This window comes from Abrus precatorius, unplaced genomic scaffold (genome assembly GCF_003935025.1).
Source record: "Abrus precatorius isolate BTA unplaced genomic scaffold, Abrus_2018 Scaffold2, whole genome shotgun sequence".
Classification (NCBI taxonomy): Eukaryota; Viridiplantae; Streptophyta; class Magnoliopsida; order Fabales; family Fabaceae; genus Abrus; species Abrus precatorius.
This window is the reverse complement of record NW_020874362.1, coordinates 17,978,244-18,122,422: the sequence shown is the minus strand read 5'-3', so window position 1 is coordinate 18,122,422 and position 144,179 is coordinate 17,978,244. Positions and strand designations below refer to the sequence as shown.

Below are 144,179 nucleotides of genomic sequence, written 5' to 3'. Positions count from 1 at the left end.
CAAACCTTAGTTAAATTGGAATATGTTATAATTTGGATAAACTTAAATGTGACATTAATGTTCACATTAATGGTTCATTAGCGAGGGTAAATACAATTAAATAAAAAGGCAAGACTTTAATACACAATTAAAGTTGTCTCACGGTAATTTAAAATAAATAAGTAATTCTATTTATAAAAATAATTACCTTAAATTATATAAATAGTTTTTCTATTTTAATTTCTTCTACCTAGAGTGTTGTTTCCTCTATTGATGTTATTGTGGCTTCCAAATAGGGATGGAACAGGTCAGGCCACCTAACAGGGGCCTGTGGTCTGGCCTGGTTTAGGCCTGGTCTGACCTGACCTTTTTAATAAATAAACCAGGTTCAGGCCTTTTTTAAGGCATGTTTAAGTAAACAAGTCAGGCCTAAGCTGTTTATAAAACCTGTTAAGCCTAACAGTCTGGCCTGTATAAATATATATATATATATATATATATATATATAATTTAAAATAGAGCTATCAAAATATATTTAAATAATAAATTTATTTAATAATATATTTTTATATTCTTAATTCTGTTATTATTAAATTAATATATTATGTTATAATTTTATTTATTTATAATTATAATAAATAGAAATTATATTATATTAAAAATTAAAAATATTTATACATGATTACACATTTTAAATAATAAATTTATTTAATAATAAATTATTATATTTAAACAATTTAAAAAATAGTTAAGTCTTTAACAGGAATAAGACGTAATAAAAACTAAACGAAATAAAATTTAAAAATAAAATAATAAAATTATATTAATATATTTTTTTATACTCTTAATTTTATTATTATTAATTTAATTATTTAATTATTATATTAATATATTATGTTATAATTTTTTTTATTTATAATAAATAAAGATGGCTTAAATCTGAATTATATTTTATTTGAAAGTAAAAATTTATTAAAAAAATGATAACAAAATAAATTATATAATAATATATATTTTTATAACTTGCACATGTTTTAATTAAATTATTAGTCAATTTATCAATTTATATGTAATTTATAAGTATGTGTTTTAATTTATTGTATCAGTAATATTTTCTATATTACATTAATATTATAGTGTAGTTAATTTTACATTTATTTGTTAATTTAAAATAAAAAATTAATGAGACAAATAAAATTAAATATTTTGTAATTATTTTTTAATTTAATAGTTATTATTGTTTTCATTTTATATATATATAATACATTAAGTTTAAATTTTTATATTAAATTTTATCACATATTTTTAATTAAGATAAAAATTTAGAAATATAAGTTATTTTAATTTAAATATAAATTTTAATAATTCTTTCTATGTTCATATGTTATTTTTCTGCATCTATGAATTTTATAATATAAGTATTTATCATCTACAATTTTTATAATGACGATATTTATTTATTTTTTAAAATATAATAATTTTTTTAGTTGATTCAATAAATTTTATAAGTGTTACTTTTTGTAATTATTTTTTTAATTTAATAGTTATTATTATTGTCATTATATATATATATATATATATATATATATATATATATATATTGCAGTAAGTTTAAATTTATTATTTTTTAAAACATATAATTTTCTTTTAATTGATTCAACAAACTGTGTGAATGTTATTTTATTTTTTTTTATCAATTTTATGTATTTACTATAACTTTATTTGTTGAATATAAGATGTCTTTAAATACACAAAATATGTTTCTAAAATAAAACTAAAATATTTACTATTTATATAATTTTAAAAAATAAATAAAAAAATATAAATATAAATTTTATTAATATAAAATATTTATAATTAATACTTAAATAATATTTTAAAAATTATTTATAAAATTATATAAATATTATTATAATTATTTAATAATTATTAAGAACATAGATAGAAATTAGAAAAATGTATAAACTAATTTAATAATAAAATATTTATATTTTTATTAATATTAATTTTTTTTAACATACATTTTTAACAAGTTTCAGGTCAGTCCAGACCACTTAAACAGGTCAGATCAGGCCTAAAATAAAGCCTTTAACAGGTAACAGGTCAGGTTTAAGCTTAATAATTATGTTACAGGCCAGGCCTGTTTAGAGTAAAGCCTGACCTGTTTCTATTCCTACAAGTTCCAAACTAGTTTTGATTTTTCTATTGTGGTCTTTGTTGAATATTTTTTATTTTCTTTAGGAGAGTCTTTTCTCACATGGAAAGGGAGAGAAAGAAAGTAAAACTCCTCTTATTTAGAAGTTTAATATTGAAAAAAAATGATAAAGAGTTTAAATATATAAATAATATTATTATATTTTTTATTTATATATTTTTATTTTTACAAAAAATAAAAAATAAATATTTTTTCTTTAAAAGTTAATAGTTTTAAAATTAATATTTTTATTTTTTTTATAAATTTTTAAAAAAAATTTGACTTGCAAAACTAATATTTCAAAAAATTAGAATATTAATCATGAAAGAGTAGTGAAAGAAAAAAAATAAAGAAAACTTCCGTATTGACATAACTCAAAACATTAGCATTGAAAGGGGTTTAGAAAACCTCTAAATCTTTACTCTCCTAATTAAGTAACTATAAAAAAAAAAGTTAACTCTCCTCTCCTGTTAAACACAAATCACAAACATAGTTTTAGAATTTTCGAATCGTATAAGTAAATCCTTGATGCTTTGGGGTGTACGATCTTCCTTTTTGAGGTTCCTTCTTAAAGCTGAGTATTGGACCATGGTTCTTGGACTAGGCGATTCTTTCAATGATCCTACATTTGTTCACCAAAGTCAGGAAGTCGCGGATTCTCTGATGTCCTTTCCTATAGCCTTTTTAATCTCTGCTTGCAGCCCGTTTCAAAGTTTAAGCACTTTGATTCTTCACTACTGGCCATGTGGTGTGGCCACGTGGTGTGGAAGGTAATGGAGAGCCAATTCCTTAAATCCAGCTACGTTCCCACCAGTTAACATGCCTCCCTATTTCAGCTCCAAAAACTCCATCTTCTTTTTGTTCCCCACGTTAGCTGGAAGTGCTTGCTTAAGAATGCTCCTTTGAACATTTCCTATGTGATTTCTCTGCCTTTGTTCTCAAACCTCAACATAAGCTACCTTTTGAGCCTTATTGCACAACAATTGTGATGGGTTTCTTCTTACGAACTAATCTAGCCCTTGATGCTTGTTTTCCTCCCAAGCGTTGTCGTGACGATCGAGTATGTTTGCCAGTCTGTGGAGAGCAACAACCATTGCTTGATCATTGCTCCTAGCCATGGATTATCTTGATATTCCATCAGCGACTTTCAATTTTGCTCATCAGTCCTATATAAACACACAATTTCACAAAGATCACACAACAAACACATAACACATGAGGAAATCAGTCCTATTTGCCAAATTCGTTTTCTAATCTAGCCTAAGAGTGTGCTCCAGGACAAATTGCTCTCATACCACCTAAAAATGTAGCAGTGAAGCTGTGGTCTTGCACGTCTTAACCACTACATCGAGTTTAGTGTCCTACTTGATGAAGTAATGAATGTTCACAATTATTGCACGTCTTGGTACCAACATGCAGTTTTCCTTGTTATTCAATTGATTCTGAAATTAGTCTAGGAAATAATTAGTATTAAACTATTAAGTACACGTGCAGCAGAATCTGTCAAGGTTCCTCCCTGCATCATGATATTACAGCAACCACCTAGTAGTCTTCCATCCTCTGAATCCCTTTCATTCTTAAGTCCACTAAACGAATATCATGCCATTTAACTTTATGTATAGATTCCCAAAACTCCTACCTACCCAATCTTCTTCTTATCTAGTTTTAATATGAACATGGCACAGATTAAAACCGTACAGATATAGGTATTTTAAAGGGAGGGCATATTTTCTAAATAGCCTCTTATACAATATTATGCACGTTCAAAATTACTCTCTCTCTTATTATCGGTTCTATCTATTAGTTTTGCATAGGCAGGCTACGAGTGTCATTCTTTTTTTAACACTTGTGGAATCATAGCGCAGTATGCAATATTTGAATTTGGGTACTAACATGTAACCCAATTTTGCAAAGTTTTAGAACTTGTTGTCACCAGAACTTGTTGTCACCTGTTTCTACTGCAATTTATGCAGGACTGGACCTTTCTTTGTTCAGAGTAAAGCCGTACCCATTCACGGTTTTTATCACCACATAGCATGAATTATAGATGAGTGACTCTGTATTCCAATCTCACGATAATTAATCTCATTGCAGCAAAATCATGATCATGCGACACACGTGTGGTCATTTCCCCCTCCCACTGTGATACAAAATCAGAACCTCTTCTTATTAAAAATATTTCCTTTAACTAACTGCTGCCCATACGAACTACTGAGCAAAACTGCCACTGGGCTTAAATTCCCACGACAAAAAATCAGTATAGTTTTATGCTTCCAGCAGGAAACAATTCGGCGAAAATCTATTCCTTCTAATAGAATACAGCAACTGATTTTAGCTTCAGATCTCATGCATGGAGAAGGTAGAGGTGGCATTAAATACTTCAGTTACACCTGTCCATCCCCCACTCACCAAATTGCATGAAATAGATGCAGGTGGCTTCGTCCTTACACTGCATGTGTAATGGCTTAGAATCCCTAAATTTACGGAATATAGTGGCTGGTTTCACGTGCCCTTGTGTGTATAAAATGAGAGAATAAGTTATCTAATTGCTTCACATATTCTCCTCACACTAAATGCGGAGTCCTCACTTTTCTTTCACCATTGATACCTCCCCTTGCCTCCATTTTGTCGGCAGCTGCACCCTGTCTCAAGAATAGTTCAGAAAAATAAAAGAAAAGTCACCAAAAGATGCCCAGCCTTTATGAACCGAAACTTCCAAAATTCCTTGTAATAATCGCTAACCAGCTCTGCATAAAGGAGAGCCAAAATCTTCGCAGAGGATCGTCCATTGCAGCTAAGCCACTGCACAACCAACGTCAACACCCAGCTCAATCCTTCTACCAAATAATAATATGAAATAGATGAAATGAATGTATGCTGACCACTACCTCTGCACGTTATGGATGATAAAGTCTGAAAAGAAATTAAGCATGAAATTTTCTGTGCATTAGAAACACTAAGTCCAGTATCGGTTACCGTGAATGAATTGATTTTTGCCTTTGCGAATTAGATAAATTAGTTTTGATACATCTGTGAAACTCGAAACATATATGTGGTGCGTGTGTACTGTCACCCCTTCTGTTGGAAACAATTACCATGTTAATTATACCAATACACGTGCATGTAAAATATGTGCAAATGTGTAACCCAGCTCTGCACGTGAAGGGATCTCGGAACAAAATTAGTATAATTACTACTTGCTAATTCTGTCTCTGCATCAAGTCAATTTTAAAACCAGTATAGATATAAGAATATATAAAAATGCTTTAACTTGTCGAATACTGATGTAAATATATATGAGTTGCAGAGGTTACTAAAATCTCTATGTGAAATAAATATTGATTTAATGACTGAAGTGACTAAGTACTGAATTTAGGTGCGATTATATATTAATCTCAGTTCTGCATCAAGAAAATACTATGGAAAGGTATAGCAAGTGCATTGAACGAGTACTAGAGACCGATCATCTGATACTAACTGGGAAATAATCTTGAGCATAAGAATGAACGTGTTTGGGGTAAGGAAAATTTTTTTAAGTTAAAAATCATGTTAAAGGAAGTTAAATTTTGACAAAATGTTGAAAATTTGGAAGGAGCCTAAAAATAGGTCTAAACTCGAGAAGTATTGAAAAGTTATTCAAGACCTTTTTGTTTCATATCAAAAGGACACATTTCTAGTTATTTTAGAGGTTTTTGTCACCTCGTTGATTTTTCTCTAAAACTGTTTAAAAATAGGATTGATAATAAAATATTCTAAGACTACAAAACTGATGGCCTTTTCGAGGAGTTTTGTTGAAGTTTCCAAGTCCATGATACCAAAAACTGCTCAAAAAACAGGAAGTGGTCAGAAAATATTTTAAGTCCACAAAACTGATGGCCTTTTCGAGGAGTTTTGAGGAGTTTCCAAGTCATTGACACTCAAAATTGCTTGAAAAACAGGAAGTGGTCAGAAAATATTCTAAGTCTGCCAGTCTAGTTGAGCTTTAGAGTCCCTCTAGAATTGCTCGAAAAATAGAAATGAGTAAAGAAAATATTTTAAGTCCACAAAACCAAAACAAGCTCTCAAAACTCCAGAATTGCTCGAAAAGAGAAGTCAAAAAGAAACTATTCTAAGGCCATAACACTAAATGATCCTCTTAGATTTCTCCCAGAAATACTCGAAAGATAGAAAAACAAAAGTTTTGATAGGTCAAGTCATTACAAAATCCAAAAGCGGTTACCAGCAGTTATCAACATTCACCGCTATGCAAAGGAGATCGTGGGCGATAGCGGTTACGAAAGAAGCCCCAATCAACAACACGATCACAAGCAATCGTAGATAATGGGAATCAACAGTTGAAGGTAGTTACCAAGAAGTGCCCGCAAAAGGAGGAGAAGGGTGGTGGTCTTCCTGTCTATAAATACTCTAAAGCGCCATTCTACAAGGGACGACTTTTTGCACCCTGACATCGCACCTAAAACTTCTACACGCTGAAACCTTGCACCGCGCCAGACACCAGCTACAAGGAGACTCACATTGACTACTGTTTGCTGTTGTGAGGAGTCGTACGTTTACATTCACGCACCTTTACATTTTTGCACATTTACCTTTCTGCATTTTAATTCCAGCTTGTTGTTTATTTCGTTTCTGCGATTTGTTTCCTATTTCGTACTTTTCTGTAAAGAACCTCTACGTTGTGATTCCGTTTTATGCATTTCATATTCACGTTTCTGCTAAATTATTTAGTTCCTATTTAGCATATTTCTGTAAAAACATCTGCTTCTGATTAAATTCTGTCTCACTATTAGTCGCTATTTCCGTTTAATCCTCTACTTTATAACGTCAATCCTACTGTTACGTTAACAACACACTTAAAAGAACCCAAAGAGGACCTATTCCAGTCCCCAAATTGCTCTTGGATTATTTGTTTACAAATTATCATTTTTCACCGTAAACAGAATGTTTGGGACTGGGATATGATATGTACCGATGATTGAATGAAGCTACTATTAAGGACATGTAATTGCTATTTAGAATAGATGACTTATTCAATCAGTCGTAAGGAGCCCGATATTTCCAGGAGCGACTTCTGTTCGGGTCACTATCAGTCTAGGTTCAAGTAGAGTGATGTGCAAAAGTTGACCTTCCGAAATGTGTAATGTTATTTCGAGTTCATAGTGGTGTCATATGATCAGACCAACGCCCAGTGTTTCGTGGACCTTATGGATGAGGTGTCCAAGCCCTTTTGGCTACATGCTTGGTGATGTTTATAGATGACGATATAGTGTACCCTTTTGATTTGGCGATGAGCGAGATTTTTGGAGTGGGGTTTTAGAAACCTGGAGACAGGAAGGATTCCGTGTTAGTTTAGCAAATGCAAATTTTGACCCGAGGGATATATATATATATATAACGGATATATGAAGTGTCCAGCAAAGCTATCTTGGCTTTTTACTTCTACATTATGAGTCTAATATAGGTATAATATTGGATAACACCAACTTTTTCCTTTACCTACCACCAACCCAAATCTGAGTGTGTGTGCAGTGGATGTACATTGAATTTATCTCAATATATTGGATGTATTTGGAACATAAATATGTTTTACTCTTGTATAAGATAGAAATTGAGTTTAATATGTGTGTATGTAGACTGTGTGAGTGTTTGTTTATTTCTGCATGAAATAAAAGTAAAGGACTTGATGAAAGTATGTAAAATATGTGTGTTTATCAGTGTTTCTTTCTATATAAAATGAATGATAAAATTCGGTGTGGAAATATGGTACAAATATACTGAACTAGTAACTTTATAAAGTGAAACTTAAATCATAGTGACATATAGAATTAGATGTTATAGAATGTTTGCCTGCATAACACCCTTAGTTGTGAAACAATATAAAACTGAGGGTAAAGAAAAGTTACTAAATAAATTTCACCTCCTTATTTCGTGTAAATTATGAACTGGTGGAGAATGCTGAAATGTTAGCTAAATGACGGGAAGAGTAACAGAGGCCAAGGTTAAGAAGTACCTAATTGATAGTTCCAGCTTTTCTAGATATACAAAATAACATGTAATTAAATGCCTAGTATGAGGTGTTTAGTACATAACATAATACTGTAAGGAAAGAAAGATGCTGAATTACTTGTCTTTAATTCCTGGATATAATACATTGTTGTACATGTGGTTCATGAGTTATAGATAAGACAACCCATAAGTGTAACTAACAAACCATAACCAAAGATGATGTATTTACTAATTTTTTAGTGAAAAATATGATAACTAATGTGTAATAAATAAACAAAATACACACCAAATATTTAGTACAAGTATAAACCTGAGACAACAGTATTACAATTAAGAAAAATAAAACAAATAAAGGAGAGACTTAAAGCCATTAATAGGAATAATTTGGTATTAGGTTAGTGAATAACAAGAAGTGGGAAAAATTGACTATATAAAGAGAATTCTAATAAGAACTTATGATAAGGTCATGATAAATCCACATTTTACTACATTTTAAGCATAGTTTTGTTAATAAATAAGTGGTAAAGTACTCAATAAACTTGAAAATACCATAAAAATTGTGTTAATATTCTTAATTGTGTAGTTAGTTTGAAATTTTAGATTTTATTCTAATTTTGGAGAAAATTGGCTTAAAAAGAATTAATTTTTGTGCAGAAGCTTGAGCTGAGACTATGAAGTTGATATTCAAGTGAAGAAAGTTGATGAATTGGGCTTAAAAAAATCAAGAATCAAGTGTTTTGTATGAGGCGTAGCCACTTTGGGTGCATAGAGTTAACATTTTAAAGAAGAAAATTTATGAAAATCAAGTGCGTAGCAACTCCAAGTGTTGAAAGTTAACACTCCAGCAACATAATTCATAAAGGGCTTGTGCGTTAACACTCTGACTGCTGAGAGTGATAACGCCTCTAATTTGCCCAAGAACCATGCGCGTTAACACTCTCGCCACTAAGAGTAGCCACGGGCTGTCAGGCTAGTGATTTATTATTGAGTAATCTATAATATTTTATACTTGTTCAATGTTAATTGAAGGATTATTTTGTATTGGAATAGATTTAGATGGAGTTTGAAAAAAAAAAAAAAGTGAACAGTACCGTATGAACAGTAAAACCGCCTATGAACAGTGCAAAATAGCGTGTGAATAGTAAAAATCGCGTATGTACAGTGACCGCTGACATCATCCTGATGTCAAGTACGCGTACAGTACGTGTGCATAGTATTTCTGACGTGAATAGTGTCCTGAACAGTGTTTCCGGCGTGAACAGTAAGGCGGTGAACAATAATTTCTGTCAGTAAACAGTAAATTTCAAAAAATTTCTATAAAAAGGGGCTTCACACGAAATTTTCATTTCTTTACTCATATTTAAGGTTCTCAAAGGTTCTAAGGCCATATACTGCCATTTTCTTCCATAATAAACCCTCCTAAACTTAGATTTCTCGCCAGATCTGAGATTCTACATCTATTCTGAAGGATTTGAAGTAAGTTTCTTTAAGTTTGAAGCTAGATTTACCGTTCATTTCTCTTCTTCTCTTTCTCATAGAAGTTCATGGTGTTCTTAGGAGAAACTCCGTTCTAAAGCCAAATCTTTGGTGAATCTTGTTATAAAACAAGTAATATTTGGTAAATCTACTGTGAATCATCGTTCTGAGGTAAAGGGAGCTTACTTTAACCTATGAACTACGTTTTGAACGGTTTAATATGCTATTTCAAGATGTTTTGATATGATTTTGTTAGATCTATTGAATAAAAGCTATTTTCTAAGATGTAACTGCTGTTATATGACTTAAAATGCTGAGATTTTGGCTGATCTATTATAAACTTGCCTTAGTTGAGCTATTAAAATAATTTTGGCAGTGTACATCATACTGAGATATATATTTTGCATCATTATAGAGCTGAGTTACATGTTTAGGTGGGTAGACGTGTAACGGTAAGTTCATGCTAAGCTCTTGTGCTGTGCTGTCTAGATCCAGATACCGGAATGGGTCGCTCCCAGACCGGCTCGGTTTCTTCTGGATTACTTAGGCTGTGAAACCAGTTAGAAACCGTTTTTATGCTGTGCATTAGATAGGCTGGTAATGCATGGGGCTGTTGTTGTGAGTAATATTTTGCTATATATATATGATTTTAGTTTATTTTTGTAAGATCACCCTTACATTTCTTTCTATGTCGTTGTGTGCGTGTATACTGTGATGATCGTACGGTGGTATGTGAGCAGATGTAGCAAGTGTTGCATCTACTTCACAGGCTCAAGGGCCAGTGAAGAAATGTTAGAAGCTGGAGTTGAATAATCTTGCATTAAAGTCCTTTTTCTTTATATTTTGAAACCTCATGTAGAAGGAGTTACGTAGTATAATTTTTGGTATTTTGAATATTATAAACTAAATGTAATATTATGTTGTTCTGTTGGATATTTGTTGTAAGAAAATTTATTTTATTTTGAATGAGAAGTGAATTTTATACTTATATTCTCTATTATTTACCTATTTTAAATAAGTATGTGGTGTAGAAATAATGTTCTCGGTTCCTTATAAAAGGGGTCGTGACATTTTAGTGGTATCAGAGCATGGTCTAGGTAAACCTACGGGGTGTAAGAAACTTTGTATATGATAACTTGGGTGAGTTATAGGCGAGTTGTACTATGTAAATAAGAGGCTGTTAAGCTAAGTTATAAATGATTGCTGAGATAAGTGTGTTTGCTATGCTGTGTGAAATGCTGATATGATGTTATGCTCGGTGCTAAATTTATTAAATTGTTATGATATACTAAATATGAATATATTACTGTAAGCTGAATTTGTGAATATAGTTATGTGGTGGTATTGCTGAATGTGTTAAACATTAGTAGTTTAAGCTAGTCTATATATTAGGATGGCTAGACCGAGAAGATCTGCTGCAAACCCTCCTCCTCTAGTTGACGTGAACAAAATGGCTCACGCCATGGAGGCTATGGCAAGTACTTCTCTCTGTGTTGTTTGATTTTGGAGCCACGCATTATTTTATTGTGGATATTTGTGAGAGAAACTTAAGGTTATCAGTGAGCGATCTAGGATGTGAATTGGTAGTATCGACACCTACTTTAAGTTCGATTAAGACTTCGACGATTTGTGTTAGGTGCCCCATAGTAATTGAGGGACGAAAGTACAAGGTAAATCTTATTTGTATCCCGATGTCAGGGTTAGATGTAATCCTGGGTATGGATTGACTAACTGCCAATTGTGTGCTAATTGATTGTGGCCGGAGGTGTTTAATCTTTCCTGAGCAGCAAGGCTGTGTGGAATTGATTTCTACTCACCAAGTAGAAACATCCTTAGGTGAAGGAGTATCTTGTTTTGTTTTGTTGGGAGTTATGAATGCAAAAGTGGAGCAAAGCCTTCAGTCAATACCAGTAGTACGGGAATTCCCTCAGATTTTCCCAGAGGATATTCCTGGAATACCTTCACGTATAGAGGTAGAGTTTGCTATAGATTTGATTCCTAGAGCTGAGCCAGTGACACGGGCAGCTGCGCGTTAACAGTCTAGCTACTGAAAGTGAACACGCCCAAGCCAAAAGTTTTGAAAACACATGTGCGTGGACACTCTGGTCATTGAAAGTGTCCATGCAAAATAAAAGAATTTTGAAAATCACTTTTAAAGTGTCAACTTTGGACGATTTGAATTCCTATCTCAGCCATAGAAGCTTCTAGAAGACTTTTCATATTATAATTCTCAGAGATTAAATTGAAGAAGTGAAAAAGGCAGAAAAAAGAATATAAATTGAAGTTAAGAGTTTAGGTTAAGGGACTTTTGTTCATTTTTGTTAATTTTCACTTTATAACTGTTTTAACTTTCAAGGGAAGTCAGAGAGAGGGATTGGGAGCGACTTTCAAGCTTCATTGCTAGAGGAATCAGGATGAAGATTAGGTCTTAGAAGATGTTCTTCTGCTTCTTATCTTCTTCTTCTCTTACTTCCCCTTCTTCCATTGTAATGTTGTTCTAAACCTTTTTGGTTAGGGATCTATGGATCCAGATTTGATATTGTGATGTAATTTTGGATTTGGATCTTGAGATGTTAATTGAATTGAGTATATGATTATGTTCTTAATGCAGTTGTGAATTAATCTTTCATTTAATTAAACTTAGAGGAATCTTTATCAATGAAAATTGAGTTTATTTCTCAGATTTGAATCATATGCCTAAGTTATTCAGATCTTAAGAATAAGTATCATGATCTAGTAATCCTATAATTTTCAGAACTTAATGCAGTATTTGATTAAATTTCACCTAAGAAATTAGGGAGGTTTAATTAAGTATTAGGATCAATGAAGCAAGAAATTGTGCTTTGGTTAAAGAAGTAAAATTGATTATTAATTAATTAAAATTCTCAAGAGTCCAGAACATGATTATATTGCAATTGAAAATCTGGTGAAGTGATTCTTAACTATTTTCTACATAGCATTTTCAATCTAAAATTTGTATTCTGTTTTACAGCATTTTATTACCTTTTATTGTTCTGATCTCTCATCTTTTTACATGTTACAAATCTTCCAAATGAATTGTGTGGCTCAACTAATTGTCAAATTGTGAAGTGGTAATTGAAAATAAGATCCTTGTCAACGATACTTGGGACTCATATTGATTTTCAAAATTTTATTACTCGCTACAACTACCTAGTACACTTGCTAGTTAGTAGTTATCCAATTTCGTAACAAGTTTTTGGCGCTGTTGTCGAAGATCTTTATTTTTCAATATTATTAGTAGCAAGGAGACAAGTAGATTGAGTTGTTTGTTTTCTGTTTCTTTTTTTAAATTTCTATTTTTATCAATTGAATTTTGTATTGCATTTTCTGCTAGTTTTTCTGTATACCTTTGTTGTCTAGTTTTTTATAAATTTTGTATCATTGCATTTTGTGTAGTTACATGTTTAGATATTAGTAGGATATTCTGCTAGTAATTTTTCTATACTATATTGTTTTGTATTTTGATCATTTTTCAAGTGTTCATGCTGTGTTTAGTTTTCCTTTTGTTATATGCGTGAGAAAAATAAAAACAAGACTGCTCTTGTGTTTGATCCAAACATAGATAGAACATTAAGAAGGCTGAGAAACAAATTAAGAGTAGGAAATTCAGCAAGCAAAGAATAAGAATTGGAATATACTCCATATACTCCTAAATTGAAAAAACTTCAAATTCCTTCTTCTACAGCACCAATACCACAAGAGAAGATAATGGCTAAACAGAACATGTTGAGAACTTTAGGAGATTATGTAGTACCTAACATACAGGGACACAACTCCTCTATAGTCAGACCTACTATACAAGTCAACCATTTTGAAATAAAACTAGCTTTACTTCATTTAGTTCAGCAAGATCAATTTTTTGGTTCAATTTCAGATGATCCTAACTTACATATCTCTAACTTTTTACAGCTTTGTAACACAATAAGGATGAATGGAGTCAACAAGGATGCAATTAGATTGAGACTAATTCCATTTTCCTTAAGAGATAAAGCAAAGTGTTGGCTGTAATTCAACTACAAGGAAGGATAACCACTTAGGCAGACTTTGTCAATAAATTCTTTACCAAGTATTTTCCACTATCTAAAGTTGGCAAATTAAGAGGAGAGATTACATCATTTGTGCAGCAAGAAGGGGAATCTCTATATGAGGCTTGGAAAAGATATAAAGAGCTATTGAAGAAGTGTCCACACCATTGCATATCGGAACAGATGCAGCTGGAAACTTTCTATGATGGAATGAGTCCAGCCACTAGAACTATGATTGATGCAGCTTCAGGAGGATCATTGAATACTAAATCATTAGAGGAAGCTCAGCGGATTATAGAAATGATGGCTTCATCTATGCGTCAAAATTCTAATTCAAGACACTCTATAAGGAGTGGAGGATATGAAGCTAAAATTCTTGAGACTTTTTTTGCGTAAAACTAGTTGCAAAATCAAGTGTTCTCAGAGCAAATTGTTGCACTAACTCAACAAATAAACAATTTACAGGATGCACCAATTCAGAACATACAACTTAGTTGTGATTTTTGTGGAGGAAATCATGCTAATTAATTATATAGAAAATTTTCAAAGACAACAACCTTTATTCCTACCTGATTTTCAGTATTCTAATAGCATAAACCAACAATATTATAATTGGAGTTCTCAAAATTCTGCTGCAAAGAATTCTAACTCAACTTTACCTTTTGCTAGTGCAAGTCCAACAACACAACAATCCTATTTTCAAGGGAACCTTACCACTCAACCTCAAAGGAATAAAAAAATTCTCAAAGCCTATGATTGAAAGGTTGAGTGAAATGGAAGAAACCATGCTGCAACTTATGAAAGTGACCCAAACAAGCTTCAAGAATCAAGAGTCTTCCATGAAAAAGCTTGAAACTCAAATTGGACAACTTGCTGAGCAATTATCCAGCAGAGAAGAAGGGAGATTTTTTAGCAATACAGTTGTTAATCCAAAAGAGCAATGTCAAGTTGTAATGACTAGGAGTGGGGCTGTTGTGGGAGTCCCAAATCTACCGAAAAGAGAGGAAGTAATTCTGCTGCAAAGGAGAAGTTGAAATCTGACTTGCATGAAGGAAAATTTACTTTGCTGAAAAGAGAAAATTCAGAAAAAGAAAGTTTTCCAAGGGCTGTGAGAAAGGCAAAGAGGCAAATACTTGAGGAAGCAAATCAGCCTATTGATGAGGAGAAATACAATAGACTGTCATATCCTCAAAGAATGTCAAATCCGAAACAAGAAAAGCAGTTTGAGAGGTTTCTAGATGTCTTCAAGAAATTTCAAATAAATATTTCTTTTGCTGAAGTACTTGAGCAAATGCCTTCCTATGCTAAATTCATGAAGGAGCTGTTATCTAAGAAGAGAAAGCTTGAGAATGATAAAACAGTCCCTTTGACTGAAGAATGTAGTGCTATTTTGCAAAGGAAGCTCCCTAAAATATTAAAGGATCTAGGTTCTTTTAGCATTCCATGTTCCATTAGAAATTGTACCGTGGAGAAAGCTCTATGTGATCTTGGGACTAACATTTACCTCATGCCTCTTGCTATCATGAAGAAACTTGGAATAGAAGAAGTCAAACCCACTAGCATAACTCTACAACTTGCGAACAAATCTTACACATATCCTCATGGTATTGTAGAGGATTTATTAGTTAAAATTGACAAATATTTTTGCTGCAGATTTTGTGATCTTAGATATGGAAGTGGATGTCAATATTCCTTTAATTTTGGGCAGACTATTCTTAGCTACCGGGAGAGCTTTAATTGATGTTCAAAAGGGAGAGCTTATGTTGAGAGTGCAGGATTAGAATGTTATTTTCAATGTATTTGAGGCACTCAAACATCCTAATAATGATATTACTTGCATGAGGGTTGATATTCTAGACTCTATTACTTTCTCTCATTTTATTGATAATGATGATGAGATTTCATTGTTAAGGGAAACAATAGTTGTAGGGAATCATTTTGCTGCTGTAAAAAAAGAAGAACACTTGAGAGAATATGTGCAGCAACTGGACACCTTGCCAATTGTTCCTTTTTTGGAAAATCCAGTAAGGGAAGAACTGAGAAATGAAATAAAGGAAGAGAAGACTAAGAAACTGGAGTTGAAACAATTGCCTTCTCACTTGAGATACTCTTTCTTAGACCAAGAACATGAAAATTCAGTGATTATTAGCAATGATCTCAAGGGAGAAGAAGAAGAGAACTTGTTGAGAATATTAAGATCTCACAAATCAGCAATTGGTTGGCATATTTCAGATTTAAAGAAGATCAATCCAGCTTTTTGCAAGCATAGAATTCAGTTTGAAGAGAACTACAAACCAATAGTACAGCCACAAAGAAGATTAAATCTAGCCATGAAAGAAGTAGTGAGAAAAGAAGTAATGAAACTGCTAGATGCACAGATTGTTTACCTAATTTCAAACCCCTAAGAAAGGAGGGATAACTATTGTGCCTAATGAAAAGAATGAATGAATTCCTACTAAAACTGTCACGGACTGGTGCATGTGTATTGATTATAAAAAAATTAAATGATGTAACTAGAAAGAATCACTTTCCATGTGTGCTGATCAAATGTTGGAAAGGTTAGTTAGACATGCATTTTGTTGTTTTCTTGATGGATATTCTGGTTACAATCAAATAGCGATGGACCCTATGGATCAACAGAAGACTGCATTTACATGTCTATTTAGAGTTTTTGCATATAGAAGAATGCCATTTGGATTGTGCAACTCTCCTGCTACCTTTCAAATGTGTATGTTGTCCATTTTTTCTGATTTAGTAGAGAAAATTATTGAAGTGTTTATGGATGATTTTTCTGTTTTTGGTAATTCTTTTGATGATTATTTAGCTAATTTGTCCATTATTTTGCAGAGATGTCAAGATACTAACCTTGTTTTGAATTAGAAAAAGTGTCATTCATGGTCCAAGAGGGAATTTTCCTTGGTCATAGAATTTCAGAAAAAGGAATAGAGGTGGATCAAGAAAAAATAGAAGTTATTAGTAAACTGCCTCCACCAATTAATGTTAAGGGAGTTAGGAGTTTCTTAGGTCAGACAGGCTTTTCTAGGAGATTTATCAAAGATTTTTCAAAAGTAGCAAAACCTCTTAGTAATTTACTTGTTAAAGATGCTGACTTTGTATTTGATGATTCTTGTTTGCATGCATTTTCTGTTTTGAAAGAGAAACTTATCTCTGCACCTATTCTTGCAAAACCTGATTGAAATTTACCTTTTGAATTAACGTGTGATGCAAGTGATAGTGCAGTAGGTGTTGTTCTAGGACAGAAAAAGGATAGAAATTGCATGTCATTTATTATTCCAGCAAAGTATTAAATTCTGCACAAGTAAATTATACAACTACTGAAAAGGCTTGCCATTGTGTTTGCTTTTGATAAATTTAGATCACATTTGATGAGATCAAAAGTCATAGTCTATAGTGACCATTCTGCACTTTAATATTTGTTGTCCAAACAGAATGCCTGTAACACCTTTAATTTAATTTTAATTAAATAATAATTTCACAAATCAGATAATCAAATTTTCATAAAAGATTTCGAAATAAGTGAAGAGTTACAAATTAATATCAAATAACTGCTACATGACTAGTTCAATTACAACAAATTTCAAAATAAAATCTAAGTCCTATAGCAGTTCATCCGTCCCTTCACTGAGTCCGGTACTGATCGTCTTGATTACCTGAAAAATGAATGTAAGGGTGAGTATTCTACACTACCCAAAAATACACAATCAACTTAGAGTCTCACCTCCAGAACATTTCTAATACATTAAACAAACACAATCACGAACAGCATTATCACACCTATAAGTACAATACATAAACCCATGCATATGCACGCCAACCACACTCACTGTGGCACTGTGATCACAGATTTACACTATGAATGGTCGCTGGTTACCCCTGCCTCATGGATACCACGTGGGCGGTCACGAGTCGCTCAGCAAGGATAATGGTCAAAGGTCTAGTCAGGAAGATAGTGTGTGGCCTGTGGTGCACCCGTTTCACAGTTGGTGTCACCACCACTCCCTCTTCCCCAAGGTATTTTTATCGTTCTCATCTCTCACATCCCCAGTGTATCGTTGAACCATTCACGGCACATTACAACGATACTACACGCCTCATTCACATACATTTCATTCACGCATGCAGTAATCATGCTTGCACACGGCACACAGCACACAGCCTATATTCAATTCATATTATACGACACATAGCCCACATTTTATCTACAATATCATTAATTCACCAATCAATGGCATTCTATCACACACAATCACCTTCACGGGGCCTAACTATTCTAGCACACATCACATTGCATACTAATTTCCATCAAACACACAATTCCTACTCTCTATCTCAGCCACTATTGTATTAATCATCAAAACACACAAGAATTACAATACATTGAGATAGGGTAAAATCTTCCCTTACCTTGGATTGAAGACCCACACGCTAAATCCACCAAAAAATGCTCCCCTCACAGATTTCGTCCTAAACACATGGAGAAATCTCATGAAAACCCAGGGAAACCACAAAAATAGAGGAAAGGGGATGAGAAACGGAACCCTAACCATTAAAACTCACCTCCAAGCATTCTCCACGCAGATTCAACCTTCAATCAAGCTCCAAAACGGCTTTGAAGGCAATTACTCGGTGGAAAAAGGACTTTGGGGATGAGAGGATCGAAGGGAGAGGGAGAAATAACTCTCCCCGAACCCTAACCTCTTTAAATCTTTTTCTGATCATGACACTCTCGCTACAGCGAGGGGACCTCGCTGTAGCGACACACCCTTACGTTGCAGCGAAAATATCAGACAAATTTACACCCTAATTTCTGCAGAATCAGCAAGACTGCATCCAGAAATGCACCCCAGATTGTCGCTCTCTTGCTACAGCGAGACGTATCTCGCTACAGTGAGAAGGCGACAGTTCTGGTCCTTCCTCCCAGGGCCCTCTTGCTACAACGAGAATCCTCTCGCTGCAGCGAGAATAGCCCAGCATCACGCCCTGCACTTAGGCACTTAGCCCATTTCAGCCCTATCCAATCATGTATACACACACACACACATATATATATACACATATTCACAACATATATCTAAAAATACACACATGAAAATACATTTAGATTTATATAATTATCAATAATTAAGATTACAAAATTAAGGGCGTTACAATGCCAAGCCAAGATTATTGAGATGGATTTTGCTACTGCAGGTGTTTGAATTGGAAATTAGAGATGAAAAGGAAAAGGAAAATGGAGTAGCTGATCATCTGTCTAGACTTCCATTGGACAATTTAACCTCTAATCCCTTAGACATTAATGAAGAATTTCCAGATGAAAGACTTTTTGCTGTGGAAGATCTCCTTGGTTTGCTGATATTGCAAACTTTAAGGCCACTTAACTTATTCCAAAAAGGTTTACTTGGCAGCAAAGAAAGAAATTTCTACATGATAGCAAATTCTATATATGGGAAGACCCTTATTTGTTCAAAATTAGGGTGGATGGTCTACTTAGAAGGTGTATCCCACAAAGTGAATAAGCTGAGATATTGTGGCATTGTCATAATTCAGACTATGGAGGCCACCATGGGAGTTCAAAAACTGCTGCAAAAGTCTTACAAGAAGGATTTTTCTAGCCTATACTCTTTAAAGATGTCAAAACTTATGTTGAGAGCTATGACAAGTGTCAAAGGACAGGCAACATCTCTAGGAAACATGAGTTGGCATTGACAAATATTTTAGAAGTGAAGTTATTTGATGTATGGGGAATTGACTTTATGGGACCTTTTCCCATGTCTTTTTCTCATGAATACATTTTTTTGGCAGTTGATTATGTTTCTAAGTGGGTGGAAGTCATCCCAACAAGGACGAATGAAGCTAAGGTGGTGATTTCTTTCATTAAAAAGAACATCTTTGCTAGATTTAGAGTGCTTAGATTTTTAATAAGTGATGGAGGTGCTCATTTCTGCAATAAGCATCTTGAATCAATTTTAGCAAAGTATAATGTAAAACACAAGGTTACTACTCCTTATCATCCACAAACAAATGGACAGGTTGAAGTGTCAAACAGAGAAATTAAACAAATTCTAGAAAAAGTGGTGAATAATTCAAGAAAGGATTGGTCAAAGAAGTTAGATGACTCTTTGTGGGTATATAGAACTGCCTTTAAGACTCCAATTGGTATGTCACCATACCAATTAGTCTTTGAAAAGGCATGTCATTTACCTTTAGAGCTGGAACATAAAGCTTATTGGGCTATTAAATGGCTGAACTTTGATTTGGCTAGTGCTGGAGAGAAAAGGATTTTACAGCTACATGAGGCTAGAAGAATTCAGGTAGTAGGTCTATAAAAATGCCAAATTGTATAAGGAAAGAACCAAGAGGATCCATGATAAGTTCATTTTAAAAAATACAGCTTAGACCTGGACACCAAGTTTTATTGTTTAATTCAAGACTAAAATTATTTCCAGGGAAGCTCAGATCAAGGTGGTCTAGACCTTTTCTAATCAAAGAAGTATCTCCCTTTAGAGTAATTTTAATTGAGAATCAAAAGACAGGGAGAGAGTTCAAGGTCAATGGCCAAAGGTTGAAAGTTTATCATGGAGAGGTATTCACAAAGAACATTTCTTGTGTTAAGTTAGTTTCTCTTGAATAAGAAACATGAGACGTCAACCTAGTGACGTTAAAAGAGCGCTTGTGAGAGACAACTCACATTTCTAACCCTTTACTCTGGCTAGGGAAATTTTACTTTTAGTTATTTTTGAATTTTAAAATTTTGCATTTTCTAAATTTTTAGTCTGGATATAGTGGTTAATTCTGATTTTTCATAATAATAATGAACTGCAATTAATTGCAGGCTTTAGCTTAAGCAAGAACAAAGTGATGAAGATGTATTTTAAGTGATGTTAATCAAATGAGTAATTACTTTGAGGAAGAAGAGTTGAGGCGTAGAGGCTGTTTTTTGAGTTTGATAATTTAAGTGGACACTCTAAGTGCATAAAGTGTCTAGGCAAAAGTCCATTACTCTTGAACTTTGGAGCAAAGCTTACGCGTTAACACTCTCATTACATAAAATATTAATGCACAATTGATTTACACTGGGCATTACCACTCTTGGGAGCGAAAGTTGACATACGCAACTATGCATTGTCAATCTGGTTGCTCACAGTGAACATGCATAAAGGTTTTGAAGGAATCTCTGCAGTGGACTTTGCACGTAGACACTCTCATTACATAAAGTGTTAACTCGCATATATATATCTTGTGCGTTATTACTCTAGTTGCTCATAGTGAACATGCGCACCTGAGTGAAGCTTTTGCTAACTACTCTCGCCATTGATAGTGAACACGCATGTAGAACAGAAATTTTAAGTCTCAACTTCAATCACTTGAAGTAATCACCTGAATGACACACTCCAACTTTAAGTGGTAACTCTGTTTGCTTAGAGTAAGTACACAGACGTTATATTTCATTAAACTTTTTCAGAGTGCTTACTTTCCCTAATTAAAGTGATTACTTGCTCTGCGTATCTATTTAAACTCCTCAGAGTAACAATGCACTATTTCAAACCCTAAAACCCTAACTGTCAATCTTCGCTTTCTTGCTCACTTTTGATCACATTCTTGTTGATTATCTGTTTTACCATCATCTGCGAATGGGACTACATCATTTTTGCACTCCAATTCTAGGTAATTCTTTCTCCAATTTTGAATTTTCTGATTAGGGTTCTTAAAGGTGTAAATTGGAAAAAATTTGGGAATTGGAAATTGGAGACAAATTTTGTGAATTATATGGTTTGAATGTATGATTGAAGGTTGATAGAGTAATTCTATGCTGAAATTGTCATTTTTAATTGAGATTTGACGCTGCACTAGGTTTTTAGTATGAACATGTTGCTATGTTTTATGCTTGCATATGGGACTTGATTTCTGAGCAATTTATTGTGAAATTCATGCATTTTAATGTTGAAAATTGCTTGAAATATGTCCTGCATAATTTTGAAATAATTTTTGATAGATCAATTGTGTAGAAAAGATTTTCAAAGTGAATCTTATAAGTACTAATGTGATTTTTGGTGCTGATTACTTGATCATGACATTCTAGATCATTATTTTGCTGCATTACACTGATTAGCTCTGAATTTCACATTTACCTTTGAGTTTTAATTCTGCACATGATTGATCATACTATTCTGCATTTAGCACATTGCACATGAAAATTAGGAGTTGAGCTGACCCTGAGAATTCACTTTGCACTTAAACATAACTAGATATTGATGAATTTTACTTGAATTATAACTTGTTGATGATTCACACAGTTTTTAGAGAGCATATTCTCTATGTTTTGAGTTAGAAAAAGTGCTATAATTGTTGACATATTTCCTGCGCATTTGGAAAAATTCTAAACTAATTCTTACTTTGTTTAAATTGTAATTTCAGTATAGAAAATGGCAAGCACACTAAGGGGAACTCCAAGGACTAAGAGGGGAAGATTTTCAACTGGTCCTTCTTCAAGAACTATTCCTGACCATGACCCAATATTTAAAAGCATTGCACATGAAAATTATTTCAAAACTAACATCTTGAGGAGGAAAATTGTGCATGATCGAAATTTTGATTTGAAAGAGGGAGAACATCCTAAATTTTTTGAACAAATTCAGAAAAGAGGTTGGGAGATTTTCACATCTGTTACTAGGAAAGGGTCCAAGGATATTATTCAAGAATTTTATGCCAATGCTATTAAGACCAAAGAAGAACATCTACCCTACAATCACACTGCTGTTTGAGGCACTGTGGTGAACTTTTCTGTTGAGAACATCAACAAAGTTCTGAAGATTGCTATTGAGAAGGAAGAAAGACAACAAGATTTCTCAAATTTTGGGAAATGTATTGATAAAGATTACACTAAAATCCTTCACAGAATTGGCAGACCTGGAACTACATAGGAAATGAGTGCAAGAGATGAAGTTAAAAACATATCTACACCAAAGAATATTTTGACCAAAAACCTGCTACCCTTTGCAAAAGTATTGAGTATTTTCATACTTAGTTCATTCATGCCGGTGATGCACAGCTCAACCATTGTTGTCAAGAGAGCTAAGCTCATTTTTGCCATTGTTAGTGACTTCTACATCAATGTGGGAGAAGTGATCAATAACAACATCAAGGCAATTCTGAAAATAAAGAGAGATTCTTTAGCTTTTCCAAGATTAATCACTTTACTTTGTGAAGATATAGGAGTTAATTTTGGAGAGTTCATAGAAGAGATAAAGCCACTCCTCCAATTACAGCAGCTATGATCAAGGAGATCTATGCCACAACCCCAGTCACTGCTGCCTCACGTGTCCTTAAAAAGTTCAAGAAGGATCCTCCTTTTAAAATCAAGACACAGCTGCAGAAAATTATGGACAGACAAGACTCTTTGGCTGAAAGACAAAATACTCTACATGAAAGTAATAAGGCTAGAGTTATGCTCTTAGAAAACATCATGATGAATATGGGTAAGAAGTTGGGCATGTCCAATAAGCAGCTCTATGATTCAAAGGTGGAAAATGCCTAATACCTTAGAGCCACCATATTCAACAACCTTCCTCTAATGAACACTTACTTAAACACTCCTCTAAGAGTTAATTCAGATGAAAGTGATGAGAGTAAAAAAGAAGATGAAGAAGAAGAGGAGAGTTCAGAAAAAGAAGCAAAAGAATAGATTAGAAATTTAGTTTTAGTTGTTTTTCTTTAAAAATTCAATTTATGTAATTTTTAGTACTTAAGAACTTTAAATTCTACAATTTTAGCTAGTAATTTTTATTTGTTCAAAATGATTTTAATATTTTTCAGTTGTAATAAAGTACATTTTTCATTTGGTTTTATATTTTTGTATTCTAATTACTTTATTTTTTTGATTACTTTATTTCTTTGTTACATCAAAAAAATATGTAGGGGTAGAAGTTAGAATATGTCAAATCTAATTATTGTAAAATCTATTTTCTTAACAAATAAAATATTAAATTTATAAATAGAATTAAACTTTAATTTTCATTTTAATTTTTAAAAACCATACTATTTTAACTTTTAAATATTAAGAATTTGTATTATATCACTACCAATTTTTATAAGATAGTTTGTAAACTATTTTATTTTTTAAGATAATAAAAATTTTAAAATAATATTTTTTATTATTTAATTTTTAATGTATTTATATTAAAACCATATTTAGGATTATTTTTTGAAAAAAATTAGGATAATAATAAAAGAACATTTTTTTACTTATATTTAATTTAACCTACATGTTTCATTTAATTTAATATTTTAAATATATTTATTTATATTTCTTGATTAATAAATAACAAAAATGAAAAAATGTTTTATTATTATAATTTTATATACATAATATTTTTGTAACTAATTTATTTCAAAATTAATAAAATATATAAAATATAAAATATATTTTTAAAAATATATTTTTTATGTTCAACATATATATTTTTTTAAATATTTTTAAACAAAATAATTTAATGAAGAAATGTAATGTAATCTGCATACGCTGCAGGTTCGTGTTTAGTAAATCTCTTAACAAATTTAATTATTTTTTAAAATTTTAAAATTAATAAATTTTATAATATTTAATTTTACTTTTAATTTTTTTTAAATTATTACTTTTTATTTTTATGGATTGATCAACAACAAAATTTAAAATGAAAAGTACGTATTATATTATTATCAAATTAGACATATGATAGTTTTGTAAATTGTTATATTTTTAATAATAATAAAAAATTAAGAAAAATTAATATATTTTTATCTACACTCATAACCATTTAATTTTCAATGTATTTATATTAAAATTATATTTATTATCAATTTGAAGAAAATTACCACAAAAATAAAATTTACATTTTTCTTATCTATGTTTAACTTAATTTACATGTTTTTTTTAATTTAACATATTAAATTTATTTATTTAATTTTATATATTAATCAATAACTAAAGTGAATAAAATAAAAATATGTATTTTATTATTATAAACTTATATGCATAATAGTTTTATAAATTAGTTTATTTTAAATTAATGATAAATATCTTATGACTTTCTTGAAATATATTTTTATAATTTAAAATATAATTATTTTTAAGTAAAATATTTTAATTTAAAATATAAACAAATGCATGCAATTTATGAAAATATTTAATAAATTACTTAACATATCTAATTTGTTTTTAAAATTTATTATGATAAATAATTTTAACAAACCACTAAACAATATAAAATTATTTTTTAAATTGATAAAACATATACCATTTAATTTAGGTTAATTTATTTCTAAAATATAAAAATATATTATAATTTTTCTTGAAAATAAATTTTAATATTTTAAAATTATTTTAAAACAAAATAATTTAGTGCAACTAGTAAGCAGTAAAACTGTGAACACAGCGCTTGAATGAAAGCTTGGAAAGGCATTAGAAATAAAAATTCCCTGACTTTTGTTACTTCTTTTGTTAACCTTACAAATTTTCGAATATAATTCCAACAAAACAAAGTAATAAAACCCGAACAAAACCCTTGAAGGCGTTTAAAACTGCTGGGCCTCTGCCTCTGCCTCTGCCTCTGCCTCAGCCTCACTGGTGCCTATCAAACATTGGCATCCACTCAGCTGCTCTGCTGCCTTAGATATTACCACCAAAATGGGAAAGTTGGGGAAGAAGGCAAGGAAGTTTGCAAAAAAGAATTTGCAGTCTGTTTTGAGGAACAAAAGGAAGTTAAAATCCAAGTTCAAAAGAAAAGCTTCTCAAAGTAACCATTTTATATTCTTATCACTTCCTTTCATTCTCTCTTTCATAATTATTTTTTGGGGGTTATATTTTCTCTGTAAACCTTGTGCGGGTAGGGGATTAAGATACATATATTTTTGAAATTATGGAAAATGCCCATCTAGCTTCTTGAAATTAGACCAAGAGAGGTAAATATCCCTAAACTTAATTACGAGAAATTCTCGGACATGCCCCGCCATGATGAATAACCAAGCACTTGAATTTCAAAATTTTAAATTTCAATTAAATATCTTTCAAGATTGCAGGATTGAAATGCTAAATTATATTTTTGGTTAGACTGGTGAGCTGCGTTTGTAAACAAGTATTCATGATTGACTATTTATTTATTTGTGTGCTGGACTAATTTAAGTTAGTGATTTGTTTGACAAATATTTCATGTTGGGACATTGGGAAATGAAAAATCAGCTGCATAATGTTGGCGTTGGTCCAGTATACGGAGTGGTACACCATGTGATCTTAGAACTTTCCTTCCATTGGGTAGAATTTGGCAGGAGGGGCCTGTTAAAGGAAATTCAGAAAAGAACCATATGTACTGGGAAATATAAAAGTGGACTGAATAAAACTATTTTTTAGAAAAGAACAATAAGCTAATCCTGGTATTACTCTATTAAGTCTTTGGGCCTTCTGCTTCCCATCAAATTGAATATATAATGTTCTAGAAAATTTGACTGCAACAGGAGATAGTCAGGATATTGAAGAAAACCATGAGTTTGATACAAAGAATGCTTCAAATGAAAGGTAAAATGCTAACCTAAGTACAATTTTCTGACAACTCTCATCACATGTCCTCGTTTCTATTACTCTCATACTGATTCTGATGTTGTTGTTTCTGGCAGTCTTTTCCTTTTGTTTGGTGAATTTTGAACTGTGGATGTTGCCCCACCAAAGCATTGTTCTTAAAGTAATAGAAATTTTATAAAACAGTAAAAATTCTATCCACATGAAACTGGTTGATGTAGTCTTAAATTCATAGAGGAAATTCTGTGGAAAGCTTCTCACTGATTGTTTTGCATAATTATCAAGTCCATTTATATTTTTTATAATAGAGATCACGGGGTTGTGAAATTTCCTTTTAAAAGAAAATAAAATCTGCTGTTACGTTTCCTACAGCCTCTTCCTTTGGACCAGAGAGTCTTATGCAATATTAAAGAGCATATCTTTAAGCTATCACCTTCAATGTTAGGGTCACATTGTTTTAATCTTAGTCTGAGCTTGTAGGTTTTTATGCTTTTGTGATGAATGAACCATTTGTTGTCACCACATTTTTCTTGACTTACGAGGTAATTGTGAGGAATATTATCATCAAGATTATTAAGGATTTAGTAAACTTAAATGATGAGATAGTTGTACTAATAACTGACAATTCATTTTTTATTGTCAGAAAAACAGTTGGTGAAGAATTCCAAACCACTTCCCTTGATGCTGTATTCAGTGAAGATGACAGTGAGGTGCTTGGAGATGATTCAGACAGTGATGGATTTCTTTCAGAGGTTTAAATTATAATTTATTGCTAAAACTTTTGTTAATTTTAATTTCTGATTTAGTTTAGCTGTTGTATATTTTGTGTATTGATTTCTTTATTTTGTGCCCAGGACTCAAGCTTTGCACATGTTGTTGGAAGTGACAATGAAAATGAAAGTTATATCAAGGGTAATGACATTTCTATAGGCTTTCAGTTAAACGACCTGCAATTTATCCTCTTTGCTTGCATTTCACAAGGTTTTTTTCAGACAGCAATGGAGGCAGTTCCTTTTCTGTGCAAAACAGAGATATTCGTGCAGAACTTTTGAAGAAAGCAAAAAAGTTAACCAAGTTGAAAGAAAAGGTGGTTTCCATGTATCTTATGATTTTATGGTGGTTTACAACAGAATCTTAATTTCTTTATTTAAAAGTTATTTTCTGTTTAATGGATAGAGGTTTGTTGCTTCCATAAATCCATATGGATTTTCGTTTGATTGATGCTTCTTTTGAACAATTATGCCTTGCTAGTGTTCTATTTTCCCTTTTATAGTAAAAGAAATTTTATTGGAAAGGAAGGACAGTACAACTAAAAGGAGGATAAGAAATGCTCAGATAGAAAAAAGGTTGAACAACAGGGAACAAGCCTAACAATATTACAGCTGTCAAGATGACAGTAACATAAAGCATTTAGTGTTTGATGTTGAACCCTGTAAAAACTTTTGCACTCCTGTCTACTTCAGACTTGTTCAGTACTTCAGTTTAATAGGATAGTAGATACAATTCTCAAATTCTTTCTTATAGTAAAAAGCAGACTTGTTAGCTTTGCAAGTCAAGAACTAAGTGTACAAGATAGATGAAGTAATGAGAAGCTTCATTTTCATTGAATTTGGATTTGTATGTTTAGGTGCGGACTCTAATAAATGACGTATCTGTTTTTCTTTTTTATCATTCAATGCTTCTTGCATGGATATCTAACTTAGCTTCCTTTTTGAAATCTCCAGTATCCAGGGTTTTCTAAATATCTGGAAAGTTACAATGTGGAGATTGAACAAACCAAAGATGAAGAAATGGTGAGTAGATTTGTTACTTATTTAATAAGTGTGTGGAAATTTACATATCAGAATTTTGGGTGGATGATATGGCTCAAATTAGGCGGCCCACAATTAAGCACACTTATAGGAGAATAGGTGCAACACACCTAATCAAAACCAATAGTAATTGGCTTTGGGAGAGCATAGCACACTTGAATTGCTTATTTGCTTTCTTTCATGTTTCCATCTTGTAAAAACTGCTCTTGTTTTCTGTGATTGCTGACAAGGGATATACGTAAATAATATAACATATTCTCTGGTTTTCTGTACATTTCTTGAATATTCTCTTGTATTCTGTACATTGCTTGAATCGTTTCAGTGAATAGTTCACTAACATTCTTGGCTTGTTAATTTTGCGGTTGTTCTCTTTCTAAAACATTCATATAATGATAAGATTAATTTATTTAGTTGGAATATGTGCAGGAAAAAAAAAAAAAAATTTGTGGTTGAATTTGCCTCTGGCAGTTGTGGAGTAGACTGCTTTTAGTTTTGCGATGCACTGAATTTTTCCTAGGCACAACAAGGCCTTATGGAAAGATGTTGTACTTGCTGTGCTGGACTGTGGTGTATTTGGGTTTAATATAGTGCTACCTGACTCTCCAGCTTTTGCATTTATTTTGGTTGGCTTCCTTTTTCATAGGATTTGCAAGGTGATTGGATATTAACTTTAGATAGATAGGAACTAACTAAAAGGGATGTTGTTATTGAAAGTTGGGGGGGAGGGGGGCTTGAAGAAACGAAGAGATTGTACATTTTGGGCCAGTCTGTGGGCATTCTTTCTGTAATAATGATTACCTGCTTTCCCTATTTCAAAACCAGTATCAATCAGATTATTTAGAATAATACCTCATTCTAAACCCGTATCATATCCTGGAATTTAATTGCTTTCTTTGATTTTTAAATGTTTTAATGGAATTATCTTAGGATCATATTTTAGTACAAGCATGTAACTTGGAGTAGATCTATGCACACTCAATAAATAGTACACTACTATTTCACTAGATATATTAGTATTTCATAATACTATCTCAAACTTTGAATTTTTGACCTGTGTAGAAGCTCTGTCGGTAAAATTGACTTTCTTTTTATCCAATTATGTGGTTCAGAATTCCGATGACGGAGAAAGTTTAGATGGGCTGCAGCCAGTGATTGACAACAATGCATGTTCTCATGTGGGTAAACAGATGACAAGTGCATACGTTGATTCATTGTGTAAACTGGTCAAAGAACAGGATAGCGTTCCTGCCCTTACTTGTCTCATAAATGCTTATAGGGCAGCATGCCACAATGATGGTGAAGCAATCAATGTCAGTGGTTGTGTCTTATCTCAAGGCACACAGAAGAGTGAAACTTTCAGCAACATATTGATGTTCATGCTACATGAGGCTGATAATATATTTCGGAGGTTATTGGGAATATCAAACTTGAGTTCCAGGAAGGAAACTATTTTGGAGCTAAAGAATACAACAAAATGGTTGTCTCTTAGACCGCTTATTAAGTCATATATAAGAAGTACTATGTTTCTCCTGAATCAGATCACTGACTCTGAAATATTGGCCTTCTCAATTTGTCAACTCAGAGCCTCAATGATTTTTCTCTCTGCATTTCCATCTTTAATGTGCAATCTTCTTGAGGTATTCCTAAATTTAATAGTGGTAAAAGATACTTGAAGTTCTCTGTATTTGTTTATCAGACACTGGTCAAGATTGTTTAAGAGAGGCGTTTTTCATATTTTCATTTTCCCAATTGATAGTTTTCAAGTTTCTTATATCGTGTATTTCTTGTTAGCTATTCATTGTTGACTATGAAGTATCTTCTTTTGGAAATTAATTTTCTTAGACATTTGCTATGCCTCACAACCTTCTTGCAAGAATTTCATAATCTTAGTTTATATTTGAAGAGAAATCCCATGTTTCTTCACTACACAGATTACCGTGACATTCTTTCTAATAAAACATAAGGGATGAATTGATAATATATTATATTAATTCACAAAGAAATAGAGCAATGTATCTTCTTGTCCCAGAGTCATATGTTCACCACAAAGATATTCTCTATCCAGAATTGAGAATGACTACCACGTAACCTCCCTATTGCACACTTTGCAGAGTTACAGCTACATAACTGCTGCTGTTACACACTATTCTTATATTAAACAAAAACAATACACAGCATAACTAACACAAAGGCATAACTATCTTTCAATTACACACAACTCCTTGAATAAACCTTCTGAATGGGAGGTTTCTGATCATTGTGTAACAGATCAAACCCAATGTGTGCTCATCACTTTCTAATAGTAACAAGTAACAATAGGTTTCATCCAAAGAGTTGACGACTTGGTAGACATGATCAGATTCTGTTGATACTTAGTTGTGGTTTGTGTTTAATGTAAGATATTATATACTTGGCCTCTTGACTAAGGTGTCTCATGCAATGCAACATCTTCCTTACCTTGCACTCAAATTTGTTGCAGATTTCTGTTCATATCTGGGCAACAGGTGATAGGTCTCTGTCATCACACTCCTTTCTCATTATACGAGATATAGCTTCTGTGTTTGGATCAAATTGGTTTGACTTCTGCTTTGTCAAAACATACAAGGCCTTCATTAGTCACTCTCAATTTGTTGAGAAAAAATTTGAGCATATACATTTTCTAAGGAACTGCTTTGTGGAGCTATGCTGTATAGATATGCAGAAGTCATCTAACAAAGCAATCATATGTATACTGTATCTGGGTAAGATATTGCACAAAGGGTGGGAAACCAAAGAAAAGGTAAGCTTTAAACAATTTCAATATTTGTTGCCAATTTTAAATTAAACTTAAATGTTCAGTCCTTTAAATAATTAGATAGCATGTGTAAGTTTCTAGAGCATCATAGTATTGCCATGCTGGGAAAATTTTGTTATTTTACCTTATATTTAATGGACAGGAAGTGGTTAAGACAATTTGCAGTTGGCAGTACATCAATTGTGTCGATCTCTGGGTTACATTTATATCAGCAAACATACATGACTATGATCTTCAGCCATTGCTGTATATGATCGTACAGATTATAAATGGAGTTGCTCTCCTGTTTCCTGGGCCTAGATATTTACCACTGAGACTGAGATGTATCCAATGGCTGAATCATCTTGCTGATTCTAGTGGGGTTTTCATCCCTGTTGCATCATTGGTGCTGGATGTTTTAGAATACAAAATTACTAAGGATAGTGGGAAGCCTAGCAAAGTCATTGAACCTATGTCTACCATAAAGGTCGGTGATGAATTTGACAGGGCAGGGTTTTTCAGTTTAAACTCATTTACTCAATTGTTGTAATTGTCATTTTATAAATTATTTCAGCTTCCAAAGCATTGGTTAAAATCACATGACTTCCAAGAACAGTGTGTCTCATCTGCCATTGAACTCCTTTCGGAGCACTTTGCCCAATGGAGCTACCATATATCTTTTCCTGAGCTGGCAACAACTCCACTTATCCACCTCAAGAAGCTCTTTGAGAGAACTTCTATTGAGAATTTCAGACGTGTTATCAAGCGTTTCATTGACCAGGTATAAGTTCTAATAACAGCAATCCTCTTTTCCTGTCTCTCTATTTGGAGTAGATTATGTGCCATCTTGAATTTTGTCATTCAAAATGAATATCTGACACACTGTCAAGCATGTTGGAACATTTAAATCACAACCACATAGAAAACTGGCTATTTTAACTGTATGTTCTGTCAAAAGAGTAAAAGTAACCGGTTGTGTCATTTTCCTGGGGACCTACCCCTGCTTGATGTTTAAGGTACCCAGCATAGGTGTGTACTATTTAGTTTGTTTAACTTCATGCCCTTCTGAATTAACCATATAATAGTTAACATTGCCAAACTTTTCTTGCCATTTTTTAAGCAGACATTGAAATATAGTCACCTCACCCAACTCTCTTTGCTTTTTCCTGTTGGGTGGTGGGTAAATTCAGGTAGAGATGAATATTGACTTGATGCAAAAGAAAAGAGAAGAGGTGCCTTTCTCACCAAAAGATCAGCAGTCTGTTGAATCATTTCTTCAGGTTATCTCTCACTTTACATTCCCCTCTGAATCAGGGTTCCAGTCATTGGTGTAACTAGACTTGTTAAATGATTGATCTGGCAGGTTGAAAAGCGTACTGGCAGTACTCCATTTACACAATACTATAAAAGCATCATGGGCAAGGCTGCTTCGAGGAAAATGATTTCAAAGAGAAAGGTATGATTGCCTTAATCACTTTCCTTCTTACTGCTTTTTGTATGATTCATGCTATTTTATGTCCTTGTTCTCTTGGTGTACTTCGTCCTTTAGTTTTTGCATCTCATCCAACAAGTGTTATTGCATTCTTTTCTCTTGAGGGGATACCTTACCCTCTTGCAATGAATTGAATAAGAAAAGTGAGAAACGAACTCTCTAGGATGGTGATACAAATTGACGCCGCCATTAAGCTCTCAGAGATATCTGATAAGGTCTGAAAACAAAGCAGTAATGGTATAGACTATCAATGCATGAATTTGTGATTGTTGAAAAGTTGTTATTTGTTCAACAGGTGCATTAATTGTCAGATGTGAGCATTTATAACCCACTGTTGTAAGAGTTGTTATTGTGGGGTGGGGTGGGGTGGGGGGGGGGGGAGTTAGTGATTCATTAATTACTCGTAAAAACTAGCCTTATGCCTTTTCCAAAGGCTTGGCAAACAATTACCATGAGTTTGCCATTGGCTATGGACTTTGCAAAACATGTTTCTGGCAGCATTTGCCGTGTTGTTTTCCAGGCATGTAATCAGTTACATGGTTCTTGTAATCAATTGTAAGGATTCAAAGATGAAATCAATGAAAAGATTGGAGAAAAATGATGGTTTTATTGATCACTGGGAAAGAATTTGGATTACAAAGAATCCCCCAAAGCTAATAGCTCCTGAATAGAGAATGAAATTCTCCCCAAAAAAACCACCAAGAAAGAATATGCCTCAATCAAGAACTAACTCTTTATAGTATCGGTTAGCAATGTTAACAAACTAACTAACTGACTCTTTTCTACCCTTCCTCCTAACATAAACCTTCCACACTTTAGGTCTCTTATTGATATCAATCATCTGCTCCTCTGCCATGGTTCTAACAATACCTCCATCCGAAGAAACAGCCTTGTCCTCAACGCTCAAATGTGGAAATTGATTTTGCAGAACAAATTCATCCTCCCAAGTGGCTTCAGTAACAGGAAGACCCTTCCACTGAACCAAAAACTGCTTAACCTTCTTACCCTCAGCTGATGTCTAAATAACACAAATTCAGGTTCAGCCATGTCTTCAGAGATTAAATCAGCAGGTAGTTTGGTAGGAGAGTCATATTGTCCAACAACCCTTTTTAATTGAAAAATGTGAAAGGTAGGATGGATCTTAGTGGAACTAGGCAGCTACAGCCTGTAAGCAACCTTTCCAACCCTTTCTAAAATCTGATGAGGAGCAAAAAATTTGGGGGGCTAATTTTTTATGAATGCGGTTGGTAACTGACTGCTGTTTGTGGGGTCTTAATTTTAGAAAAACCCAATCTCCAACTTCAAACTCAAGCTTCTTTCAATGCCTATTCTTCAAGGTAATGGTGTGAACCGTTGACCTTTTGGTAGGAAGACCGCTCAACTCTTTGAAAATGCCCTCATGTTCCTCTAGAATTTGTTCCAGTTGTTGTTCTTGTATAAAGGATAAATCTGCATGCTCACCTTTCACCCACTGATCCGACTTGATCCATTACAAACCATCATTCAAAGGTGCTGCACTACTCACCAGATTATAGAGAGGAATTTGATCTCCTTCAAATGAGCTCTGTTTTCCACTTTCCATAGAGCTGATCCCTTCAAGCTTAATCATATTTTCTTTCCACGTAATCCTCATGCTCATATCACTCCAATCCACCATCACGATGCCTAAGGTCTTAAGCCATGTGACCCCAATATATCGTCTAAACCACCCAAGTCCAACACGTGTGTCTTATGTCATCTCAGTGCCAGACAGCTGTAGGAAATCTGAGAACAATATCCTCTAGTAAGTACTAGGTGACCATCTCCTAACCTGACTGAGTTTGGGCTTTTCACTCACCTTTAGCCCCATAGAAAGGACCACTTGGGGAGCCACAAAGTTCTCAATTGCTGCACTATCCACAAGGATAACCATAGGTGCACCCTCTATCAGCCCATTTAATTTCATGGTTTTTGTCCTGTTTGGGCTTCCAGCCGCAAGGCCCAAGAAGCCCATCACCTTGCACTCTACTTCTCTCCTGTCCTCCTCAAACCCATCTCCCACTGTGGTCGCCAAGACTTCATCTTCCTCTCTTCATCCTTCGCTAGAACTGTCAAGCATAGAGAACGATCTCTACATTGATGCCTAGGGCCAAATTTCTCTTCGCATTTAAAACATAAACCCAACTGCCGATGCTCCAACATCTCCTCATGAGGAAGATGTCTCATGCCCCTGTTATGACTCCTACCATTGTTCCTCGTTGCCCTTGACTGTGCCATTGTCACCATGCTGGAATAAGGACCTAAGGTCAGATCCTTAAACCCTCGGCTAACTGAGTTTCCCCGTGTTCACAGATTCTCGCTGAACAGAGACGCAATACCCCTTCTTGAACCTCTATTGCCCAATATTCCCCCACCCAAACACCTATTTCACGACAGGGAAATCTCACTCCCCTTCGATATTTCGGCCTTGATTTCCCTTGCCAAACACATCATATGCTGCCTAGTTGACAGGTCTAGGGTTCGTATCCTCAACCTGATCTCTTCTTTCAAACCTCACAAAATACCCAAGGATCTGAGCCTTAGGCAACTTTGGAACTTGAGAACAAGTGTTTCAAAAGCTTCAATGAACCCTTCCACAAAATCTTCTTGCTTCAGCAAATTTAACTCCTCAAAAGGATTATCCAAGCGATCACCCCCAAATCTATAACTATCAAAGCCTGTCTGAAATTATCCCACGTTGTTTCCTCCTCATGCTGCAAATTGAACCAATGAATCGTGGTCCCCTCCGTACAAATTTTAGCCTATTTCACTTTCATGGCTTCACTTGTCCCATGCACATCCAAATAAGTCTCTGCTCTGCAAATCCATCCAGCAGGATCAATGCCATTGAAGGTGGGGAGTTCCACCTTCTTAACAGAAGAATGAAACTCAACATTGAGGTTTTCTCCCCCTACACTCATCAATTCACTTCTCCAATTCTCTCTGCACGACTCTATATGCGGCTGGTCTTCCAGCACCTTTGCAGCGCTCATCTTTTGTATCTACTTCAACAATTCTTGTTGCGTGATGCTCATCTCCCTTATTATGTCTTACAACATCTTTTGTGAAGCTTTGATGTTCTATAACATAGATTCAAGAACCTCTGCTCTATCATTCGTCGTTGTTGACATCGGGTAGGATCTGGCAGGTTTGACCAATTGTTAGGGTTCAGAGATGAAATCAATGAAAAGATTGGAGAAAAATGATGGTTTTATTGATCACTTTGAAAGAATTTGGATTACAAAGAATCTCCAGAGTTAATAGCTCTTGAACAGAGAATGAAATTCTCCCCAAACAACAACCAAGAAAGAACATGCCTCAATCGAGAACTAACTTTCTATTTATAGCATCAGTTAGCAATATTAACAAACTAACTAACTACTGACTCTTTTCTACCCTTCCTCCTAACATAAACCTTTTACACTTCAGGTCTCTTACTGATATCAATTATTTGCTCCTCTGCCAACATCAGTTACGTGCTCTTGGGATGAAGCAGAAGTTTTATTGTAATGTGGTAATCAATTAACATAAGATGGACTTATGTTACAAGGTTTCAAAGCACCATAATCAATTACTGTCAGCTCAAAATTTGGTAGAGGCTTGGTAATTTATATTATTTAGTTGGTTGCATTGCAATTGCCAAAATTGTGATGAATTGTGGGTAAATATGGCCGATGCAATTGCAGTTACTGTCAAAGAAATCTTTTTAATTGCAATATTGCGGCTGCAATTTCGAATGCATAATTGGTTACTGGGTGAGTAATTGATTACTGGCTTACTGAACAGATTTTTGAAAGAGTCAAGCATTCTGATTGATTACTGCTTGAAATGTGTGGCATTATTGTATCATACTCCCAGATGTAGACCAGATGACTTTTAATTCAATAAAAAGGGGTAGAGGGATACTCAAAAACACTTTAGGAGTGTAAAATGGATGAGATATTTCGAGTGAGTCATTCATTTGTTAAAAGAATTTACAATATTATGGGTTAAAATTTGTTGTTTGGATGTTTAATTTAACAGAATTTAAAAAATTAGAAACTTCAGTGGAGATTTTTAATAAACTAAAATCAAAGAAGTTTAAATCCTAACAAAAGGGTGGGGATTTGGAATTGCTAATCATTTATTGTGTATTTCGTTCAGATTTTTATTAAGATATGATTAATTTAATCATTTAAATTTTATATTTTTAATTAATTTTATTAAATATAGTGATAATTTTAATATATTTTTAAGAATGTAAGTAATTTAATTACTCTATTCAAACAAAAATGTTTGAAATGAAGGAAATTTAATTATTCTGTCTAAACAAATATTTTAAAATGATAGAAATTTGAATAGTATAATTTAAATTTCTTAAAATTAAAAATTTTTAAAATTTTTTTAATCATTTCATTTAAACACAACTTAAAAGATATTTAGTTATAAATAGTATAACAGAAAATTTAGTTTTTAAACTAAGCTTAATTGTATCGTATAATCTATATAGTCAATTTCACGTAGTAAGGCACAGTTATTATTGTTATTGCAAATCCCATGTATAATACCGGAAGGAAGATAGCACTAATTGTCTAGTATCAATAGCAGGAGGAAGAGCACACACATACGAATATAGTGTTATTAAGTTTGAATAATCTAAATGTCGTGTTTTTGACATTTTCCATGATCTATCCTGCAGTCTCCTGGCAAAGGAAAGAAGAAAATGCAACATCCAAATGGCAATGTTGATGTGACCGCTGCTGATTCTTGATAGAATCATTGCTTTCATGCTTTTTGCGATCTGATTCTACACGAGGTTGAAGAAAGCGGTTTCTACTATCTGTAGTCTTATACACCTTGCTTTAGGTTTAGAAGACCAGGTAGAATGTAAACGTTCAAGAAAAATCCAATTTTATTCATTAGTTTCAACTAGCGTTATTTTGAAATATTGGTTCTCGAGTTTTATGTGTTGTCTCCTCAGGCTTTAAAGGAAAAGTAATTCGAGAACGCAGTTAAAAATTTTGCAATTTCTATATGGCAAAGTTGTAGGTTACTGGGTGTTGGTATCTGCTTGCAAATTCAATACATTCTTACATTGAGGGATGAAAGACGTTTCAGCACCTACAAAAGAATGATTTGACTCAAAAAATGTCATTTGCTTAAAAAGTGAATGAAATGTAAGCAAAATTAGGGTAGTTCTCCACTTTTACTTTTATTTAGGTTTAGTTTTCTAATTTTATTTTATTTTTTTATGCATTTTGGTGTTATCACTTTCAGTTTTAATTTGGTTTTTTTTTTCTTATGGGTATTGGGTACTGTGGTGGTAAAAATTGTCATAATTAACAGATTATCATAATTGATATAATATATTTTAAGTTAATCACTATAATTGATAAATAAGTCAATTATAAAAAAAGGAAAATTGTAATGAAATAAAAAGTTTGGAGTTAATTTTATCAAGGAAAATTTTAAAATTGTAATTTTTTTTGTAATAAAGATTAAAAAATTACCCTAAGAGGGTCTGATAAAATTAGACAAAAGAAATAATGTAAAAGTCAAAAATTTAATACTGACAAAACAAAAGTACAAATAACTGTTAAAAAAAACAATGAGGAAGATAGAGAGCAGCCCCTATAGCTATAGTTTTTGTCTAAAGCGTGAAAATGAAGGTTTATAGCATGTCGTTTGCGAAGATCCATGGTTGAAGCAATGTGTAAGGTAGAAAGCTACTATGAACTAAATTTTAGTAGCAAATAATGTACAAAACTATTAAGAACTAAAATTTCATTGAAAGCTACTATGAACAACTTGAATAGTCTTAATTGACAAGATGTCGAAAAAAAAAAGAATTTGAGTTGGATGAAAATGTAGAATTTGAGGATATATGATAGCTACAGAGGTTTATAACGTCTCGCTACCTATATATATATATATATATAGAGAGAGAGAGAGAGAGAGAGAGAGAGAGATGCCTTTCAAAGGAGTAATAAAACGATCCATAACTTTGAATTTCATTTCAGATGAATAAATAAATTAACTAACTTTTTTAATAGTCTATTTTTTTTTTCACAAGTTTGAATTTATATATTTGACTGGACTCAACTTATTTATATCTATACTTTATTATAAGTTTTTAAAAATAAAGATAAATCTCATTATTAAAAATGAAGCCTTTAACTAAAAGAATATGAAAAGAATCAAAATTGGAAATCAAAGAAAAGGGAATTCTATAGAATGTATTGGTACAACTTATTCTCTTCTGTTTTGAGCTTATTTTCATTCACAATTATAGTAGAAAATAGTCCTCTCCTTGACCGTGAGCATGCCATCAAACCCAAAGCCTTCAAGTTTGGGGCCAAATTCTCCAACTTTAGAGAGCATTCAAGGGATGGAGTTGACCAAAACACGGGGGACAGGGAATGGAAAAGATTGCTTTCTAACAAATAGAAAATGAATGTTTTATAAATTGACAAAGATAAGGATCATATTTTCGGAATTTTAGTGTGCGAGTAATCTATTAATTAAGACTTAGTAAATTTTGATATTATAATTATGCAAATTAAATTCTAACGTATTTTGTATATGATTTATAAATTTAAATAATATCAAATGAAATTTACTATTATTCAAATTTTATTTAATTTAGTAAATTATGTTATGATAAAAATTATTTAGTTATATGTTAAATTTGATCGCTCCAAGTATTATTAGAGACCTTTTATGGATTGGATGATGAAAACAAAAGATTTGAAATTCTATTAGGTTTTCTTGCATCATGAATAGGAAAGATTTAATTAATAATTTAATTTAAATTATAAGTCTTTTATAAATTATACTGAAATAATTTATTGAAAAAGGTGACACCTTTGTAATTATGTGGCATAATATAAATTAGTGCAGAACCTCTTGCTCAAGCCAAATGAAATCAAGTATTCTGAAGCACTTTTGCTCAAGCGAGAGAAGATAATATTGTCTTAATTATTCTCTAGCCCAATTAAGAAGTGACTCACTCATATGAGGAATGCCAGGAAAATATGGAGCTTCTTGGACTCATTCTCATTCAAGCAAGAACATAAAAAAATTGGGTAAAATCATTGTCTGATTTTATTGTCCAAGCAAGAAAGGTCTCGCTCATGTGAGAGTCGACCTCACTTAAGTGAATGTGCAAGTTTGGACAGGTATTTAAGGAACTTTTATGTTAGAAATTTTCATTTATAATCAAACAGCCTCCCCTATCATTTCTTCCTATTCTCTCATCTTCCCTTCTCAAAGAAATTCTCCCGAACCCTAAATCTCTTCCAGATTCGAGCTTGAACATCTATTCTATTCGGATCCTAAGTAAGTTTTTCAGAACTTAACTCTCTAGCTTCACTCCTTTTTTTTTTTCTCTGTTTTCTCTTGCTCAAAAGTTTTTTATTTTGCAATACTTAAGGATATCTTGGTCTTTTGGGCAAAAACTTCAATCAAAAGCATTGTACCTCTTCTTTGAACCTCAAGGAGAATATAGTCTCTGAGATCTATTTTCAAGTAAGGGGAGTTGATCCCAAACCCTAACTCCTATTTTTGTATTTTGCCTTAAAAATTTCAATATTCTTGCTTTGAATAGTAGAGCCCTAATATTTATTATGATTTCAGTGCTAAGGATGGAATTTTTAGCATGAAAACCCAATGATCTATTTTTGAAAATACTTAGATAATATTTTTATAACAAAAGTTATGAGCAACATAAGTTTTTAGGAAAGTTTATGATTTTGATATTAATACGTATGTATAGTTAATGTTATATTGAATAATATGTGCTAGAAGATGCTAAACTTCAGGATAGACTATTTTTATAAAAAGATTGAGAGAGTGTGATCTTTGACAATATATATGTGGTTTAATTCAATGCGTGTTACTATGCAACTGGTTTAAGTTTAAGAGTATTTGACCTTCGACATATTTCAATGATTTGTATGATGTGAAATTGATGGATGATTTATCTATATTAGAATAATATATTACAATGAGTATGGATTTTTTTTTTTCAAATAGCTTATGTATGTTGAAATCGGTGAATTTATGTTATTGACAAAAAAAGTATTTGATTGCCCTCAGATAATAAAATGTTTTATTAGTGACAATTTAGATTAAAAGACTGATGTGAATGGGTGTACATATAAAATTAAAGTTATTTATGTTATTTAAGTGAAAAGAGAAATGGTGATAAAATGTGTGTCATAAGAAATCTTAAGACTGTGTATAGATAATTACATAGATACACTGAGAGTATAGAGTTCAGAGACGATTTGAAAAATTTTCAAAAAATGAGGGTGGTGAATGCTATTCGTAAGTAGGTGCACATGATTTGCTCACATGTCACACATTCATTTCTTGACTAGACCTCTTACATACCTTTACTAAAAGGGGTCGAGGGAATACATGTTGTATCCGTGCTGTTCGAGCTAATTGGTGACTATCTATATAACCTCCAGAGATCTCAGGGGCAACAATTGTAGAATTGTGAGATGTGTGATTGTAATAGGTGAGTTATAATAGATTGAGTGGTGTGATTATAATACAACTATTGTAATACATAGACAGATATTGTTCCTGTTAGGAAAACACTAATCTTTTAGTCTCTGCCCTAGTGGGATAATGTCTTTCTGTACGTAGCTGAAGTGGGGAGGCCACCTGCAAAAGACACTCTGATGCTGAAGTCAGATGTCGGTTATGAGTAACAAATACTATTATAATAATAATCCAAAAAATCCCCTTAACCTAGAATTCCTACCTTTCTTTTATAGACTTTGTTATGGGTTAATGGGCTTGAGTCATCTTAACTTTGGCCCTTTAATTAGTTTTGGCCCTTTAATTAAAGTAAATAATATTTTAATTATTATCCTCAATTAAGTTAATTACCTCTTAATCTGATGAGGGTATTTGGTTATATTAACCGAATGGTGGTTACCTTTTCCTATGAGTAAGATCGAGTAAGGCTCTATCCAGTACACTAGCCCCCCGAGCCCGACGAGGTACGAGGCAAGGACTTAATAATAATACCAACATCAAGGTTTATTAGGCCGAAGAGGTAGTCGGTTTCTTCTTTCTACAATTAAGTCTGAATAGTGTCCTACCTGGTACACCCCCCAAGCCCGAGGTTGTAAAGCGAAAGGGCTGGAACCACTAGTGGAGTTCTCGACCAAGAGACGACATGGTAGTCGGCTTACCTCTAGCGATATGTGCATGTCAAGTATTCGGTGTGAGCAAAAAGATATTGATGATGTGATGTCAACGTTAATGGATTAGGGTTTTGAATCTAGGGTTTCCTCGAGTGTAGAGCCTTTGAAACGAAAGGATACATGGTTCTAGTTGTCAAATCTGAGGAAGATCTAACGGTTCAGAGAAGGTGTGACCCTTCGCTTGCCCGAAGGCCTGGATTCTATAAATATGTGGTGGACCATCCCTCTATTCACATGCTTGTGCTCTACACCGAAGAGTATCTTTTGTGCATTGCCTTTTCCGTTTTTGCACAGTTATTTCTTTGAACCGAAAGGTATGCTTTGCTTCTCTCCTTCCTCTGTTTTTCTATTATCGTCATGGCTAGTTCAATTGTGTGGGAGGACTCCTTGTCGGATCTTATGAGACCGACTACTTCTGCCGAGGACGAGAGCCTCACAAATGATAGGTTTGAAGAAGTTTCTTCACAACCGAATAGGGGTAGTTCTGAGGTTAATATTAGGAAGGAAAGACCGAATCATCCCAAGCAGGTACTGAGTCGGATCAGCCTCTACCAAATGCGAGCCCCCCACGAGAGAGACCTATTTTCCTCCCATGTTCCGTACCTGGATACGAATGGGTGCATGGTATAAGTGGCCGCCTACTTTTCTCGTTTCCAGAAGAATAAATGTCTTCAAACCTTTGTAGATAATTGTGACATATCCTTGTGGGAGAGTTCAGATCCGTATCCTATAGGAATAAACACCTGTCGGGGCGATGGGACCGATCATCCAAACTTTGTATTTTTAGGAGAAGAGGTTGAAGGGGTTGACACCTTTTATGTATATGAGTATATGTTCAAGGAGTTAGGTGTCAGACTCCTTTTTGACGACTTCCAAATGGGTGTGTTAAGGGTGTTGAATGTTGCACCTACTCAACTGCATCCAAATGGTTAAGCGGCCATACAAGCGTTTAAAGTCCTTTGTAAATTTCATTACACAGAACTTAGGGTAGGTTTATTTTTGCATTTTTTCTGTATGCGTCCGTCTGATAAGGCGAAGTGGGTGTCTTTAATAAGGCAGGCCGAGTTGCCCCTATTCAAACCCTATACTGCATCCTTTAAGGGTTTCAAAATTGGTTACTTTAAGGTGACTGTGAACCCTATAGGTAAAAAATATTTTTTTGACAAGGAAAAATGACCCTTCTTTCCTTTCCATTGGACCCAGGTACCTCGTCTTTTGTTCTGTTGTTGAAGTCTCCCCAACCCCGAGTGGATCTGGATGGTATGTTTCATATTTTTGTTTCTGTTGCTCATGAGCATTGGTTTGTATTGACTTGACTTGTTTGTATTGCAGGATTAATGGCACAAAGAGGAGTCGGATTAGGTTATCGGCATGGTCTTAAGCTGAAGGCTCCTGAGGGTACTCTAGCTCGTGTTCACCGACACCCAGTAATAGATCAGTTGCACCCGATAACTGAAGCTCATTCTCCACCACAAGACCCTCCTTTTGCCGAAGGTCGAGCAAAGAAAAGAAAAGACAAAGGCAAGGAGAAGGAGGGAAAGAAGGAGAAGAAGACACTAGGTCAAGTGGCCAAGAAGGTTCTTCTGCGCCCATCGTCATGCCAACTGACACCATACTGGAATCGTTCTTTGCTAAAGGTTTCAGGGTTAACCGAATGATATGTTCGGATTTGTTATCAGAGTCGGCACGAGTCCTTATAAATAAGCAAACCCACAGGACTCGTTGGCAATAGTATTGCGAGTTCTAGGCACGGGCCGTGGCGATGGTACGCAGCTTCACATTGGAGCCCCTGCAAGAGTTTGAAAGGGTCCAAGGCCGACTCGTCTCCTCCGAACAGGCTCTTGCCCAAAGTGAAGAGGTCCGATCAAGTTTGGTCGAGACCAATAAGTCACTGGAGGAGGAAGTTGCTCAGCTGAAAAAGCACTTCTACGTCATGGGTAACCGTCTACGGGCGGCCGAGGAGCGCTCTAGGCGAATGACTCTGAACTTAAGGCAAAGAGCTCGGAGTTAGAGGTGAAGGGCTTGGAAGTGGACATGGAGAAGCAAAAGTCTGAAACTGAGCTCTTAATCATGTTGTTCGCCAAGTTGTTGAGTTCTGCCAGATCCCCTCGGGCTTCAGTTTCAACTTGACGCGGGACTTCTTCGGTGGGAAGTTCTTACCATGTGATGAAGTGGACGAGGAGTTAGAACCCAATGCCTTGGCTCCGAGCCAATTCATGAACCCTAGTGAAGAGGATGTCCTGCCTCATCAGGGCACCGAAGGGGGGCTATAGTGTGTTTTTTTTTTTTGTGGCCGATAGTGCCTGATTTTTTGTATTGCTCATTGACAAATGAGTATCAATGTTTTCTTAAATTGTCTTGTTATGAGCCGACTAGTAATATTTGTATGAGCAACACTGACATCAACCCATTAAGTTTAAGTGATTAACTAATATAACGATATGTTCAAATAAATGATATTTAACCGAGTAGGGGTACTCGATATAGGGGTACACAGTTCTCCCTTGGCGAACAAGTGTTTGGGACTTAATAACGTATTCGTCTTTCACCGAGTAGGAGTATTCAGGAATGAATTAATTGATTCAATCTTGGCCGGGTACTAGGGGGTTCCTAACAACTTGGACCAAGTAGGGGTACTCGTTGGGCATATATTCAGCCATGGCCTAGTAGTAGAGCTTGGGAGGGAATGCGATAGACGAGTCACTTTTAGCCGAGTAGAAGTACTCGGGAGGGGATGTGAAATAGATCATCCTTAGCCGAGTAAGGGTACTCGGGAGCGAATGTGATAAATAAGTTATCCTTAGCCGAGTAGAGTACTCGGGAGGGTATCGTCCTTAGCTGGGTAGGGATACTCGGGAGGGATATGGTAAATAAGTCGCCCTTAGCCGAGTCGGGGTACTCGGGAAGGAATGTGAAATAAGTCATCCTTAGCCGAGTAGGAGTACTCGGGAGGGAATGTGGTAAATAAGTTATCCGTAACCGAGTAGGAGTACTCAGGAGGGAATGTGATAAATAAGCCATCCTTAGCCGAATAGGAGTACTCGGGAGGGAACGAGGTAAATAAATCAAGACAACAGAGTAGGCATAGAAGAAATATTTTATTAATAATGTGTCTCGTTAAAAACCTTCCCAGGAAAACTCCTTTTCACATTCTTTTAAGAGGACAAACCCTGCGTGAGGAAAAGAGTGCATTGATTACAATTTAAAAATATTTAACTGAAATAATGCTTTAAATGTGTGTTGTTCCAAGTCCTCGGTATCAGCTTCCCTTTCAGTGTCTCCAGCCTGTATGACCTGTTGTCAAGCCGCTCCGTTACCCGAAAGGGGCCTTCCCAATTAGCAGCTAATTTTCCTTTTCGTCAGTCCCGATGTGCTTCCCCTGTTATTCGTCACACCAAATCATCAACGTAGAATTGTCTTGGATTAATTTGAGTTAAACTTCCTTGCCATCATCCTTTTGGCAGCTTCAGCGACTATTGCTGCTTGACCACGTGCTTCATCCAATAAATCTAGATTAACTGCAAGGGATTCGTCATTTGCTGATTCATTGAATTGTTGTCTTCAATATGATGGCTCTCCAATCTCAACCGGCACCATGGCATCAATACCATAGGTCAACCGGAAAGGTGTTTCTTTTGTGGTTGTCTGTGGTGTACACCGATAAGCCCATAAGATCTCGGACAACTTTTCTGCCCATTCCCGAACCCAATCGTCTCCTAAGTTCATGTAAAATGATCTTGTTTGCAGCCTCTGCTTGTCCATTGGATTGAGGATGTTCCACAGATGTAACCATGTGTTTGATATGCAACCCTTCTAAGAACTCATTGAATTTCCGATCTGTATATTGTAGCATGTTATCTGTAAGCAGGGTATGAGAGAGACTGAAACGTGTGATGATATTTTTTCAGGTGAATTTTTGGACGTTGTTGGCCGTGATGGTGGCGAGTGGCTCTGGTTCGATCCATTTACTAAAGTAATCTACGGCAACAATCACTAATCTTCTAGTCTCTGCCCTAGTGGGATGATGTCCTTCTGTACGTAGCTAAAGTGGGGAGGCCACCTGCAAAAGACACTCCGATGCTGAAGTTAGATGTCGGTTCTGAGTAACAAATACTATTTTAATAATAATCCGAAAAATCCCCTTAACCTAGAATTCCTACCTTTCTTTTATAGACTTTGTTATGGGTTAATGGGCTTGAGTTATCTTAACTTTGGCCCTTTAATTAGTTTTGGCCCTTTAATTAAAGTAAATAATATTTTAATTATTATCATCAATTAAGTTAATTACCTCTTAATCTGATGAGGGTATTTAGTTATATTAATTGAATGGCAGTTACCTTTTCCTACGAATAAGACCGAGTAAGGCTCTATCCAGTACACTAGCCCCCTGAGCCTGACGAGGTACGAGGCAAGGGCTTAATAATAATACCAACATCAAGGTTTATTAGGCCGAAGGGGTAGTCGGTTTCTTCTTTCTACAATTAAGTCTGAATAGTGTCTTACCTGGTACAGATATAATTATAATGCATGTATTGTAATGCATTGATTAATATGATTATAATACACGTATTATAATATATTTTTTGATGTAAGAATATATAAAATGATATGAGCCTAGTTTATGTTCGAAAAATACCGATTATATCATTGTTTTCATGTTTGATATGGTGTAAAATTTGTTAATATAATATATAAGTTAACATTATCTTAGTCCATATTGTATTAGATGATATTTCTGTATTACATAATTTATTTATAAAATAAAAGATTTAGAGGATGGGAATACTCTTACGAATTATTTTCTAAAAAAAAAAAAATTGATTTAATTTAGAATCATCAGATTATAAAAAAGAATTGCTCTGATGGTGTTTAGATTAATTCAAGTATTGTAATAATTTTAATTAACAAAAGTATATAAATATTTTTTATTTCAATTTTAAATTTATGATACTTAATTAAAATTTTGTTATAACAAGTAATTTAAAGTATTTTGTAATGTTGATAATTAACTAATTTAATTATAGTTTACATTTCATTTTATATATATATAAAATTATCCTATTGACTGACAGAGTTATTTAATAGTTTAAATTTAAATATATGCGATATAAATTTTTGTTTCTACTATAACCTTTATGAATTTAAAAATTATATTTTTTAAAATTTTTTAAATATCTTTAAATTCTTATAGATAAAAAAAAATTATTTTTTTTACTTAAAAGTCTTTAAATTATAAATAAATAATTTTTTATTTTATTCTCTATTATAAAATATTATAGGTATTTGAGATATAAAATAAGGATGTTATATAGTGCTTGTGAACTTAGAGAATTCAAATCTCATAAATTTTTTCATTTCATTTTTAAAATTATATATATATATATATATATATATATATATATATATATATATATATATATATATGGAGTAAGATTTTTTTATACTGGTATAAGTTTAAAAGCTCTTACACTAAATCTGAACCTTGCATTTAACTTACATCTAATAAGTTATAATTTATTACTTTACTAATCATTAGATATAATAAGTTAAATGAAAAGTTTAAATTAAGTGTAAAAATTTTTAAACTTATATTAGTATAAGAATATCCTTTATATATATATCAAGCCCGATTTTTTTTAGGGTAGTTTAGAGGTGCGATCGCTTAGAGTCCAAGCTTAAAAGAGGGCCCAAATAAAAATTGTGTCCTACTTTCACTTGAAAAAAAATTTCAGCTCTTATAGTTTGCAGTTGGAAAAAATAAAAAAATAAACCTTTTAATTCTTCGCATCTCACTTGCTATAAACGTTCAACTCATTGACTTCTGTAAACTCAAAACTTCATTTAATTCCAAAATTTTATTATTCTTAATATTAAAGCTCATGGAGAATTTTAGTTTTCTCTAAAAAATTAAACCATTATTTAGTTTGTCAAATCTGCAGATTGTTATCAATATTTTAATCACTTATAGAATTTATTTTACGGTCCTGGTGATTATATCATCAACTGAAAGAAGTTTTTTAGAGTTAAAGTTAATCAAAACCTACCTAAAGTCATCAATGTCACAATAACCGTTGAATGGTCTCACAATTTTATCAATCAATAAAGAATTTTTTAAAAATATTAATGTTAACATTATCATTAATGATTTTGCATCTCAGAATGCTTGTAGAACCCATTTTTTTTATGATTTTTTGTATTTTTGTAGTTAATTATAACATAAAATATGTTTGAATGAAAAATATTTTTTTATAATTTTATTAGAAAAAAATTATAGCCACTTAAAAAAATTATATTATTTTAATAAAATTATTAATATATGCTTTTATTTTGTTTATTACATTTTATAATTTTTTTAAAGGGCCTTAATTTCCTATTTTGCCTAGGGTTTCAAAAAGTTAAGAATGACCTTATATATATATATATATAAATGAACCGTTGGATGGCTGGTACAAGAATGAATGGAAAATTATTCATAGGATCTGGGTCTGGAGAGTTTTCGTCTCTCTCTTCCCAAAAACTATTACCCCTTGAGTTTAGGTAGTGGCGCAGAACTCGAGGAAGAAACACATGAACAGCACATGATATGCCTCAAATTAGTTATTTCCGTGTGTTGTTTTATTTTCATCACATGATCTACCATCGACACATAGAAAAACAAATGTTTATTGTATAATGTCAGGATTTTTTTTTATATATGATATTTATAAATTATATATTAAAATATGGTACTTTTTAAAAAAAATTACAGAAATATAGGATTTAAAAATTTAAGGATAAAAAATAAAAAATCATGAATGATAATTTTAAAATAAAAATTAAATATTTAAAAAATATCAAAAAAGAGTCAAAAGTTGTTATCAACGATTTTTGGTAAAAAAAAATGATCAATAATGATTTTTTTTAAAAATGTATATTTATGTAATTTTACAAAAAAGAAATTATATTTCTGTAATTTAAAAAATATATATAAAAAAAAAAGTTTCAATGCTACCATTAAAAATAAGTGTCAAGCTCGTTTAACGTCTTAAAAGAAATGAAAAGTAATTTGCATCTCGCTAGAAAGATGTCGATTACGCTGTCAGTGCAAACAAGTTTTTTTTTTTTGATGAAATAATAAAAAAAAAGTGTTAGGGAAATTGAAAAACTTCTTTACACACTAAAAAAAATCATTTATTAAATAAAATACATTAAAATATTTTTATTAATATAACATGTTTAATAAATAAAATAAAATTATCAATAAAAACTTTAAGAAATTTTATAAATATTTGATATATAGATAACATATATAAATATTTTGTATTAAAAAATGTTAATAAATATTTTTATTTAAATCATAAGTATTTTTTATGAGAGACAATTTTGTTTTAAAATAATTTCATACTAATCTATGTTATTTTCTTTTTTTTGGTTTTTAGTTACATGTAAAAACAATGTAATAAAAAGGAACAATAAAACTACTCTCTAAGATGGACAATACTTATTTGGTCTGAAATCAAAAGGAGATTCAACCCTAAAGCGAGGTCATGAAAATAAGTAATCATGATAACGAGCATCAGATCTTGCAAATTAATTGGCACATTGATTTTCTTCTCTAAGCATATGTTGTAGAGAAACTCACTAATTTTTATTTAAAAGTTGTTGGATTAAGTTAATCACAAAAGCATACTTGTAATGTGACATAAGGATTCATAATCAAATGAATCACTTTCAAGTAGTCTATGAACGACAAGTATGGTCCATAGACCTTCACATCTTGCAATTCAGTATGTATGTTATCAGAAGTTATGGGGCTCCCATAGAACTCAATGATCCAAACACCATTACAATTGCAAATAAGACCACTAAAACCTACCTAAATTACCAAAGCTGCTACCATCCACATTCAAAGAAAACAAAAACACAGACTTTCATCATGCAAAAGTTTAGGAAAGTAGTAGGTCAATTTATTGGCGACGAGTTAAATAGAAGTAACCAACTGATGATCCATAATATGGAGAAGAGAGCTTTGTGAGAATGGAGGAATGTCCTCAACCAGATCGATGGATTTTGATTCCCAAAGAAAGTAGACACTATAATGAATCCCATCAAGTTCTAGACATGGGAAGCATGCACACAATCTCTGGGACATTGCATGATGGTTTCCGGAGATGAAAAACAACGAGTGCACAAATCAAAGGAACACATCATCCTATGAGTCTTCATACCATTGGTGGAAAGAAAGTCATGAAGATTGAGCCACATTAGAAATTTGAATGTCTTGGGAAGATGAAGCTTCCAAATCCAAATCCACTCATTATCTGAGTATGTCTACACCTCTTAAAAAGCCAAAGATAGCCTTTACAAATAGAATATTAATATTAATATTAATTTTGCATTCTAATACTTGTTGATGAACTTTAATACAAGATGAAGAAAAGAAATCTAGTATTCGAGGTACTAGTCCTCTAAAGAAGAAGTTTAGTAATAAGCCAAAATTTTCATATCCTTTCAAATGGATTCTTACAATTGATATAAGCAATTCTCACTCCCTAACGGATACCTACAAACAAAAAAGAACAACATGTATCTTAACAGAAAAAGATTCCAAATCTCCTTTCATGAACATAAGCAAAACATAATTGCTAATAACAGAAAAAGGTAATTAAGGAACTATATTCTTAGTGGATGAATTCATTCGAGCCAGCTGACCTTGAGGTTTGTCTCGAGTTCTTCCTTATGTGTTTTGGTTCATTACTTGGCCCACTCTCACCAATTGGGTTGTTGGTGTCACTTGGCCCAATAGTGCCTCCATCTGTATCAAACTTCTAAAGTGAGAGGAGTAAAAAGGTGAGATAAGCCTTAGGAAGGCCCATTCCAAACGTTCTTAATACATAAATAGCAATCATAAATATGCACATAAGAGAGCTTTGGAACAATAGATCCTTTACCTGCCCAATTGACAAACCAAAAAAAGAAGCATTACCACAATCAACCTTGTACTCAAAACTAGTTTTAAGCTTAGAAACAGCCAATTGGATAGCATTCTAGGTGCAAGACCCATTGACCCAATAATGCCTCCATCTGTATCATCCCTTGGCCCTTGGAGAAAAACCTTGTCCTCAAGGTTAAAGGTCTGTTTGATATCCGTCCAGTACTCCCAGGTTGCTTCTTCAGGAGAAAGCCCCGTCCACTGCACCAAAACTTGAACTGTTGGTGGATCAACAGAAGTATCTTCACGATGATTCAAAATGACTAATGGTACCAACAAGGGTCCATTGTTATTAGTTTCTACAAGAAGAGTGCCTGCCTCCTTAGGTGGAACCCTAACATGTAGTTTCAAAATAGAACAGTGGAAAACAGGGTGGATCAGATAGGTTTCTCGTAAAGCCAACTGATATGCCACCGCCCCAATGCGACTGAGAATCTGGAAAGGGCCAAATTAGTGCTTAGCTAACTTGTGGGGAGTGCAACCAACCACAGAAGTCTGGCGATATGGGTAGAGTTTGACATACACTCAGGTTCCTACGTCAAACTGGACGTCATGATGATGGACATCCGCCAACTTCTTCATGCGCTCCTGGGACTTGTGTAAGTTCCTGCATAGCTTAGCTAACAGAGTATCGCGAGAACTGAACATTTCCTTGACTGCCTCCACTGGGAATTGGCCCAGTAAATATCTCGGTAACGAAGGAGGAGCACGATTGTACACAATCTTAAAAGGGGTGTAGCTTGTATCTGAATGGACAGAAGTATTGTAACACCATTCCGTATGGAATGTAGTGACTCCAGTGAGAAGTTTGATGGTGGCAAACGGCCTGTAAGTATTGCTCAAGGGTGTGGTTGAGTACTTCGGATTGCCCATTCATTTCCAGGTGATAAGCATATAACATATGCAGCTGAGTGCCACAGGCCTTGAGCAATTCTTGCCAAAATTTGCTCAAAAATAGAGAATTGCGATAAGAGATAATACTCGTGGGCATTCCCTGGAGTTTAGCCACCAAATTAATAAACAAAAGGACCACCTGATAAGCAGAATACAAAGTGGGCAGAGGGCCGAAATGGGAGACCTTAGAAAAATGATCGACGACCACCAAAATAGTTGTATACTCGCAGGATGGAGGGAGGTCAGTGATGAAATCCATGGCCAAGTCTTCCTAGACAAGAGTGAGTGGGGAAATAGGTTGGAGGAGCCTCGCAGGTTTTTGAGGAATGTACTTAATTTGTTGATAGGTAACACATTTGTGGATAAAAAACTTGAAATCCTTAGACATCACTGTCCAAAATTTTTTTTCTTGCAATCAATTGAGGGTCTTGACCAATCCTAAGTGACCACCCAAAGGAGTTGAATGAAATTCTGTCATTAGAATCTCATGGAAAAGGGAAGATGAGGGCAACTAAATTCTCCCCTTGAAGAAGATAAGGCCATCCTGCAGTTTGTAGTCAGCTACAGATGCAACACCCTGTTCAATGTCCTATTTCATGGAGTCAAAATGCTTATCAGAGTGAAACGTTGTGCGTAATTTCTCCAAGAATTGGAACTGAGGAACTGTAATGACATAAAACTGAGAGGTACTCTGTTCTCAGGAAGGCATGACAGGGCATCTGCCGCAGTGTTGGTGTGACCAGGGTGATATTGAATCGTATAATTGTACCCAAGCTTACTCATGTAAAACTGTTGTTCCAGAGTCTGCACAGTTTGAGTTAAGAGATCCTTTAGGGGTTTATGATCTGTTTTTATGATGAAGTAATTGCCCAAGAGGTATTGCCTCCACTTTTTATAGCTACTATAACGGCATGGAGCTCTTGCAAATAGATGGAAGCTTGCATCATACGGGGACATAATTTCTTACTGAAAAATGCACTGGCTTTTGGTCCTGATGTAAAACTACCCCCATGGCAGTACTAGAGGCATCAAATTGAACCACAAATAGTTTTTCGTAAAATCTGGTCAAAGCAGTAGACATGGCATGTTTAAGCTGATCAAATGCCTTTTGAGCCTGTGGAGACCACTGAAATGCTTTCTTTCGCAAGAGGGGAGACGCTAAGGAAGCGTAACTATTGATGAATTTGCGGTAGAACCCCGTGAGATGAAGAAAACCATTCAAGACCTTGACAAAAGTAGGGGTTGGCCAAGAAGTCATAGCTTAAATTTTGGAACGGGCAGGACCAACTGAACCTGCACTGACTATGTGTCCCAAATATTCCACCTGTTGCATAGCAAAACAACATTTGGGCAATTTCAAACAGAATTGGTTAGTCAGAAGCAATTGAAAAGTGGTTTCCAAATGAAATAAATGATCAGCCCAAGAAATACTACAGATAAGGATATCATCGAAGAAGACGATAATAAATTTGCGTAAATGGGGCCAGAATAAATCATTCATGGTGGCTTGAAATGTTGCTGGGGCATTGGAGAGTCTGAAAGGAAGCATGCGAAACTCATAGTGGCCATCTTGAGTGAGAAAAGCGATCTTGTGCATATCCTTTGGGGTCAAGCGAATCTGATGATAGCCCTTTAGAAGATCCAACTTGGAGAACCAAACATCAGCACCCAATTCATCGAGCAATTCGTTAATTGTCAGAATTGGAAAGCTATCCAGGACGGTGATCGCATTAAGTGCTTGACAATCAACGCAAAAGCGCCATGTATAGTCCTTTTTCTTCACCAAGAGAACAGGGGAAGAAAAGCACTGATGCTTAGACGAATTTCCCTCGTGGCGAGCATGCAGGCTACCTGAGTCTCAATCTCCTTCTTCTGAGAATATGGACTGAATTTGGAAAAAAGGAATTGTGTGGTCTGTTGGGTGCTCTGGTGGAAGCGGAGTGGGTTCCACGAAAAGGGCTTGGTAGTGGTGGAGTAAGGCAGACACATCTAGGTGGGTAGAACTGGAGATGGAGAAGAGTTGGATAGGGATAGGGGTAGGGGCAGGAACTAGAGAGAGATGGTAGCACTCCAAGATCTGTTCCCAATGCGATAAACAGCGCAACTGGTGGATCAAAATGGCCATGGGCTCAGGTTGTGTATCCCTTAGAAGCTTCACCATTTTACCATCCCACATAAATTGCATAGTGAGCTTTTCATAATCTATTAGGACTAGGCCCAAACTTTGTAACTTGTGCACCCCAAAACAGCTCAAGCCCACGTAGATCAATCAATGGCAATAGGTAAAATATCTGATAAGAACTCACAAAATTTATCTACAATGAGTAGGATATTTATCCGCTATACGGGTACAGGTATGAGTATAGGTAAAAACTCGCAAATTTTAATGAGGATGGCTACGAGTATGGGTATCTAAGTACCCACCCCGCCCCATACCCGCATATATATATATATATATATATATATATATATATATATATATATATATTCTTGAACTTTGTTCTACAATTATACATTGAATTTTTGTATTATTATATTACTTATGTGAAGTTATATAAGATTAATATAAAAATCTATTTAATAATAAAGTAAACTAAAAAATTTATTTTGGTTTATATTTTTAATAGAAAAATTTATTTACTATTTTATATCATTTAATTAAGCTAACACAATTTAATTATTACATAGTTAATATGAGATTGACTTTTTAAAAATATTATTTATATATGACACACATAAAATATTTTTTACACAAATATTTTTGTTAATAAAATCATATTAATATTTAAATCATAAAGTGAATGATAAATAATAAATATATTATAAATATTTTATAAATTTTACAATCACCTACTATTACCGTAAATTTATTATTTATTAATAATATTTAAATTTTATTTTTATATTTTAATTTAAAATAATATTTTTCTATGTAACATATGTATTACAAGCACAACTATAATCTATTGAATCTAAATAATATTATTCTTACTATTTATTCATATTCAAAGAAGTTTTTGAAAAGATATAAATATAAAAAGTTATTGTTAATTTTTATTTGTTAATTTTTTTAAGATAAAAAAGTATAATTTTTTTAATATACACATATATTTCTTTATTATAAAATTTTATTGTAACTATTTATCTTTTATTCAATTTTTTTTTAAATTTATATATATTATAAATATTTAATTCACTAAAATAATTTTTCAAAAATTTATATTTTTGATAAAATACTTTCGTATAGTATATGAGTTAAAAAATACTAGTATTAATATATATATATATATATTAATTATATTATATTATTTTAATTAAATCTATTATTTTTCTTACAATTTCAAATTCAAAAGTTAAAAAAAAAACTATGTATCAACTTTTTATTGTTAGTATTGAACTTCTCTACTCTAATTCTATTCTTATTCTCAATGTCTGTCTCACTAAAACTTAATAACTATGAAATGTTATTCATTAGAGTTAGTTGTTAATGCTGTTACAAGAGATTACTAAGTGATCCCACACGAGGGACAATGTACAGATCTATTTGGTTGTCGTTCTGAAATTACCAGTCAATCAAATCTCACACAAGATAGGATTATCACTGACGAATAACTTAGTGTTTAATTTTGCTTATTGTTTCTAAGAATTTTAGTTTAAAAAATTATTATATTAAGATACATTTAATATTTATGATTTTGAATGTTTGACAACTACATATTGAATTTTTGTATTATTATGTTATTTATGTGAAGTTATATAAACATATTTTTCTTTATAAATATTTTTTTTCTCAAACAAGCGCGGGTAATGAGTACAAGACGGGTATGCGAGTACCTAGAGGTACGGTTACAAAGATTAATATTCATATTCACGCAGGTATAGGATCAGATACGAGTATTTTTTTAAAATGCGGGTATGGAGATGGGTTCTGTAGTACCCTATCTATAGTACCATATCCATACCTTACCTGTTATGATCCCTAATTCGAGTTTTTCTAAATCCTGCACTAGAAGGAAAAATGAGATTTACAGTGATGGTCAGGGCTGTATTTCTCGTCGCAATTGTAGCAAAGTCCTTTGTCACGAGAACTTGCATTTTCGAGGTGGAGAGACGCTTATAGGGAATGGCCTGGGAGGACGATGTGGGTAATAACAGTGGTCGTGGTGTTGCCAGGGATGGGCGCAGAGTCGAGGGGTAGTGGGGTCGTGAAGAAACTGTGGCAGAACCAAAATTGTTCTCCTAAAGCTTTGCCAATTCCGCCGCCTCCGAAAATTGACTAGTTGAAAGGCTAGAACCTCCCGATTGAATGTCGGGGCGCAACCCAGAAATAAAACACTCAAGCATGAACAAAGGAGGGACATCTGTGATACGATTGGCGAGGCTCTCAAATTCAGTGAGATACTGCAGGACCGAACATGTTTGTGAGAGCTTGCACAAATGACCTTTCATGTTTTGAAAACAAGAAGGGGCAAATTGTGCCTCAAGAGAATGGAGAAATTCTGGCCAAGTACAAAGCATGTTATTGCGTTCCATCCACGAACTAGCTAAAGGCAGGACCATCCAGGTAGAAGGAAAGGATTTGTAACCGTTCAACTTCGGGTATTTGATGGTACTCGAAGAAACGGGTAACTGCAAAAATCCAATCCAAAGTGTTGGAACCATCAAATTGCGGATAGTCTAAGCGAATCTTGGGAGTGGCTCTTGACGATGAGGAATGGTTTGGTTTGCAGTGCGAAGACGTCATTGGAAAGGCCATCAATGCACTCGGTGAGGCGAGCCACTTGTTCAATCAAAAGATACACAGAGGCTTGAGAAGCCATTGAAAGCACCAGATGATAGAAGATGAAGAAAAGAAATCTGGTATTCAAAGTACTAGTTCTCTACAGAAGAACACAATCTCTACAACAATATTTTTCCTTGAACATTTGTACCCACAACTTGTTATCTTCATGCAAAAGACACCAAATTAATTTGTCATGCAAGACTATATTACAGAGTTCTATGTGTTTGATGGTTTTTATCAAGGTTATTTTTGTTATTATATTATATTGCTAATAAAATTTAAAATGTCAATATTAATAATTTAAGTTTTATTAAAAATTATATTAACATGCTAATTTAATATTAAATTAGTAACAAATAGGTTTTTTTTTTATTAATGACAGTTGATATTTTTTAATTTTCAAGTATGCAGATGAGAAATTTTTACTCATTTCCTTTCAAGAAGTTAGTATAAATTGAAAGGAGTTATTAACCACATGTAATAACAGAATGCGTCTGATTAGAACCCTAAAATCTCATGAATAAGCTTCCTCGTCAATCATCATGTGTATTGAAAATGAAGTTGTCTATCATCGCGATTTATCTACTACGTTACTTGTGAAGCCTGATTAATGGTTAATTAATCACTCAACTACAAGACTTCGGTAGTCATAGCTCATGATTTCGATACTAACGAAATAATGATGTGATTTCAGTTGAGTTGGATGGTCCATCTGATATAATACAACCACGAAGAAAAGTATAAAGATTGGCAGATAAGTTTAACATAGAAGTATAATTAAAATTTTATGCAATAATTTTTTTATTGAGTTAAATGATATATAATAAAAAATAAAAAATAATTTTTATTTAAAATTATAATATTTTCATATTATTAATATATTAAATTTTATTATATATAACTTTTTGTTATATATTTTAAATAGACGTGTAAAAACATACCAACATACAAGACTACAAAAATAAACAAACTACACCGTTGACGGAAGAGAGGTACTCTTTGATGTAACTGGTTTAGATGTCAAACACATCAAGGATAAGCCTGGACTGAAAATATACTTGACTATGATATTTTGTATAATGGAGTAAATAGGACATTATAATAAAATAAAAATGGCATGCGCGCGTGTATAATGCTAGTATGTGTAACAAATATTGAGTATTAGCCAACTGCATATAAACTATTTTACATAAATTTTGTAACAAGTGAATTAGTGTTGATCTATAGTGAGAAATTAAAATTCATTATTAAAATTTTTTTGTTAATAGCAAATTATTTGCGATAGAAATAATTTTATCATTGTAATAACTTATGATTTAGTCATTATTATTAAAAAATGTTAATGATAAAAGAAAAATTATTCATAAATAATATATATATTTATTGGAATGTGCAAGCAAAGTCTCACATTAACTAAAATCGTGGAGGATCAAGAGCATATAAGTATGATAGATCTTCATTAGTATGAGACTTTTTGAAGGATGTCCAAAAATAAAATTACGATGATTTAATTACAAAGTGGACAATATCACACTAGTATGGAGATGAGGGGAGAGAAATTGTTGAGATGTTTAAAGTCTATACTTGTTCAAACAATATTTAAGTGACAAATTTTATATTTATAATTAAATTTTAGTCACGCTAGCTATAAAGTGAGATTAGTACATTTTTAATTAAAGTTGTATAATGATCAATGAAGCAATGTTAAGTGCTGGTTTGGTGATTAAGATATTTAGAAAATGTCACTCTCCCATTAAATTATTTTCTCTAAAAAGGTAAATCATCTCAGCTTAGCCCATTAATAAATATATTTAGGCAACAGTGATTTGGTCTTAAAATTAATTTAACCTTATAATGATAAAAGAGTCACACAATTTAACTTTACATATAAAATTAATATAGATTTAATTACTGAATATAAAACACATCTAATTTGAATATAGTGTCGTATTCACATTTGTGGACAGAAATTACATTGTTCGATATTTCATATTTTAATTCTCATGCATAAAATTAATATTAGTTTGAAAAAATAAATTAATATTTTATTCTTTTATTATCGTTCATTAATATTTTTTATTTTATGAGTATTATTAAATTAAATTATTTAAATGAAAATTAAATTAAAATAAAAAAATATTTAGCTTGAAAAAATTACATGACATAATAAAAAAGACCATTAATACTTAAAAATAATTTTATTTAAGAGTGGAGGAAGAAAGTTAGCGATTACAAAGAACAAAAAAAGAAATGACACATATCTTTACTACAAAAATGCTCTAAAAATTGATTTAGAAATGCAAAAAACTAGCTGAAAAATTCATCAAAAAATAAATACTAAAATTCATTAAAAATAAAATTTTAGAACTTTTATTAATAATCAAACCCAAACTAATTAGACTCCCGTCTATGAAAACATGAAAACTTTTTTAATTATAGGAATTGAAGAGTATTTAGGTGCAACTTCTAACTCATTTGAATATTCTTTTTCTTTAGCTCCATGATTAAACTTTGTAAAACTTGTTTCATCTTCTTAGTTTTGACTTTAGTGATTAAACTTCCAATTTTATGTAGAGTCTTTTATCGGGTTAATAGATCTCTATTAATGTTATATATGATAGGCTTAATTATATTTTTTGTCTCTATAAATGTTAGTTATTTTGTGATAAGTTTCTATAAAATTTTTTGTTAGGATTTAGTCGAGTAAAATTGAAAAATTAGAATTAGTCCTTGTTGTTAACCCTTTTTTTGTTAGGTGAGCCAGTTCAGCACTCCACGTGGCATACTATGTCATTTTTTTATTATTTAAAATTAAGATTTTTAAATAAGTCCCTAAACTTATTTTATATAATTACATAAAAGTCTTTTTTCTTCTCTTTCTACTTCTCCACACTCTTTTTTCGACACTTCTCCTCCACCTCTACCCCCTCCCTTTTACTCCATCTTCACCCCTTCTTCTTCTCCACACTCCCATCCGCACCACCCCTCTTACCCACCCATTTCCATTCCTCTATCCCATCACCTCTCTCTCCCACCCACTTCCATTTTTCTATCCACACCACTCTCCTCCCACACCCGTTCCCATTCCCCATCTGCATCACCCCCATTTCCCACACTCCTCTCCTTCCAACACCCACATCCGCACCACCTCTTCCCTACACCCCTCTTCCTCCAACACCCAAACTTCTACCCCATCCGCAACACCTCTCTTTTTCACTCCTTTTCCATTCCTCCCATCCGCATCACCCCATCTTCTTTCTCTCCCTTTCCTATTTCTCACACCCTCACCACTCTCTCTCCCTCCCTCAACCCTTTCCCTTTCCCTTCCCTCCACCCTAACTCCTTCCCTGTTATTCTACTTTCACTCCTTCCCCTATCCCACTCCTAACTCCTCTCCTTCCCCTAATCTGCATCTCCATTTCCAATTTGTTCCTCACTTTTTTTTCCTAATAAAATTTTGTGTGTTTTGGATATTGAGGGGTTATGTGAATATTCTACGTTGAGTGATAGAACATTAATTTGAAACACGTACAAAGTTTAAAATTGAGTGTGGGGAAGGGGAAAGAGTAGGGGTGGGGGAAAGGGTGTTGGAAAAGGGTTGTGAGGAGGTTAGGGGAGATCGAGGCTGGGGAGAAAAAAGAAAAAAGTTAAAAGGGCTTTTCTACAATTATGTAAAATATGTTTAGGGATTTATTTATAATTATATAATTTTAAATAAAAAAAATTGAATCACATTGCATGCCACATGGCATCATGTAGGTGTGTTAATACTCCATCAGCTAGCTTAGCACTTAATATAAGAGAATTAACAGTAGATACTAAATCTTAATTTTTTAACTTTACGGGGACTAAATCCTAACAAAAAATTTATAAGAGTTTATCACAAAATGCCCCATATTTATAAAGATAAAAAATATAATTAAGCTTATATGATAACCTCTCTCAATTTTAAAGTACATTTCAAAAGATAAAATAATAATTGAAGTAGAAAAGATATAAGTTAAAAAGACATTAATTTTACCATAGTTAAATAAACAATAATTAAATGTATATTTTTAATATTACGTGACACATCCACCTCTATAAATTTTATGTATTAATTTAAACTCTATTTTTTTTTTCCACAAAATTAAGCTATACTCTACTTATTAAATAATGTACCTTCTAATGTCGTGAATGCTTTTTATTTATTTATTAATATTATTCAATTAATGAAATTTATTTTTTAAAGATTATTTGATTAATAATTTTTTTTAATCAATTATAAATATGTTAAGATACTTAAAATAATGTTTGAGACTTTTGCAAATAAAATTTTTGAACATCGATACTTTTATATTTTATTTTATATTTTCATAAAAGTACTTTCACAATGTACGAGATATTTATTAGTTAAATAATAAATTAATATTTAATTATAAGAATTATATTAAGTAAGATTTTAAGTTAGTATACGATAGGCTATAACATCCATCTTGTAAAATAAAATATCAACACTCAGAAGATAAATAATAACATTTTATAGTTAAACTTTGCATAAAAGCTATTGGAATTTAGCATTAAGCCTTTATAAAAAATATTTGAAAATGAAAACTTAAGGGGCTATTTAATTTTAGGATTTTTTTTAATTTTCTGTTTTATTCTTTTTTTTCAAAGATTTGTGCAAAAAATGCAAAACATATATTTTTTATTTTTATTTATTCCTGCGAAAACAAAAAATTGAATAAAAAAAACAATGTCAATTTGTAATTAAGAGTGAAGACATAAAATAGAAACTCTGAATACGACATATTGGACCTCATTTCAAGTCTACCGATTTTTTTGGTTAAATAAACTTTTTAACGCCAGATTAAAACACTTATTTTTTGATTAATTTTCTTTCTTTGGTTACTTTGTTTTACTTTATGCGTAACTAACTGTTATTCTTGTTTTGTATAGTTTGGCTGTTATTTAACGTTAAAATCAGGAATGAGAAGAGGTCTGGGACCCAGTTAGCATGTCTATATTGTTATGTTCCATCCATTTCGGGCAGTTGAAGTTTCCTTCAAAGCAAGATCTGCCCTCTCTCTCTTTCTCATCTCTTCCTGGGACACTCTGTGTGGGCCTCAACTTGTTCCGTTACTCTGCCAAACCAACTACCTTTGAATTTGATTTCCAGGTATGTGCGACTCATGCAAAGGTTTCCACTTCATTTGGGGCCATTTTCTGATGCATTTGTCCATCTTTGCTCCCTTTTTTTATTACTTTTCTCGTTAATTCAGGCCTGCAAAATTGGAATTTTTTTATTGGGTTTGCTACTTCTGTTTTTCTCTCTTTAACCTTTTGGACTATAATATCTGGGTTCTTCTCCACTTGTCAATGTGCATTCTTCGTTTCTCGTTTCTATCTTTCAACTTTTGAAATTATCACATGCATTCTCGGCTTATACTATATGGGTTCTTCTCCTTATTCCCGTAAAATACATGCTACTCGTTTTTGGTTTTTGATTTTTTTTCTCTTTTAATTATAAAACTGTCAACTTATTTCACTTTTCTGTTTTAAAGATCTGGACATAAATGTTTATTTGTTTTTAAATATTTGAAAATAGAAAACAGAATAAAAACAAAAATAAAGGTAGAAAAATTGTAATGATAATGAAAAACGATTAGTGAACTAAACATCCCTGAATTTGCTTTTTGTTTTGCGAAAGTGTTGAAAGTCTTTTCTTTTTGGGGGGCGTTTTTGCTATATAGTTTCAGTTTGTAGTGCTTTTCAGTAAAAGGACTGTTACTGGTTATTTTATAGTAAGCGTTAGTCATAGATCTGTTTCCAGCGCTTTAAAGTCGGTGTTTTAATGCCCCGTTGACGTTTCACGTGCCAGTTTCCTTTCCCAATTCTATGCACGGATTATGTTTTCTCTAAGGTTTGCTTGGAATTATAAACTCATTAATTGAAACATGACCATGTTAAATTTAATTGCTTTTAATAGAAGTTTTTTCATCATATCTCCTCTTATTTTCCTCTTTATGGATGGTGTTTGTTTGGCCAGATATTAAGATCTAATATGCCTTTCCCTTCTTTTTTTTTATGAAAGCAACAGGAATTGCAAATGGGGAAAAAAGGGAGTTGGTTTTCTGCAGTCAAGAAAGTTTTCAGTCCAGATTCCAAAAAGGAAAAGGTGTAATTGAGACATTATTGTTACTTATATTCTCATCTATTTATTTCAAGATAGAAGAACTATTTTATTATAATTAATAGTTAAATTTGTTAATTTCTCTAATTAATATTTTTTTAAAATCCTAAAGACATTAATAAAAGAGTAACAATAAATATCCTCCTAAATTTTTAGATGATGATGTAAAATCATAATATGTACAGAAATTATCTCTTTCCAGGAAATTTACTTTTTTTTTTTTTTACATTATCTGTTTTCATGAACAGTACTAACTCAAACCGTTTAAATTTTTGTTGATTAAAGAAAAAGCACAAGTCAAAGAAACAAAGTGGTTACAAGGATTCGGAAGTAGCATATGCAGAAGCAGCAACCCCTCTTCCACCAATAGATAGTGTTAAAGAAAATGAACAGAACAAGCATGCATTTTCTTTGGCTCTTGCCAGTGCTGTTGCAGCAGAGGCTGCTGTTGCTGCTGCTCAGGCTGCTGCAGAGGTTGTGCGTCTCACAAGTATGCCTCACTACCATGGAAAGACCAACCAAGAAATAGCAGCTACCAAGATTCAAACGGCATTCCGCGGATATATGGTATCAACTTCTTCTCCTGATTAGTATCATGTTACTTATTATAAATCCACCGTTTATTTTACTAGTTGTAATTTTGCATTGAATTTGCTTTTATTAACTTTTCAATGTAACTCAAAACACACATTTAGTGTATGTTCAGAAATCTAATCAAATTATGTTAAATAACATTTTAATGTGAAAGCTGTAAGTTATAAAGTTGAAATTGAATCACATTTGAGTAGATTTAATACCAGTACATGTTTAAATATTCTACTTTCAATTTAACTTACATCTTCTAAACATCCATTTATTTGAACCTTAGAGTAATGCTACACAGGTAAAAAGGTGCTAATTAAATTATTATTTTTTTAATAAAAATTACAAAATTTAATATAATTAAATATATTCAAACTATTCAAGGTTTTAATTTTTAATAAAAAATGATTTTGTTATATGTCCTCAGACACATATTAATTTCTATTTTGAAAAATAAAACAAATCACACTCCGTTCGCAAATTTTGTTCATTCTGTGTTTAGAACGTAGAAGTTAGTTGATGCTGGCAGTTCACACAATATATAAATTGGATGTCCTCAGTGTGCCTAAATTTCAGAACGTTACTGAGAACTTTTTTGGCACTCTTGAATACATAATCCTCCCTTTATGTGGAGATTAATATTGATGGTTAGGTTTTCCCTAATTTAAAATTTTCTAAAGTTAAAAATACAAAAATGATCAAATAAGGAAATAGATAACAGATAATAACTCGTAGTATCAACATATGCTTTATGGTATCTGTGATGTGAGCATATATAATGTATGGTTTTGGGGCTTATAGGCAAGAAGGGCATTGCGCGCATTGAGAGGTTTGGTGAGACTGAAAACACTGATACAAGGACAATCTGTTAAGAGGCAAGCAAGTAGCACCTTACGATGCATGCAAACTCTGGCAAGTTTACAGTCTCAGATTCGCGAAAGGAGAATTAGAATGTCTGAGGAGAACAAGGCCCTTCAGCACCAACTACAGCAGAAACATGAAAAGGAACTTGAGAAGTTGCAAGTTGCTGTAAGCATTCTATGCACATTTTCTGTTCCACTGTTTTCTGTACAAATATTAGAAAACAGGAAATAAAATGAAAATAAAGTGATAATTTTATAATAAAAAATGAAAAATGAAAATAAAAATAAAAAAACGTTTCCTGGAATCTAAGGCTCCTAGAGAGAAAAGAAGAATTTGTTCCTATTTACGTGTTTACTTAAACGTTTAAGATAATATTTGCTATTATTCTACTAATACCCTTGCTCTACTAATGCCCTTTTATCTATATATATTATTTGAGTAGTCCATTAACTTAAAGGAAAAACTTATTAATAAAAGATAAACTAAAATGCTTAGCTGTTAATTTTTGAAAAATGATTGAATTCCTTTGTCTGTGTAATTTTATTATTTTTTGAACAGATAAATAATAACAAAGATAGTATATGATAAATGTTTCTTTTAAAATATGTATTGAAGCGGCAAATACTTTCACAGCAGGTTGGAGAAGAATGGGATGACAGCTTGCAGTCAAAGGATCAAATTGAAGCAAAATTGTTGCAAAAACAAGAAGCTGCTTTGAGAAGAGAGAGAGCTTTGGCCTATTCATTCTCACATCAGGTACCAAGAATAAATCCATTTTCCCATTCCTACATTAAGTCAGTTGATTGGTTCACTGATTTTTCACAAAATAGCTGAAGAAACCTAACATTTGTGCATGAAAAATTGTGGAACAGTTAAATTAGGTAAGATTAATCAGTCTTTTCTGAAGAAAATTGCATTATGAATGAGCTTAATAGAACTGGATTCAAATAAAGAAAAAATTTGAGAGAATTGATGAAGAACCTTGGAGAACCACACACGTCGTCACGGTTGGAGAGTTTAAAGCCTTGTAAACCTCATTTTAAAATCTCATATTTCTAACGTGGGACTCAAGTCTCATCATACCTTGCAATTAGAATTCTAACAATATACAGGAGATCCTTTTCTCTTCTCATTTTTTTAAGGTTGTGTTTCGATGAATGATTTAAAAATTTTAAAAAATATGAAACTAATAACGAATAATGTAAGAGTGAGAGTCAAGAAGTATGAGAAGAGTTATAAACAGTAAATGTAAAAAGTTCAGCCTAGTGAAGAAATTTTTAAATTCACTCTAAAAGAAATCATTTGAAATTCTTTTTATTTGATATAAAAATTATCTAGTTAAATTTTTGTAATATTTACTTTTTCTGAATTGTATTAACTTTGAAATAATCTGTCCAATCACAACCTTTAAGTTTATCCTTTCTAAATACTCCTGCTCTATTTATAGGCAACATGCGATACTCAACTAACTAATGGGTAATTAACTAATCTATTTTAAGCGACTACTAATGGGAGTTACAGAAAAGCATTATAGCATTTGCAGGTGAAAGAAATCACCTTAAATTACATACGAATGTTATTGAGCAATGATGTCTGACTTATAAAATAGTCATTGGATTCAAGGTTGTTTAACTTAGCCGAGATGGGAACATAGTGACAATTAACAGTAGTTATATAATTTGGATTGGTTTATAAATGTATTTGGTTCACAAACAGCAAACTTGGAAGAGCTCTTCAAAATCAGTAAATCCTACATATATGGATCCAAATAATCTTCACTGGGGGTGGAGCTGGCTAGAGAGATGGATGGCTGCCAGGCCATGGGAGGGCCAAAGCACAATGGATCACAATGATCATTCATCACTGAAGAGTGCAGCAAGTGTAGGAGAAATCACCAAAACGTATTCACTCCGCGGCAATAGTCATGATAATAGGCCTTCCCCTTTTGGCCAAAAAGCGAGAAGACATGCCACTCACAACTCCCCTTCAACTCCAGCTTCAAAGGCAAAATCTGCTACTGGAAAGGTAAGGCCATCAAGCTCAAAGGGTAGTGCATGGGGTGGTGATGAAGACTCAAGAAGCATGCTAAGTGTTCAGTCAGAACGTTATCGCAGACATAGCATTGCAGGATCCTCAGTGAGAGATGATGAAAGCCTTGCAAGCTCACCTGCCATTCCAAGTTACATGACACCCACAAGTTCAGCAAAGGCCAAGTCCAAAATCCAAAAGCCATCACCTGAAAAAGGAGCCGCTGCTGTTTCTGCCAAGAGGCGACTTTCTTTCTCCCCTTCTTCGGCTGGTTCAAGAAGACATTCTGCTCCTCTTATGGTGGAAATGGTTTCCAAAAAAGATGTTGCTGCTATGGTTAGCAATGGAGGGGGCAGGTAGTGATGGGGATGTTATTGCCATCAGTGTAATTCTTGTATGAGCATAGTTTGTCTATAGGCACAACCAGTCAAAAAGGCAAAAAGCTTGAATATAACATTAAAATATCTTCAACTTAGATTCTACTTTTGATTGGTTGTCCCTGTAGAGTCTGTCTCATGCCCAAATTACTCTTGGCATTAACTTTCTCACTGTTATGAATGAAAATTTAGGTGGTGTAATGGGTCTTGCTAGTTGTCTTTGATCCTCTTCTTCATCCCCACAATTGTTGGTGCCTTGAGGAGTAAAGATACAACAAAATTGGCTTATCAGTTTGTTCATATATACAATTATCTTCATAATTACTATCAAACACTTCTTAACAAACAACTCTGTTTAGCTGGATTGGTTTTAGGAGTGACACTAGTTTTTTTTTTTTTTTTTGACAAATTATGCTTTTGTTTAATTTTGCTGTAACCCTTGTAGGGTAGTATGCTTTTTGTATTTCTTTATTTTCTATGTAATTGATTTCATGATTATTGGTTTAGATTGTGACCATATTTGTTATATTCTTAATATGATGTCTGGATAAGAATCAAAACCCAGGAATTTGGATGCGGAATTTTTTATATGGGACATTTTCATAAAATACAAATAACCCTCTTTCTAGAGTCGCTAAGCGTGTATCACATTAAAATTTACGATCAAATAGCCATTAATTGGTGGAATTGTGTAACGCAGAGGTCATCATCACCTTGGATTTTCATTACTTTTTTATTCACTCATCTATTTTATAAGTTGTGGAGTTGTTATGACTAAGAGTAATTCTATTTTTATCATTTTCTTATTTCGGATATGCAAAAAATGGTTCAATCGAATACAAATTATGTATGTCATAAATGCGAGGTCAATTGTTTCCTTCTTCATTTAATAGAATTATTTTTATCTTTAAAATTGTAAAAGTTGTTCACGTTTTACAAATATATAAAATTAAGCATTAATCTATAATATTGTAATTATTTTTTTCTCTTTGATGTTATCAAATATTAAAAACTACATGTAGACACCGGTCGGATTTGATTGGTTTTGGATAAAAAAAAACTTTACTCAAGTCAAATAAACTAATTATGACATTCCAACTTCCATTTTCGTCTGAAATATTTATCTGATTTGTCAGGTCTCAATTAATATGGCGAGCGGATTGGACAAGTGGTTTTATTCAGATAGATGAGTCGAGTATGAAGGAAAGCTAACATTAGCGAATGGAGGTGGTTGCTAGAAGAATAGAAATGGAAGATAAAATCTATGTGACGATAGTTTTGAGAATTACTCTTAGTCAAATGTAAGATTTTACTTGTCTTTAAAATTTGAAAGCATATGAAAGCAAATAAAGATATGGTTCCTTCTCTCACACACTCACAAACTTACATGTCCTTCTCCCATGGATAGAATAAGTATTTCCATCTCTATCGACCTTGTGTCTCCATCTCTATTAGTACTATGCATATTTGTAGCCAGTACTTATTTTGGAAAGGATTAGATTACAAAAATCTTAAATCTAAAACTGAATCTGATTGTATATATTCATTACAAATTAAAATTTTTAAAACATTGATTTGAAACTCGCTCCGATCCACTTGTTGCACGATTTTTCCTTCTTAGTTGTTGCAGGTTTGATCTACTTTTTTGGAGATGCCCACCCCTATTAAAAATTAGGAATAGAATACTAACATGTCATGTAAAAGAATACCTTAAATATTGTAGTAAAATTTAAAATAATAATATTTTATTAAAAATCTATCCTTAACTTATTTTAGTCTTAAGATTAGATCTATCATCTTTCTTAATTTTTTCTTTAATGCAACTCATTATTTCCTTTCTTTTCTTTCATCGTTATCTCACCTCTCATGGTGAAACTTAAATAAAATAATTAGAGTGGCCAAAATAAAATTTAATAAATAAATTAAATATACAATATTATATTATATATTTAAAATTTAAAGTATAATATCAACTTAAAGTTTACTAGAAATCTTTACCACATATTTAATAATAAATTATTTTTTATTAAGTTTATTATATATATATATATATATATATATATATATATATTAAAAATTTATGTGCTCTACATCTTATTAGAATAATCTTCTCGATACTTAGTGAATGTAGGATTATCTCTAGATTTAAAGAAGATAAATTTTCTTTAATATATTTTAAAAAATTTACAAATTTAATAGTACATAATTAATTTTAATTATTTTTAAACATGCAATCAAATAAAATAAAATTTTAAATGGTTGCAAAAACAAGTTTTAGAACTTCCGTTTCATTGAAGAGAGTCAATCACTTATCAAAGAAGAGTTAAAATATTGTATCAAAAATTAAATTTTGGCTCATATCTTTCTTTAGGAAAGTTATCTCCGGTGCAAACAAAGTAGTAAGAAAATTTATGCTAATTTTCAGTTACATATGTTGCCTAATTGTTTCTACAATATTATCCTTTAAAACATTCCATTATTCTTTTATTGTTAATCATGTAGTCCCTTAAAAGCTAAACACTTATTAACCATTCGTTTAAGGTTTTCATAGTGTACTGGATAGGATATCAGTCGGTCTTAAAGATAAAAGAAGGAATCTGAATACTCCACTCGGCCTTAGCAGGACGAGTACCCTGTCAGTTAGATTAAAAAATAATTAAATCAACTAAGTTAAATAATTAAATTATTATTTACTTAATTACAAGGTTAAAATTAAGGCTGATTCACAAAATCCATTATAATACCCATAATATTGCCTATAAAAGGAAGATAAAAAATACAGATAAAGTAAGGGGTTGACTTTTGAATATAAAATAGTATTTATTATCTAAATCGATACCTAACTTTATTATTAAAGTATCTTTTGCAGGTACACCCCCTACGTCAAATAAAGAAAGACTTATAATATAAAGGAGGACGTCATCTCATTCTGCACTAGAAGGATATTCTGAAGATCAATATTTTCATAATAGGAACACATAGGATTATTATTTGGAAACAAGCAGCTTTTTTTTAAAAAAATATTGTTAGGTACTCTTACAAGTTAAAATTTATGAAATTGAGGTACCACTCTCTTCACACTTAAAGATTAAAGCTTTTTTATTAGATTGATGTATTTTTTTAAAAAAAAAATTACCAAAGTAGTGTAGAATTTGAAATATTTACCGAAGAAAAGTAAATCGTAAACGTAGCATACGATTTATAAAAAGATAAGTAATATCAATCTAATTTGTATTATATACAATAAAATTTAAATAATTAAATTATTAGAATGAAAATATACATACCCGTACAACGCACATTTTGAAACGATTTTTTTGCAGTGGTCTGTATATTAGAGTATATCTTTTATTATATGAGTTTAAGAATATATTATGTTCATTAACGTTAAAATGGAAAAAGATGGTAATGATTAAAAAAAAAGAGGAAAAAAAGGATAGTAATAAAGATCGATTTCACTCATATCCCTTGTTTGTTTCTAACGTGAACGGTAATTAAGATTGATCAATTTCCATACTCTATTCCCTTTGTGGCATGATGTGAAGTGAGGGGATGTTAGGAATTTTAAAGTTTTTGTTGTCTAAAAATAAAACAATTTTTTATTAAGAACAAAGCATTATACTAATTTTTTATAATTATTATAAATTAATTTTGATATAATTTATATTATTATTTTCTGTGAAGGCTAGCATGAGTAAGCATACTAAGTAACTCACAAATAAATTAGTAAAATGACCTGTTATAGCAAGTTTTAAAAATTTAAATATTTAAAAATTAATTCTTGTCACATTTTGGAGATAAAAGATATCAATTTCTTAGATATTTAAAATAGGTAAAATTTTAACATAATTTTTTTTAAGGTTAAGAAATAATGTAATTATTTTTTGATGTGAAACTATATCATATTCTTTCAAACTCATTCTCATCTTTGTTTTTTAAGAAGTCTGATAATCCTTTCTTGCTTGTTCAATTTCTCTTTTTTCTATTTCAATTCTTTCTTATTTCTCCTCCTTAATAACATGTAAACTCGATTCTCATATCTATCATAAACCTATATAATCATTCTCCCTTTCAGTTGTTATACTTTCAATTTTAGGGTTTTTCTATTTGAAAATATCTTATACTCATCTCAATTATCTTAAAAATCATTATTTTTGTTTGATCAAAATAATGTAATGACTAAAGAGATTTTATTGAATTAGAAGAAAACGCACGAACTCATTTCGCTGTAAATTTAGTTTAAGCTAGAGTTATTTGCTTAAGCTAAGTTTAGATAGAGATGAATCTAATTTATTCATCAAATTTGCTTAAGCTAACATACATTCGCTTAAACTGATTAAAGACTAAGATGAATTTAAATTTTTCATCAAAATTAGCTTAAGTCACAACCCATGAGCTTAAGTAAATTAAAGATATATATGAATCTAATACACATTCGCTTAAGCTTATAGGTTATGGCTTAAGCTAAAGCTAAGCTAAGACATAAATTAATCTAAAACTCTCGTTACAATTCACTCAAGTGTATAGTTTAGCTAAAGTGAATTACAACTCAATTAAAGTAATATTTCATTTAAAAATATTAATTATTTTTCTATAAATAGGCTCAAATCCATGTTATGATCAATGATAGTAATAAAATATACTTGGCAAGCACGAAGTTGTAAACATTTTATAAGGTATAATAACATTTTATGTTGTTAGCTTTTGAGGCAAGAATATCATTTAATTGAATTTAACTTTAATTACCATACATCTCCTACATCATGTTAATTTCTAAAAGATTAATCATCTTATTTATACAGGATGACATGATTTGGATTTTGTAAAAAATGTTCAGAACTTAATAATATATAAATAAATATATGGAGAATAATATGAGCATTATAGTAGGAGGTAGTTCGTAAATAAAAGTCTTACTAATAATGGTCTCACTTATCTTTGATTGTTTTCGTAGAACATGAAATATCATAGCTTAGTGATGGTTTCTTTAATGAGTTTACACAATCCCAATATTTCAGGACTGTTCCTAAATCAGCAAAAAACGTGTGTGCAATTTCGTAACATACTGTTACATTTTCGCTTAAGCTCGTACATATTCGCTTAAGCGCATATCATACATAAAGCCTTGAGCATAGAAAACAAATTCACTTCAAGCACTTCATCTCTGCTTCAGCTATTCATATGTAGGTTACCTCTTTACTCCAATTTAGAACAATGCTTAATTTTTCACATAAGCATAAGTTAATATGTTCCGCATAAGCATATATATGGTAACTTCAAGGTTCAGTTTAAACTTAGCTTAAGCGCGCTATTTTTAGCTTAAGCGTGTGATATTTTTAGCTTAAGCTCGATACTTTTAGTTTAACCTAAAATTTATTTGCTGAAACTCTATTTAATTTGCTTACGCTGGACTTATTTTGTTTAAGCTATATTTATTTTACTTAAGCTAGATGTTTATTGCTTAAGCTTTAACTTGTTGGTTTAAGCTAGTATTATAAACTTAAGCGATACACAATCAGCTTAAGTCAGTGACGTAGTAACTTAAGCATTATATCTACAGCTTAAGCGATATATGTTTAGTTCCAGCAAAATAGTAAGCTCTTATCATTTATATAAGCGAGATAATAAATTATTAGCTACTTTATTTTATGGACTCATTCTTATCTTCACCTAAACTATATATTTAAATTTAAAAGTAAAATATATTTTTTTCTATTTGTTAATCACCATAAAATACCAGTAGTCTAACTAAATGTCATTTAATTAATTTGATATCATGTTACTTAGTTAAGTCATATGTTATAGTCACAAATCTCAAACTCAAATAGTAGAGTATAAAAAGTATATTTTTGGTGAATTTTAATTTTTTTTTATTATAATTTTAATTTGGACATCCATTTCAATTATAAAAGCTGACATTAATCCTTTAATATTCAAAATCATAATTAAATAGCTGAAGTCACCGCTGAATAACATATTTTTTATTTCTTAATGATATAACTAGTATTTTTTATAATAATATTGAACTTTTCTTACTATTTCAGCAATAGTATTTGAAAGCTTGAGCCAAATTATCATAAAAATAGTTTACTTATCATTGGATTTATTAGAACGATAAGTAGAATAATGCAGAAGGTCATCAAATTTGTTTCAATTTTTTTTATGATACTATTTTCAAACATTTTAATTACTTTATTTTATTATGAAAATTTTAAAACAAATTTTTTAAATTGATTCTAATAATAATTTTTTAATTTTTAAAAGTTTACAAATATTTATAATTATTGTTGTTTTATTTTATACTTATTTTGATAAGTTTTTTAATATAGTTCATTATATAAAATTTTATAAACAAATTTAAAGTATGAACAAATTATACAAAATAGTTTATTTAATAATAAGTTAATTAAAGTGTGTTCTCAAATAAATTTTAAATTTATGACAAAAGTCTTAATATAAAAAATATATTAATTAAGTAATTAATTAAACTATATATTTTAAATATTACTTTTTATCATATAGAAATGGTTTATATATTAAAATTTATATTCTTTTATAAATAATTTTAACAATAATATCTACCATGAATAAATTCAAATATTTTTAAAAACTTATTTAATTTTTTAATAGCTTAATTCCTAGTATTATAATTTTTATTGTGCTCCTTTTAGACTAATTATTTTTTCATAGCTCCTATGATAAAATTTATATATATATATATATATATATATATACTGTTAAATATCAAGTCTTCTTTATCCATTGAATAAGTGTACATATATTTTTATTCTTGTTGTAGAGTCAAAGGAATATGGTAGCCAGCTCCAGGACCTACCGGATTTGATGAAACATTCAACCCAACCGGACACAAGATTAACTTCTCAAATCTCACTCGTCAGTGTTTGTCTTCTTCGCATAGCAGAGTTTAGTGGCTTTCTGAACTTACGAATGAAGTGCCAAAGATTTCCCTCAATCTTTCAACTGCCCTAGGAATTCAATGGTGCGTAGATTCTATTCTTATCATCGTCTTTCTGTGTACTCATTTTCTTCAATACTTGAGTCTGATTTCACCTTTTTTATCCCTTTAATTGACCCATGTAATTTTGGAACATATTATTAATTTTGCAACTGCTGCTACCCTTTTTCATGACACTACAATTTTCTATTTCAAATTTTTGTAACAACACATTTCTCGCTATCTCCATCTACTTCTTTATCATCTCTTTCTTCCTCTCTCTTTTATTTGTATAAAAAATACAACTTTTTTTTTTCTGTTTTATTGGAGGATTAACATTTCTCTCTCTCTCTCTCTCTTTCTCTTTTATCATGTTAACCTTGTGATTATCTGTTTTTCGCTCCGAAGGTGGTAATTTGTGTGATGAAAATGTTTGTTTTGGAAGATGCATCTAAGAAGATTATGGGTAAAAAGGATTGCTCATTCAAATAACAATATCTATTAATACCTCTATGCTTTGTAAATTTTGGTTCCAATTATTTCTCAATGAAAAGTTAATGTAAATAATGTACTTATGATATATTTGTTAGACAGAAATCATTGGCAATACAGGCCCAATGAGGGAGAGAAAATGCTTGCATTTGATATATTTAAAAACGATTGTATTGTAGCTACTTATTTATGTGTAAGTGGAATTATTTGCTTCCTCTCTTACATTTTGGTAGTTGCTCACATTATTTTTTTGTGGTATCAATGTTAAATACGGTGATGGTAGATGATGTCATTAATCCTAGTCTTATTGCAGCATAAGAGAATTGAGCAAGTAACGGGCCTATTTGAAAGAGGTTATGAATAACTTATGGAAAACAACTTACGACTCCCTCAAGTTGTTTTCAACGTATTTTAATAAATTTCTTGAAATAGCTTATGAAAAAAAACTATTTTTAGCTTATCTCAATAAGTTTCATTGTTAAATTTATGCCATACGCTATTGTTTAAAAATAGTTTATTGAATAAGCGTTTAATTAAGCACTATTCCCAAACGCATCCTAAATATATATGACTGTGTGTATAATGATGGAAGCAGCACTATTGCACCTCCCCCTCCCCTGCACACCTGTTCTTCTGTAATCAATTTCATTTTGGAAGAATAATACATAATTTCAATTATCCGCCATTTATTCACTATGGCTCACAAAGACAGCTGAATCTTGTAGTCTTTTGTCAAAGATTTTTGGTTTCATTTATGTGATGATATTAGTGCAGGACACTGGATAAACTTGGCTACTTTTGGTTGGAATGATTTGAACTAAAAATCAAAATTAGAAAAGAGAATGTTAGTTAGAATTTCAGTTCTCATTCAGGTGTCTTTAATATCAAACTTGTCTGTTATTAACAAACTGCTGCTATACATCAGGCTACACCATTTTTAGCTGGCCTTGCTGTAGCTGCTGCAGCTCTTGCCGGCAGGTATGGTATCAGAACATGGCAAGCATTCAAGGCACGGCCCCCAAAACCCAGAATGCGTAAGTTCTATGATGGTGGTTTTCAACCTACAATGACAAAGAGAGAAGCTGCTCTGATATTAGGCATCAGGTAACCTTGATATTTGATTGCTTATGGGTGGTTTTAGTTAAAATTCTAGCCCTGATTGTCCATCTTATACTTCATCAAATTGCAGTTTTGTTATTTGTTGGTAGAAACTAACTCTTGAAGTTAAATGACCAAATGTATGATGTTTGAATTCATGTTGTGTTAGACTTAGTTAAGTTGTTGAATGTTGAACGTTTTCTTAATACTTTCTCTCCTAAGTCTTGCTAATTGATTATATTTTCTTATACTAGTAATCAAACATGCTCAACAATAGTTGATGTTCAGGTAGGTAGGTGGTTGTTTTGATGATTTTGGGTGCTTCAGGTGTGGTTCTGGAGAGAGTGCTAGTGAATTGAGCTAGTTTAATGAAGTTGAAACTAGTTACTCCTTTTGCTCCTAAATATTCTATAGGTCTAAGCTTGTTCCAATTTATCTGTTACTTGATAAATACATAATTTTCTATATTCTAAGCAGTAATAAGATTTGATTACAAATTTACAGTCTAATTCTGATGCAAATTTAATTTGCTATAATCTGATTGGCAATCAGATTTGATTACAATCTGATTCTAATGCAGATTTTATTACAAAATCATATCAAGTAATGACTCACAACAACCCTCCCCCCCCCCAGCTGGATATCCAGCATGCCCAACTTGCTTACAAGGAATTCAAAGTTTTTTCTGAAAATTCCCTTGGTGAGAGTGTCAGCCACATGTTGTGAGGTTGGAACAACGGCATACAATTCCAGTATCTAGCTTCTCGTTAATGAAGTGCATATCAATCTCCACATGTTTGGTCTCATCATACTTCACTGGATTTTGAACATGTTTATTGCTGTTATCACTGTATAGCTTCATGGGCAGATTAAAAAACATTCCTAAATATTCATACATGCTCAATGATAGTTGATGTTCAGGTTGGTAGGTGGTTGTTTTGATGATTTTGGGAGCTTCAGGTGTAATTTTGGAGAGAGTGCTTCTAGTGAAGTGAACTATTTTACTCCTTCTGGTCCTTAATATTGCAGAGGTCTAAGCTTGTTTCGATTTATCTGTTACTTGATAATATTAAGGTCATAGTAATTATTATATTTCCATTTTTTCCCTCACCTTAGCCATACTTATTCGATATACTAATAACTACATGCATAACTTTTGTTATCCAAAATTGTCTATGCTAGTAAAATCTTATCTCTTGCAGTCTTGCAATTTTAAATTCATTTACTTTTCCCTATAATCGTATGATTTGTATCTTTTTTCAATACGATTCCTGGATCCATCGATACAGACTGCAAGTTGTATTGATTTTGACCTCAAATATTGCGCTTGGATTGAATCTGAATCATGCTTGCAACTCTGGGATGAGTTGTTTGATTCATGCACAGTCAGGTCACACACATAAATGGGTTGAGTTGAACACAACTCAGTTCTGGAAAGCATGATTTTAGGGTTTCTTTTTTGCAATTATTTTTCAAGGTTGGAAGGAAAGGGATGAAATCTTTCCTTAAGGTTGGAAACTTGGAACTGAACTGAATTTGGTGAGACAGACAGTGTAACAGTGCATAGCTGAAGATTGAAGATGGAGGGCAGGTTTCATTTTCTTTTCCTTTTTTGGGGTCAAAAACAGCATTGCATCCGAAAACCAAAAGGACACAAAAGACCAATAGAGGCCCAAAACCTGAATGACACAGCAGGCACTTACAAACAAAAAGAAAAGCACTAATTGCTGATAAGCATGCTTTTGCTTCTTTATTTTTTCAGGTCAAACCTGTATGCATGAATGAGGACAAGCTCCATCATGGGCCAAGGTGATTTGAATTGATTGGATCAGCCCAATTAATTCATTACTGCACTCGAGGCTAAAGTTGATTATAATGAATACGATAGTTTAAGGATTTGAAACCTAGATCATAAAATCCTACCAAACATAAAAAATTATACGTAACATATATATATGCATAGAAAATAACATAAATAGGGAAACTAACCTCCAAATCATGTATTTCAACTAAACATAGACTTAAAATACAACCCATAAAATACATATGCTTTTGCTATCTACATTTTGGTTGCTTCTTTTCATGATTTTTTGCTCTCTTCTATGTTTTTTGCATTTTGCTAGATTTTTGTGCCTGACATGGAGGATCTAAGCAACATCCTACCATCATAATAGTTAATCCTAGATAGCAGCGTGGAGTGGCTAACTCCAAAAACACTATAGCGGGATGACTGCTATTCTGACATTTAAATATTTCGATTTAAGAAACTTGAACCTAACTTACTCCCAAAAGCTAACTCATAGGAAGAGGACTACATAAGTCTTTATGAGGAGTAGTATGTCTCTATTTTTACCAATTTGGAACATCTTAACATTATTCATCATCACATTCTTCTTTTTGTACAATTTCCTTCATTTTTCCCTTCGATGTAAAGGTAGAAGCAATTGTAGTTGTCTTGCTTGTTGATCTAGCTTGCTGCCTAGTGTAGGTTATGTAATACCTCATTTTCTATAGACTTGTCTATCAGACCTGGTAGTGTAAACTTAGCAGCAATTGTGTAACCATGCTGAAAAAAGGGAAAGATTGTCTAAGTAAATTTATTGTAGAAATAGTTTGAATGATTATTGGTTGATTAAAATTGGTTTGAATCAATTCTGACCCCAATTGGGGATGTTCGGTGACAGTCCTCATACTTGCTGATAAAATTCTGCAGCCTAACAGATTGGAGCCCGTCAATGTTTTGTCAACAAAATGATGTTTCGGCTAGTAGGGAATTGAGTCTTCCAATCACTTCCAACGGATGATGGTTGCACAATGCATAAGGGATTGGCTGTCGACAATATGATGTTTTGGCTAAGCGTCTATACTAGTAGAGAATTGAGTCCTCCAATCGCTACCAACAAATGATGGTTGCGCAATGCATAAGGCATTGGCTTATTTGGGTAATGTAAGAAAGTAAATGCATAATTGAACTTGCATCATTCATTGCATTGCATGTAGTAAGAGCATAATTGAACTTGCACCATTCATTGCATTGCATGTAGAATATGTGTTTGATAATGTGTTTAGAATTTCAAGTCTTTGATATTTGTAGTAATTTTGTTAAGAGAGTCTACTTGTGGAATAGATGTGAGAACTAGACTCACCCCTTTGTATTTGCTTTCCTTTTTCTCTCCCCTCTGTGAGCACAACATGATTCCAACTTCAAGCGCACAACATTGAAAGCAATTCTATTCCTACAAATGAATCACTCTATGTATTGAATTGTTCTTCCTTTTGCCTCCTTGACATAAGTATTATGTGTTTGACATTTTTTCCTCTGTTGGTGGCAGTAGAGCCACTAACATAAAAACTGATGTTTGCACCTCTTCTTTGTCATTATCATCTTCATCAAGCTCAACTAAATGTCTCTTTCTCAACTTTCTTCTTCTCATGAGCTATTGCTATTAGTGTTTCTTTTACTAAATGCACTAGCTTTTTTTACTAGTGCCTAGTGAACATTGCAATGCTGATGCCTTGTTTGTGGCTAGGAGACATGATGAAATGCTTTGATACTAATTGATAAGAATCTTAGGAGAACCACACTACAAAGTTGGTTGTTGTAGTTGGAGAGCTCAAAGCCTTAAAAACACCACATTAGAATCTCATGCTTCCAATGTGCGACTTTAGTCAATACCTTGCAATTGAATCCTAACATGTAGTAAATTTGCAAAGATTAAGATGGGAAATGTTGAAAATCCAATTAGAGATAAGAGGTTTTGGAAAAATAACATAAATTCCTTGAAGGGTGGTTATCTCTTAATTAGAGTGTTGTGCTTGGTGGATTTAGAAGATAAGCTAGCCATGAGATTCATCTATGATAAAATGGATTGAGCCAAAGAGAAAATTCAAATTAACTTCAATGGTGTTAAAAAACGGTCTAAAACAAATTAGTCCTTTCAAGCAATTTATAGTCTTAATTTGGAAACTATTCAATTTGTTTTTCTCTCTATAGTTTCATACCTCTATCGGTGATAATTGATGAACAATGGGACAATCAATTGCAGACCTTAAATCGACAATTTATAGTCTAATTGCCAGTGTTGTTAAAATTCCATCATGGCGGCGCCATGGCAGAATGGCGTGGCGGTTTAGACAGAACCCGTTACAACAATGGCGTGGCAGAAATGCATGATGGCGCCATGGCGGTATGGCGGTAACGGCGACCATGGAGGAAACGGCTGAATATGGCTTTTTTTGTTGAAAAATGGGTTTTTCTGCAATTTTGGGCCAGCAACCCGACCTGGTCCAAATAACATAATCTTAAAGTCCAGGTTTTTCCCTCTCTTCTCCCTGGGATCTCACTCTCTCTCTCTGCAGTCTCTTTCTGCTCTCTACTCATCTCTTCCTCTCTGCTCTTTATCGAGATCTCACTCTCTCTCTCTGCTCTTTGGTGAGATCTCTCTCTGCACTTTCTGAGATCTCTCTCTGTGCCAAGATCTCTTTGTCCTGGCCTCCTTGGATTTCTATTTTGGTGCAGTTCTGTCTCCATTTCCAGTGACTGTACCTCCATCTCTGGCGACCTCAACCTCCATTTCCGGCAGCTGGTCCTCTATTTTTGGCGAATTCAACTTCTATTTCCAGCAACTAGTCCTCCATATGACGGAAGGGAGCCATCCCAAACCAAAGGAAGAGATGGCCCACTAAAAGAGAGAGAGAGAGATGGATATTGGAGAAGATAGCTTGAACAGAAGTGGAGAAAGAAAAAAGGATTAGAGAAGTAGTGTGATAAGACTATTTTACCCTTAAAAAAACTTAAAACATAGAGCAAAAAGGGAAAGCTAATTTTTTTTAAAAGGAAAAGGTCTTTTTACTCTTATAAAACCGTAAAAAATGTGGGATAGAAGAAAAGTAAATATTTTTATTGGAACCCTAAACAGAATAGCGGAAAAAGAGATAAATAAAAAAAAGATAACATAACAAAAAATTTAAAAATGTTTATTTTGTATTGAATTATGGGTGAAGCTACTTGTGTTTTAATTTTTTTTCCTATAATTTCTTATTATCTATATATATTATTTTTTATATATTTATTATAGCCGCCATAATTCTGTCATAGCTCGCCATGGTGGCCGCCATAATTTTATGGCAGTTTTTTGTGTTTTTGCCATGATCCCATCCGCCATTGATAACATTGCTGATTGCACATTCCTCAAATTGACAATAACATGGATTGGGTTAAAGTAGTAGCTTGCTTCATGTAAAGGTGTACTTCTGATGTTCGATAAATGTTGATATGTAAAATACAGAATGGATTCTGGATTTTCATATTTTGTGGAATTGGTATGTATGGAAGTCAAAATCATTATAATATTCTATATGTCATTGAAGTAAACTTGGTTCAATGAGTTCATTGGTTTCAAAATAGTGGTGAAAAAAATCATATAAGAGTAACATCTAGTAACCATGAGCACCCAAAGTCATTATTATTATTGTAAATTTTGGTGATGGGACAAAAAATGTTAGAAAAGAAAGGGGTCTATGTTGCATATATTTAGGCTCTACAAGACATCTAAGAGTATATGCATTGTAGGTTTAACAAAAACAAGATGAGTATCATGTGTTGAAAGTTAAAATTAAAGATGATATTATACCACTTTCCAATTTAGGTACTTGATATCAATTATACATATTGATGAAAAAATTAATAAAGATGTTACTTAGAATACAAGCTGAGTGGTTAAAGTAGATAAAGACATCAAGAGTTATTTTTGACCTTAAAGTAGCTATAAAGTTGAAAGAAAAGTTTTACCGTACTATAGTACGATCAGCTATCTTATATGATAGTGAACTTTGGACCTTAAAGGAAATACAAGAAAAAAGTGGGAATTGCAAACATGACAATGCTTAATGAGTGGACACCTGAGAAAGGACATGATACAAAATGATTGTATACAGTAAAATATTGAAGTAATACTTATAGTGGAAAAGATGATTGAAAATTGTCGAAGGTGATTTGGTCATGTGTAGAGAGGACCTTTCTTTGGAGGCATCTGTAAAGAGAGTGAATTGTATGACTCTTAGTCCAATAAAGAGGGGTTGAGAGAGATTCAAAAGAACCTTAGATGAAGTTATTAAAAAAGACTTTTTTTTGATTAATCAGAATTTTGAAATTTGGTTTTTTACTAAGGTCAACGGTGTTGTGTGATCTATGTAGTCAACCTCACTTAATGAGGTAGGACTTGATTATTGTTATTGAATAGAAAATGTTAGCTTTATATTTTAATCATTCATATGCTATTGTTTGATGAAACCCCAAGTATCTTGGGCAAAGAGATGCATAATACATCTAGTGTAAACCAAGGAAATTATGGGGTTTCCTTCATGGAGATAAGGTGTCCTTTAGTGTCTCTACATGAGAAGTAGTCCATATCGTCATATTGGGAAACAGAATTGTTGTTGCAAAACCCATAGATTGGTGACCAGCGGGTTCACATGTAAATCCTAATGATATATGAATCCTCCAGCTATATAGGGTTGTCACTTCTTTGAACTCTTGTCAAAGGTCTATCTGTGCAACAAAAGTCATCAAGAACATTTAAATTATTCTGCCTCTGCTTTTTATATTTATAAAATGTCATATGGACAATCAAAATTTTCTTTTTGTCATACTGAATGACTATTGATATTCATCACCCTCCTTTTCTGCCGGTGAAAGTAAATCTGCTGCTGCTCTTATCCTATAAATTCATTTCTAGGCCTTGTGCTTTTGCTACTTCCAAGACCAAAATGTTGGTCTTGTCTTTGTCATGAAGTTTTCTGAAGTTATGATGTTCCGTGATTCACCAGGGAAAGTGCAACTCCGGACAAGGTGAAGGAAGCACATAGAAGGGTAATGGTTGCAAACCATCCTGATGCAGGTGGAAGTCATTATCTGGCTTCCAAAATAAATGAGGCAAAAGATGTTATGCTTGGGAAGACAAAGGGAAGTGGATCTGCATTTTAACACATTTTCAATATCTTAATTCTGGACATTACCCCCGAGTATACATAGCACCGTTACTTTGTTTCAAGGAATTCATTTAATTCATATATATTGTGGCCTGCCGTGATTTTTGGTTCTTGTGGATGGTGGCAAACTGAAGTTCCTTCCTTTCTCCTTGCATGTCCATTGCAGATTCAAACTTCTCATTGGTGCTATATATTTAGTTCCTGTCAGAAATTGCAATAAAGAGTGGCAATGAAATACCGTATATGGTGGCAGAAGTGTGTTGTACAGTTTTTGTCGTTGTTGTTAATTATGCTAACCTACGTTACATTTTTTATGACATGAAGTTCTGGTGGCCGCCTTAATTTGTCATTGAAATGATCACCATTAGAGTGAAAGCCTCATGCTCAAAATCCTGTTACTGCCATGAAAGGGAATCTGAATCAAATACTCGTTTTATGGTTCATTTGGGAAATAATGTTAATGTTCTACAATCTACGTAATTCGTCAAATCGCGTTATTTTGTCAATCAATAGTAGTCGATTAATTGCTTTGTCATTTTACCATAACTTTTGTACTTATAGGGGAATTTGATACGTATGTGAAGAGTACAAGTGTGACTGTTGGATTGGGGTCGGACGTGTGGATTAATTTTTAAATATATTATAATAGGTGGGTAAACTAAACGATTCGTTAAAAATGTATTGAAAATTTTAACATGTTCATGACTCCTTTAATAAAAATTATCTAGCTCCATTTATTAATTAACTTTAACTTACTCACTTTAAATTATATTGCAAGTTGGCGAGGGAAAGCCTAAATCAACATGACTATTTAAGTGCATTTGGAGTATCCTTTTAGCTCAAATTAACAAAATGTTCCATGGGTTGTCCAAGAAAAACAAAAGAGGAAAGCACATAGTGAGGGTTGGGGACCAAAACCTAACCGAACAACGTTATTGAATGACATGATCGGATTGTTAAAGTTCAATGGAACGAAATATGAATATAGAAGGATGGGGTGCTTATGTACTTGCCTTGGTGAACTCTCAATCTAATTTCTCTAAATCTTTTGAAATGAAAGAAAAAAGTGTGTTTGGATGTTAAGTTTTAGAATGAAAGGGATAAGAGGCTAAATTTTACATTTTTAATAAATGCTTTTAAATTTTGGTTGAGCTAACGTAAGTTAATATGTCATATAACTTATTCATGAATTAATAAAATGACTTACTATAACATGTTGATATTAAGTTATTAAATATTTTATTATATAAATTTAATTGTTCACAATTTATGAACTGATAATTTTAAATTATTGTCTTTAGATTCAAATAAAAAAGTGAATCGGATAAGCAACAATAACTCACTAAACTAAATTATCTATTGCATAGCTAATTATTCTTTTCCAATTTGACCTAAATTTACCGCTACACTCATAATCATGATGCATTAAAACCTGACACATCAGGCAGCCATGTCGAATCCAAATTACATTAAACAAAAAGAGAACCATTTTATTTTACAACTTCACAAAGACGAACACTTCAACAATAGGAATTTGTCCAATCTTCTTTAAAGTTGTCTTCCTAGGTTTTTGGTCTACTCCAATTGCCATTATAGCTTGCTTGAGTGGAGCAATCCTTCCTACACTCATGAAGCTGACATTCTGATAACCCAAAATACTTCAAACCTATAGAGTATGATGCCACCTTCCAAACTCACATCAACTTCAAAAGATTCAATCTTCGTGAGATGGGGATACTATTTTTCACCCAACCCTCAACCTTGATCTCCCTATATTCTAATATGGCACTAGGAAATCAAGATTCCAAATTAGCATTCTCCCTTGCGAATTGCAAATTATTTAAAAGTGGCATTATCAAGTTACAACAATAAATTATATCCATTATTTTTTTTTTCTAGATTTAATGGCTATCACGTTCTAACTTACTTATGCACTATTTAATAGCTAACTCTCACATTCTTAGTGTAATATCCTTATTTTATATAAAATTATAAGAAAATAAGTTATTAGTTAAAAAGGAATAATTACTTCAAATTCATTTGTGAGTCGAGTATGAAACATGTAACTATAGAATATTTCATTGATTTTCCTTTATACTTATAGAAATTTAGAGAAATAAACCCATAGAAATTAAACAAGTTAAAAAGGAAACATGAGATAACATTAATAAATATATGGTTCTGAAGAGTTTACAGTAAACTAATCTTATCAAATATATATCAAAATACATTAGGACTCACTTTTCAAAATTTACAAAATACAAAATATAATAAGTTCTAATGAGTAATAAATCTATCACACAACCAGAGAGATACTAGTCGTCCCCGTGCCATCCCTCTATCATCGCGATATCATCAGAGTCGAGATCATTATTCAGATACAGGTCACCAGGGTCCGCAATAACCTGAGCACCAGTATTCGCTCATACGTCCAATGAGATGGCCTTCCAAAATGATCGTGGTCATGATATATGAACAGGTAGGTCAAAGCTGTTGGCGTCCTCACAGTACCAGGAAATATATATACACAAAGAGTATGATGGATTCTACTTGAAGAGAAATCAAAAGGACACTAAAAGCTAATTCCATTTCCATCATAATAGTATTACTAGGTACATCATTTACATCTATAGCAATTCTAAAGAAACAAAGTCTTTGATACTCATTAAATACATAATTCAGTCTATTAGTTACAGAGCTATCTACTAATCTAATCCTCTCGGTGGGTGCTATCATCTGGGTTCCCTGAAATGTTTATGTAAGGATGAGTCTCTATTTATATTACCAAGCATACATTCACACAGTAAAACAAAGGTAATAGAACAATCAATCATGTTACAAAGTCATACTCATATTCATGCAAAAATCTTTTAGTATTCAACTTATTACTCTTCATCTATTTCTCAATACTTTGGATTCTTATTTCACTTTCATTGCCCCTGGGATCCTTCGAGGTCTTCCTTAGCATAGATAGTCGCTGGATAGCCGCAGCTACACAGATACAACGTGTGCCAACCCAGCTCCCTTTTAGCAAAAGCATGGTTAGGAGTATTAGTCAGGAAACGAGTGTGAGGCCTGTAGTGCTCCTACTCTCATTTGATTTGTGCAATTCAAGAGGAACATCCACCACCCTCTTTTCCTCAAGACTTTTTAGTCGTCTCCATCTTCCACACTCCTAGTGTACCTCTGAACTATCCATACTCATCCTTATCATATACCATTCTCATTTCACTTTTTCTTTCCATATTTCCTATCTTATCTTTATATTTCTCACTATCTATTTATTCACATATGATTCATGCTTTTATATCTTTCTTTTACTTTAGTTCATTATTATATCACACATAAATAAATCATTGCCGAGAGTTATTCTCTTCAGATTCAGTCCACTATGTACATGCATATACAGTCAAAATAAAAATCATACACATCATCAAACATCACAAAACAGGCTTCAAATATAACAAAAAATGCTTTCATCCAACCTACACTTAAAATCATACATTTCATTACAACATCTTCATGAATATAAGCATTCCACTTCCTTAGTAACAAAATAGAACTTTCCTTACCTTGAAATGAAGGTTTAGTAAAGGGTTTTTGAGAGATCTTGCTCAAAAGGCTGAGTTCTTCCTAAATATCACAATAGTTTCTCTTTAGACAAGGAAGAACAAGAAAATAACCAAAGAAATGGAGAATTAAGCTCTAAAAACTTACCAAAGAACAAGGGAAATGATCCTCCAAGCTTTAATCGGAGAAAAGTTGAGGTTTTTCAAGGATTTGCTGAGAAAATGAGGAGAGAAGTCAGAGAGAATGTATGAGAGTTGTGACTTGGATTATAATCCAAGTTTCTTAACTTGGAAACCCTTAAATACCCCTCAATTCGCGATATTCTCGCTACAGCGAAAAAATCAGACAAAATTACACTTTACTGTCTGTCATTTTAGCTACAGCACAGCGAGAGCTCCTCGCTACAGCGATAAGATCCTCACTACAGTGTGAGAGAGCATCAGAATGCCTGATTTTAGACACTGATTTCTCACTACAGCGAGACATATCTCGCTACAGCAAAAAATCCTGCAACTTAAACATCTAAAACTCTCCTAATTTTAAGCAACATACATTATCAACTCATACCAAATACAAAACTAATAAATAATAAAAATAGGGGTGTTACGCTTAGCCTAAGCCATAAAAATTTTATGATTTTTAAATAAAAGAAATAAAACAATACATTAGTATTTTTTTAATCTGTTTACTTTTTTCATTTAACTCCCAAACATATCCTATTGAGAAATTTTAACTAGAGGATTGAAGCAATAGATTTTAAAATGCCATGACCTGGATGGATTCGTGCATGGGTTACCCGCAAGAGTGATTTCAGCAAATATGTCACAGAATTTCATTAAAATGGTGGATTGGAATTGTGGACAAATGGTTAATTCATAGTGTTTTTACCCAATTCATTAAATAGTAATATTAATATAACTTCTCGTGTAAGTAAAATCAATTTATATTTTTCTATTTCTTAGAAGCTATTTTCGTTTAACTTCTTTAAAATTTGAAGAAATAAATTAAAATTTTAATTTATAAAAAAAAATTATTATTATTTTTCTTCTCTTGTAACACTTATTTACAAGGTCATCCAAACTAAGTCTTAATTAATCCTACATAAATGAAAGTATTCTAACTAAAAAATAAAATGAAACATCATGTAGAACTATTCATGTTCAGTTTAACACATGGATTTTTTAAGAATAAAATAGAGTTAGAATAATGTGTAAATTACACACTCTTTTGTTGTAATAATTTTTTTTGTCTGCTTCTTTTATTAATTTTGTTCTAAATTTTAGAAATAAAAGTTATTATTTAACTTTCTCTTTTTACTTTATATAAATTTTTAATTTTGTTTTGCAAATATCTTATATAAAATTTATAGTACTTAATATATTAATTTTAATATTTTAAATTTTATAGTTTTATTAATCTTTATCATTTTAGTATATACTATTTGTAGTTATAAAATTAGTTAAAGTAATTTTTTTAAAAAAAATTAATGTTTCAAATAATTATATAAAATATATATAGGGGCATTTTAAGTAAGAGGTGAGAGACATTAATAATGATTATTGATAAGAGAAAGAAGAAAGTGGATAGTGGGGTAGCAACATCAAATCTAAGCTTTTTATTTTGATCTAATGGCTATTGTTAATGTCTCTCATCTCTCATAATAACAAACTCCTCTCACTTGAATATATATATATATATGAGGAAGGATCTTCTTACACCAGTGTAAGTCTAAAAACTCTTACACCCAATCTGAGTCTTTAATTTAACTTAAATCTAATGGCCAATGAAGTAATAAATTATAAACCGTTAGATTTAAGTTAAATAAAAGGCTCAAATTGGATGTAAGAAGTTTTAAACTTAAGTTTTAAACTTACACCAATGTAAGAAGATCCTATATATATATATATATATATATATATATATATATATATATATATTAAAACAAAATACTGTTCACTAGATTATTTACAATTTTATAAATCGTAAAATAGATGATAGCAATTAGACTATCGAAATATTAAGAAAGTTCTTTATTACTAGCGTCATGTTAATAATAATAATAATAAAACATATAAAGACTACGCTATATAATAACACTACAAATCACTGCACTAATATAATGAAATTGTTTTAATTTAATTGATTAATTAGTAAGAGCCACGTGACTTACGTGTATCCTCCAAGATTTTATCTTCTCACTTTCAAGAAACTTTCAACTAGGTTTTTCTTCCTAGGTTATCTTTGAGAACTTGTACCGCTGCAACGTTGCTGCAGTCCTGTGCTGCTGTAGCCAAGCGATAGATCCACTGCTCCTATGGATCCATTTGTTATGGAGCGCATTAATGCCGAGAAGGGTTCAACCAAAGAGTTGGACCTCATGAATCGTAACACCAAGAAAGTCAAGGTTGACTTAGGGCTTTCCAAAGTAGATCTAAGCTTGATCATGCAAGTAGATGCCTTTGAAGAACATCAAATATCTTAGGTATTTTTTATTCCCTCTCATTCTGATTATATTTCATATAAAGTTCTTGAATCCAAAGACCTAGACTTAGTCTTAGGAGATGATGAAATAATTAAACTGGTTCTTGATGACTTTAATATTAGCCTTGAAATAGAGGATCTTGACGAAGGTGTTAATAACAATTAGAACTTTCGTCTATATCTGAAAATACCTCTAGAAGATTATGAACAATGGTGCTCTCCATGGAAATCAATCCTAATTGTGAAACTATTGGGTAAATCTATAAATTTTAACTATATGAGTTCTAAACTAAGACATATTTGGGGAAGAAATGACACTAAAGCTTGAACTTAAATGAATTTTTCATAATTAAATTTGATAATATGGAAGATTAGAAACATGCTTTATTTGAGGGTCTCTAGTTGATCCTAGATCATTATCTGCTTATGTAGAAATGGTGGCCCTTATTTAGGACAAAGGATTATAGTCTTAGAAAAATTGTTGCCGGGGTCCATATCCCAAACCTTCCACTAGAACTTTACAATGAACAATTCCTATGGCAAGTTAGTGCTTGCCTAGGGTCAATGCTCCCATTGACCCATATACCTCTCTGTTGTCTCGTGGTAGATTTGCTAATATGCCTAGAAGACCTTAGGCAAAAGTTGATTCCCTCATTTAAAGTTCTAGTTCAAGAATTTATGATAGAATATGAGGGCTTACATCTCATTTGTTTCAATTGTGAAAAATATGGTCATTGGTAAGAATTTTGTAATGAAATAATTAATCCTAATGTTGATAATTTGGATCACATAGCCAACAGTAAACCTAACATGAACATTCAGGAAGAGGTCCCTAATAGCTCTACCCAATCCAACAATGGGGATGCACATGATATGTAAAAAGAATGTATAATTAAGGACTCAGAGCAATTTGACCCCTGGATGTTAGCCAAGAAACCCTTTAGGAAGAAATCCAGTGAATCTTAACCCATTAATATCCCTAAAACTGGAAAAGGAAGAAAAGGTCTGCATGATCTAGATATGATATTCTAGGCAACTCCATCTCACTAATGGCTCTCCATAACCTGGTTCTTCTAAGCCTAAACATGCTGTTAAGAATAATCCTCCAAAGAAAATTGCTAAACCTCAACCCCATCCTAAGCCTGTTAAATTAGTAAAAGAAAAAGTAGAAACTCCTCAAACCGGGGAGGAGATGTATGATCCATATAATGATAAGGAAAGTCAATCTAAGGATAGTAGGAACATAGCTGACCACTTGCTAATGATGTCTAGAATACAAAAAGATCTTTAGGACAATAAAGAATATGGTCACTCTATTCAAGACTTGATTGGTCCTCGACTTGCCTATCAACCAACTACTCTCAATGCCCAATTCCTAATAAACCTTCTGATAGGTCTCCAGATCTCACATATAATATGGAAATTGATAAATTAGTTAAGGAAAACCTCATAATTTTCAAGGATATCCAACTTTTGGAATGTAAAAGTGGTAATTTTTAGCATAATTACGATGCTAACTCCCTCTAAATCTTGTCATTATAAACTGCCTATTTTGGAACTGTAGGGGTGCAGGAGGAAAATCTTTCACTAGGTTAGTTAATGATTTAATAACTATCCATAACCTTGATTTTGTGGCTCTGTTTGAACTAAGAATAAACCTTAACAAAGCTGATTTTATTATTAATAAGATTAACCTAGATAGCTCAGCTAAGGTAGATGCAGTTGGTTTCTCTGAGAGAATTTGAGTTTATTAGAATTCTAGGAAAGTAAAGACATATGTACTAAGTAAATCCTTATCTCAATCCATCTAAAAGTAAATAACCCTAAATAGCCTGAATGGATCCTTTCTGTTATTTATGACAGCTCAAAAGAGGGACTGAGAGCTAGATGCTGGGAAGAGCTGACTAAGTTCAGCTCTCCTAGTGTTTAGCAGGAGACTTTAACTCCATTCTATATGAAACTGAAAAAGTGAGGGGGGGGGGAGGGGGGTAGACCTTTTAATTTTCACTTACTCGGAGACTTTGCTAACTGCCTTGATTCCTGTGGGCTTCAAGATCTGAGGTTTAAAGGCAACCCCTTCACTTGACTAAAAAGAAACCTTAAGGAAAGGATAGATAGGACTGTAGTTAGTGAATCATGGCACCTTTTTCAAAATAACTCACTTATTCACATTCTCCTCTTAAAATTTGATCATGCTAGTCCTCCTCAAAGTTAGGGATAAGAACTCATCCTTAGAAACTGAAAAGCCTTTTAAATTCCTTACCTCCTGGATGTCCCACAATGATTTCCAGAATCAATTTAGGAACAAGAGGCTTGAAACAAATTCATAGACTATAAACATTTCTAGCTTTAAAACTAATATCTCTATCTAGAATAAAACTACGTTTGGGAATATTTTTAGTAAAAAAACGTCTTCTAAATAGGATCAAAGGAATACATAATAAGCTTACTTCTGAAGATAATCCATTCCTCTTTAATCTTTTGCACTTGCTATGAAAAGATTACCAATTAATTCTGGACCAAGAGGTGATCTTTTGGTATCATCATTATAGGACTAATTGGATCAAATTAAGGGATAGAAATAATAATTTTTTTTTCATAAGGCGGCAAAAAGTTTTATTGAGACCTTGAAAAAAGTCAAAAATGAGTGGGAATTCAACCCCTCAAATCTAAAACTTATGACCTTTAACTATTTTGAAAATATCTATTTGGATCCTAATCTTAATAATGTTAATCTCCATAGTGTCACTTCCTTTCCTCCTCTTAATAACCCTAGTAAAGAGATATTGTATGCTGACTTATCTCAAGAAGAAGTTAAAGCCTCCCTTTTTAGTATTGAAAATTTTAAATCCCTGGCCCAAAGGGCTTACACGTTATTTACTTCAAAAAATAATGAAATTTCTTGGACTTCCTTTATTTTTAAATTTGTCCTTGATGTTTTCAACAACCTTGGAAAGATAGCTAAGGTTAATGAAACTGCTATCACTTTAATTCCCAAAACTGATAATCCTGTCCATTAAAGATTTCAAGCCCATATCCCTTTATAATGTAAGTTACAAAATTATAACTAAATTGCTAACCAATAGAATCGTGGAATTATTACCCTATTTAATTTCTACTAAACAAACTAGTTTTGTCCCTGGAAGGCAGGGTACTGATAATGCCTTAATTCTCCAAGAAATCATGCAATCTTTTTCTAAATTAAAGGGTAGGATTGACTATATGATTTTTAAAATTGATTTTGAAAAAGTTTATGATAGACTTAAATGAGATTTTATTATTAACACTTTTTTAAAAATTGGCTTAAAAGATGAGTTTACTAACATCTTACATAACTATATTTCTTCCCCTTCCATGTATATAAATTGGAATAATAGTAGAACTAGATCCTTCAGGCCTTCTAGAGGGATTCATCAAGACGATCCCCTCCCCCCTACATTTTTGTCCTGTGTATGGAGAAGCTTGTCCACCTAATTCAGGACCAAATCCTAGCTTGAAATTCGTCCCTTTTCCCTATCAATAATCTTGGCCATAGAATATCTCACCCGTTCTTTGCAGATGACATTCTCCTAGTTGCAAAGGCTAACATGAACCAAGCCAACATAATTCATGAGATTATCTCTACTTTCTGATAAGCTTCTGGCCTTCAAAATAAATAATGATAAATCCTTTTTATTTTTCTCTAAGAACACTGACTCGGCTCTTTCTCATGATATTAGCACTAGGTTAGGTGTTAGAGTTACCTCCTTGTTTGACAGATACCTTGGAATTCCCATCAGTCACAAAAAACCCTCTAGACATGACTTTGTCTTTATAATGGATAGAATTAGGAAAAAACTATCTCATTGGAAGTTGAATTCACTTTCCATGGCTGGTAGAGTCACCCTGACCAAGTCATGTCTAATGAGCATTCCTGCTTATTTAATACAATCCATGGTTATCCCAAACACTGTTTGTAAAAAATTAACAAAATCTGCAGAAATTTCATTTGGGGATCCCTTGGCAAAAGAAAATGCCACCTCATTAACTGAGACAAAATTTGTAACCCTAAGTTGAGTAGAGGTTTAGAATTTAATGATCTTTTCCTCCTTAATAATGCCTATATGATGAAGTTGCTCTGGAGGCTTATTAAATGTCCTAATGATTTGTGGGCTCAAGTTATATGTAAGAAATATAATTTTGCCCTAGGTAGAAATCCCTATCTAGGTCACTCCTAGCAGAGTTCTTACCTTTAGAAAATTCTGGTTTCCATTTGGGATTCTTTTTCTAAAGGTTTAGGATGGGCTGTCAATGATGGATTAACCATTAAAGTTTGGAAAGATAACTGGATTCCCTATATTTAAGATCTAGGCCAATATGTTGTTCATCTAATTAATAAGGAAAACTTGGATTCTCCTGTCTTTATGTTTTTTTCCCATGGTTCTTGGGATTGGGAAAGGATTAAGGGTCAGCTTCCTGCCCCTATCTATGATATTATATCTTAGGTTGACCTCCTGATATTTCTAAAGGCTAAAATTTTTCCTTTTGGAATCAATCAAATTATGGTTTATTTTCTATTAAGACTGTTTTTTCTCTTTTATACTCTTCGAACCTGAATACTAATATTAATAATAATATCTTTAAATTGATATAGAATCGAGATGGCCCTTCTTGAATTGCTATATTTTTCTGGAAACTGGCACATAGTAAACTTCTAACTAATAGTGAAAGATTCTTTAGAGGCATGACTCGCTGTCTTGTTTGTTCTAGGTGTAATGACGCACCTGAAACAATAATGCATGTGCTCCATGATTGTTGGTTTGCAAATCAAATCAAGAATTACTTTATTTCCCTTGATGTCTTTGTTCCTTTTTTTAGCAATGGCCTCTGTAATTGGTTATTAGTTAATTTGTCAAAGAATAACCACCATAAAATTTCTCATTGGAATATATTATTTGGCATTATCATATGGCATATTTGGAAGGAATCTGTCATTTTTCAAAATTCTATTATTTCAGCCAAGTCTTTGGTCTATAAGATTATGTGTGATTTTAACTATTTTACGGTTTGCTACAAGGATAATCACAAATATGGTTCTGATACCCGGCTAGCCAGTTGAAGCTCAATGTGGATGGAGATGTATCTCAAAGCTATGGAAGAGCTGGTTGTGGAGGACTGATTAGGGACAATCAAGGCTATGTTCAAGTTGAGTTCCATTGCAGTCTTTACCTTTGCTCTACCCTTGATGTTGAATTATGGGGTATTCGTTTGGGGTTGCAACTTGTCATTCAAGACAATATTCACTTCATTTGGGTTGAAACTAACTCTAAGGAGGCCCTCTCCCTTGTTTTAAATTTCCTGTCTTGTAATCACTTTTTGTATCCTCTGATTAAGGATATTAGGGACTTGATTAAATATATTCCTTTCATTAGATTTAGCCATGTTATGAGATAGGCTAACCAATGCGTGGATATGCTTGCTAAAATAGGCTTGGAGGAGAGTGTTCAATTTTTTGTTTTAATAGAGTTTCTCACTCCTTATTTCCTGTTGAGTCTAGATTCTTTAGGTACTTGGACTCTTAGATCCTCTATGTAATTTTCTTTGTTTTGTTAGGCTTTGTTAGCCCCTCTTAATAGCAAAATAAAATAAAATAAAATAAATTATTTTTATAATAAAGAAACATTAAAGAGGGTATATTTTTAATTAATTATAGAAAAAATTATAAAAAATATACTTAAATTAATAATTAATATATATATATATGATCAAATTAGAGATGAAAACGATTGAGTCGTAATAACTTGCATTATTTAATAATTTAAATAAAAGAATGTTTTACATAATAAATCTTAATAAATAAAAACAATTATATAATTAATTAATTTTTAAAGTCAGATATTTTTTCATATAATGATGATATATAAAATTTAAACTAATGTTGATATATATAAATTTTAACAATATAAAATATATAAAGGTAGAATTGTTATATATTAGTATTATAAATTATTGTATTAATAAAACAACTTTGATTTATAATTTATTAGTATGTTAATAATTAAAGAAAAATAAATCTTGATTAATTATTAAAATAATTATTTAATTAATTAAAAAAATATAATAAATTAATATTGAATAAGGTCTATGTAATATAAATGTACATCGACTTTATTAATTTATATTATGATAGAAAAGTCATACATCAATATTATAAATTGATAAAATTATATTATTTATTTATTTATTTATAAATAAAATAAATTATAAATATAAAATTAAATAACATCAACATCATACAAATATACAATAAATAAAATAAAAAATAATAATTTTAAAGAATAAATAGTTAACAGAATAATTAAGATATAAATAATGAAATAATATAAAAATTTTAGAAATAATTTATTGTTAACATTAGAATGAAATAAAATTTTTAATTAAAAGTACAACTCAAATATAATATAATTAAAAAAATATTATATTTAAATTAATTTTAATCATATTTTATTATTATTTTAATAATTACTACTTGAAAAAATAAATAAATAAAATTAGGAGAACTAAATTTAAAGATAAGTAAAATAATTTTATTTAATATAAACTAGAATAAATAAAATAAGATATATAATAAAAATGACATAAAAAAAAATCCATTTTTAGAAAATAAAACAATAAAATTATAGGGCTGAAACAATGACAAAAAAAAGACCGGCCCAGGCTAAAAATATTTAAGGCCCAAACGACCAAAAAACGAAAACTAAAGAAATAAAAAAATAAAATAATATGTGAAATGATTTAATGATAAGAGTAGGTGCAATGCAGAGAGATACACACCACCCGAGCCTCACGCAGTCACGCTTCCTTTAAAGTAAGTCAAATTAGATTTAATAAAATAATATTAAATAATAATAATCATATTTAAAAATAAATAAATAACTGAATGTGATTTAGGTATATGCCTCCATCAAATCACATTTAATAGAATAATATTAAGTAATAATAATCATATTTAAAAAAATAAAAATATAATTTATAATATTTACTCTGTCTCACACTTATATTCATCTCGAACGTAAATTTTAATATGTAGAATAGAAAGAAATGTAGCTTACTTTAATAATATAACAATAACAAGTGATAGGGTAAGTTAAGTAATAGATAATGGTAGTTGACGTTATTATATTTCATGTCCTTCTCATTTTTACTTTCTTCTCCTTATTCTTCTTTTTTTTCCTTCTCTTGTATTATGTTTTCTCCTATTCTCTTTTTCTTCTTTTATCTTTTTTGTATTTTGTTTCTCCTTGTAATCTGAATCTTTAAAACTTTCACTTAAAAATTTTATCTTTTTTTTTTTTCAGATTTCTTCCCTTAAAAATACAAAGTCATAAAAAATATTTTTACCCTAAAAAGTTTTCCTGCTTCCCCCTTTCAAATTCCTTATTTTACTATTTATATTGATTTCATAAAAAGTCAAATTTTTTAATTTTTTCTTTTCTCATGTATGAATCCGACATTGATTTATGAGTTTAATTTCTATCATGTTTTATTTTCTGTTTTTGAGTTAATTCTAATTTTTTTTCATTTTATTAGGACCAAATTTTGTGTTTTTTAAATACTTTATTTTTATTCTCTTTTTGTAATAATTAAATTCAGATATTCAAAAATAAATATAAGAATGTTTAAATAAAATTGTAGTTTTCACAGCGAACACAAAAGCATGTTCCATAAGGTAGCGTGAGACATAACAATAGACACTTGCTAAATGTTACGTGAAAATGGTAACTCTGAGTTCATAAAATTGAAACAAATTATTATTATTATTTTTTATATTGGTTACTATTAAAACTGATGTAAAAAAGATCTTATTAATTTTCAAGTGAAATTTGAAAATTTGTTACTTGATCTAAATAATCACACGTTCTCTTGTTTTAGTGAACGAAGAATTTGGAGAGTGCATTTTTTTATTCCCTAAATAAAGAAGGTCGCAGAAGAACCTTAAATTCATGGGTGTACCAAAGGAAATATACCTCTTTCCTTAGTCGAGTGCCGTTCTGGTTGCTGTGTAGTGAGGCCCAAATATTTCAATCTTCAATAGGCCGAAATTGAATTATGGGACTTTTAAATGAAAAAAGAATTTGGAGTTGATTCCAAATACCAACAGTTGAAAATGAAAATATGTTAATATTTAATTAATTTTTAAATTATCTCTACACTAAATATTAACGATGGATTACAAAATCAGAAAATGCATTTGTAAAGTTAGATTAAAAAAATATTGTTTTATCTGTATACAAAACATAGTAAATATTCTCGAAAACATGAAATAATGATATATATACATATACATGCTTTCTCATTCCAGTGGGTAAAGGAGACAGGAACACCTGTGAGTTGGGTAACACGTGTCATCTAGTGTGCCTATAATTGTGCCACGGTAATCTCCACAGTAACAGTTCTTATTTGCTTCAAAAACATCGCTCCGCCATAACTGTTTTGGTTTTCTTTCCCCTTTCACTGCTAACAAATTTGAAAATAAAGAGAAAAGAAAGGAATGGGTTCAGAAACCTTTCTGGAAGTGATATTAGCAATACTGCTACCCCCTGTTGGTGTTTTCCTACGCTATGGCTGTGGTGTATTTAATCTCACTCTATCTTATCTCTCATTTTTTTAATCTCATATTTTAGGTTCGATGGTGAGTAATTGATGGTTGTGGTTTGATTAATTTCATTTCAATTTGTTTTTGGAAACAATGCAGGTGGAGTTCTGGATAGATCTGGTGCTGACCATGTTGGGATACATACCTGGGATTATATATGCCATTTATGTATTGGTTGGATGACACTCATCTATACCTTTAATTCATATGTATATTTCTCTTTTCTTTATATATAAAATACACGCTTTTTTTTCATAACGTAGTTTCCTACCCTGTTGTTTTTTGTTTCCTCTGTTGATGGGAAAAGGTAGATATAATTTTTTATGTGCTAAATATAATTGACTCTCCTGTGATGTGTTATTTTGAAGTCCTGAATATAAATTCAACTTGGTTCAGATTGATATAAATTTATGCAAGTTTTTCATTTCTCTTTCTGATTCCTTATTTATCCTTTGATGTTGCAGCTAATAACAACCTCAATAATTGCAGAGTTGGGTAATAATGCTCTAAACTGGAAAAAAAATAAAAATGAGGTATCTTGTAATAGTAGGTCCATTGAGTACATGTCCTTTATAGCGGTTATATTTAGGTTTATATTTTAAAGACTTTTTTTATAATACAGTTCCATTAGTGAATCGATATTAAAATTATACTTTCAATTACTATAGTTTTTCCGATAAAAATTTTATCATTTGTAATATTTCTTATAAAAATTGTTATAAAATAAGGTAATACATGTTAATTTTGAAAAAGTAAATGAACAAATTGAAGTTTGTCTTAAAACTTTCATCGATAAAATTGTAAATTATAATTTAAAATAAAATTTTATTTACAACAGAAGCTATTTTAGTTTAATTAGTAATTTTAAGGCTGAACTTTTCGATATTATGGTAAGCAAAATTATCTTAATTTCTTTTTTATTTTACAGTAATTTAGAAGTTAAAGTCCGTAATTCTTAATTATCTATAACAATAAAGGGTAGGTAACTTTAAAATTATGAAAGTTGATGATATTTGCGGGTAAAGTTGTGAATGCGGAGCCTTTCAACTTTCAACAGAAAAAATAACTTACAAATTCTCATGTTGTAATAATAAAACTATTATTTAAAAGTATTGATGTCTTTATTAGTGAAGGTTAAAGATAAGATAGCTGATTCACCAATAAATTATAACAAAATAACATGCTGTTATAGTAAGTTTTAAAAATTATAATATTTATAATTTAATTTTTAATAAATTTTATAAATTTAAAATTTTAATTTTTTAGATATTTAAAATAGGTTCTTTATTACTAAGATAGATAAGATAGATAGTCATCAAGAAAAATATAATTGTTCAATAAAGATAGATAGTGATCAAGAATAATATAATTGTTTATTGAAATAAAATTTAATTATATATTTTTTAAATTTACTATCATTTTTTAATTTTTTTTTGGATGTTTTTAATAATTAGTTCAACAATAGATTTAGTAGTTGTGGTTAGAATTTATTTGATAGAAATATGAAAAGAGATATTTATGAGATCAAATTTTCTATTAGAATATTGTCATGCAAATTTATTTTCTAAATCTACCTTAAATTTAAACTTAAATAATCATAATCTCTTTAGAGTTTGAATTGTTATACTTTGATCTATCATCTTTGTAAGTAGAATTAATTAAATTTAAAAATATCATATATTCATCTTTAATTATTTTAGATATTAGTACTTTGGTGTAATTACAATAAAAATAATGTATAAAGAGATTTTGTTAAACGAATAAAAAAAAATAATACAAAGAATCCATTTGCTTTACTTTTTGTTAAATTAATATTTATTTGCTTAAGCGAATAATAAATAATGAATCACTAATAAATTTTAAAAAAATTGGACACAATTTTCTTAAGCCTATAATCATTAGTTTAAGTAAATAATAGAAAATGATAAATGTAAAATATTTTTCAAAATTTATTTAAGTTAATATTGATATGCTTAAGCTAGTTTTAGACAGTGAAAAATATAAAAATTTTGTCAAAATTTTCTTAAATTAATATAATTTTGCTTAACCTAAAAATATCATTCAAGTGATTGTTTTCTTAAAATGTGGCATGTCATGACTTAATGACAATTTTTCCAATCAGTGAGTTGGGTGTGTAGTTTCATTATCTGCAACCAGGGAGGCTTTTTTTGTAAAAAATGTAAAAATCGCTTAAGCGGTATACCAGTTGCTTAGGCGCAATAATACATTAAAATTTCTCTTCAGCGATTCATATCTAGCTTTAGCCTTAATATTCATTCAAATAAATGCTTTATGCATCAATTTTGCTTCAGTTAGTATTCATGCGCTTAAGCGATTTAGGTATTACAAGAGAACTTCAAGTTTCAACTTAAAATTAGCCTAAGCGCAATACTTTTAGTTTAAGCTAAAAATCATTCACCTAAACTAGTATTTTGTTTAAGCTAATAATTAAACATAAGTTTGTCGTTGCATATACTTTATTACAAACATATTTTACCGTTTGAATTCAATTAATAAAAATTGTGTTTCATTAATGAAGTTACAGATAAAAAATTTTCTTTGTAATGAGGTATATAGATACGTTGTGTTTTATTAATGCATTTAGAGACAGAAAAATTTGTCTATAACATGTAGAACATAGATAAAAGTCTACCTATTTAAGCTTAGGAGGAAGCGAGGGTGGTTGAGGCGAATGAATACTGGGGCTCTTGTTTAGGTTGAGGTTAGGGGCCATGTTGTCAATATTCATGAAGGCGGGTGCAGTTGCAAGTGATATAAGGAGAAAGGGTACTGAGGTAGCATAGAGAGGTAAAGGAAAAATAATCTCAACAGGTATGTCAGTGGTGTATTGAGGTTTCCAACACCACTCAAAAGCGAAACCAAGGGTCATCTTAGCTAGCCCTTGTAAATGCTCTAGTGGGTGTTATCGTCATAGATTCATAGATTGTCCTCCCTCAAAAATACCCAGACCTTGATCATGTTGTGTCCTATCTACATACAATAAACAATACATACAACAAATAGACATGTCAAGCACACAAAAGGGTGAATCCATGAAATCAAGGATCAATCAAGCAATGAATAACTAGAAGGGAATCATCAAATCAGTCAATCCAAGATAGCCATAGTATTAGCACATGTCTAAAAGGAATCCAAACATAAAATCAGGAAATGAATGCTAATGATGCATGATGCAATCTAATTATGGAGTTCAATCTTATTTAATTATTTGTATGTAATGCATGGGAATCCTAGAGTCACTTTGTCAATCAGTCGACCAATTTCATATTCAAGGCGATCAGAAGTCTTCATTCCCTACTAATCACATCCCAACACATTTTCAATTAAAACATTTATCAATCGCACACTCCTCAAGGGCATCATCCATGAATAGACCTACCAAGATATTAGTAATGGATGTTCATATCAGGATTAGTAAGGGTTTGTTGGCGATTTGACTCAACCACAGTGAGTTACTCTGCACCATTGGGTCATCTCCCTTTGCTACACTCAAGGTTTGCCATGAACCTAACACAAAGCATTTCATAGTTGTGCTAACTATAGCCTCATTCTCATTTATGATTATGATGCATGATTGCACACTACATTTTTAATCCTTTTCACTTAGATTAACATCATTTTCAATTCAACATAGTGAGCACATCATCCTTTGCGCCTCTCTTCAAGACCACACACACAACTTATCATTTTTAAGTCTCCTCTCATTTTACCTAACTCCATTGCTTAACACTTAGTGGTTATATCACATATGTCTCTCTTCTAACAAGTCTCAGTCAAGGTACCTGTTCGTAGGCAAGTGTACCTATCAAAAAGTAATAAACAATAAATTAAAAGAACAGTAATAGAATGTATGAGAAAAATCAGATGAGATGAGCTTAGGACTTATGGGTTCACCTACTACACTTCTTTATATTCTAATTAATTTAATCCTGATATTGGTATTCAAATATTTGTCAATCACTCATAATTAGTTCTATTAATATCCAATGATTATGCAATGTCAATATTCTTTTCCCTAAGCAAACACCCCCAATGATCATTCAAGGTAATTGGCTGAGAAAACATGAAGATCATATGAGTTTGTTAATTCAATAACTACTAAAAGAAAAATTGAGTGTGATTAACCTAGCCCCTTATCTCATTTTATCCTATAGTTCTGTTAATTATACGTGGTACGATCGCCTACAATGCAACTAACTATGGGATGCTAAGGGTGATCAAATCTTAACATACACAATACAATCTAATAGAATAAAACTAAACATTAAAGGAAAACCAATACCAACATTAAAGTAAAAATCACATAAAGTTTGTAGTAGGATCCACCATAGCCCTAGCTATGGGTTTAGTTACTCATAACAAAATAAACTACGAAAAACGTGATAAATAAACCCATAATCACAAAGGAAAACTTAAACAAAAAAAATTCAAAAAGGTAGAAGACTAAGAGAGTTCTCGTTCTCTGAAGGGGCGCTCAATCACTTGCTTACGAAGAGAGTTCTGTTCTCTGAAGGGGTGCTCAATAGCTTGCTTGGACTCCAAATGGAAGCTCGTCGTCCTTGCCAATAGTCTCCAATGACTCTCAAAGATGAGTTTGGATATAACTAAGAAGGTGTGTAGAGAAGTGAAAGTGTCAAGTGTGGAGCATAAGGCTTCTTTATATAGACTGTGTCTTGAGTTTTCAATTGGTTGAGCTCTATTTTTTTAAATCAGTTTTATCCACAATTAAAATTTTAATTAAAAACTGCTCCAAATCTTTATCTAAATTTAAATTTTAAATTCAAACTCAGATTCACATAACACAACAAGGACTAAAAATATTTAATTTTTCTCTAGAATATCTCCATAATGCACTAATAATAACTTCTAGCTAAACTGCAACAATTAATAACATAATTAGTGTAAATATATATAAAATAAAGTTTAAGTGTATAAATATAAGTCATAAAATATATCAAAATATGAACTTATCAGTACCAAATTTTATTATATTTGTTTCGTAAGTTTATTCTATATTAATCTTAGTACACTCTAATGGATCAATAAATTGTTAATCTATTTCACTCGCGGTTTTGGTGGGTCAAGATGGATTATTCCTCTTATTAATTTCTCTCGACCTATTTTGTACACCTTTTGGAAGACTACCTATAAATCACTCCTAAAGTTTGTTTGAAACTATCTCTTTTATTCTTATTTGTTAAAATTAATTTTTACACATCTCAAACTTTTCATGGTCCTTTGCTAATTACTCACTATAGTTAAAGACTACAAGGGTTCTTGATTACTCTCTCACTCTCTCTCCTTCTATATTATTATGTAATATTTTATTCTCGCTTATTTGTGCGGAGTGGACACTATGGCCTTCAGTTTATTCAGGGATGGTCTGCCGAGTAGTATATTATAAGATGTGTTCGCATGTACTACAAGATAAGTGACTCTTATACGTTTTCCCTCATACTCTGATCCAAACGAGGTATACAAGTCAATACACCCCTTGGTCTCTACTCGTTCCCTGGAAAAACTGACCAACGGTTCGTGATATTCTTTGAGCTCTTGTTCTGAGATGCCTAATTGCTTGAATGTATTCCAATATAGGATATCAGCCGAGCTCCCCTGGTCAATTAGTGTTTTTTGAACAGTGCAGTTAAGAATGTCTACACTAATTACCATGGGATCATCCTGTACCGGATCGACTCCTTGAAAGTCGTTGTTAGTGAATGTAATAGGCGGGATCCGGATTCTGCTGCCCAATGAAACATTATTAACCAAACGGACATGCCTAAGATGCCTCTTTCTAGCCGAATGGGTAGGTCCTCCACCAGCAAACCCTCCGGCTATGGTGTTAATGATCCTTTTCGGATACTTCTCTTGTTCAAATCTTCTAGCTGGAGGTTCTCTAGACCTGCTCCTGTGTCGTTCAAATTTTTTGTCGTCAGATCTCCTTGGTGATTCAGGGTGACAGTCTCTTCCTTTGTTAGGTTGCCTTATGGGATTTGTCTGTACGAAATCTTTTAAGTATCTGTCTTTAATTAATTCTTCAATTTTGTCTCTCAGTGCTGTACACTCCTCGGTAGTGTGACCCCTGTTCTAATGGTATCGGCAAGACTTACTTTTATCTGCGCGAAGAGGAGTGTTGGTCCGTCTAGGCATTCTCAATATTTCTGTGGCCAACGCTTGATCAAGTACTCTGGACCGATTAGTGTTGAGCGTTGTGTAGGAAGGATACTTAGGTCCCCGAGGTGGTCGTTCAAGTTCATTTCTCCTGTCGTTTCCCTGCCTTGCTTTAAAAGCTTCTCTCTTTTCTGTATTTTTTGAGTTGGATCCTTGATCCATCTGTACCTGGTTCCGGTATTCGGATAATTCTTCCATCTGCATATACTTTGCAGCCTGACTCCTTAACTCGTCTAGGTCAATCAGGGGTTTTTTGCAGAGGCTATTAACGAAGGGTCCTGGCTTTAACGCTGTTGTGAACTAACTGAGTGCAGGTCCTCGGAGTGAAGTAGGAAAAATTCTACACCATAAGGCATCGTTTTCTATGTACAGACTGACCTGTGTTGTAAAGACGCGTGTTCTCCAGGGTCAGATGTGCCATCGTATTTGTCTATTACCAACCCTCTCCAATTATCGGGCAGCTTAGCTTCCAGAATGTGGTGAACGAATGGGCTCCGGTTCACAAGATCGTCCTAGTCATTTCTGGTTACCGATTGATAGACCTGTCTTGATTTCTCTTGCAGCGCTGAGGATTCCCCTTGATCTTGGATGACGGGTGTAGTTAGGGAGGGGACATGTGTCCTTATCTCTTCCCTTAGGCCGGCATTTTCCCTTCTTAGGGTCGAGAGTTCCAGTGCATCTCTTTTGCGCTCCTTCTTCATCTCCATCATTTCTGCCTTAAGTTGCCTCAGTACAGCTAGAATGCTTTCCTCTGTTCCTCCCTGCATCACCACTTCAGGTACTGGTTCCTTTGGTGTGACACCCTCCATTTGTTTCCTAGAGGTTCCTTCCTGCTGGCTTCTCGTCATTACCATGCTTAATCCTGAAAAATGAAGCTAATCGGGCCCCACAGTGGGCGCCAAAATGTTCCTTCTAGAGAAATGGCTGTCTTCAAACCTCTGATCTGGCGTCCTTCTGACGATTGCTGATATGGGAGGGTACCTGCAAAAGGCACTCGGATGGTAAAGTCAGGATTCGGTTTTGAGCAATAAATGTTATTTAATGATGGGAAGTCAACCCCCTACCTGTGTTTCCTACCTTCTTTTTATAGGCATTCTATTGGGCTGATGGGCCTGTTGAGTCAGCCTTTATATTGTGGCCCATTTTCCTGGTTTAAATAATATTTTGATTATTACCCTTAATTGAGTTATTTACCTTTTAATCCCGACGAAGGGTATCCAGTCTAGTATACCGAATAGGTACTCGGTTTTCTTTTCCTATAGGTGGGACCGAGTTGATTCCTTTTCCAGTACAATAATTATTTTAACATTCAGTCCACCAAGCCGAAACCACAACATGCAAGGGAGTTTTTCACACATCCATCCAACATCACCAAGATTCACATGTATATCATACACACTCCTTTATAACAACATTCACATAAACAAATCTTCACATTCAGCAAGGGAAAATCGCTTCCACACAAACCAATTTAGCATGCAATAATCCGAGACTAAGGACAAGCTCTCCAAGCTCACATGCAAATAAAAAATCCAACACGTTTCAATGAAATAGACTCCTCTCCTTACTTGTGATGAGGATTTCTTTTTGAAAGAGAAAAGATCGATGACATGGAGAATGGTGTTGTCCTTCCTCACAGCAAGTATATCAAAGGTTCCTTTAAAATGAAAGGGGATGAAAAAGGTAAGGGAAGATGGAGTTGAGGCAACATGGACAATCAAGGCGAGAAAGCTCACCTTACAATGAGAGCTACCCGTCCACCTTTGTTCTCCAAGCTTTGTGTGAAAGTGGCCAAAGAAATGAAGCAAAAGAGAGTGGTGTGTGAGAATGTGGGTGGGTGACCATGAGGTGGAAAGGCTTGCATGCAATCCAGTTGGAGGAGAAGGGAGGTGATGGGACTAGGATGACTCTTCCTCCTTCCAAAACTACAAAGGGCCGGCATGATGGGACTAAGAAGCATTAGAAGCTTCCCTTCATAAATGCATGTTCAAATTTTGACACTCTCCATCCTAAGCCACTTAATATGTCAACGTGCAGCCACCAAGGATGAAAGGGAAATGTTCTCTTCATCAGCCCTCATCAAATGGAATGCAACGTTACAAGGTGGAAAAGTACAATTCAGTCTATGATTTATTTATTTTCATGAGCAAACATCAATATGGCATCAGAGACATGATTGGAAAGAAGAGTTTGCATGGCCTTTTTCTAATAAAAGGCATGCATGTCTCTTGCCACAATTTGAGTTAACCAAAGACATTGGGACCTAGGGAGTGAAAGGAAAAATAATGTAAAGGTAGATTTAAGAAGAAAAGGATTTTTAAGTGTTAGGGAAAAAGAAATATACAAAGTCCTTATGTGAACAAAATTTGACTTTTAAAATTTTTTGCTAGGCCTAGGCATACAATTAGAGAAAAATAAATGTTTAAAATACGTTGTGAATTTTCATTTCCATAAAATATTAATTTAAATTAATTAGTAAATCAATCACAAACACATAAGGGAGAGAAATAAAGCATACCAAAAAAAATTTCAACCATAAAATTTTTCAAACATAAAAAAAAATACAGGAATGAAAATTTGGTGTGTTACATGCTATAAAGTAGATTAAAATTTTTGAATTGTTTATCACTGCAGGTCAAAAAAATGTTTATTATTTCAATCTCTAAATGACAAAATTATCTTTAAAAAAAGATTTATAATATATCTTTATCTTTAAATTAATTGTTAAAATAAAATTAAACAGTCAAAATATTTATCGTTAATTAATCCATTAAGTCAGTTGCTAAAGAAAAATTAATTTGATAAAAAATTATTAAATTTAGTCTTTAAATTATGCATTATAGTAATCGAATATTTTGGTCTCTAAACACGTCACTAAATAATAAATATTTATTAATATTTTTCTCCCATTAAACACATTTAATTATTAACCTCATTTATCAAAACAAATCACTTACAGTGTATGATCATAAAAATTTTCTTAACATGTAATTAATAAATTTTAACATGTTATAATTTTAAAATTACGGTAAAATCATGTTCCTGGTCAACTTTTAAAGTGTAATAACTTTTGTATATTATATATTATTTAGATAGTATTCTTTATAGATGTAAGAGAGAATTTTATTTTATTTTATTTTTTCATTTTCCTGACAATAATAATAATAATAATCCACTGGTGGCGCGTGGTCTTTCGAATAGCCAAATGGAAAGAAAAGAGAGAAACATGAAAGATATAATTGGAGAAAGGTTCAAATCTCTTAGAAACCAATAAGAGTCGCTTTGGTACTATTTCTTATGGAACCTCCAAACTGAAGCCATTATCACGTTCGACGTTGAACACTTAGACTTGTCGCCGCTTTGGACCTGTAATATGTTACCACATCAACACATTTAATGCCTCTTCAACAACCGATGCAAAACGTTTCAAACCGTTATATCCATTTAAATCAATTTCAAATTCAATAAACCAGAAACTGAAAAGTTCAATTTCTTTTATGTAATTCAATTCCCCTTTCAGTTTCTACTTTTAAAACTGAATCAAACCTTTTAACTCTAAGCATACAAATTTATATTATTTCAATTTTTAAATTTTATAAAATATAAAATTTATAAATCCAACTGTTAAGTCATTTTATATTATTTTTGTAATCATATATATTAAACTTCATATAATCTAAATATTATCAATATGTTATTTAAATTTTAATTTTTTTATACTTTAAAAATATATTATTGTTGAAATAAAATAATATAAAAAACTTTTAAAATAATTTTAGATTGATTAATCTCTCATTTTATAAAAAAAATATTGAATGTTATAAATATGATTAATATTTTATTTTATAAAAAATTTATTAAATATTATAAATTTTCAAGTTTAATACTTAAAATACTTTTGATCAATATGATATAATAGAAAAACGATAAGATAGAAAGATAGATAAAGACACGGTAAGATAAGAAAAGGATAGGTTATTATCTTATTATGATATACGTTAAAATAATAATTTTAAAATAAATAAAATAATAGAATCAATTATAAATTATATTTAAATAAAAATTATTACTTTATAAAAAATAAATTTTATTTTTTAATATATATACTAAGATTAAAAAATATTTTCACAAACATATAATATTAAATTAAAATAAATTTTTAAAATAATTTTCTTTAAATATGTTCATATAATTTTTTTATAAAAATATTAGAATTAATTTTGAAAATATTTTATAAAATATTAAAGAAAATATAAAATATGAGTAAGAATTTAATTAAAAAAATGTCATCATATTCATCCTCTTTGCACTAAACAGGCTCTTTGTATTAATGACTTTTGACTCATTTAGAATATATTTATATTTTTAAAAAATTAAAACTATTTGAACTTGTAATAAAAATTTAAATTTTTAATTTATAATAATATTTAATAGGGTTAATATTTTCATTTTTATTTTATATTTAACCTCTTATTTAATAAATATTATCACTTAAATAAAAAATTAGTTGCTAAAAATTTATATATTAACATGAAAATCAATTAATTAAATTTTATGTGCTTATTATAAAATATTATCTCATAAAAATTTATAAAATGAAGAAAAATTAAAATCATAGATCCGATTCAAAATTTAAAATCGGTTTAATTTGCTTTAGTTTAATTTTATATTGTTATTGAACCGATCTAAATCAAATTGAATATTTAATTTCAGTTCAAATTAATGAACTTCTTTTTAAAATGTTTTACTCAAAACTGATATAAATCGAACTGCGCACATATGCGCACATAGACTATATTAATATTAATATATAAATCAGTATATTTAAATAATGTTTATAAAATACTGTTAAAATAATATCATAGAAATATAAATAATAATTCAATTATATTTAAAAAGTAAAATAAAGGAAATAAATAATAATTGCGTTTTTTTATTTTTTTTGAAAAATATATAATAACTTACCTTAATTATAAAATATTAATATTTAAAATTAAAATAATTGAAACCCGTAATTGGCGCGGGTATTAAGTCTAGTCTAGCATTACTTAAATCCCAACTGTAGAGCGTTCTCCTCGCACACTTGAAGAATCTACACCGAGCTTGAACTCACAGTCACTAACATTTGGATCATATTAAAGCAAACTCATTTCATTTATTTTAATGCTGTTTTCAATTTTATCATGTCTTTGCAAGGTATGAATTGTCCAACGAAATTGGAAACCAATGTCCTTTATAAAATCAAACAATGAATTCATAAATAGTTTTAATATTTTAATTATTTTGAAATTGATCCCATGAGTAAAAAGTGAAATTAGAGACAGATAATGAAAATTATTTTAGTATAATTTAAAACTTGCTCCGAAATTTTCCTTCCAAAATAAATTAAAATTGAATCTTACCTTATTCTTGACCTTTTCGCTCTTTGTCATTTTCAAATCATCAGCATGACTTTCTAGATACCCCTTTAGCTGCTGGTCGTTCATACTTTCTATCATATCAACCTATGTACATCAAACGATTAACTATAATTGAGAGTCTAAATTAATGAAAAAATTGATTATATGGTAAATAGATAGATAAATATGTACCCATATCTTAAGGTCTTGAATATCCTTGCTTAAGACCTCTTCTTCCTTCTCTGCAATTTCTTTCTTCTCTTGCCATGGCATTGGTACCACGTTTGCTTCATCTTCTGCTCTCTTCTTGCTTTTTCTTCCTCCAACTGTGTTCATTGGTGTGCAAGAAAATAATTGTAGCAGAAGGGAAAATGTCATCATAGAATGTATTTAAAGAATAATTAAACTTACAATTGAAAGAACGCAAATATTTCTTGGCTTTATGCCAATTATAATTATTGACTGATACTGACAAATGCAATGGCTATTAATGCCTTAACACTAATCTAATTAGTCTAATCCATTTGACTATGACATGGTTATTATAATATTCATTAAACCTCACGCCAAGTTCTATGCAGGGAACATTTAAAAATATTCTTTTTCCCTAAAATAGATTCTCTTTGGTGACATTATTATTGAAAATATCTTGACCATTAAAATAATTATTTTTATTTGTTTAAATGTCTATTTTTTTTTTAATAATCAAAGGCAAGATTTTAACACTTCACCGTCACCATGTCAAGCTTTTATTACAATTGAGAGGATCTAATCCCCTTTCCATGACTAGCTGTTTAATTCGCATTCGTGTGGGTGCGATATATATGCTTTCATGCCATTTTGCAAACCAGAGAAAGATACAATTAAGTATAAAATGTATAGTGAATCAACATGATAGTTTCTTCGATAATTTAATATCAATAATTTCAATAAATTTAAATATTAAATTATTTTTTATAAATATATGTTTAATTAATGTGTAAAAACTCAAAAAAAGTTACTTGTCTATATATACAAGCTCTTGTGTTAAAAAAATTCAAATTAGTCACTAAGAAAGGAATTACTTAAAAGTTCGATTTCTTACCGTGCATTAAATGTATTCTTTTCTGTTTATGACATTAATTATTTAAAGCTATTTAATAGAATATTAATGTATTATCATATATTTCTAACACATAGATAAAATTATATAAAAGAGCTTATTTTGGGTATGTTTAGTAAAATTAATGAATAATTTAACTAAAACTTAAAAAATGAAAAAGTAATTGATTAAATTGATAGTATTTGATAAAATTAAGTGATAAATATAAAATGAAAGATAAGGACATTATATTAATTTTTACTCAAGAGTTTTAAAATTTGGTAATTATATATTTTTAAATAATTATAAATTTTTAATTTTATTGTCATTTTAAAATTATTTTTATTAAATAAAGTATGATCATATCAATTAATTTATATTATAATTTTGATGATTTTATATTTAAAAATAAGATTTAATTTTTAATATTTTAATAAAGTTTAATGACAAAAGTTGTTTAGAAAAATTGTACGTGAAACAGAAAAATATAGTAAAATTTTAAAAATTGAATGGACAAAAGGAGAAATTATAAAAATGTAATAATAATTTATATTAAAATAAAAAAAATCACTTTCAGCTAATAGCTAAAATATAATGTTTTAAAAAAGTAATTGTTAAGGCAGTTTAAAAGAATAGTATCCACCTATTATTTTTGTTAAATACATTTTCAAGCTAAAATAATTTTTTAGCTAGTTAAAATGTCCCAAACACACTCCTTCTGTCACAAATTTACTTATATAAATATTTACAAAATAAAGTAACCCTCGTATATGTTAAAAATACTTATATATGATATTGTATCTATGTAACGTGCGTGTATATTTTTATATTATAATAGTAATTATTTAATAAAAGGTTACATTTATTTACCTTTGTAAATGAATTGATATATAAATCATGTTCTAAATTTATGTTAATTAATAAATAATAAAAATCATAACAATGAATTAATTGCAGACAGTAACAAAATTAAAAGTAATATAAGTTTACGTAAAACATTATAAAATAAGTATGATAAAATATTTTGTAAAGATAATAATAAAAATAATAAAATAATATTTTATCATGATTTTAATAATTTTTATATAATTATAATTTTATAATATTACGACAATATTATAGTAATATTTATTATCAGGATACGCGGAAAAATTACAGTGGATGTTCTCATTTTAATATATAAAATATGTAAGAAAAATCAATTGAATTGTTGTAATCATTGTGTGTCAACTATTATTATTTTGACATTAGAACTAATTAAGCTAAGGATGTGTTATTATAATCAAATATTTTAAGGAAAATAAGACTTGCACATGTGATGGATATTGTAACTCTACCAACAAATAACTCTAATTTACTTTTTTTTTTTTTTAAAATCTTTCATCTCACTTTCAAATCTTTTTACTCACCTTCATTCCTCAAAGATCAAAACCTTGGTAGAACGCTTCTTTTGTTCCATGAAGAACTAATCTTTGTGAGACAGTTCCACCACTAATAAAAATATACATTTTCAAAAGGACAATAGTTTCTTATTACAAGAAAACTTGATGGGAAAGAATATGTTTAGACTTCTAGGATGGATCAATTTTCTCTCACTATTATTGATCAAGAGTAATATATTGATTTAAAAATTTAAATTTTTGTTAATTATTATAGTTGATGAATTCATATTTTGTTAATATTTTACTTATCTTTTTAATATATTTTTAATAGAAAAATAGAGTTAGAAAATGTAAATATCATAAAAAGTTTAATTATGTCATTAATTCTAATTTTCTTAATTTAGTTTAATCTACATGAATTTTATAATTATCTTTTGTAATTTTGTTAAGTAGAATAATTGTGCAGGAATTTTTGGACAATAATCTATGAGATTTGAGTTTGAGAAAAAATTAGGTAAAAGTACTTATGTAATGCCCCAAATTTTGTAATATTAATTATTAATAATTATATAAATCTAAATGTATATATGTGTGTATTTTTATATATATGTTGTGAATATGTATGTATATATATATATATGTGTGTATGCATGACTGGTTGGGCTGAAATGTACTAAGTGCCTAAGTATAGGGCGAGATACTGGGCTGTTCTCGCTGTAGTGAGAGAGCCCTAGGAAGAAGGACTGAAACTGTCACCTTCTCGTTGTAGCGAGAAAGCGACAGTTTGGGTGCATTCTGAGAGCATTCTCGCTGTAGCAAGATTCTGCAGAAACCAGAGTGCAGTTTTCTCTGATTTTTCACTAGGCGTGCAGCGAGAATATCTTGTTGTAGCGAGAGTGTCGCGATCAAAAAGGAATTTAAAGGGGGTTAGGATTTGGGGAGAGTTATTTCTCCTTCTCCCTTCGATCCTCTCATGCCCAAAGCCCTTTTTCACCGATTAAATTGCCTCTAAAGTCATTCGGGAGCTTGATTGAAGGTTGAATCCGTGTTGGGAACGCTTGGAGGTAAGTTTTAATGGTTAGGGTTTCAATTTTTCATCCCCTTTCTCTGTTTTCGTGTTTTCCCTGGGTTCTCATGTAGTTTATCCATGTATTTAGGATGAAATCTGTTAGGGGGAGCATTCCTTAGTGGATTTAGCGTGTGGGACGTCAATCCAAGATAAGGGAGGACTCTATCCTACTCTTTTGTGCAATAAATTGTTGTTATTTTGCTTAATATTGTGTTGCAGCTAAGTTAGGGGGTAGGAAATTGCTGAGAAATGTAATGTGGGCCATGTGCCATGATATGTGAACATTATGTGTGTTGACCTAAACATGATGGATGTGGATTGTATGTAAATGTTGCATGATAGATGAATATTGGCTATGTGTCGTGTGATGTGAAATGAATATGGACCTAGTGCCGTGTATTTGAATGTAATGTGGGCCGTGTGTGAGCAAGATCATTGCATGCGTGAATGGAATATATGTGTGAATGGGCGTATTAGTGCCGTTGTGAAGTGCTGTGAATGGTTCAGGGATACATTGGGGTGCAGAAGATGAGGACGGTAGGAATACCTTAGGGAGGAGAGAGTGGTGGTGACACCGACTGCGGAACGGGTGCACCACAGGCGACACACTCTCTTCCTGACTAGACTCTGACCACTATCCTTGTTGAGCGACCCGTGACTGCCCACGTGGTATCCGTGAAGCGGGGGTAACCGACGATCATTCATTGTGTAAATATGTAATCACAGTACTATAGTGAGGTGGCTGGTATGCGTATGAATGAATTTGTGTTTTGTACTTATGGATATGAATTGCTGCTTGTGGTTGTATTTGTTGAATGTATTGGGAAGGTTCTAGAGGCGAGACTCTATGTTGATTGTGTGTTTTTGGTACTGTAGAGTACTCACCCTTACATTCATTTTTCAGATAATCAAGACGATCAGCACTGGGCTCAGTGAATGGGTGGATGGAACTGCTATAAGACTAAGAATATTACTTTGGAAAACTGTTGTATTAGAATAGGTCCTGTAGCAACTGTTGATATAATTTATAAACCCTTCCTTTATTTGAAATGGTTGATGAAACTTGAATTAAAATAGAAATTTTATTATTTCAAAAATTTGTGAAATTTCTTATTTATTGAAAAATTAAATTTAAGGCGTTACAACTTACTTTCAACGCTTGAAGTAATCACTCCACTAAACTTCCTCCAAGGGTCAAGTGAAAATAATCACTTCCAACATTGAAACTAACCACCTCAAAACCATTTCTAAGAGGTAAGTTTGCGCGTATTTACTCTCATCATTGATAGTAGACACTACAGAGAGCATTTCAGAGAGGCGAGACTGCAAGTAATTACTTTTACCATCCATAGTGATTACACGCAAGCCTATCTGGCTAACAAAGTTGAGTGTGTTTACCCTCAACAGTCATAATAGTTACGCGCGCTGTGTGTAATTACTTTCTCTAGTGAAAATAATCACTCCAAAGATGAAGTAGTGCATGGACCTACGCGTAATCACTTTCATTAGTCATAGTGATTCTCCAAGAAGAGTTGCCCTTACTATAAATAGATTTTCACTTATAAGATAGGGATCTTTTTGCCATTTTATTGTACTTTTATTCTTACACACTTTTCAGAGGATTAGGTCACAACTCTGGGTGGCTACCAAGAGTTCATTTTTAGGGTTCTTATTTCTTCTTCCTTTCATTTACTTTAATTTTTCTGGTTTTTGGTAAACATTATTCAATTACAATGTTGAACCCCATCTATATGGAAGCTAGTTTTTGCTTATTAATTCTTAATAAGTTCATAATGGTTCTTGAAATCTTAATTTGATTGTTAATACGAATTTTCTTCCCGTTGAATTTCATTTCCTTAATTTCTTGAGAATTGAATTAAGAATTGAATCAAGATTATTGCTTAATCAATATAAATCCCTTTCTTAACAAGAGTATTAAAACTCAGTTTGCTTAATTGTGGGTTGAGTCTTAAGTTTGCTTAATTCTAAGGACCAAAAATTAGAGCTCGTGTGATTTGCTTAATCTTGCATGAGAGTTTAGGGTTAATGGACGCTTGTTCTAATTAACTAAATTCTAGGAAGGGATTAGTCACCAATTCTTGGTGGATTTATGATTGAACCAGTATGGATGAGCTAGGGATTAATATATTTTTTTAATTGATTTTCTAAACTTAAATTTTTCACTTGAATGTTTGATAACCTAAAAGCAACAAAACCCTCCTATTTTCGTTTTTTGAACTTGATGCACATTTCATGTTTGATATTTGATCTCTTACCCAATGTTCACAATAGGACGACATAGGTTAACTCCACCTAATATTACACTAATTTTAATTATATTTTGATAGTAGTGACAATCCTTTCATCAGTAATCAAGATGGATACACTGTTCTTTGCTATGACCGAGTTTAACTAATACTTTATTTACATGAAAAAAAAGGACTTTCAATTACAATTAGGGCTGCTGTATTAGACTCTTTATATGTTCATTATGATCATGTTGTTATTAGGAACAATGTTCACTACTCTCCATGAGTAAGAGGAAAAAATTGTGAAAGTGCATGTTAAGCTAGAGCTTCAAAGACCCTAAAAATTTTGGAGAAATGTTTGTTTCCTCTTTCTATATAAGGAAAAATTCAGCAAAATCCATGAGTAAGAGGAAAGGAAGATCACAATTTTGAAGAGGATAAGAAAGGATGAGAAAATCAAACTTAGGAGAAAGGGTTTGTACTCTTCAATGGTGGAAATAAACTCCAACAATCAACATTTATCGATTCTTGGGGCTTCCCTTGGTACTTGGTGGAGGAAAAATGAAATAAGGCTTGGAAAGAGTTCACAACAATTTTAAGGAACATAAACAATTTCATAATATTTTACTAGTTGTATAATTAATAAATTATATAAAATAGATAAATAAGTCAAAAAAATTATAAAAAATTTATTATACTAATATTATTTTTGACTTAAAACATTTTTTTTTATGAACTATCTAGTAATTAAACCAAATTTTAGCATAAAATATTACAAAAATAACATGTATAGTTAAAACTAACTTTTTTAGTTACAAAAATAGATTTGAAAATAAAATCCTAAAAGTTAACCTACCAAATTTGTCAAAATAAACATACTCAAAATTATTTAACTTTTTAAAAATAATTAAATCAAAATTATTGAAGAATATTTTATGATTTTGAATAAAATATGGGTGTTAGATGCACCACCATCAATGCAACTTTGAGCCACTATAAACAAATCATTGTGTATTTATGATACAGATGAGGAGAAAGAAGACGGACGAGAGGAAAAAATAAAATAAAATAAACAAACAAAATTAATTTATTCAATAAATTACTATTTTTTTGTTGCACCTCTTTTCCAATTTTCCTTATTTTCTCTCTTGATTTCTCTTGAGGAATTACTATTGTCCCATTTCTAATGATAATAACATTACACTACTTATACTATTTTTTTGGATTTACTACTGTATCTCTAAGAAAAGTATCATAAGAAAAGTATCATTTACCTTTTCAATTTGTTGCTTAGCAAGTTGTCCAATTTGGTTCTCATGGTTTTTAATAGAAGCTTGACTAGCTTGCATGAATTAAGCAAGAGTATTCTCCAAAGTTTATATTCTATTGGAAGTTGGAGGTGGTGGAGTTGTTGGGTTTTAAACATGAGCACTCTTTCTCCACAAAAGATTTGGATGGTTCCTTAAGTTCGGATTATAGGCATTTGAGATGGATTGATAATTTTGCTTTGGTCCTTGACCAATGTAGTGAAGTTGCTCTTTTGTATAAGCTCCCATTAAAGTAGGATCACAACACCCATTTTCATGATTTCTTCTACAAAAATCACCTTTTGAAGGTTGTGATTATGTCCAACATAATTGTATAGCTTCACATTTCTTAGACATGTCGTCCAATTATTTTTTTTATTGTAAGTCTACTTTGAGTAAGCAAAGTATCTTGTGTGTCAAGGTGCATAACTCTTCTTTTTCCCATATTTCTATCACTTCAAACATGATATTCATTTTAAGCATCATTTCAATCAATTCCATTACTTCTTTAGCTATCTTTGCATTAAGTGAACCTCTTGCCAAAGCATCTATAATAAGCCAGTGGATGGCTTGATTTCAGTATAGAAAATGCAGACTTGTTGTATTTCAAGGAACTCGTGATGTGGACATTTTCTTAGTAGCACTTTAAATCTCTCCCAAGCTTCATATAAGGATTCTCTTTCCTTTGTGTAAAGCAAGAAATTTCTCTTCACATCTTATTGTATTCGGAAGAAAGAAAGTATTTTGTGAGAAATTGTGAAATTAAATCTTCCCAAATAGTGATGCTCCCTCTTGGTAGAGTTTGAAGCCAACACTTAGCAAGATCCCTTAAATAAAAAAAGGGAATAACCTCAAGCTTATTGCCTCCTCAAAAATATTGTTCATCTTGATTATATCACAAAGTTGTAGAAATTTTGAGATATGTAAATTTGGGTCCTCAACATCACTTCCACGTAACTGGTCATGTTGCACTAAATGAAGAAGAGTGAGTTTAATTTCAAAATTATTGGAAGCAATTGGTAATCTTAAAATACTTGAACTTCACCCATCCGATGTTGGTGTGACATAGTCTGCCAATGTGACTCTATCATTTGTTCAGTCATATTTACTTTTTAATGCAAAATTTCTTTTTGTATAGCTTCACCTCTTCCATGAGCTCTTTCTCTAGCTTTTCTTTCTTTTGCTTCCTTTCTATTTCTTTTTATTGTTTTCTCAATTTCTAGATCAAAATTGAACTCCAAAATGATTTTACCTCACATACATAATAATAAACCAAAGATAAGTTTTAACACAAATAGAAAAAAAAACCCCAAAGAATATTAAAGAAAAACAAAATCAAAACAAAATCTAACAAAATTAACAACAACCAAATTAGTAGTTTTTTTTCTGTATTTTTAATATTGATTTAATAACCTTCCAGTAATAGTACCAAAAACTTGTTGGATTTAAATCACGGCAAATGTGCAAATGTATTGATTATTTTTATAGTATGGATAAGTTGAATATCATTCCCAAGAGGCTTGCAACTCAATTATTAATTTTACAATTTCTCTACTATTTGACTAATAATTTAAATGAAATGATCATTTTTTTCTAAAGCAAGTACGAAACCTATTATAAATTCTAGTATAAAATTTAAATTGAGATAACAAGATTTTTTTATGTTTACAATTATCAAACACAATACTTATGATGAAAAATCAATATATCATAAATGTTATAGAATAAGTTCATTAAATCTTTATCTAAGTAACCTAACTCTTTATAAGACGTCCCTATTTTCAATAAGTATTTCTCAATATCATCCTATTTCTTGTGGTGAATAAGGAATAAATTAAAGCATTTAATAACTACTCAATTTCAAATGTATACACATCAACATGCTTATTATATTTATGTCCTCAAGCACAATATTTAGAGTATATAATATAATATTACATACCGTATAGATTATTTTCAAAATTATTTAACTATAGAACATTACAAGGAAGGTTAACAGTCTAGGATAGTATACTACACATAATATATAAATAGACTAAACTCCTCCTCTCCTCTTGACTCCTTCCTTATTCATCAAATCCCCCTGGAGGAGGGTCGAGATCAATGCCAAGGTATGTAGTCGTATGGCAGAGAGGAAAAGGGACCTCCACTCTAGCTTCTCCTTGTATAATAGTAGGACTAATATAGGGATTATTAATAGTAGATATAGTTAAGATAATAAAGCCTTGAAATATGATAGTCTGGTTGGAGTTTGAGTCATTGAAACTCCACTCTCCAGTCCTCATACTAAAGGTCATAGTACGCGCAGGAATAATTGGCGCACCTTCATTCATTCTGCATCCATATACATTTTGGACACATCATAGAAAAAGATAGGGGTGGGTACAAATATTCATAAACAACCTAATAGGCAATACTCATGTTTAAATGAACAAAACAACGTTCAAGCATCAAACAATAATCATTCAGTATCTTTTATTTGTAAGTCTTCCATGGAGTAATTAATTAATATCCAACATTTTAATTTCAGGTTAAGATTGAGAGTTGTGTCTGCAATCCAGCTAGTGTCATAGGTATATCTTCCTCCTTTCTGGAGACAGAACATAAGTGCACAATTCTCACTTTATGATCACTACCAACAGCCCACACTCAAACCAATCTTGGTATGCTCTAGTGTCTGTCAAGATAGGTTAGCAAAGTTTCCACTGCCTATGACAGAAGTTAGCTAGACTTGGTCCCCTGTAAATCTTGGGCACTCTCCTATTCCCTATGGTAAATACCAACACTATTTGCTCCTCGCCTGTACCGTGGCGTATTCAACCTCTTTCATAATCATAAACACAAATAATATCATAGCCATTGATTGTCCAACAGGCACATTATAACATTTCTATTTCAAGAGAACAATCAATTACATGGACATGGTTAACAATCAAAATTTTTCAGATTTCATGAACTAACTTGTAAAATTTATAATTAATTCGATACAAGTCCAAACATCATGAAATCACAAGGGTTTTTTTTCCTTTAAATGTATACTATAATATAAAATTACAGCCAAAATACAAAAGCTTTCAAAGAATCAATCAAGTCTCAGCTTACCTCTGCTGTTTTCAGATCATTTCACTAAACAACTAGCATATTGTAAAATTCATAATAAATTCAATTCTCATCCAAAACACATGAGACCAGTAAGATTATTCTCATTAATATGTCTATGTTCATGTAAAAATAATTCCAAAATAAAACTATTCCCAGACATCAATTCGTGCTTTAATTTCTCATACATGTCACAGAATAACACAATTTAACAACAACCTATTGGAAAAATCATAAGTTATTCAATTCACCACCAAAATTCATGAAACAAATGGCATTCTTTCACTTTGGTCATCCAGTTTCATCAAAAAATATAATTAAAAATTTATATCTTCCATATTCTAGAATAAGTCCTAAACATTCTCTATCACTCACAGTAACACACTTCTCAGAATCAGTTAATTTAGAAAAGTCATAACTATTTTATTTTAAGTCCAAAATTCATCAAACTAGTGAGGATATTTCTCTTATAGTCTCTATTTTTACACAAAAATAATAATAAAATAACACTACTTATACATTTTAACACGAAAAGAGAGTTCTCAGTAGCATGCACAAAACGTTACTCTCATACAACAACACCTTGAAAAAATCATAAGTAATTCATTTTAACTCCAAATTGATCAAACACAGTGAGAATATTTTTATTATAAATTATACTTTAATAAAATATTATAAATAAAATACAATTACACTTGAATTATAAGAAGAAAATGATTTAAAGTACGCAGTTCTCAAAAAAAATATTTACACATAACCGAATATTAAAATATTCATAACTATTTTATTTCAATTCCAAATCAAGTGAAACCAGTGAGTATACTTCCATTAAGAAGTCTATTTTCGTAGAAAAATATCAATAAAATAACGCTCCAAACACACAGTGAGACGAAAATAAATCAAGATATACTGCCCAGAATACCATTTTCATGCAACAAAAATTTATAAAAATCATAACTAATTAAATATAAATCCAAATAAAATAAACTCAGCGGGAAAATAGTATAAATTTTACTATCTTCATGAATAAAATACTAAAAAAAACACTTTTAAAGATTTTCTCATATTTTACATTATTTACTTCTTAATCCTTATATTTTATATTAATTGAGAAAAAGTCCTTGTCTCCAATTTGGTAAGCATCAAATTGTCCATTATATCTTCCATGTGTTCGAGGTCATTAATTCATGTCCAAATATGGTCCAAATCATTCTCTTGGTCCTACCACATATGTGAATAAGGATCTTGCATTTTTAAGGTTTTTTTTTTTTTTGTCGAAGTCCATGGTATTTTTCTATTTTTAGGTTCAATCTTTAAAATTTATTTTTATTTTTTAAAGTTTGTTCTCATCATTTGTCCATGTAGTGCATAGGTCCAAATATGTTCAAAAGCTCAAGGGTCTTCATCATGGTCATTTTCCATTTTTAATCCATTTCCTTTTAGAAGTTTTTTTCATAAATTTTCAAAAATACTTTAAAAATTCATTTTGACTCCAAACTAATTTTAATCCAAAAAAAGATCATGAATCCAACTTAGATATCATCATAAGAATAAGTCACAAAATGAAACATGCAAGATTTTCATACAACCAACCACATAAAAAATAAAGTCATCATCAAACACTTTGTGGTTCTTAGTGATTTCCATGCATTTATTTATTTCAATCAAAATTTTAATCATGGGTTCATCAACACACACAACTTCAATCACAGCCGAAAGGGTTAAGGCTCCCCTTGACTCAAAACCATTTAAACAAGATATTCCCCTTGATTATGAAAAGTACCCTCTCTCTTACTTAGTGTTTTTGGGTTGATCTTGCCTTGATCTTTGGATGATCCTTCTCCTTTTTCCTTTTGCTTTATTTCACCTCTTGGAAGTAAGTATCTCCTTCCTTGGCCTCTTACTTCCTCAAGTGCCAAATAGTATACAAAAAGAAAGTTGGGGGTTTAGTTGATTTTGTGGGGTATTTTGGTGTTTTTGGTGGGGTTAAAGACTTGATTCGAGATCCTTATGGTGGGGTATTGGGTGATCTAACTTGTAGGGTGCAAGTAAAGTGTTTGAGATGAACTTGGATGTATATAGAGAGAATTAAGATGAAGAAGAAGTAAAGAGCTCTTGATTGCATGAGTATTAGTATAAAGGGTCTTTTTCTCCTTCATGCATGGCTTTATATAGAAAATCTCTTCATGTTGGCCCACTCCCATGCATCTTACGGTTCCACCCTCTCTCACATAAGTCTTGATTTTCAATTTTGGTTCCTTTTTGGCTTTTTCTACAAGCCTACCCATGTGCACATTTATAAATATCCAAAATTGCCCTTTCATGATAGTTTTGTAATTCTAGTTAGATTTTAACTTTTCTAGTTCCATTTCAACCATTCCAATTACTTTTTGAAACCTATTTAGTTTAAATCCAATGGCCATAGTCATGGTCCAATTAGATCTATTGGATGAGGATTAGTCCACAAATTATTCATTATTAGCCTTATCTTCTAAGAATACTTATCTTGTTGTTTTGGCTTAATTTCATTGGTTCTTATGGAATATGCTCATCCAGCTGAGATTAAACCATAAATGACCTTATCCCTTAATCATGATTAGTCTCACATGGCTCTAAAGGGTCACATGGCTCTTTACTACTATTCCTAGCCCACTTTCTTTCATATACACTTGATTTTTAGGCCTCTTTTTGGGTGATTTTTGGGTAATTTCTATACTTGCTCTTTTGGCTCCATACTTGCACGTCCATAACCTCTACACATGGGCCATCTATTATAAAAATATCATAATTTATCTCCTTCATTTGCTTGTCCAAAATGGGCCTTCATTCTAAGTGTTTCTAGGGATATTTTGGTCATTTTAGTTAAATTTTATAATTTTATTTATTTTCCATTTTTGGATCTTTCTAAATTTTTTATAATTCATAAAAATATTTTAGATATTCTAAAAGGTTAAATAACTTTTTTTATTTCCTTTTCATATTACTTGATTATTTACCGATCAAACCTGTTTCAGTAAATTTTACTAAGAAAAATTCTAGTTCTCAAGTCTCTTCATACTACTTACTTTTAATTAAATGAGGTTAACATAATGTAAAATTATTTATGAAAAGAGAAAAATTTAGGGTGTTACACTTTATTTTTATTCAAGTCCTAAAAATATAAATAAAAGTCGAACTTGCTAATATAATTGTGTTAATTCTTTGATTTAACAACTTTTTCTTTCAATTAGAAACCTTAATTTTTTAAAAATTCCTAATTTGAACGAGCATTAATTTAAATGGTTTTATATGATATACAAAATTGTGTAAATTTTCTTTTTATTATAATAACATGAACTATTCAAAATTTAAAGATGAGTTTCGTAATATATATATATATATATATATATATATATATATATATAATATTTCAAATATAAGTTGTATTACATCATAATAAAAATATATTATAAAAATTTAGATTTAAGTTTCTTACATAAAAGAGAAGGTAGCCCTTTAAAGACATTTTAATGTTTTCCTTTCATGTATTGTTAATCTAATTTTATTTTATATAATCAATCTCACGACCATTTCAACAAATACAAAATCGTTGATGTAATAATATGGAACTGAGAAACAGTATACAAATATTTACAACATTTTAATTAAATTCATAATTTTATTTTTTAACAAATTTAATTGTTTATTGTTGTAAATAAGAATAATTTTATCAACAGCGTAATTAAAACAAGTTCTCTCTTACCTGCAAGGGAGATTATTTTTAGCATATTGAATAGCGAGAGAGATAACATTAGGATGGAGAAGGTAAGCGTAAGCCACATGAAAAGGGGTCTCCCACTTCTCAATCGCACAAACACCTTTCTTCAGTTTAAGCAGTTAACTTCCTCTCTCAGCTTCCCAACCCAAAACCCAAAATCCCTTCGACTCCGCAGACCCAAATCCTCACTTTCGGACGGTACCTTTTCGTGTAAGCCTTTACTTTGTCGTTTCTGAATTCAAATCTGGCTTTTGCAGTTAGTTGATGAATGAATGAATGGTGTGATTATTGTTATTATTAAGCTTCGGTTGCTGCCACAGACTCATCTGTTGCGGTGAAGGTAAGAGAGATACCCTTCACTTCTTGTTAGATTCATTCATATTCACAGAATTGTGGGTTTTAACTGTTTAGATTTTGGTCAGAAGAAAGCAGCAGATGTATCTCCTGAGCTGAAAGGGACCTCTATATTTCTCACTGGTAAGAGTTGCTATGCCCACCACTTAACTGCTTTGAATGTTCGTGGCTTAATGTGACTCAGCCCAGTTCTATTTATTTGATCAAAGGTATGAAAAGCTCTCTCAAAATCGGTTTGGGGAAGCTGCTGGCTGATGCATTAAGATATTATTATTTCGACAGGTATGTATTTGTTTATTACTCCCTTCCCTCTTTTCACTTAAAATAAGTTAGTTTTTATTTTAGAAACTTACAGTATTTGCTACGACTTTTTTTTTTTTATCACGATTTCACTTTTGCCGTTAAAATACTGTTAAAAAATCTAACTTAACGAACAATAATTTTTTAAAAATAATTTTTTTGCAGTATGAAAATTAATCTATAAATAAGCATCAATTATTAGAAGCAAATGTGTATTTTTTTAATATAATTTTTTTGTAAAGCTTAACAAATATTTATTCCCCTTTTTAATGTTTATCTTTTCTAAAATATTAAACTTTTTAATTTTTTTTATAATTAATATGATAATAGAGTTTGAGTTTGATTTTAAAAAAGAATAAACTTTAAATGTTGCAATTAATTTCTTAAAAATCAATACATTAATTAATTTTGATAATTTTTTTAATTTGTGTACTTTAGATGAAAAAATTTTATATATAAGACGGGAAGGAGTATTCTTTGGTAAACTAAGGTAGCTTCCAATTTATTAGTTTAAGTTAATAGTTATGTACTGTATACAGTGACAGTGTGGTGGAAGAAGCTATAGGGGGCGCTTCGGCCGCAAAATCCCTTAGAGAGAGTGATGAAAAAGGCTTCTTTGAGTCTGAGGTGATTGTATTTGATTTGTGTTGCATCATTACCTATGTGCTTAATTGCTATAAGTTCTTCCTATTAAAGGGGCGATCCTAGAGCTGTGACCTTAATATAATATGTTCCTTTTTCGAACTGAAATTTCAAGATAAAGAAGCCCATTTCCATCACTTATCTGTTGAATTAGAGTATCAAATATATCTGTTTTACATGTCAAATGCTGCAGACTGAAGTACTGAAGCAATTGTCATCCATGGGAAGACTAGTGGTTTGTGTTGGAAATGGTGCTGTTCGAAGTTCCACTAATCTGTATGGATTTATAATTGCCAGCTATTTGAGCTCACATTTCTTAAATTTGCTAAATAATATGCCAAAATCCATGTTAGCTACAGTATTGTCTTGTTTTGACTTGCCTTAAATTGACATAGGGCACTTCTGAGACATGGGATTTCATTGTGGATAGATGTGCCTCTAGACATTGTGGCTAGGGATGTAATTGAAGAGCAGGGTCAATTTGCTTCTTTTGAAATATCTGCTACAGGATCATACCCAGAGGTTTATTCGTACTATGAAAAGTGTAGTGATATAAGTTTTACAAATTTCTACCATCAATAAATTTAAATCCCTAATTGTAAATGTCTCTGAATAATGATATTAGGTAAAGGATGAAGTAGGTGTTCTATACAATAAATACAGAGATGGATATGCTACAGCTGATGCTATTATTTCAGTTGAAAGTACATAACCTTTCCTGGCTCTCTTATTAACAGTTTTTGCACACAATGGGAGGTAGGGGTGGTTTATAGTGTCTCATGTATTAATGGCTTCTTTCTTTTTACAGAAGTAGCATCTCGGTTGGGTTATGATAACTTAGAAGAAATTACAAGAGAAGACTTGACTTTGGAGGTTATCATTTTTATTCAAGCAAGTTGTAGCTTTAATTGGATGCATGTCATACTAAATGTTTCTTCTTAGGAAAATACTGGATAAGCTTAATTTTTACTATATTGAGTAAGCACTGACATTGAGTTTGGATGCATGTATGGTTCTTGCTTCCTAGTATTGTGACTTAGTTAACTATTATTATTGAACTTCAAAAAGTTTTACTGAATTATTTTCTGGCTCTGTAGAGTTTTTCTTATTATTCTCAACCAATTTCAGGCTCTTAGGGAGATTGAGAAGTTGACCAGAGTAAAGAAGATGATAGAAGAGGCTGCAAAACCATTTTAACCAACCCAGACATGCCCCTTTACCTGCGATCAAATTCGACAGTCTAAAACATTTTGCAAAAACCCGGGCTAGCTTCTCACGTTCACATCTTCACTTTTCTTTGGTTGTCTTTCTTTGAAAGTTCAAAGCATGTTTTTTTTTTTTTTTCCCTATTTCTTTTTTAATTTGGATTATCGTCACTAGAGTGTTATTTCTGGAAAAAAAAGAAAAGAAGAAAAAACAACACACTCCATTCTTTACTTCTTCCAATACAACTTTTTATTCCTACTGTTGTTTTCTTTATGATTAATTGGCTTCTACCCGAGTAACATGAAATGTTTAAAAGACTGGTTAAGGATTTCAATCCTTACCTTCCTCATGTTCGTATTTGTTATTTTAAAAAAATCACAAATAATGAAACGAGTAAATCAACGTCTATGAGGTTTATTATTTGAGTCCTTAAACTAAGAAATAGCAAAGTCAGTCTAGAATGTCTAGATGTGAAAAAATTGGGTATAAAGTTTAGACATATTTTTTTAGGTAGAACTGTAGATTAAAAATGAATAATGAAAATAGTTCAATGCTTTCTCCTCAAAGGACTTGTGTTTTGCTTGTAAATTCTGCTACCACTTTATTCTTATGTAACAATTAAGTATATAAGAACTCTGTCCTTAATTTAAGTTTAGTTGTAGCTTGAATAATATAATCTATTCGTGAAATAATTAATAACTTAGATACTTAAAACAAAAGTGAATTTATATTTGAGAAATTACTAAGTTGAGAAAATTAAAAATAACTTTTTCTAATTAATGTTTAATAACATTCCATCCACTACGTTTCACGGAGTTTGACTAGCCTCATGCGAACATTTGCGCTGTTCATTTGTACCTCAGAGAGACGGTGGAAAGTTTTGATCTCAATTGAAAAGAATTTTGGGAGAATTACACCATAAAAGTTAGCTAAATTTTAAAATTTCATATATAAAGTCTTTTAGAAGCAATTAGTATAATTTCTAGTAGATTCTAAATTCTCTTTAAAGAAACTTAAGGATTACTGAGATATCTTAGTTTTGGCTAGTCATTGATGATTGGTAGAATTTTAAGAATGCATCTTGAAATAAAAAACTCTCTTCATCTCTTTTTCACATCTTGAAATAAAAAACTCTCTTCATCTCTTTTTCACAAGAGACTTTTTTAGTTTGTATTTATTCTTTAAATGACTATGGATTAGTTTATTATTGCTTTAGTTTCTTATTACATTATGTCTAATTAAATTCATAGTTAAGAATATGGTGGACCCATTGCATGACTCTATGTAATCCTTGTAATTGATAATAATTTTAGTTTCCTTCTTAATTGATATTTATTATATTATGCTACATTTGTATGTTTGTAATTGATAATTCTTAAACATATCATAATTAATTTTTCTGTAGGTGAGCATACCGCATATAATTAATGAATCTATACAGTAAAACAAGACAAAAAATTAAGTGAACTAAACTTAGTTCTTCTCTTTCAACTGTTATTCAATTAACAACTTGTAAGCTCTTCATGTTTTTCCTTTCTTTTCCCTTGCATGACTATTGAGAGTAATAGCTTAAGGAAAAGATTGTTAGCATTGCATGACTATGAGGTGTTAATAGCTTTCATACGAGTAGTTGACAATTATAAGAAATCAGAATTAAAAATAATCTAAAAGTGAACATGGAGAAGTATAAAGGTAAAACCATATACTCTAGAATACATATTGATTAATTTATTTTCATAAGTTGTATTGTTTTAATTTTTTTATTCTTGTTTTATTTAATTTTGCATTCTTTGAGTTCAAATAATTGAATTAAGATATTATTGGTACTTGAAAACAATCTTTGTAGGATAATATTTTAGAAACTTGTTTTAAAACTCCTTTATTACATTTTGACAAATACACTTATCCAAGTATTTTATGTACTTAAAATATTTATCTTTTCGACAGATACACTTGTCCACAAACACTATGTACTTAGAATATTTATCAATGATAAACTTAGTTTAAAATGCTTGGAATTTTTAATCTTTCTAAAGATTTGTTATCATCAAAACACTTCATATTTAAGAATTTACTTCAAAAGTGACTTCAATTTTCCTAATTTCTTTTTATTCTTTTTGTCATGACATATAAGATAGTGATTAATCTTATGTTTAAAACAAATTAAAAAACTGTGAAGAAAAAAAAAACTCTTAATGGTGATTGAAAATTTCATGACTTATAATTTTATTTCTTATAATTTTTTATTCAATTTATACATCACTTCAGTTAACGTAAGAATAAAGATAAATAAAATTACTTGGCATAAAGGCCAGCTAAAAAAAAGGATTAATAGAGTAGCAGTTAGTGACTCTTAGAGGGTGCTATTTCCAAATAGCTCCTTTATTCACCTACTCCTTCTTAAATTCGACCATCATGGGCTATGGTTAAGAATTAGAGAAGGGACCAGATCTGTTCCTCATAATAAAACTTTTAAATTTTTGGCTCCCTTGACCCATAGTGATTTTTCCAATCAAGTTAAAAACTCTTGAATTGCCTCTAGAACCTGGACTGAGAATATATCTTTCTTCCCAAAAAATATCGCTGATTGAAACCTAAAGGTGTTTGGTAACATTTTTAATAGGAAAAAGAGAATATTAAATAGAATAAGGTGTATCTCTTGTAAATTAGCAGTTCGTGATAATCCTTTTCTTTTAAATCTTATGAATTCCCTATAGAGGAAATACAAGAAAATTCTAAATCATGAAGAAATTTATTGGTTTCACCAATATAAGTCTAACTGGCTCAAATTAGGAGATAGGAATACTAGTTTTTTTTTTCATAAATTTGTTTTAATTCGTAGACAAAAAAACTTGATAGAGGCTCTTAGGAATGACAGGAATAATTGGGTTTATGACCCCATTAAGCTTAAAGCCTAGGTTGTTGACCACTTTAAAACTCTTTATTTTGATAATGAGCCTAGGGATCCCCTCTTCACACTAATTCTTCTTTTCCCAATCTTAGGAGTGATGAATTAGTTCTTTTAAATTCTGATATTTCTTTTGTACAAGTTAAAGCTTCTTTATTTAGTATAAGAAACTTTAAAGTCCCAGGTCCAAACGAGATTCATACTTTATTTTTTAAAAACCAATGGGAGTTTATAGGTTCTTTTTTTTTTTTACGTTTATCTCTGATATTTTCAAAAGCCCCTCCAATATTGCTGTTGTTAACGACACATCTATTACCCTTATTCCCAAAAGGATAACCCTAAATATGTAAATAATTTTAGACCCATTTCTTTGTGTAATGTAAGTTACAAAATTATAACTAAGTTAATAGCTAAGAGAATGAGTGCAGTTATGCCTTCTTTAATCTCAACCAATCAGACTAGTTTTATAAAAGGTAGGTAAGGGACTAACAACATTTTAGTGATTTAGGAAATAGTTCATTCTTTTAGTAGATTGAATAAAAGAAAAGGTTACGTGATTGTCAAGTTGGATCTAGAGAAGGCTTATGATAAGCTTAGGCGGAGCTTCATAAAAGACACTACAAAAAATTGGCCTTAATAGTGAGTTGTTTGAACTTATTTATTAGTGCATATCATCTACCTCTATGACCATTAACTGGAATAATAGCAGAACTGAGGAATTTAAACCTTCTAGAGCGATTAGGTCACTTAATCCAGGATCATGTTATTGCTAGTAGTTAGACACTTTTCTCTTTTAGTAATTAGGGCCCTAGGGTGTTTCATCTATTTTTTGCTGATGACATAATTTTAGTTGCTAAAGTTGATAGATCTAATGCTAAAATAATTAGAAATACTCTTAATAATTTCTCTGATGTTTCTGGATTAACGGTCAATTAGGGTAAATCCTCTATTTTCTTTTCTAAAAATAGTGACCCTGTTCTAGCATAGGAAATTTGCTCTTGCTTAGGTTTTAATCAGGCCTATTATTTTGAAAAATATTTGGGCATTCCCATAGCTATCTTAATCTAGCTAGACATAATTTATTGGATAAGGTCATGAAAAAGCTTTTTCAATAGAAACTAAAGTCCTTATCTATGGCTAGAAGAGTCCTTTTATCCCAGTCATGTATCAGGAGTATACCTACCTAGGTGGAGACTCTTTACCTCTTCTAATGAGTTATAGGCTCAGGTGTTAAGTAGAAAGTATACTTTTGCCATTGGTAAATCCTCTTTTTCTAAATCTAACCAAAATCAATCTTATGTGTGGAAAGGATTGTTGTTTGTTTGGAACTTTTTCTATAATGGGATAGGTTAAATCCTAAGGGATGGTCAAACTATTAGGTTTTGGGAGGATTATTGGGTCCAAAATCTATCCACTTATGCTCTTCAACCTATCTTGAAGTATCATTAGAATGCACTTGCTGTTTTATATGTCTCCCAAAATAATTAGAATTGGTCTAGAATTTGGTCTTTGTTGTCTGCTAATATTTGTGACATCATCTCCCAAAATTCCCTAGCTATAAGGTCTAAGGTTCCGGATCTTTTCTTCTGGAAATATTTCAGTAATGACATTTTTATCGTCAAGTCAGCTTATAATCTAATTTCAAATATTGAGGACAGTGGGGAGATCAATAATAACGTGTTTAAAGTAATTTGGAAATAGGGATGTCCTCTTAAAATCTCTATTTTTCTTTGGAAGGTTGCTCATGGTAAATTGTTAGCCAATGTGAAAAGATGTAAAAGAGGAATGGCCAACTCCTCATAATGCTTTAGGTATAGTGAGGACGCAAAATCTATCATACATATTCTTAGGGATTGCTGGTTTGCCCAAAAGATTTAGAATTCTTTTATTCTTTCTGACAACTGGGTTCCTTTCTTTAGTCAAGGTTTGCATAGTTGGCTCGAATATAATTTAGATACTCAGAATTTTAAAAAATATCCTCACTGGAATGTGTTGTTTGGGATAACATTATGGAATTTGTAGAGAAATAGGAACCAGGCTATTTTTTAAAACTTGCACAGTAATGTTGAAACTTTGTTACAGGATATTTTACATGAGTTTGATTTCTTTCTTTTTTGTGGCAAGATTAATCAGGATGCTGGTGTGATGGATTCCCAAAGTCAGATAAAATGGCAAGCTCCTATCCAGTCGCATCTAAAGCTCAATGTGGATGAAGTTACCTCACCAATTTCTGGTCATGCTGGCTACGAAGGGCTTATTTGGGATAATAAAGGAAGATTTTTAGCTGGGTTTTATAGGCCCTGGACAGACGAATATGCAAAAAAAACTGAATTGTGTGAACCGAAAACTTAACATTGCTATTACAAGAATTGCAAATGCTTATAAACATACCCGTCTAGCCCTTGAGTTCTGGGGAGTTTATTGGGGGCTTAAGATGGTTGTGCAAGAAAATATTCAGCTGATTTGGATTGAAAGTAATTCTATAGAGACCGTCTCCCTGCTTATCAACTTTCCTACTTGTAAACATCCTTTGTTTTCTATAATTAGTGAGATTAGGAGTTTGATAAAATGTATTCGATTTATTAGGTTTAACCATGTTTTGAGAGAGGTTAATCGTTGTACTGATTGGCTTGCCAAGGTTGAGGCTAATGGGAGGATGCCTTTTTGTTTTTTTGATACAGCCCCTTTAAAATTACTTCTTTTGCTATCTTTGGATGCTATTGGTTCTTGGTATCCTAGAAGTGTTACCTAGGTTCTTGTTGTTGTTTGGACTCTAAGTCCTATTTATTAGCAAGAATAAATAAATAGATAAATAAATAAAATTATATAGTAAAAAAAATAAAAATAAAAAAATATAAAAAATAGAATAAAACTTGTGATACTTAAAGACTAAAAAAATTTGCGATACCTCTAAATTTGAAGGAGTATCCTACCCTCCGTAAGTAAATCAATGAACATATTTTATTATTTAAGACTCCTTTAATTTTAATGGCAAAAAGTACACTTGAACAAAAAAATTATTAAGAATTTTATTTTATTTTAATATCAATCATTCATAATTATTTTTGTTCAACATTTTTCATGATAATAGTAAATTTATATTCGAATGGATAAAAGGGTAAGTTAATAATTTAATGAGATATTTTCTTATGTCAAATTAATTATTAGATAAATGAAAATTTTAATTACTTTTGATTTTTAGTAAATATTTAAAATATATACATGAGTTTTCTGTCAATTTAACTTTTAACAACATTTATAAATTATAAAATAAAATATTAAAAGCATGATAACATTTAAAATTTGAATCGAATAATTAAAAAGTATTAAAATTTGAATATTAAAAATTATTAACATATGGTAAAATGTATTTATTTTTATAAAAATCAATAATATTATATTGTAAATAGTTATGTTATAATTATTAGTACTCTTACGCTTTATCTTAAAATATATCTTTATATATAATTTATTTTGTCATTATAAATGTATTTTATCTTATGTTTTATTAGAATGTTATGATAATATCTTTGCTATTCAATTTTAAAAGTATAATTTAATATATTTTTTTTAATTTTATTAACCGTGCAGCACAACAAGTTTAATCTAATATTAAATGTTTGTTAAAAAATAAAATAAAAGAATGTCATAAAATCATTTAGTAAATATAAAACCTATAACCCTGTTAAAATTAACTTAGCTTAAATAGCATTTAATCCCTATAAATATAATTTATTTATTTTTTGGTTTTATCTCCTATGAAAATTTTATTTTATAAAGTCTCTCATGCTATATAAAACAAATATATGATTTTAGTTGTTAACAAGAAACTAAAATGTTATTTAAGCCAACTAATTTTCACCCATTTCTAATGTGATTTTAATAAACTTAGGTCACTAAATTTTTTTAGATCAAATAAAAGGATATTATTATCTTCTCAAACTCGAAGATCCTGTAGTAATCACCTAAAGTATAGTTTATAAAAAGAAAAAAGGAGATGTGAGAGAATGAACGGTACGGTAAAAGGTGGTTGGTGATTAAAGAAATAAAGTACATAACTCTTCCTCTAATAGCATAACACAAACATATAATAAAATTGAAAATAGTAAGAATCCAAACTAATTCCTCATAATTTGAATATAATTCCAAACCCAGCTTCCTTGATTGAACTATTTGTTACTCTTGACGAGTGGATCAGCTTTAACAGGAAAATTATTGATCTCATCCCTCCAAGGACTTCTGATAGATGCTGGTTCAATGGTGTTCAACGCAAGCCAAACGGCAGTGTTACACTTGAATCCAGATCCAAATGCCATTTGCCATACCCTATCACCCTTTTTGATTCTTCCTTTGGCCTCACAATAAGCCAACTCATACCACACAGAGCTTGATGATGTGTTCCCAAAACGGTAAAGTGTCATTCTAGAAGGCTCCATATGCCAATCATCAAGCTCAAGACTCTTTTGCATCCTATCTAAAACAGCTCTACCTCCTGTGTGGATGCAGAAGTGTTTGAAAGCAAGCTTGAAATTTGGCATGTAGGCTTCAATCTTGGTCTTTAACACCTTTCTCTCCACTACATTTGCCAAGAACTTGAGCTTTTCAGAAATGGGTAGGACTACTGGGCCTAGTGATGTTATGTGTACCTTTAGTGCATCCCTTGCAACGTTCATGAGCTCTTTTGAGAGTGAAACACCAACCTTTTGGTCTTCATCCTCTTCTTGAAACACACATTTGTAGCTGTTATCATCAGCACCCACGTGAGTTCGCAGCGTGTGGATCAGCTCATACTTTGAACGGTACCGGTCAGAAGGATGACTTGAGAGCAATGCTGCAGAACCACCCATTCTAAACAGGCAATTAACAAGAAGCATCGAAGGGTTGTTGCCCCAGTACATGCTTGAGATTTCGTTTTCTGTGCTCAGCACCAAAGCATACGAGTTTGGGTGTGCCTGTTGCATGTAATCATATATTAGAAAAATTATATTTATATTATTAATTAGTTGTATTTTTTGTATAATATAAATAGCCAAAATATTTCTTGAACATTTTAAGATTGTTCTTCTTTTATATTCGAGGTGTATTTTTAAGATCCATATATACGGAAATGAGAAATAATAAGTGAGAAAAGACAAAAAAAAAGGTGAAATTTATAAGATTGTTAATAAAATAAGAAAATAGATAAAAATAAATTAGTAGTTTTACATCGTAACCCTCTTCTATCAATATAATGTAGGTGTGTTTGAAACAAAATTATAAACATATATGCCTTTTGATAGCCCACGGAATGAAGCAAGTACAACAAGACAGCTGATTCAACGAAGGCTGATTGATGAAAATAATATATTTTTAAGAATAAAATTTGAAAAATAGTATCATAGAGAACATATTAAAATGAGATAGTTTTAATAATTTTTGGCTGTCAAAAATTTATTAAAATTACTTCATTTTAATAATAAGTTTTAAAATAATTTATTTTAATAATTCATTTTAAAGAGTAGTACGAGTCTTCACAAAATCTGGCCTGGGCTCAAAAGTGTGGAAAATCACGTAAGGAAAAGTAGAAAAGAAAAGGGGTAAAAAAGGAACGTAAAAGTAAGGTAGCAGCAGAGAGAGAAGGTATTGTTTCGCGGTGTAATTTCTTTTATTTCATTTTCAGTACACATCGGTTTTTGTTTCATTATTAACTACTTAGTTCGTGATAATTGATACCAGTTTTGTATGACTTTGGGAGATAGGAAACAAGACTAATAATACACCTATTCAGCCAAATTTATGCATGGAAAATTAATCTTGTAATTTTTTTAGTTAGTGTTTTCTTCTTGTAAATTCAGCCTACTTGTTTATTTATTTATGCATGGATAGGAGTTTTCTTTTTATGCACGGAAAGTACCATAAATATAATCTGTTTTTTAATGCAGAAGTGCCCGCTGGATATATAATATATGTGAAGAATAATGGGAGAAATATGTGAAGGCAACAAATGAAGAAAGTAAAATAGATATGGAGTATTGAAAGATAAGAGAAAACCTGAAGGAGGTTTTTGGCAAAGTCAACAGCAAGAACCCCAGCACTGCACCCCATACCACTAAGATTATAGGCCAATATGTTCCCTCTAAGCTTGTAGCGGTTCACAATGGTGTCAGATAGAGATGGTGTGGGATTGAACAAGCAACAATTTACGACAAGAATCCCTATGTCCTTAGCTTCAATACCTGTTTTCTCAAGGAGCTCATCCACAGCCCCAAAAAGCACTGTGTCTGTTTCCTTCCTTGCCTCATCCAATGTGAGTCTTGGTGGGATCTCCAATAGTCCCTCTGGGACATATGTCAATGGTCCCAAACCAGACCTGTCTATAATTTTTGTCACCAATTTGAAGTTCTCTTCTGATAAAAACCCAACATGCTTGGCTCTGTCTAATAACATTTCCTTGGTGCAAAGACAAGAAACGCTTGGTTTGAAGCATGCAAAGTCTACCAAGTAAACTTTGTTGGGTCTACTCATTAGGAAGTAATACACCAGGGATGCACCTAAGCATAAAGCTATTATAATTGAAGGACGAGGCCTGAACTCAGGAACATAAACACAAGCTGCAGTAACAACTAAAAGGGACATGAACAAAATGTTCATTATATTAGGGATCCAATTGAAATGCTTCGCCATTGTCAAGGGGGAACTGAAGGAGTAGGATACTAAAACCCTCAATGCAAAAGGCTGTTATTGAGTGAGATATCGTATAGTTGACCTTATAGAGGATAAGAAGGGAGCGATACTTGAGCATATATAGAGATTCAATACTTGGGGGATTGGGCAAGTGTAATTTTAGGCATTGTTCATGTTGGCAAAGAAAATTAAGAAGGTGGAGTGTGGGAGTTAGAAGTCATAACTATTAGTAATTGTTTTTGTCAGGAGTTAGCTATTTAGTTTTAGTTTTCACCCGGTCTCTCGACCTTTACAAAAATATAATAACAATTGATTTGAATTAAAGAAGGAAAAAGATACCTGAACTAAACAAGTTAAAGTCAAACTTACATTATCTTTATCACTGCAACTGAGAAAGTTGCTCTCACTTCAAATCAAATCCACCTACATCTAAATATATCTATCTAGGTTTTCTTTTTTGTTGATATGTAAGAGTTGCTTGTATAATTAACTTTTTTTCTTTAATACAATTTCCTCTATCTCCTTTATATTATCAACTTTAATTCTATGACAAGTAACGTAATAATTGCTTATCTGTATACAATCTGTATCCGAGTTGTTCTTAGAGCCTGCTAGGAAGGAGACAAGAGACACAGTAAAAAGAAAAGAAGAAAAAATTGACTAAACAACCAATTTGGTTCCTATTATTTTTACAATTTATTAGAATAGTTTTAAATTAAGCGAAACATTATTTTAGTTTTTAATGATTACAATCTTTAATTATTTTAGTTTCTATAGTTTAAAAAATTTATAAAAATAGTACTACTCTAAACAAAATGTTATTTTGATTTTTTTTTCAACACATATAATCATCAATCATTTTAATTTTTAATGTATCTAAATATCAATCATTTATCTTTATTGTTACTTAAATATTAATTATTCTAACAAATAAAATACTTCATATGTTAAATATCATGTACACATGATACGTAACATTTACTAATAACGTTAAAAATATTTAATCAGTTAATTTAATTCCTATAGAACTTGAAGTTTAGAGATTGTTTAGAAACAAAGTTAACGGATTTTTATAAAAATAAACTTAAAGACATATCTCTTTATTATATTATTATTATTAAATGTCACGTGATGTGATTAACTAATACTTATCATGTTAAATTAGGTTGTTAATTAGAATAACTAATGTTTAAGTAATAATATAAACTAAAATGATTAACAAACGTATATCTCAAGGAGTAGAATGTTTAAAAATTATATACATTAAAAACTAAAATGATATTTTGTTTAAGTTATAGACTATTTGATGAATTCTGGAAACAATAAGAAATAAAATGAGTTATAATTGCATATGTTAAAAACTAAAATAATATTTTACTTAATTTAAGAACAATTTTAATAGATTTTATAAATAAAAGAGAACAGATTAATATTTTACTAAAAGAAGTGGGAAAGAATAAAATAGACAGAGATTACAATTTTATTCTTATAAGACAACAAAATATATTTGGAAGAATATTACTATAGAATATTTCTAAAATTAAATATTTTGTAATTTTATAAATTTTTAAGTTTATCGAGACAAATTTTTTCACATAATTTATTAAAATAAGTTGTCTTTAGTTTATGTCAATAAATTTTATAAATAAACTTATAGTATAAACTTTTAATATAATAAAAATATATTAAATAAATATTTAATTGAGTTGTTACTCAAATGCACCTTTAATGTATAATAAAATAATACTTTTTCATATCACTTTTCTTAATTACTCTTTTCAGAAAAGAATATCATTTGTTTTACTTTCCGCATCTTTTTGAATTAATTTGGCATTTTATAAGAGTGTGAACAAAGATACAAAAGAATGACATGAAAAAATTTAAACTAAATAAAAGTGAAAGTTTCCTTCTAGTATGTAAAGAATCAAAGTATATGATTTGATATTAAAACACGATTATTGATTACTGAGCATATGCATCAAATGGCGAGTTAATATTTAATTGATTACTTGTGGTTTGAATATATATATATATATATATATATATATATATAATAATTATATAAATAAAAACTAAATTAAAATATCCTTTCATGAAGACCTCTATATTTGTTACTGAGAACGCAACACAGGTTATATTTTTAGAGATATTTTAAGCATATATTTCTATACGATTAATATTAATATCATTAATACCGTTACTCTTCTAACACAGCATTGAACGACAGTATATTAAATATCATAAATTTGATTGAATATGTCTGTCTGAATGTATGCATGTTTAAGATAGGTGACTGCTCTATCTTAGGATAAGGAATAAAAAAAGAAATATATTCTGAGAAAAAATGTACACAGAAGAAAAATGAAAAATTTTATGGAATTTTTTTTCACATTTTTAAAATTTACTTTTCAATTTTTTGTTTAAGTTCTCTGTTTTCTTTACTTTTTTTGTTTTATCTCTTTTTTCTTTTCATCCATTTCACTTCTTTATAAGACGTAAATTAAATGTTTCTTACAACTTTATTTAATACATAGGTATACGCTGAGCAACTATGCTTAAAATAATAATGAACTTAGGTGTGTAAATTTAAAGGAGGGATTGCATTCTTGGGACTAGACACAGCACATGGGACTCTTGAGCAAATGTTCCGTTTGCTAGAGACCAATTAGTTGTGATCCACATTGAGGTGACGGTAGTGCTGCTATTGACATTTATGAAACTATGACACTATGGTACCCCTACTACAGACGCCGAGTCTTCGTGATAGGGTTGGATTGAGCTTAGAAGGATATGACGATTAGGACAAGTGTTAATTTGGGCACTGTATATGTTGGTGAATATGGTTGATGGTGTTAAAAAGTTATAACTACTAGTAATTGCTGGTGTCAGGGGTTAGCTTTTGTTTAGTTTGCGTGCAATGCAGAAACCAAATTAAATAAATGACCGTGTGATTTACATAATATACTAGTAAATATGACTGTATGTTGCACTGATTTGTACAGATATATTTATATTTTTTATTATTTAATTTAATTTTAAAATAATTATTTTTTATGTAATAAAATGATAAAAAATTTAAATAGAAATTTTAATTATTTTTTAAATAAATTATATAAAAAATCAATATAACAGTTAAAATTAATTTATATGTGATTTTATAAACATTATACATTCTAATAATAATAATAATAATAATTTAGTTATAAATTAGTAAATATGTTTGTATATTATACAAATTTGTTTATATTTTTATTCAATTATTTTATTTTAAAATAAACAAAAAATTATAATTTAAATATAGAAATATATAATAATAAAATTTTATTATATATTGAATAATATCAAATATAATTATATTAAAAAATATGATAAATAAATTTTTATATACAAATTTTTATATATTTTTTATATTCAAAAATTTTAAATAAGATTTAAATAGAAACTAAAAGAGAATAATAATTTTATTGAAAACAAAAATTAATCCTTATATCAATTAAAATTACACATATTGACATAATATAAAATTTGAGTCACATATAAAATATAGACAAATGTTATAATAAAAATAAAGTCAATACATAATATATATATATATATATATATATATAATAATAATAATAATAAAATAAGAGAAATATATATAATAAAATAAAAAAATTATTTTATAAAAGATAAAAATATTTGGTGACATTCTACTTTTTAAATTTTACAAAATTTTAAAAGTATTTCTATAATAATGCAATAAAATTGTTTAATCTTTTGAATCTTTCATTGTTGTCTTTCGTTGTTTACTCTTTCTTTATCAAGTTGCAACATAAAATAAAATATCAAATATAAATTACTGTATGATCTAAAAAATTTCAACACTACATTATAAATTTATAAATTATACATTACTTTTCTCTCTTTTTTTCGTAAATTTGGTGTTCCCTCAGTTAGAGATATACATGAAGAACTTGTTGCCAAATCATCTTCTTTTGTTTTTATATTTATATTGTCTAAATTTTCTTCTTTATCAAAAAATAGATATTAAACAATGAAAATAAAGTTATTCATCATTGTACCTTCACAACAGGCTTTAAAATTTTATTTGCTATGAAACTTTATTTTCTACAACTTTCAAAGTAAGTACTTATTTTTTAAAGTTGTGGAGGCAACTTTAACCTTTCACCATCATCATAAGAAAAATTATCATATAAAAATAGTTATTTATTTTAACATGTTTTATTATATAATTAATCATTTGATTAAATTTTTTAGTAAGTTAGATCTTAAAAGATTTGCTTACAACTTCAAATGTTGTAATGAGATCTTTTAACTTTACTTATGCTAATTTTTAATAACTTCATCAAATAAAACAAATATAGTTGAATCGGTAAAATCTTTGATATCAAGCTTAAGACAAAACTTGTAATGTATATAAATTAAGGTAATAATATATAATTTAATTTATTTTAATAGTAAAATTTAAAAATTAGAATACACAGCGTTATAATTTAATTACCTTGTCATTGGGTACTCAACATCTTTATAACATAATTCACATTAAAATTTGTAACTTCGAAACATTCTTCTTGTAATAAGGGCAAGAAATATAATACTAACCATTTTTAAGCAATATAGTTCACAGTTGCAATACAACCAATTACATCATTCTAAAAATTAATTAAAAAATTAATTTAAAAATAAAGTAAGAAGAACAAAGTATAAGATAAATAATATTTATCGTATCACTCTTTGACTTTGTCATGGTTAAAATTTCAGATATGTTTTTGAAATTTTCTAACCTAAGAAATATCATAGATCTTGTATTATCGAAATTGTCAGTAACATGCACATCATTAAAAATGATAATAAATAATTGAAACTTTAGTTAAGAGAAGAAGTAAAGAATTGAGTAATTACCGTAATAGGAAAATTTTAAATAATTTCATTACATGAATGAGAATCTATAAAATGAATAACCTCTTATACGCCAATATTAGTATAAATCTTTGTTGATCTTGATGTGAAAATAAAAATATTACTTATAATACATACATTCATATATTTTTATAATTAAATATGAACTATATATATATAAATATATAATTTATTTAAATAAAATATTTTAAATATAGGATAATATAATTACCTTAAAATTCTTTCACAATAGTGGATGTAATGTTCCAACATTGATTTTTGAATCCTTAGACACATTATTTCTTATTATTTCTTTAAATAGTACAATATAATCATCTCATAGTGTTATTTTTTACTTTATTTCCCCTACAAATGATTTATCTAAAATTAAAATATTTTTCAATTAATAATAACTGTCAAATAGTTGTTTATACATGATGTCCTGAAATTAAAGTATCATGGCATTAACTTTGCCTTAAGTAGTTATTTTTATTTCAACCAAACTTGTATACATGAATACTCTAATCACATCTATTCATAAATAAATAAAAATTAGGAATCTAATTGGTAAATCAAATACAAATTATATAACAAATTTGAGTAAAATTTTACAACAAAATACTTATTAAGACATTATTTCTACACTGACTTTTCAAATCTTCAAATTGTACAAACTCAAAGATATGGCAAGGAATTATATTATCATCATGATTTAATTCTTTAATAATAGTTGTGGCATAGAATTGCAACATGAAATGATTGTTTTCAACCACAACAAATCTATCTTTGTTCTTTGTTATTGAATTTTTTTTTTATGAAATATATTTTTCCTTCCTTTAACATACCTTTGAACTTGAAAGCAATACTCCGTCTTATTGAAGCATGTATGTAATTGTTCTATAAAAAGAAAATTTTAATCAATCAAAAAATTTAAAAATAAATCAAGTTAGTTAGTATATAACTACATGTAAAAGACAACATAATTATAATTTATACAACTATTAATATCATTTTATCAATTAGTATCAATACTAATTAAGAATATCTCACAATTGTGATATTTGCACTTTTATTTTCCAATCATTTGTTGTTTAATTCAGATTATCAAAGAAAGTCTATTTATCTTCATTGAAAGTTATTATTCTCCCACAAAAGTATGGAAAACATAAAAGTAAATAGTTATTTATGATGAATATAAATTGAATCTACATATCAATTTATCAATTTGCATTGGTATAGAAAATAAATTGGTTTAGATATTTTAATTAAAATATATTATAAGTGGTATAAAAATAATTAATTATTTATAATTTTTTAATTGAAAAACTTTAAAATATAAACTTATATGATACGTCAATCCCATCACATAATTTTAGAAAATCTAAATTTATACTATTGTAAGTTAAATTAGTTAAGTAAATAATGATAGATTTGATACAAATTAATCAATTATCAATAAATTTTAATTTAATTCAATTTTAACTATATATAGTATCTTCATATGTATTATAATTTTAAAAAAGAAATATAGATTATATTAAACTAATTAATAAATTAATTTAAATCAATACCATTTAAATATAAATATAACTTAAAGTAAAGATATATATATTTTTCAATTAAAAGATAACTCAAGAAGTTTATTAGATTTTTTTTTCTATTTTCAATATTTGACAATACTTTTTTTTTCCAAATTTTTTATTGTGTTAGTGTAGGTTTGTACACTCCTTTTTGGAAAGATAAGTGGGTAGGCGGGTGCGATTGTGTAAGGCATTTTTCATGAATGTTTGTCGTGGCAAAGAATGTTGAATCTTGTGTATTGAAAAATAGTTTTCATGATGGCACTAGGTGGTTCTCAAACTTTAATATTTTGTTAGAGCTTGTGGATGAAGTTTCTATTAAGGTACTACAAGAAGATAAATGAGTATGGTGGGAATATTCTTCAGGTTGTTATTCAGTGTAATCTACGTATTCATAGCTATTTGAACTTTTTGGTGGTCCTTATAGTGTAGATCAGTTTACAGCAGACGCCTTGCAAAGGCTATAGAGAGGGAAGGTCCCTCTTAAGTGTCTAGTATTTTTTTTGGCAATTATTGTTGAATGCACTACCTTTTAAAGGTTTGCTGATTGATCGTGTGTTCAAATTGATGATATAACTTGTTGCTTTTGTCATGGTTTGGAGGAACGTTAAACTCGTTTGTTTTTAACATGCTTAGTTTTATCGACTCACTTGCTTTCTTGGGTTGGTGTTGGTTGTAGTAAAAGAGAAATGATATGTTTATTAATGTTTGGGTAAGTACAGTGTGGTCTTTATAGTTATATAGAAATAGAATTGTGTTTTTCAATGGTATTTTAGATGAGAGGGAAGTCCTAGATTCTATTATTCTAAGGTCCTAGGAATGACTATCACTTGTTAGTAAGGGAGAAGCTATTTTGTTAGCTGATTGGTATCTAAAGTCACAAAATTGCATCCGTCTTAACTTTGTATAAGTATTTTTTGCTTTTTATTTTCCTAAGTAAATATTAGTTTTTTTTTTCTGTGTATATAAGTTTTGAGTTTCCCTTGAACTTTCTCTAATAATATATGTTTTGCCTATAAAAAAAAAACTTAAAGTACATTTTAGGGTTTGAAGTAAACATTGAAATATATATCATATTAAACTAATTAATAAAATAATTTGAATACAATTTTATTTGACAAATACAATTTTATTTCAAATTAAAATGTAACTTGAAAATTTTATTAAATTTTTGGAAAAATATCTTCATTCATTAGATACAATTTTATTTGACATAAAATTTTCAAATTTTTTATATAAAAAATTTTAATAATTTTTTATATAAAAAAATTTAATAATTTTTTATTAAATGTCATTCACAAAATTTTGTTATTGCTATTTTTAATATAATATAATCATCAATTCTAATAAACTTTTGTTAAATACAATTCAAAAATAATAAGTATGAATCAAATATAATTTCAATTCGTAATTTATGAAAAATCTTATAATTAATTCCAATCAACTTTAATTTTAGGCAATTTATAGTGATTTTGTTAATATAAAATATATGAAACTAATTAATAAAATATTTAAATAAATACCATTCAAATTTGAATATAACTTAAAATAAAATACAATTATTTTTCACAATTAAAAGGTAACTTGAGAACTTTATCAGATTTTTATGAAAACATTTTTGTTCAATTGCAATCATTTTTTCATTCAATTGAATTAATATTCTTTTTTTTTAACAATTGACAATGATTTTTTTTTAAAAAAATTTAAATATTTTTTTCAGGGTTGATATTCGCACCAACCATAAATTTTAATAAAATTTGCTTAAATACAATTCAATGATAATAATTATGAATTAAATATAATTTTAATTCATAATTAGTTATAAAAAGTATTATAATTAATTTTTATTTAATGCAACTTATAGTGAATTTGCTTATAAATTTTGTTATAAATATATAAAATAATATATAGATTTATTATTTATATATAGAAATGACTCTAAACATTCTAAATTTTGTTATAAATGCATATAGTAATAAGTAGGTGTAATCAATTTTAATATATGTTCGTGAGTGGGAGAACACGGTGAACGCTAAGGCCTTTATGATCATGTTCTCAATGGAAGCTGAAAGTGGAGTGGAGCCGAAGCATATCCTGGTGGCGAGGGACTTCTTGGAAGTCTTCTTTGAAGATGTTTTTGAATTACCACCTGAGAGAGAGATTGAGTTCGCTATTGACCTCATTCCGAGAGCAAGCCCGATTTTTGTGGCGCCATATAGGATGTCACTGGCGGAGTTGGTAAAAGTCAAGAAGCAAGTAGATGACTTGTTACAGAAGCGATTCGTGAGACCGAGTGTGTCACCATGGGAAGCACTAGTGCTCTAGGTGAAGAAGAAGGATGGGAGTATGAGGATGTGTGTGGATTACCGACAACTGAATAAGGTTACGATCAAGAACAAGTATCTTATTCCCAAAATTGATGACTTGATGGATCGGTTGAGATTAGCTGTAGTATTCTTAAAGATTGACTTGAGATCGGGGTACCATCAAATCAGGGTGAAAAATGAAAATGTGCCTAAGACAACCTTCAGGATGCAATATGGTCGCTATGAGTATTTGGTGTTCATAGACTACATGAACAGAATCTTCCATGAGTTTTTGGATAAGTTTTTGGTGGTGTTCATTGACGATATCCTAATTTATTTGAAGACTCAGGAAGAGCATGTTGAGCACTTAAGGATAGTCTTGCAAATTTTGAGGGAGAGACAATTGTATGCAAATTTCTCCAAGTGCGAGTTCTGGTTGTCTCAGAGTCAGTTTTTGGGGCATGTGGTGTCCCAAGATGGAATTATGGTAGATCCTACGAAAGTGGAAGCAGTGCCCCGATGGCTGAGACTGAAGAACGTTACAGAGATCCGCAGTTTTCTAGGATTAGCGGGCTATTATAGGTAATTTATTGAGGGATTTTCTAAGATATCTTTGCCCTTAACGAAATTGACCCGCAAGGGGAAGGAGTTTAAATGGACCAAAGGGTGTGAAGCTAGTTTCTTAGAACTAAAGGTGAAGTTGACTTCAGCACCTGTATTGGTCTTGCCTGACCTAGAGCAGAAGTTTGATGTGTACTGTAATGCATCTGGGCATGGACTTGGGTGCATTTTAATGCAGGATGGAAGAGTGGTTGCCTATGTGTCGAGGCAGTTGCGTCCTCATGAAGCCAACTATCCGACTCATAATTTGGAGTTAGCCGCGGTGATTTTTACTCTTAAGGTATGGAGACATTACTTATATGGAGCAAGGTTTGAAGTGTTCAGTGACCATAAGAGCTTAAAGTATTTGTTTGACCAAAAAGAGCTGAACATAAGGCAGAAGAGATGGATGAAATTCCTCAAGGACTACGACTTCACATTGTCTTACCATCCTAGCAAGGCAAATGTAGTGGTCAATGAATTGAGTAGGAAGTCCTTGCACGTGGCGGCTATGATGGTGAAGGAGATGAAGTTGATTGAGGAGTTTTGGGACATGAACCTGGCTATAGAGGTAAGGCCTGGGAGTTTGTATCTCGGAGCAACGACGATTCACAATGACTTCTTAAGGTACGTCTAAGATGCTCAGCAGGGAGATGCTTTCCTGTAAGATATGATGAGGAAGAAGAGTGAGGGAAGGGACTTGGGATTCCACCGTGATGAGAACGGGGTGA

At 31.1% G+C, this 144,179-nt stretch overlaps 7 protein-coding genes, 1 long non-coding RNA gene and 2 other non-coding genes across 15 annotated transcripts; 7 read left to right on the top strand and 3 right to left on the bottom strand.

The window, feature by feature from the left end:
• Positions 1 to 13,764: 13,764 nt before the first annotated feature.
• LOC113860351 lies at positions 13,765 to 13,871 on the bottom strand. Its single transcript, XR_003503803.1, has one exon. It is a non-coding gene; the product is annotated as a small nucleolar RNA R71 (small nucleolar RNA).
• Positions 13,872 to 13,881: 10 nt separating this feature from the next.
• LOC113859552 lies at positions 13,882 to 15,479 on the top strand. The gene is made up of 3 exons (XM_027492295.1): positions 13,882 to 14,090; positions 14,773 to 15,302; positions 15,352 to 15,479. The coding sequence occupies exons 1-3, from the start codon at positions 13,882 to 13,884 to the stop codon at positions 15,477 to 15,479; spliced, it is 867 nt and encodes a 288-aa protein (XP_027348096.1).
• Positions 15,480 to 25,277: 9,798 nt separating this feature from the next.
• Positions 25,278 to 37,605, top strand: LOC113858076 (nucleolar complex protein 2 homolog). Of its 2 annotated transcripts, none has more exons than XM_027490527.1 (13): positions 25,278 to 25,490; positions 26,206 to 26,266; positions 26,910 to 27,018; positions 27,121 to 27,178; positions 27,259 to 27,353; positions 27,991 to 28,059; positions 29,187 to 29,714; positions 30,557 to 30,856; positions 31,014 to 31,337; positions 31,425 to 31,631; positions 32,041 to 32,130; positions 32,214 to 32,306; positions 37,039 to 37,605. In XM_027490527.1, the coding sequence occupies exons 1-13, from the start codon at positions 25,382 to 25,384 to the stop codon at positions 37,108 to 37,110; spliced, it is 2,115 nt and encodes a 704-aa protein (XP_027346328.1). In that variant the 5' UTR covers positions 25,278 to 25,381; the 3' UTR covers positions 37,111 to 37,605. The 2 variants fall into 2 exon arrangements, with proteins under 2 accessions (XP_027346328.1, XP_027346329.1); XM_027490528.1 differs by lacking the exon at positions 37,039 to 37,605 and adding an exon at positions 35,790 to 36,124 and having other exon boundaries at positions 25,288 to 25,490.
• A 12,299-nt stretch (positions 37,606 to 49,904) lies between these two features.
• On the bottom strand, positions 49,905 to 53,626 carry LOC113858400. Its single transcript, XR_003503350.1, has 3 exons — positions 50,491 to 53,626; positions 50,252 to 50,354; positions 49,905 to 50,102 (listed from the first exon to the last, which is right to left on the bottom strand). It is a non-coding gene; the product is annotated as an uncharacterized LOC113858400 (long non-coding RNA).
• Positions 53,627 to 61,248: 7,622 nt separating this feature from the next.
• Positions 61,249 to 66,786, top strand: LOC113858709 (protein IQ-DOMAIN 1-like). Of its 2 annotated transcripts, none has more exons than XM_027491446.1 (6): positions 61,249 to 61,366; positions 62,288 to 62,365; positions 62,666 to 62,947; positions 63,764 to 63,991; positions 64,460 to 64,582; positions 65,543 to 66,786. In XM_027491446.1, exons 2-6 carry the CDS (start codon positions 62,297 to 62,299, stop codon positions 66,212 to 66,214), a joined length of 1,374 nt encoding a protein of 457 aa, XP_027347247.1. In that variant the 5' UTR covers positions 61,249 to 61,366; positions 62,288 to 62,296; the 3' UTR covers positions 66,215 to 66,786. The 2 variants fall into 2 exon arrangements, with proteins under 2 accessions (XP_027347247.1, XP_027347246.1); XM_027491445.1 differs by having other exon boundaries at positions 61,262 to 61,366; positions 62,282 to 62,365; positions 65,543 to 66,708.
• Positions 66,787 to 73,080: 6,294 nt separating this feature from the next.
• On the top strand, positions 73,081 to 82,173 carry LOC113858825 (mitochondrial import inner membrane translocase subunit TIM14-1). Its single transcript, XM_027491589.1, has 4 exons — positions 73,081 to 73,231; positions 74,604 to 74,782; positions 81,605 to 81,802; positions 81,931 to 82,173. The coding sequence occupies exons 1-3, from the start codon at positions 73,229 to 73,231 to the stop codon at positions 81,759 to 81,761; spliced, it is 339 nt and encodes a 112-aa protein (XP_027347390.1). The 5' UTR covers positions 73,081 to 73,228; the 3' UTR covers positions 81,762 to 81,802; positions 81,931 to 82,173.
• Positions 82,174 to 96,347: 14,174 nt separating this feature from the next.
• On the top strand, positions 96,348 to 96,635 carry LOC113859080 (low temperature-induced protein lt101.2). Its single transcript, XM_027491896.1, has 2 exons — positions 96,348 to 96,428; positions 96,552 to 96,635. The coding sequence occupies exons 1-2, from the start codon at positions 96,348 to 96,350 to the stop codon at positions 96,633 to 96,635; spliced, it is 165 nt and encodes a 54-aa protein (XP_027347697.1).
• A 19,108-nt stretch (positions 96,636 to 115,743) lies between these two features.
• LOC113860495 lies at positions 115,744 to 115,848 on the top strand. The gene has a single exon (XR_003503946.1). It is a non-coding gene; the product is annotated as a small nucleolar RNA R71 (small nucleolar RNA).
• A 6,141-nt stretch (positions 115,849 to 121,989) lies between these two features.
• On the top strand, positions 121,990 to 124,524 carry LOC113858064 (probable inactive shikimate kinase like 1, chloroplastic). Of its 4 annotated transcripts, none has more exons than XM_027490496.1 (10): positions 121,990 to 122,197; positions 122,290 to 122,327; positions 122,410 to 122,464; positions 122,551 to 122,623; positions 123,187 to 123,268; positions 123,477 to 123,559; positions 123,679 to 123,805; positions 123,909 to 123,987; positions 124,092 to 124,156; positions 124,412 to 124,524. In XM_027490496.1, exons 1-10 carry the CDS (start codon positions 122,026 to 122,028, stop codon positions 124,478 to 124,480), a joined length of 843 nt encoding a protein of 280 aa, XP_027346297.1. In that variant the 5' UTR covers positions 121,990 to 122,025; the 3' UTR covers positions 124,481 to 124,524. The 4 variants fall into 4 exon arrangements, with proteins under 4 accessions (XP_027346297.1, XP_027346296.1, XP_027346299.1 ...); XM_027490495.1 differs by having other exon boundaries at positions 121,994 to 122,197; positions 122,413 to 122,464; positions 123,181 to 123,268; XM_027490498.1 differs by having other exon boundaries at positions 122,007 to 122,197; positions 122,413 to 122,464; positions 123,181 to 123,268; positions 123,915 to 123,987.
• A 7,042-nt stretch (positions 124,525 to 131,566) lies between these two features.
• Positions 131,567 to 134,060, bottom strand: LOC113859551 (3-ketoacyl-CoA synthase 20-like). Its single transcript, XM_027492294.1, has 2 exons — positions 133,428 to 134,060; positions 131,567 to 132,349 (listed from the first exon to the last, which is right to left on the bottom strand). Exons 1-2 carry the CDS (start codon positions 134,058 to 134,060, stop codon positions 131,567 to 131,569), a joined length of 1,416 nt encoding a protein of 471 aa, XP_027348095.1.
• Between the last annotated feature and the right edge of the window lie 10,119 nt (positions 134,061 to 144,179).

Coding starts and splice junctions, on each gene's coding strand:
- LOC113859552 (XM_027492295.1), top strand. CDS start 13,882: ATGCAGCTGGAAACTTTCTATGATGGAATGAGTCCAGCCACTAGAACT. Junction 14,091..14,772: donor ATTCTTGAGACTTTTTTTGC/GTAAAACTAGTT, acceptor TTTGCTGAAAAG/AGAAAATTCAGAAAAAGAAA. Junction 15,303..15,351: donor ATCTTACACATATCCTCATG/GTATTGTAGAGG, acceptor TTTTTGCTGCAG/ATTTTGTGATCTTAGATATG.
- LOC113858825 (XM_027491589.1), top strand. Junction 74,783..81,604: donor GCTCTGATATTAGGCATCAG/GTAACCTTGATA, acceptor GTGATTCACCAG/GGAAAGTGCAACTCCGGACA.
- LOC113858064 (XM_027490494.1), top strand. CDS start 122,026: ATGGAGAAGGTAAGCGTAAGCCACATGAAAAGGGGTCTCCCACTTCTC. Junction 123,269..123,476: donor AAGGCTTCTTTGAGTCTGAG/GTGATTGTATTT, acceptor CAAATGCTGCAG/ACTGAAGTACTGAAGCAATT. Junction 123,988..124,091: donor TGCTATTATTTCAGTTGAAA/GTACATAACCTT, acceptor TTCTTTTTACAG/AAGTAGCATCTCGGTTGGGT.
- LOC113859551 (XM_027492294.1), bottom strand. CDS start 134,060: ATGGCGAAGCATTTCAATTGGATCCCTAATATAATGAACATTTTGTTC. Junction 132,350..133,427: donor TTGCCAAAAACCTCCTTCAG/GTTTTCTCTTAT, acceptor TACATGCAACAG/GCACACCCAAACTCGTATGC.
- LOC113858709 (XM_027491446.1), top strand. CDS start 62,297: ATGGGGAAAAAAGGGAGTTGGTTTTCTGCAGTCAAGAAAGTTTTCAGT. Junction 62,948..63,763: donor CGGCATTCCGCGGATATATG/GTATCAACTTCT, acceptor TGGGGCTTATAG/GCAAGAAGGGCATTGCGCGC. Junction 64,583..65,542: donor CCTATTCATTCTCACATCAG/GTACCAAGAATA, acceptor GTTCACAAACAG/CAAACTTGGAAGAGCTCTTC.
- LOC113858076 (XM_027490527.1), top strand. CDS start 25,382: ATGGGAAAGTTGGGGAAGAAGGCAAGGAAGTTTGCAAAAAAGAATTTG. Junction 27,179..27,258: donor AAATGAAAGTTATATCAAGG/GTAATGACATTT, acceptor GGTTTTTTTCAG/ACAGCAATGGAGGCAGTTCC. Junction 28,060..29,186: donor AAACCAAAGATGAAGAAATG/GTGAGTAGATTT, acceptor TATGTGGTTCAG/AATTCCGATGACGGAGAAAG.
- LOC113859080 (XM_027491896.1), top strand. CDS start 96,348: ATGGGTTCAGAAACCTTTCTGGAAGTGATATTAGCAATACTGCTACCC. Junction 96,429..96,551: donor TCCTACGCTATGGCTGTGGT/GTATTTAATCTC, acceptor GAAACAATGCAG/GTGGAGTTCTGGATAGATCT.